This window comes from Chiloscyllium plagiosum, chromosome 24 (assembly GCF_004010195.1).
Source record: "Chiloscyllium plagiosum isolate BGI_BamShark_2017 chromosome 24, ASM401019v2, whole genome shotgun sequence".
Classification (NCBI taxonomy): Eukaryota; Metazoa; Chordata; class Chondrichthyes; order Orectolobiformes; family Hemiscylliidae; genus Chiloscyllium; species Chiloscyllium plagiosum.
In genome coordinates, this window is record NC_057733.1 from 26,806,050 (window position 1) to 26,941,732 (window position 135,683).

General features: G+C 39.5%; 2 protein-coding genes across 7 annotated transcripts in view; one reads left to right on the top strand and one right to left on the bottom strand.

The window, feature by feature from the left end:
- Nucleotides 1-18,314: 18,314 nt before the first annotated feature.
- Nucleotides 18,315-66,877, bottom strand: LOC122562111 (SEC14-like protein 1). Of its 2 annotated transcripts, none has more exons than XM_043714639.1 (16): nt 66,510-66,877; nt 66,198-66,283; nt 39,597-39,746; nt 37,743-37,874; nt 33,999-34,127; nt 32,125-32,368; nt 31,679-31,788; nt 29,553-29,742; nt 28,173-28,261; nt 23,853-23,923; nt 23,157-23,328; nt 22,919-23,053; nt 21,661-21,795; nt 21,251-21,502; nt 20,870-21,048; nt 18,315-19,286 (listed from the first exon to the last, which is right to left on the bottom strand). In XM_043714639.1, exons 2-16 carry the CDS (start codon nt 66,258-66,260, stop codon nt 19,181-19,183), a joined length of 2,157 nt encoding a protein of 718 aa, XP_043570574.1. In that variant the 5' UTR covers nt 66,261-66,283; nt 66,510-66,877; the 3' UTR covers nt 18,315-19,180. The 2 variants fall into 2 exon arrangements, with proteins under 2 accessions (XP_043570574.1, XP_043570575.1); XM_043714640.1 differs by having other exon boundaries at nt 66,764-66,875.
- Nucleotides 66,878-130,169: 63,292 nt separating this feature from the next.
- Nucleotides 130,170-135,683, top strand: part of LOC122562112 (alpha-1,6-mannosylglycoprotein 6-beta-N-acetylglucosaminyltransferase B) — an 854,937-nt gene continuing 849,423 nt past the window's right edge. For 3 of the 5 annotated variants that reach the window (XM_043714643.1, XM_043714644.1, XM_043714645.1), the window contains exons 1-2: nt 130,693-131,394; nt 133,230-133,357. In XM_043714643.1, the coding sequence (XP_043570578.1) occupies nt 131,312-131,394; nt 133,230-133,357 (211 nt within the window). In that variant the 5' untranslated portion in view covers nt 130,693-131,311. Of the gene's footprint in view, nt 130,270-130,507; nt 130,555-130,691; nt 131,395-133,229; nt 133,358-135,683 lie in introns of those variants that run through there. The other 2 variants (XM_043714642.1, XM_043714641.1) reach the window with 2 other exon arrangements.

Genomic DNA, 135,683 nt, shown 5'->3' on the forward strand with positions numbered 1-135,683 from the left:
TCTAGCTTATCTCTCCACGCTTCAGGCTCTCTGCCTTTATTCCTGATGAAGGACTTTTGCCCGAAACGTCGATTTTACTGCTCCTCGGATGTTGCCTGAACTGCTGTGCTCTTCCTGCACCACTAATCCAGAATCTAGTAAAGGTGCCAGATAGAAAAAAAGATATTGGGTATGTCATGTGAACATGTTGAAACTGTATTATACCAGAGAGAACGATCTGGAGAAACAGGTGTTAGTTACTGCCCCACAGAATGAGTAATCAAATCCAGATGATGTGGATTTTGAGGCACCTCAAAATAGATTAAGAAATGAAGTCCTTGAGGAGTGGGATAGGTTAGTAAGCTACCTGTCTCAGGAGCATAGAACGCAGTTGAAAGATTTGTTACCGCAGTACAAGGACATCTGTAAAAATCAGATGGTGAGGATGAATGCTATTGTACATGAAGTGGACACGGGGAATACTGCTCTGATAAAACAACACTCCTATTGGCTTAATCCTTTCAAAGCCAGACAGGTCCAGATAGAGGTGGAGGCCATGTTTGGTGAGGGTATCATTAAACCAAGCCAGAGCAAGTGGAGTTTGCCGATTGTCTTAGTTCCCAAACCGAATGGGACTTAACGATTCTGCCTGGATTATCAGAAAGTCAACACTGTTTCAAAATCAGACTCATATCCAATTCCTAGACTGGACGACTGTATTGAGAAAGTTGGACAAGTCAGTTACATCACCAAGTTGGACTTACTGCGTGGTTAATGGCAGATACCTTTATCAGAGCCGACAAAATAAATTTCTGCGTTTGTGACCCCAAATGGCTATATCAGTTTAAAGTGATGCCCTTTGGAAAGGAGAATGCACCCGCCACATTCCAAAGACTCATGAACAGAGTTGTGGCTGGGTTAACAAGCTGTGTATTCTATTTGGACAATGTAGTGATCTTTAGTAAGCCCTGGAAAGATCACATGGTACAGTTGGCAGAGCTTTTTGAAGGACTATGAGAAGCAAAACTGGTGATAAACTTAAATCAAACTGAATTCGCGAAAACAGAGATAATGTTCTTAGGACATAACATCGGTCATGGAAGGTTGACCCCACGGAACGCAAAGACGAAGGCCATCGAGGAATTTCCGTGACCAACCTCGAAGAAACACGTGCTTCGATTCTTGGGATTCAGTGGATTTTATCAGAAGCTTGTTCCAAACTGCAGCAGTATAGTGGCACTGTTAACCGATTTGCTGAAGAAGAACACAAAGTTTCGTTGGACACAACAATGCCAGGAGGCATTTGACCATTTGAAATCAATATTAACCACCAAACCAGTTTTAGCTATAACAAACTTTTCAAAACCTTTTTAATTTACCATCGATGCTAGTGACATAGGAGTTGGAGCTGTACTCCTGCAGGAAGATGAGGATGGGGTTGAATTACCAGTTGGTAACTTTTCAAAGAAGATCAACATCCACCAAAGGAAAGACTCTACAATCAAAAAGGAAACTATTGAGTTTGGTACTGGCCTTACAACATTTTAATGTGTATGTCACGAACAATGTGTTGAAGACAGCTGTGTACACTGATCACAATCCTGTTACATTCTTAGAACACTTTAAAGACAAGAAAATGAGACTATTTTGTTGGAGTCTTATGTTACAGACTTCCAATTTAAAAATCATCCATGTTGCGGTCATAAGAATGTAATTACAGATGCGTTATCGTGGATTTAACTGATAAAGTTTAGATGAGATTTGTGATTATTTAATGTCTTTAATAAATACAGGTGTAAAGGAAGAAGGTGAGGTGAACCTATATTCAATTTATCTGTATGTTATGCTAATGTGTTAAAAGAATAGGAAAAAAAAGCTACCTTTTCATTATGATGGTTCACTTTTTCTTAAGGCGGGGATGTTATGAAGGTGTGGAAATGTAGTATACCTTTAAGAGAGTGAAGGACTTAGCATGCACACAGAGTGCTGGAGAATTTACCATGTAACATTTGGTCCAGCAACTAGCACTAGCTGAGTTGCTATAAGACACAAATAAAAACAAATTCAAATTTGGTCAATCAGTTTAAATTATACCCCAAAATATTAACCTCCAATCAAGGGTGAATTTATTATTATGACAATATTAAAAACTGATGAAACAATCCAATGATTTGGGTATAAATCCGGGAAAAATTGAAAAGTTGAACGGAGAACTGCCAAGCCACCAGCATGTACAGACTGTCCAAAACACAGCTCTCTTAAAAGTACTTTTATCTATCAATGACCTGTGAAACAAAAATCCCTAAGAAGTAGTAAATATACAGAGGAAGATATAAAGGGAAGATTCAATAGCTGCCTGGTTTTGAAATTTGAATTTTTGATAAAGCTTACTCGGGGTTTTATTGGACTAGTATTATAGAAGGGAAAGTAACAGATAGGTTAGGGGAAGGAATTGTAAATAGTTGTTAGTTAATTATTCTTTGTACTACTTTAAGAATTAAAGTTAATTTTTACTTTCAATAGTTCTTGGCCTCTCGAATTTTCACAGATTACTGCACAGGATAAATCTTTTCTGTGTTGCTGGTTTATATTAAGCTGGGGAGTTTACCTGTGTCGCAACAGGAACAAAGAAATTGTAAACCAATTAACTACATACTGTGGTTCTGTTTTTACGAAAGAGAAAACAATATCTCAAAAATGTTGTCACCGTAGAGTCTGCTGAAAGGGAGGAACTGAAGGAAATCACTACTTGTAGGGAACCAGTGTTGGGAATATTAATGAGATTAAAGGCCAATAAGTCCCCAGAAGCCAATAACCTGCATCCTAGAGTATTTAAGAAAGTAGCCTCAGAAAAAGTGGATGCATTGATGGCCACTCTTCAAGATTCTATAGACTCTGAAACAGTTCCTAAGGATTGAAAGGTAGCTAACCCCACTATTTAAAAAGGAGGTAGAGAGAAAACAGGAAGTTATAGACCAGTTAGTCTGAGATTGGTAGACATCATGCTAGTATCCATTATAAAAGATCCACAAGCAGTGCACTTGGAAAACAGGTTTCGACAGAGTCAGCTTGGTTATCCACATTGGCAGCAAAAACAGGGAGGCAGATTATTATCTAAATAGCGATAGATTGCGAAAGTGGGAGATGCATTGAGACCTGGGTGTCCTTGCACATCAGTCACTGAAAGCAAACATGTAGGTACAGCAGGCGGTGAAGAAGGCAAGTAGTATGCTGGCTCTCATATCAACAGCATTAAAATGTTAAGCTGCAATTGTACCAGGCATTGGTAAGACCAGATCTAGAGAATTCTGTGCACTTTTTGTCTCCTTATCTGAGGAGGGTTTACTAGTCTGATTTCTGGCATAGCAGCATTGGTGTACAAAGAGAAACTGGATTGATCAGGACTACAGAAGTGAGACATTATCAAATAGTGTCCCATAGTTGAGGAAACAATGTTTAGAGCCCCCATAGCATTACAACTACATGGCCCAGGAGAGGGAACACTTAAAATTAAGGTAAAAAGTTTTAGCAGTGCTGCAAAAGCTAGTGTTTTCAAATAAGCCTGTTGGACTATAACCTGGTGTCATGCAATTTTTGACCTCGTCCAATCCAGTCCAACACTGGCACCTTCACTTTAAAGTTCCAGTACAAGCAACTCTGCAACACAACATGTGTTACATTGTAGATAACTTAAAAATACTTCATAATGAAAAAATTGTGTAATTGAGTTGAAATCCATTTATTGCCCTCAATCTTCTTCAAATGATCTCAGGAGTAGAACAGCCGAAGATTGAGCTGGAATATTCCTCATTTGTCCTCACATTTACACCCATAAGCCTAGCAAGATGCAGTCCTACCCTAAACAATAGGTTACCCACTGAGTTTGCATAATCTTCCCATGTCTGTATAGGTTTCCTCCAGGTATTAAGATTTCCTCCCACAGTCCAAAGATGTTCAGGGTAGGTGGATTGGCCATGTTCAGGCATGTGCAGGATCAGCCGTGGGAATTCAAGATTACAGGGATAAGATAGGGGGTATGGAATGGGTCTGGTGGGATGCTCTTCGGAGAATTGGTGTGGACCTAATGGCCAAATGGCCTGCTATCCACACTCTAGTGATTCTATGGATCCGTGTGACTGTGCAAGATAGTTGTCACCACATTTGGGCCAAAGGCAACAAATATGGTTATGAACCTTCATAGGAATGGTTCAGTCATTCAAGAGGCAGCAGAGCAGCTGTGATTGTATAGTGTTCACAAACCTCAAAGAGTTGTATGAAGGAACTGGAAGAACCTCCTCCCATCATGGATCAATTGGCCACCAATGCTTGTTTGGGTCAAACCAAATGAAGAACAGCATAATTTAACTGACTTACAAACCTCACTATCAAGAAATGAATCAAAGGTCAATAGACGTCAACCCAGAGACTCACCAATCTTTCCAAGTCTGAAGAGAATGTGTTCTGGGAGAATAGGGGAATCTTTAGACTGCCTGAATTTGTGAAGTCAGTGTTTTTGGGGAGATGGGTTATGACACATGTAGTTCTCCACACAAATGCAGAGCATCAATAATAAAGAAAGAAGCTTGGGGGATATGTTGTCTGGGATGTAATGGTTTGAAAGGACTAATGTTCAGGAATGTATTATACACAGCCTATTCTAAATGAATTAGAGTGGGGAAAATATTTGGATTTCAAAGGACTACGATCTAAAATTGACATCTCCCTCATAGTCTCGGTAACAATGTTTATCATATCAGCATAATTTGGATATAGGTGCGATCATTCAGTAAAATACATCTTGTTTTAGACAAGAACTTTTTTCTCATTCACCAATAAAGTGGCTTTCCACTACCCCATTAAATCAAGCAGGTCCTGTAGATCCCAACCAGGAAATGGAATGGCCATAGCAAATCCATTATTAGATCTTACATCACAAAAAGCTGTGGTGAGAATTCATCAAACAACACCTGACATCCAACTCCTCACCAACCTTCCACCCTGCCCCTGACCCACTTGCCATGCTACCTCTTCAGCCACTTGTCAACCTACACCCTTTCCAATTTATTATATACATTTACCTTCTCTCAACAACTGTCAACATGACTTTAGGATATTTAAAACTTGGAACATGGCACCTAGTGTCACAAGAAAGGGTATGATCTCAATATTACACCACCACATTGCTGGGTGTGCCTGGATCCCTGGTCTGGGCTAGACAGCTTGAACTGTAAAGATTCCTGGTCTGGAGGTTTGCTTAGGTAACTCCTCCGTGGGGAATCTGTGTATCTTATTTCTGACCCTGATTAGACAAATAAAAAAGAAAGGAAAGTTATTGTGGATCAACAAAGGTATGTATGACTTAGCACAGGACAGGGCATGAGCAACAGAGTTTGAATATGATCAAATTTGTGAATGGTAGACCATAGATAACTACAATGGAAACCATTGGGAGACCAGTCGAGTCTGAAGATATGGAGATTGCCGAACTGGAAATTGGTTCTGGCGGTCGTAAATATTAGAAGCAAAAGTTATGATGGTGAGTAGGATACAGACTCAAACATGATAATAATGCAATTTGGATAAATGTATCAAGGAATGCCAGCAACCTTCAGAATTGAAACCAAGCATTAAACAATGAGGAAGGGCCACTGGACCCAAAACATTCACTCTGATTTCTCTCCACAGATGCTAAGGATTCTCCACAAATTCTCTCCACCCACTGAGCCTTCCAGCAATTTTATTTTTTGTTTCTGATTTCCAGCATCCACATTCTTTCTGTTTTCATTAATCAATGAGTGCAGGAGAGGAAATTAAAGGGGAAAAATACTCCTGCATGTACTAATCCTCAAAAAGGTTGACTTATCAGATTAAATTTACTGTCGTGAAAATGGAAATAGATAATTGTTTAATAAATTAAATAGCACTTGTGTGACATATAGAGTAATTAACTTGTGCGTAACTTTTAGATTGTGTCATCAGCAATGCAAATGAGTCAATAAACAAGAAAGATACTGAAGGAAATCATAATCTAAGTAGGTTCATTTTGTAGCAGGAACTACAAAAATATCTTGCATTTAATACAGTTAGCCATAGGAAAGCCATGCAAAATTTCAATTTCTGTTAAGTGTGTCATTTCTTTATAAAATCTCATTAATCTCACCTAAGTAACTACTGTCAATTCATATATTTTGGAGTCCTTAATTTGTGTTTTAATAAGATGATGGGAGTATGCTCAGTACCATTTCAATGACAGTTTCAAAATGAATGAAGTTCAGTCTGTGGTGGTATAATTAGAAATTTAATGATTCAACAGATTAATTTGACGCTGATGAACTGTGATTTTAGCAATTAAATTAAGGAGTCCCAAATGGATGATATACTTTAAATACAATGAGATGTAAATTTATTGTGCTCAGGTAAATGTGACCAAATTGGAAGGTCATAATGATCTGCATCTGAATGAAAACCTGCCATGCGACATTGCTCAGCTATGTGACACTTCAAGACTTATTATTGCACCACAATCGATTAGGGTGCAAAGATAATTCAATATAACACAAACTAAATTAAATTTTCCAATTTTTCCCATCTGCTTCAGTTTTAGATCATTCAGCGTGTTGTCATTGTCTAACCAATCTATATCCTATTTCTTTGCACATTGTATAACCCTCTTTGGTCTATACTACTTTGAACAAACTCAAGGCTGATTTCCCTGTATAGTTACTAGAATCATAGGGTCCCTGCAGTGTGGAAGCAGGTCATTCAGCCCATTGGGTCTACACCAATCCTCCAAAGAGCATCCCACCCAGACCCATCCCGTCTCTATAACCCTGCATTTCCTATGGCTGCACATCCCTGGACACTATGGGCAATTTAACATGGCCAATCCATCTAACCTGCACAACTTTGGATTGTGGGAGGAAACCGGAACACCTGGAGAAAACCCACACAGACACGGGGAGAATGTGCACACAGAGACAGTTGGCCGAGGGTGGATTCGAATCATTACTGCATAACTTAAATTAAGTCAATTAGATATATTATTATTTATCTTTTTGAGGCATTAGTATACAATGTAAATAGCTGAAGCCCCAGTATTGAACTTGAAAATGCTCTCCCAGTCACATTCTGTCAATTTGCAAATACTTCATTTCATAGAATCATAGAATCTCTACAGTGTGGAAGCTGGCCATTCAGCCCATTGTGTCCGCACTGACACTCCAAAGACCATCCCACCCAGACCCACTCCCTGTAACCATGCATTTCCCATGGCTAATCCACGTAGCTTGCATCTCCCTAGACACCACGGGCAATTTACCATGGCTAATCCATCTAACTTGCATATCTCTGGATTGTGGGAGGAAACTGGAACACTTGGAGGAAACCCACGCAGACACAGGGTGAATGTGCAAACTCCACACAGTCATCTAAAATTGAACCTGGGTCCCTGGAGCTGTGAAGCAACAGTGCAAACCACTGAGCGACCGGACTGCCCGAAACTATTGCGTGAAGATAAATTAAGACTTGCCATTTAATACTGAGATGAGGGTGAATTTCTTCACTGACCAGTGAATCTTTAGAGTTCTTTGTCTCAAAGGGCTTTAAAGGCAATTGCTGACTTTGTTCAAGACTGAAATTGATAGCTTTCTACATAGTAAAGATACATGAGACATGGTAATAGTGCAGAAAAATGGTATTGATATATAAAATGAGGCATGATCTCAGTGAATACCAACACTAGATTGAAGGGCTGAATGGACTACTCATGCTCCCATTTCTTATGTTAAAGCAGGGTCTCTGTCAATGAAACTCATTTTTTTAATATAGTAATTTCTTTATGGAAATCTTATCCAGATTAACTCAAATCTTTCTTTTTCAGGAGCTGACAAGGCCTGGTGTTCAATACTACCGTGTCAATTATTGACTTATATTGTGAAAATATTGCTGAAACAAAGATGTTTTTTTGAAGATTTTTGTCTTGCACTGGTCAGGACAATTCACTAGAAATGCCAAGATAAAGAGAAATTGACCTTGAAAGGGAACAAATGAGCTTCCTTTCCTTGATGTCCCAGTTGCAAAATTGACCAGGAAGCTGTCTACTTCTGTTTACCTCAATAAACATAGAGAGTCTTATGGTGTAATGTTGACCATATCAGCAACCCTATAAATAGGGTGTGAGCCACTTAGTCACTGTGCAAGCTTGATGAAGAAATATGGTTTATCAAAGCTACCCAGCGGGATAATGGCAATCCTGGTCGGATCATTTCACACTGTAAATCACAAGCTCATGAACAGATTTAAGAGTGTCACCTTTGGTCCTTAAAGTGTCCAGATTACCTCAAATTAGCCTGGGGGAGTTAAATATAGAAAACTTATGAGCAACAAGGCAAAGTTAGCTGCTTCATGCTGTGATAGTGTTGTAGCAAAGTGGGTGGTATTCATCAATAACTAGATACCACTGCCAAACTAATAAGATATTCTGCGCATTACACAGATGAGACATGTGGTAAACAAATATCAGCGCTGGTGTGATGCTTAGTATTTAGGTTGTCCCCTCCAAAAATTGGTAGATTATAACCAACAGCATATCCCTTTGCCTGTTCTTAACAAAGCGACTGTATCCAATAAAACTATATTTAAAGAATTCAGTGACCAACATTAAACGTGACTCTGACATAGGATTATTTAGTAAATGTTGTCCAAAGTGAAAAGGTTAAGAAAAATCAATTTTGCCAAACAATATTTAATGGCACATAGTTGGCAGCTGCTAGCTGTGGATAAGCGCTCAAAGACATAAAGCTGTTAGTCGTCAGTACCCAGGGACAGAAACAATGTATGTGAAAATATGTGAGATCTCTATACCATTTACTTCAGGAGCCAATTGTCTGCAAGATTGTGAAGGAAATGGTAATGATCACAGATCCACAAAGGCTTGTTTATCCATTGAACCTCTGTGCTTAGATAGAAGTCATTAAAAGACCAGATACATCACACAGGGGAGGATAATTGATAAATAAAACCAGATATAAACTGTCATGTTAAAAACAAATTGCACTAATTATATATTACAATTAGATAGGCATATTTATGTTAGTTATGCTCATACTCTATGCATGATGTAAACCTAATCAATAGAAGTGACTGGATTTAGATAACAGTACACCTCTTAATTGGTAGATGTTAATTACTTGTTGCTGAATCTGAGAGTATAGCTGCCTCTGAAATCCTTTGTTCAGGATCTCCAGTGACTAACATGATCGTACTCTGTAGCCCCTTGCTATAGCAAGCAATGATGATGTTTAAACACTCTGAAGACCTCTGGTCATTTGCTGTGGATAAGGGTCAGAGGATAGCAGGGCAACAATCAGACTCCAGAAATTTCTGCAACATAAGACTGTGTGAACAATTAGAGACTAAAAAAACTGCAGATGCTGGAATCCAAGGTCGACAAGCAGGAGGCTGGAAGAACACAGGTAGCATCAGCAGGTGGAGAAGTCAACGTTTTGGGTGTAAACCTTCCTAAGAATTATACAGACAACATTTTAAGATTATCAGTTGGATCCATAGTGTCGTGTACTTGGACACACTGGAAACTAGATGTATTAATTTACAAGGCCCTGTTCTTTGCAGGCAGGAAGAATACATACATGCACTGTGCTCATTACAACTCACCAAAATAGCTGACAGCCATTCACTGGATCGTTGCTGAAGTCAATGCCTTATCCAATTAGAGTCATAGAAACATAGGCAGTAGGTCATACAGCTTCTAGAATCTGCTCCACCATTCAAGGTCTTAGGCTTGATCATCTACCTCAATGCCACCTTGCAATGTTACCCTCATATCCCTTAATGTCATCAGTGAGATATGCCATTGCAAACTCCTTCCTTCTGGTAAGGCTATCTATTGTAACAAAGTTGGAGGGAGATGTCAGACAAAAAGTAATCCAAAAAATCATCAATGTCCAGACGATCAACTGTGTCTTTAACTGAGTGGAGGACAATCATCAGTTGCAATTACTTTTGACAATCAGACTTGTTGTGTTACAATCGAATTATAGTTGAAGCATGAACTAACCTTGCTTTGATTATATTTGGACAAATGGTTAGTTGATGAATGGACCATGCGATGTGCCAACAAAACCCTCCAAGCTGTAGAGGAAGGAGACTGCAAAACCAGGACATCCACCCTGCAAACTTGAGCCCTGCTTCATTTATCAATTATACGCTGCAAGCTGTATTTTAAGAATCAGCTGCTGTCTCTAGAAGAAAATATATTGATAAGGATTTTGAATGCTTCTCGATACAAGCCTAGAGATCCCCAAGCCCCAGTCTGAAACCGAAATCACCTTGAAGATCTGTATACTGTTGAATTCTGACCTAAAAGAAAAACTTGGCCTGTCTTCCCACTTTGTAACTTCTGTGTGCTTGTGAACCTTCGAATGTTTGTGTGAAAGTTGAAACGTATTTTTCTCATTTCTTTGCTTTTATCAAAGATTTTTTCTTACGTTCAAAGCATGTAAACAGCTCATCAATCATAAGGTGTGACAAGGTGCTCTCTTAAAAACTGTTGTAATTAAATGAGGAGTGGGAAAGAGAGAAACTATTCTACTCTGCAGATCTGGGTATAATACTGCATTGTCCGAAATGCCATTTCTCTCACACACATTTAAACAAGACCTACTCTCTCCGTCTGAGTGAGTATAAAAAGAGATCAGTGTCTTGACTTTCATGTTATTGGCAAATCACAGATTGATTTGTCATTTTATTTAAATTATTACCTGCAAATTAGCCAAATATGAAGAGAAATCTGCAAGTAATGCAAGCTTGGAGCTGAAAAACCTGTGATACATGTGAACTCAGTACATTCATGTCTTCTATCAAGGTGAGCATAAAAACTTTGAATGTGGAAATCTGAATTAAGACTGAACTACACCTCAACTTGTGACGCATGAAAGACAACAGTATCATGTGTGATTTTTTTTCCCTCTGATGCCTACCTAATTTTGTCAGCTTCCACAGCCAAATTAAGACTTGCTGATGACCAAATTTCAGCACCTTTGATTGACAATTCCATTTCCTTAAGTTACTTTATTAAAGTATGTGATTTGAAGGCATTTAGCACCATCTGGTGGTCATTATTTGACATCATAAAGAAACAAGACGGTTGACTAGAAAATACTCGTTAAAATGGTGTTACCTCTGTCCACTTCATCTTACAGCAACAAAAAAGTTCACATTATCCCTTCACCAGTAGAGTTTCTGAAGGAAAGCACATTTAACAATCTCTTCTCAGATTTCTTTTTCAAGAATGTGTTGCTGGAAAAGCACAGCAGGTCAAGCAGCATCGCAGGAGAATCGATGTTTTGGGAATAAGCCCTTCATTAGGAATGAAGCATGTGGGCTGGGGGACTGAGAGACAAATGGGAGGGGAGGGTGGGCTGGAGTGAGGGCAACTGAGACTGCAATAGGTAGGGGAGAAGGTGAGAGGTCAGAGAGGAGGGTGGAGTGGATGGATGGGAAAAACGATGTACAGGTCATCTACCTTTCCCCGAGCCCCCCCCCCCCCACTTATTTCTCAGCCCCTGGCCCACAAGTCTCATTCCTGATGCAGGGCTTATGCTCAAAACGTCGACTCTCTTGCTCCTTGGATGCTGCTTGACCTGCTGCGCTTTTCCAGCACCACACTCTTCAACACTGATCTCCAGCATCTGCAGACCTCACTTCCTCCTAGTTGTTTTCAACCTTACTGTGAAGCCTCTTCCTATGATTTCTCCTCTCTCTACAAAGATCTCAATGAGTCTCTCTCTCTCACTGCAGCCCCCAGGTCATCTCCTCATCCTGAAGCAGACTCGCTACCACAGCCACACCTCCTTCCTCAGTGTCTGCCTACGGAACCTACAGATCCCGCATAGACTCTGGACCACATTCAGACCAACACAATTTGGACCAGAACACGACAACCAGAATATACTACAAATCCAAAACGTTCAGAAACGGTTCTCTTTTGGAATCCTCCGCTCCATACTCGCAGCCATCCACCGCCACCTACTCTCTCTGCAGTCAGCCCTGCCCCAGCTCAGGCTACACTCTCCCAGACCTGCAATGGACCTCTGCTGTTTTACATCCTCAGAAGAATTCACATGCTCAACAAACATTTTTTCGTCATAATATCAGACAGAAAAGAACGTAAGTTAAACAAACTTTCTTGTACTTACCTCAATACTCGAACATTCCAGAAACTTCTCCTGGCCTCTGGAACTGCTCGGATGCCATTAGCCAGACAGCTGCTCCAGCCACCACCCGCCACAGTGAATGATGTCATCACTTCCGCGACTGCTGTCCCACAGACCGCAGCCACTGCCGGATTCACCTCCCGCCTCCGTGATCGCTGTCCAGACAACCACGATTGCCCGGAAGATGACCAGCTCTGCGACCACTGCAGAATCCACCGCTGCCATGACCACCACAAGATCCACCGCCGCTGGTACCGACACGATTCCTACTCTGCACGTCACTTCCGCCCTGCAATTGGCGCTGCCGCAGCCACTTCCACCCCCAGAGATACCTCTCACCAGAATACCGATGACTGCATCGCCAACCTCACTCTGCCGCCAGTGACGTTACTCACCGGGACTCAGCTGGCTACATGGCTGATATCATGCATTACATCACTTCTGCCCCCGTGGGCACTGCCTTAGGCCCCACTTCCTCCCCCGTAGTGAGCATCACTTCCATTGACATCATACCTGACCCCATAACCAGGCCTACTCCAGTGGCAGTCTCCGTCCCCATCCCTAGCTCCTGTCCCACCCCAGGTCCTAGCTCCCAGCCCTGCCATGTATTTATTATTTCCCCAGATCTCCCCTTACTGAGATGAACATTCAGTCCTCAGCAAAGGCCTCACCTTCACCCCTCTATGCCCCCAGATTATGAGTTCAACACACGTTGCGTCATTGAACATTTCTTCCGCTGCCTCCAAGTCTGGGCTCACTTTTTAAATCAAGATTCATGCCCACCCCCCAGGGACCCCTTATCCCATCTCCAAAACACCCCATCCACCTGACACCCGTGCTGGCTGGTTCTTGACCTCTTCCTTTCTAACTGCCACCGTGACATAGATTGCCTCAACCTGTCCACCCTCCTCATCCACTCCAACCTCCCGCCCTCGCAATGTGCAACCCTTCACATCCTCCGCTCCAACCCCAAGCTTACCATCAAACCAGCAGACAAGGGGGAACTCTGATAGTTTGGCACACTGACCTCAACACCATTGAAGCCAGGCAGCAACTCGCAGACACCATCTTCTATTGCCCCCTCGACCACGACCTCACCTCCCATCACCAAACAATCATCTTCCAGACCATCTACAACCTCATCACCTCTGGGTTTCTCCCACCCACAGACTCCAACCTCATCATCCATGAACCCCGCACCGCCCGATTCTACATCTTACTGAAAATTCACAAACCTGACTGCCCGGTCGACCCATTGTCTCAGCCTGCTCCTGTCCCACTGAACTCATCTCTGCATACCTCAACACCGACCTGTCCCACTTAGTCCAGGAACTCCCCACCTATGTTTGGGACACTACCTATGCCTTTCACCTCCTCCAAGATGTTTGTTTCCCTGCTCCCCCTTCACCCCCCCCACCATGTCTTCACCATGCACATCCAGTCCCTGTACACATCTATCTACCACAACAAAGGCCTTCAAGCCCTCCATTTCTTCCTCTCACACTGTCCCAACCAGTACCCTTCCACTGACACTGTCATCTGCCTGGCTGAACTGGTCCTCATCCTTAACAATTTCTCCTTCCAATCCTCCCATTTCCTCCAAACCAAACAGCCATAACATGGGCCTCAGCTATGCCTGCCTCTTTGTTGGGTATGCGGAACAGTCCATCTTCTGCAACTACACCGGCACCATCGGCACCTTTACCTCCTTTACATCGATGACTGTATTGGCGATACCTCGTGCTCCCACGAAGAGGTTGAACAGTTCATCTACTTCGCAAACACCTTCCATCCTAACCTCAAATTCGCTTGGACCATCTCTGACACCTCCTCCCCTTCCTGGACCTCTCCATCTCCGACTAACCACAGACATCTACTAAAAACCCACTATCACAGCTACCTGGACTATACCTCCTTTTCCACCTATCCACTCCACCCTCTCCTCCCTGACCTATCACCTTCATCTCCTTCCCCACTGACCTATTGTACTCTATGCCACTCTCTCCCCACCCCCACCCTCCTCTAGCTTATCTCTCCACGCTTCAGGCTCTCTGCCTTTATTCCTGATGAAGGGCTTTTGCCCGAAACGTCGATTTTGCCTGTCCTCGGATGCTGCCTGAATTGCTGTGCTCTTCCAGCACCACTGATCCAGAATCTGGTTTCCAGCATCTGCAGTCATTGTTTTTACCTCGTTGTTTATACCTCCTCCCACCCTACCTCCTGTAAAAAGACCACGCCTTATTCCCAATTCCTCTGCCACTGTTGCATCTGTTCCCAGGATGACCAATTCCACCATAGAAAATCCCAGATGGCCTCCTTCTTCAAAGACCACAATGCCGATGATGCCCTCCAGCGCATCTCCTCCACTCCCCACACCTCTGCCCTTGAACCGCATCCTTTCCAATGCAACAAGGACAGAACCCCCCTGAGTCTCACCTTCCACCCCACCAACTTCCTTATACATTGCATCATCCTCCACCACTTCCACCACCTAAAAACAGACCCCACCAGTAGGGATATATTTCCCTCCCAACCCCTATCAGTGTTTCGGAGACACCATTCCCTCCGCAACTGCCTTGTCAGATCCATGCCCCACTCCTGGCACCTTCTCCTGCCACCGCAAGAATTGCAAAATCTGTGCCCACATCTAACCCCATCTCTGCCAAGGCTGAAAAGGATCCTTCCACATCTGACAGAAATTTACCTGTACCTCCACACGTCATCTACTGTACCTTTTGCACCTGATGTGGTCTGCTCTACATCGGGGAGACAGAACACCAACTTGCGGATCGTTTCAGAGAACATCTCTGGGACACCAACACCAACCAGCCCCACAATCCCATGGCTGATCATTTCAACTCCCCATCCCACTCCACCAAGGACATGCAGGTCCTGTGCCTCTCCATCACCAAACCTTACCTAACTGACACCTGAAAGAACACTTCATCTTCTGCCTTGGGACCCTGCAACCATATGGGATTAATGAGAATTTCATCAGTTTCCTCATTTCTCCACCCCCTATCTTATCCCAGTCCCGAGCCTCCAATTCAGCAGCACCCTTTTGACCTGTCCCTCGTCTTTCCCATCTGTCCGCTCCACCCTCTGACCTATCACCTTCATCTACCTATCGCATTCTCAGCTAGCTTGCTCCCAGTCTACCCCTTCCCACTTATCTCTTACTCCCCCTGCCCACAAGTCTCATTTCTGATAAAGGGCTTCTGCTTGAAATGTCAATTGTCCTGTTCCTGGGATGTTGCCTGACTCGCTGTGCTTTTCCAGCAACACACTCTCTACTCTGATCTGCTGCCCCCATTTTCTCCTCAGATTTCTCTTTGCCAATTATTGTATTGAGAGCTGCAACTGAATTACGCCACAGGAGGTTGTATATTGGATGTCACATTAACTTATAATGAAAAAGGTTTAAGGTCTGCCTTAGGCAGGTTTGTTTTTAACAAAACAATGAAAAATGAAAGAACTGACAACCTATTGGCTAAGTTACCAAAAAACAATTTATACAGAAATTGTTAGGAATAGTGGAAGAGAAATCCACTGCTCTTTCTGGTCGATTTAGCTCTCCAGTAACCTGACTTCTCCAGTGTCAATTCACGTGGGCTGTCACTCTGTAGCCAATCCTAACTATCTATTGACACTGCTGCTCTTTTTTTTAAAAAACTCTTCATAGACATTCTTGTCTCATTTCATTTCCCTATTCTCAGATATTTAAGTCCTTCTAACTCCCTACTGCAACCTGTCAATACCCCTGGACATAATAAAACAAAATAACTATGGACATGGAAATCTGAAACAAAAACAGAAATTGCTGGAGAAACTCAGCTGGTCTGGCAGCATCATCTGTGGAGAGAAAACAGAGTTAATATTTTGAGTCAAGTGACCCTTCTTCAGAAGGTTCTTCAAGGTCAAAGGACTGGAAACTTTAACTGCTTTCTCTTCACAGATAATTCTGCCAGACCAGCTGAGTTTTTCCAGCAATTTGGTTTTATTGCAGTAATTTACACTTTGGTTTTCTTGCTGCTCTCCCAGGCTTGCACACCTTCCACAGTCTCAACAAGAACTCCAACTGTGCAATCACCTGCAGCCCTGAAACGCTTGTATTTCTCCTCTAATTCTGGCTCCTTGTGCATCCGTATTTTAAAAGTTTCACCATTAGTAGCTGTGCTTTCAGGTGTCTCAGCTTCAAGCTCAAATATTTTCCCCACACCTCACTTGCCTCGTAGTATTATTGGTGGACTATTAATCCAGAAGCTCAGCTAATGTTCTGTAGATTCGGGTTGAATCCCAACATGGCAGATGGTGGAATTTGAATCCAATAAAGAATCTAGAATTAAGGGTCTAATAATGGCCATGAAGCCACTGTCAATTGTTGGGGGGAAAAAAACCCATCTGGTTCACTAATGTCTACTAACTGGGAAGAAAATATGCCATCCTTACTGGATCTGGTCTACATGATGCGAGATCCACAACAAGGTGGTTAATTTTTAATTGTCCTTTGGACAATTAGGGATGTGCAAGAAATGCTGGCCTCGACAGAGACATCCACATCCCAGGTGTGTATAATAAAATCACATTCCTTAAACTTGCCCTTAAAAAAAACTGATCATGGTTCAGTTTCATATTACACTTAACAATGCTCCTATGAAGCAATGTGGCATCCTTCATAATATCAAACGAGACATACAGAGAACAATACAGCACTGAAACAGGCCCTTCAGCCCTCCAAGCCTGTACCAACACATTTTGCCCTTCCGTACTAAAAAGGTCTTCACTTACAGGATCTGTATCCCTCTACTTCCTTCCTATTCATCCAGGTGCTCCATGTATGCTGTTATTATGTCTGCTTCCATCACCTCCTCTGGCAAGGGTTCCAGGCACTCACCACCCTTTGTATGAAAAGCTTACTTCAACATTTCTTTTAAACTCCATTCCCCCCCCCCCCCTCCCCCATGACACTTTGAACTTGTGTCCCCTAGTAATTGATCCCTCCTCTGTAGGAAAAAAAAACTCATACTTTCCACACCTTTCACAATCTTATAAACTATGAGGTCACCCCTCAACCTTCTGTGTTCCAATGAAAACAAACCCAGTCTACACAACCTTTCTTCATAGCTATAATCCCCATACCAGGCAACATGGCGATAAAGCTTTTCTGTACCCTCTCCAAAGCATCCATGTCCTTCTGGTAGTGTGCTGTCCAGAACTGTATGCAATATTCTAAGTGTAACTCAACTGAAGTTCTATAAAGCTGCAGCATAACTTGGCTATCCTTATATTTAATGTTCTTCCAATGAAGGAAAGTATGCCATAGGCCTTTTTTTACTGCCTTATCTACCTATGCTGCCACTTTCAGTGATCTGTGGACCTGCACACCCAGATCCCTCTACATATCAACACTCCTAAGGGTTCTGCTATTCACTGGATAATTTCCACCTATACTTGACCTTCCAAAATGCATCACCTTTTGTCCAGATTAAACCCCATCTGCCATTTTTCTGCCCATGCCTCCAACTAATCTTTATCCTCTGACAATCCTCCTCACTATCCCCAGCTCCACCAATCTTGGTACCGTCCACAAATTTACTAATTAGACCAGTCACGTTTTCCTCCAAATCTTTATGTAGACCATGAACAGCAGAGGTCCCAGCATTGATTCCTGTGGAACACCACTAATCACAACGCTCCATTCTCAAAAACATCCTTCCACCACTACCTCCTATCTCCTATCACTAAGCCAGTTCTGTACCCATCTTGCCATCTCACTCCTAATACCATGTGACTTTACCTTTTGTGCCAGTCTGCCATGTGGGACCTTGTTAATTGCTTTATGGAAGTTCATGTAAACATCAACTGCTTTGCCCTCAATCATCTTTGTCACCTCCTCAAAAAATTCGAACAAGTTAGTGAGGCACGGCCCCTCCTGCAGAAAACGGTGTTGTCTATCACCAGTGTGTCCACCTGGCTTCTAAAATATGCACAGATTAATGGTTAATTGATAGAAACAGTACAGAAATGGTTGATGAAAATCTGTGGTTACACAAGAATCCAACTCAAACACAAATATAATTGGAATGCAAAATAAGACAGACATTAGTATTTCATTTTAGTTTATTACTTAAAAAGAGGCTGCTCAAAAGATATTTGAATGATTTATTACCAACCCAGTGGTAACACGTATTGCTCCATAAACAAAGATTGATATGCAATGTATAAAGTACTGGTAGACACAACAGGAATATTAACACAATGATTTCATGTCATGGGAACATTATTGGCTTCAGGACATTAATACAGATAATTGAATGGTAGAAAGATGTGTAATACAGTTAAACAGCAACTTTTTAACAAAGATGAAACGTTTGGCTATAACTACATTCAAGTAGGTTACAACAATGGTTTCAAAGTGTGTCACCTCATGTTTCTGAGCAGTTTATCCAGTTCAAGTGCAAAAGACACATTTCTATGCCTAGCATGTGCTTGTACTAACTATTTTTTTCAATTACACAACTTCCTTTTCATTTAAGTGTCAAACTGAGAATAAAGATACTTGTTTCTTTGACCTTGTGCTTTTTTCCAATGCATTGTAACAACAATCTTAAGAATTCAGGAAAGATGGTGACATTTCCAGAACAGGTAGGAATTAAAGTTCAGTTCTATCTTTAAAACATATTACAGTCTGTTAGAAAATGCAGTTCTGTAAACATTAACACCTTTATGACATCTGACTAAAACATGAATTAGTACATTTTAAAAGTCTTGATTGCAAACAATGGATGCACTCATATATATAATGTAAGGAGAAATTGAAGGATACAAAGAAATTGAACTGATTGTACTGTTTGCATTATCAAAGTCAAATACGCATTTTTGTTGCTGCACCATCATTCCAATCAGCTTCCACCAAAAAAAAAGAGTCCTGTTTTGCACTTTTTTTTAATTGCAGGCATTCTGAATCACTACCTGGAGATCATCGAACTGGAGTGTGATTGGCTGGATGATGTTGTAGCAGCACTGAGTTGTGAAAACCCACTGTGACTAGATTCAAGACTAGTCATGGATCCCCTGAAATAAAATTAACAAAGTTTTTTTTCAGGTTTCAATGCAATACAAACATTCATTTACATAAAGTAACTTGCATATTCATTTGGATTTTGCTTATTGCAAATATTTTCTTCAGTATCCAAAACAATATTGTAACATGAAAGTTTACAATCCAAAGCAGTATCAACTTCCCACTGCAGTTATACAGGCTCCTGTTAGCATTATGCACTTAATTGTACATCCTGTCCTTTCCCCACACTCAAATTATGGTCTCTCATGGAGCACCTTATTTTTTTTAAAAAAAGCCTCTCTACTTTATTCTTCTGTTGACAATGTTCAATTTATAATTTCTAACTCACTTAGGCAGGTTTTTTTCTCCAAGAATAGCTTTGATTCTTGCATCCATTGCAAATTTGAACTTCTGAATCAGACCTAATCTTTTAAGGGGGTTATAAACCCCCAATCACTAGTCCATCAATATTTAAAAGCTGATTAAGTATCAAGCAGCTTTCAAATGATACCTAGTCAGATGGTGTAATTATTTTATTATTTTTACATCACATATCAATTTTTTCTCTAATATAAAGCTCATACATATATATGTACATTAAAAGTAGGTGAAACTCTTTAGTGCCTCAATTTGTCCCTGAAGTATCAAATTCAAAATGGTTTTATGGAATTACACATCTAAATCCTTGAAAAAGTAAAGTTTGGTCCAAATTATGGATATTTCAAAATTGATCAAAGCAGTTCAACAAACTTTATCCATGTTTTAGTAAATATCCCTGAGATTGGATAACTGCTCTTCCAATCTAATACAAAAACAGAGTCATAAGGGTGACTCTCACTCACTGGGAGGGGACATCAGAAATACATGTGGGCAGGATAAATGTTTTCCCCACATGGCAGATGAGAATTATGTTAAAACAGACTTGTTTGTTTAATGCAATACACTTTTATCAGCACTTTTTATTTAAAAAAAACTGGGCAACATAAAAGAACTCATGACAACAGAAGACCTGAAAAGCCTTGACTTAACACTAGCACTGTGGTAAAGTGCAACTCAGCTATTTCCCAGTATGTAATTTGCAAATTGGAATCTGAACTTCTTCCTTTCCTATGCTGGTACAAACCAAAAACAATCAAGCCAACGTGTGACCATGAAACATTATAACTTTGTCAAGTAACCAGGTTACACCAGTTTTAAACATTAAGTATATTATAACCAAAAATAAATTATCACCACCAAAATACATAAAAATGACAAAACATGGGTTTCCTTCAGTAAAATTTTGCATCTTACTGAGGCAAAGTAGATGGTGATAGTGGTTCTAGTGGCATTGTGGGTAGAGGGTTCCATGATCTGCGCAAAAGTAAGGAATTTCAGGAAGATTGTCTGCAGTTCAACTGTACAACTCTTCTCAGTTTTATGAAATACTGGAATAATTCACAACCTGATCCAAAATCAAGGTAGAATCTCCATGGAAAACTGAAGAATGAACAGGTTCATCCACATTCAGTAAAGACTAATTGTACCTAATAAACATCTGAGCATATTTAGACATAGTACTGAATTCTCAATAGTTTTTTTTAAAATGCTGTACCTGAAATCATCCGATCCTATGACCTCAGTGTAATACATAACTTTACACTTGTGGGAAGAGACCTGCAATGTTGCCAGCACATCATCTACACGAGGCAGGTTAGTTGTAGCACAGGAAGGCATATTGTGAAATTTCCATTGTAGGATATAAAAACCAGGCCATCTTGTTACATGCGAACCCTGTAAGATAAAAACAGGAGAATTGGTTATAACCTTATAATAAAATAATTTTTAATATGTTTTAAAATATGCAAAAGCCACTTACACTAAACATTACAGCAAAGATAAATTTTTGGAATGCTTCACACTGGATACCACAATTAACAATTAGACCAGATTACACTGGCCTCTCAATGTTGCTCTCTGGAATTATTAAACTGACCTGCACACTTTCTCCTTCTTTACAGATGAGTGGGGGCTCCACCATACTATAGTCCTTGCCCAGTTGCCATGACTTATCTATAAGCTGCACGTTATTTCCTCCAGGGCCTGTTAACCCATGTGCTCCAAGGGTATCCTTTTTGGGAAGCTGGGGTGCTCGTTTTGAATGGTAGATGTTAAACGCAATATCGCCTTTCACCACATCAAAATCCCAGGTTATCACAGAAGATGCTTCCACCATTTCAATTAATAGCTGGATGCAAATAAAACAAAATATAATGTAATTAATACAAAGTGCCCTATTTCATCTTAACCATCAGGGTATGGGGTTTAAAATTAAAATAGCAACAATACAAACAATATATTAAGGATTAGAAATGTGAACAGCTAAAAGGTCAGCACAAATATTACCTCATGTGGTGATCCTTTGAAAACACTTGCTGACTGATAAATAGTTTCAGTCAATAGTCTGATATCATCATTGTCAAGTTCTTCTGCTGTTCTATACATCGATTTGGGGATTAGACCACCCTCTGGAACTTCACACTAAAAAAGGTAAAATAAATCATTAAATAATTTTTAAAAATTCATACACAGTACGCAAAGAGATATTCCTGTAACCTAAAAATTGGATAACTAGGACCCTTTGGTCAGAATGCTTCTAAGTAACTCCTTAACAAATTCCGTCCATTTAAAATACTACAGCAAAAAATGCACTTTGCCTAAATGGTCTTAATTTCCAACATGTTAAGTTCTCAATCTTAATTGAGCTGTTGGGAAAGTATTTAAATAGCTACATCCCCCTTCTTTGCAGGACAGTAACATGGGGATTACATGACATTGGAAATTCAAGAGAATAGATAAATAGGTCAGGCTTCTGATATTGATAACATTCAAAATTAAAACTATTGCTGTCATTTGATTGTCATGTTATAGAGTACAGCAGTATTTCAACTCAATACTAATTATAAACTTTGCTGCACATTTGCTTATTTTAAATGGAACACTTTGTTTTGCCATTCACCCCATAATCCTGTTACCTGTAAGAAAATGTGCAAGAATGAAAATTAATATGTCCCTGCGGACCTGCCTTCCAGGAAACACCACTCCAAACAACTTTCCATTATTTTGAATCAAAAAACTCCAACAAAGTCAAACAACCTTGCAGAGGTCTTATCAGTTTGAAAAGATATCACACTAAATCAAAATGACTTATTTGAAATAATTTCATTCAGTTTTGTCAACAATCCACTCAATTTTCCTATCAGTAAAGTAATAAGGACTGCAAACTAAGAACAGAAAAAGCTGGAAAAAACACATCAAGTCAGACAGTATCTGTGGAGCAGACATGATTTTCGTCACAGAATTCTACAATTCTTTTTCACATTCAACTTTTTGGTATTGGTAGCTCAAAAACACAACTGTTTATATGTAAAACTCAATGAGACATCTACTTCCACTTGTAAGATTCTCATTTCAGACCCTTAATATGTGTTGGGTTGGATGGGCAAAGTTAGAAGTCACATGACACCAGATCAGAGTCTAACAGCTTTATTCAAAATCACAAACTTTCAAAATGCTGCTCCTTCATCAGGTGAAGTGACTTAGTTTTGATAAATTATGACTCAGTATCCTCAGAAACAAAGCTGATTGTGTTGTGAATTCTTACCATGCATTCTCCTCCAAGGAAATCAGGGATCACTTCTTTATCTATATAATCAACCAGACCGCCAGGCCCCTGGTAGTCATTTCCTGCATAGATGAGGAATTTCTTTCTTGTATTGTCATCAATGAAAGGACTAACCTGGAATTAAAAAAAAGGGCACTGTATTGCAATTTAAAATGCATGGTGATTTAAACATGAAACAATTCATGATTTATTTCTCAGACGCTGCAACACAACTTACCAATGTCCAAAGAACTGGAAACACTCTAGGTGCTCTAAGGATCAATAGTCGACCCAATGTTTCTGGATAGTTAGCTTCAACAATTTCAATTATTCTCAACAGTGCCTTTACACCAGGTCGCCACAGATGTCTCATGTTCAAGCCTTCTAAATCCACCAAACATGTCCAAGAGCTATTTAAGAAAACCAAATAATTAAGAGCAGAACAATGTGAGACACTGAACTTAAAGATAACATATATAATAATGCAATACATAAATATGACATCGTTTCTTCCAGCCATGTCCTTAATTGCTCTATACTTTTTTTTATTCATTCACAGGATGAGAGTGTCACTGGCTAGATCAGCATTTATTGCCCATCCTTAATTGCATACAGGTCAATTAAGGTCAACCACATTTCTGTGGGTCTGGAGTCACCTACAGTCCAGACCAGCTAAGGATTGTAGTTTCCTTCCCTAAAGGACATTAATGAATCAGATGGGTTTTTCAAATCAAAAATGGTTTCATGATCACTATTAGACTGTTAATTCCATATTTTTATTGAATTCAAATTCCAACATCTGTCATGGCGGGATTTGAACCAAAGTGCCCAGAATGTTGCCTGGGTCTCTGGATTAATAGTCTAGTGATAATACCACCACACTGTTTCCTCCTCGACTAATTGATAATGGGACCAAGATTAAACTCGTGATTACCTGATTGGTCTTCCAAACACATTGGTATTTTCCTCACATCGTCGTAATCCTTCTTCATTAATAGACAGAACCTGATTCAGAACAAAAATTTCAACAAAATAAATTTGTGTAACCCCATTTTAAAAGAAAAAAATACCTTATTTTCTAAATTAATGTTTTAATTATAAATAACCTCACAGCTTCATTTAAAAAAAATCCTTTTGTAGCCATTCAACACATTGAGCATCAACTTCTCCTTTCTGCCTGGGTCTTGTAATTCTTAACACCCTTGCCAAATAAAAACTTAGTGAGTTTTGCATTTTTCAATTGACCTAGCCTTACCAGTCTTTTGGAGAAAGGACCTCCAGATTTCCACTTCTTGTGTGTGAGAAAATGTTTTCTGAAATCACTTCTGAAAAGTGTAGTTTTAATTATAAGGTTATGTTCCCTTGTTCTAGGCTTCCCCACCAGAGAACATTCTGTTAACTGTTGTTATGACCACCTTAACATACCTCAACTAGATGCAGACCTGAAACTTGTATATTCAGCAAATAAAACATTTTGCAATCTGTTCTCATACTTTCATACTTTTTACTGCTCATGTCACTCTGTTGAATCTGCACAGTCCATCCTTCCAAGGTTAATACATTCACCTGCAGGTGCCTTGGAATTAATGCAGCTTCCAAATGGAGTCTAAACAGATCTCTGTACAGCTGTAAGGTTACCTCCACCCTTTTGGCAGAAGCTGATTTGGATCTACTTGGATGAATTTGTCCTTTGGGTTTAAACACTACTGACTATTAACTACCTCTACCCAATGCACTAACTGAAATAGACAATACCAATATTGACACGGCAAGGACATCGATGGATCAATCCCGTGGTTCAGAGTAATTGCAAAACAGCTATTTGCACCCTGCTCATTTCGACCAGCTACTAGGGACCGTTGTTAAAGAAATTTGTCAATCTCTGGCTACTCCTTTTTTGAAACATAACCTGTGATGTAAAGACTGGCTTTGATCTACTATTTTGTCAGTTGAACTGTCAAGAGTTATCTGCTTTGACTCCAAAGGGTCTCATCCACAGTCAACTATAGTCACCCTGGCTCCAGCAATAGAAATTTAATAGATGCAGAAAATACTCAATACTTTTGAAAATACACTCATCATTGCTCTCAGAGTACCTGGTTTTCAATTTGTTGTCAGTTTTGTACAACTTCATATAACTTTGACTTTAACTATTTCCCCATCCACCAGTATATTTGTTCCTCTCTATCCTGCATGGAACTCGAAGTTTTAGTACCTTGATTGAATGTCCAACTATGTAGATCTAATTATCCTGCTTTTCTGTCCACACATGCTTTGGCTGCTAATTCAAACCTATGTCCTTTAATTCTGTCTTCATAACATCCATCTCTTACTCTCTGGAACTTAATAAGTTAGTGGCCATTCCATTTTCCTTCCTGGCTCCCATGTTAACTGATATTATTAAAAGCTCTCTTCCCATAGGGCATTGTAACAATTTCTTCCAAATAACTTTTGTTAGCCCTCTCCTCAAAACAAAAAAAAAATTGACACTGAACCCTCAGTCCTCGGAAGGTATCACATCATTTCCCTTTATTCACAAAATTCCTGAGCACGATTTTGCTTCCCAAATGTATATTGCTCCTTCATCCTCATCGCAAACCATATTTTCTTTGCCATCAACTCCAGTTTTTTCCCTGACAACACTGGAGGCTAACCAAACTGCTTGCAATACTTGTGTCATATTTGTCACACGTACAAATCATTCAGACACTCATCAAGAACCTCTACCAGCACCTCCATAATATCATGTGACTCTACCCTGCCTCAGCTGATATGTTGCTGAAATGGTCATCCATTTCTTTGTGATCTCTAGATTTGGTTATTCCAATGCACTCCTGGCCTCATCCTATGATATGCAAACCCGAGATCTTTCAAAACTCGACCTCTTATACTGTCATTTGCATCAAATCTTTCTCCCTGTGCTTTTCTGGTCTTCAGTGGCTTCACGTCAACCAAAATCTTGACATAATAATTTCCACATTCATTTTCAAAATCCTCCCTACCTTTATCACCTCCTTTAACTCTACGATGTGGTCTAATCTCTAGGTTAAATTCTCCAATTCTGGCTTCAAGCATTCCTAAATTGGATTAGTACTAGTTCTGTGCTTTCAACTGTCCAGACCTAAATTCAATAATTCCCCAAGTTGTCCACACCATTTTCCCCTCGTTTAACACACCCTTTAAAACCGATGTCTTATGATCATCTGACCTAATACTTATGTAGTCCAGTGTTAAATTTTGTTCTATTACACTCCTTTGGTTGTTTAATGAAAAGGATCATACAGATTTCTTCATTTGGGCTCCAGAACATCACCACTCCCATACAGTGCCACTTATTATATAGTAAATAGTTTAATCAATCTTGTTATGATCCACAGTGCATTACATTACAATTTCCCCACAATGAAGGCCAGTTTGTCCCTCAATTTATCAATGCCCCATGGCAAATTTCTACTCCAAACTACACAATTTATTATGCTACATAGCTTGATATTTTCAGCAAAAATAGCTATTGTATTCTCTATTCCTTCATCTAGTCATGTGTACATTGTGAACAGGGGCACAAATACAAATCTCTGAGAGGCACCAATATCCCTGACAATTTGAGTGCATACCGAATATTTAAAAAAATTCAACAATGTTTATTAGATGTTATTTAGCCTTTACAAATTATTACTGGCTCTCCCTGATGAGCCCTAATGGATTCCTTAGCACTGATGCTGATTTTCTAGTATAACTCCTCTGCCCTACATAAATTTGGATTCATGCCAATTTTACACCAAGTAGATTATTTTAAGTCCATTTCTTCAAACAGAAATAAATGCTCCTTTGTGCACACAAAATGCCATCTTTAAGATTCTTCAAAATGACAGTTGTGGACCGGACAACCACATAAAGTAGTTAAAAGTAAAATAATTGCTTCAATGAAATAGCGTAGGGGTATTCATAAAGATAAAGAAATCAGGGTAAAACTGAAGGTTGCAACAACGTACTGAGACTGCCAGAGAGTAATGATCAATGTCAAGTGGACAATTTCCTGTACAGCACTTTGGCATCATGAATTCCATAATCATATCATTAAAAGCTGCTCACTATTCATCCATAATTGACAAGAGAAATTCTAATGACTCAGATCTACACACTTGGAAATAATCCAAAATGTGGCTCTCTTTTAAACTGATTACATTTGATAAGGTAACCAGTCTATAACCCTAACAAGATTACTTCAAAGGCTTATATAACATGCTCTTTGTGATTACAAGAAATTTTGAGAGATTTTAGCCTGGTACAAAAATGTTTTCAAGTATGTATAATCTCAGAAAATATAAACTGCATGATGAAATGCCACAGAGTTGACAAATAATAGTTGTGCATTATATGTTTTCTAATTATTTTCAATTTTATTTTGTTGAAATAATATCATAGAATGATTGCAGTTAAAAATCTGTGGTGAGCACTTATCTTTCAAAAATTCAGTCATGTTATCTGAAGCTAAACAAATGGCACAAATGAAGCCCAATCTTGAATACTGGGATAAAGTAATAAACACACTATTGTGTAATAGAAAAGTATTGAAATCATTGCTTCATTTAAAGTTTAAAAACTCCATCCTTCGTTGCACACGAGGATACGTTTATTGCAATCTTTAAATTAAATGAGTGAAACTTCAAATGAATTTGACAGTTTGTCATTTCATTGGCAATACAGATAATGCTCTGGTTTACCTAGCATTTAGCAGAATTGGGGAAAAGGATGAAGCCCACTGTGATCATATATGTATGAACATTCTGTAATGGCTTAATAATCATTCAGTCAACTAGGTAAAGTTTTCTGAACTGTCCAACATAAAAATGTTGCGCCAATTAACATTGTGTATTTACTGCTCCTACAATAAAAATACCAGAATAGAATTTGTAAAGATTGAATCCAGTTTGGATTTGTAGACAATTTGCACCTCAGGCAACTTTGCCGCTGACGCACAGTAAAGAAATAAAATCATCATCCTCTCTGCTCTTCTATCAGATAGAGTTTGATCATTCTCAATCCTCTTCACAACGGCAAAAACCCCAAATGTGAAAATAACATAATTCTAAATGCTATATAAAGAAAGCACTTTTAATATAGTAATAATTAACTAGAAACTAAAAACAGCATTTTTATTGACTGTAGAGTTTCACAATTTCAGCAGAGAGAATACTGGAAATACACATGAAGTCAATTTAATCAAGAAAGTAAATGATTGAAGTACACTTACGTGCCGCAGCAGTGCTTCCTCTCCAAGTGCTCTGACGAGCCCTTTGGTATCCATCTGCCCAAGTCTTAAGATATACAAGGGTCTTCCATCTGTAAGAAAACAAAACATCATTAAACTGTTTTGCCAGTCTCAACTATAACATGCAAAATACCAAATTAGAAAATTAATCTTCCTGAAGAGCTTTAAGGATTCTAATCCTTACAGTATCCAACTGAGATTCTCAAATTAAAATTAAGCTTTCAAGATCTTCCATGATCTTGACCGCTCAATCTCTAATCTCCTCCAAACCAAAACCTCTAAGGTCTCTACTAATTTCTATTCTCTTGAGCATTCCCGATTTTACTCCGTGGTGACCATGCCTTCAGCTGCCAAGCCCTTCAGAGAATTTTCTCCCTAAATTTCAGTGCCCCACTATTGTTTTTCCTTCTTTAAGTCATTCCTTTAAACTCTGTCTTTGGCGATCTGCCCTAATATCACCTTGGGTGGCTCAATGTCAATTTTTTCATAATGCTGAAGTTAGACCATTTTCCTAATTTTCCAGCCAATGTTGGAAGTGAGTGTTCAAAATCACTTGAAACTGTCTGGAAGAAGTGCTGCACACCCACCACTTGCACCCCCAAGCTGTCAATTTAAAATGGAGTGTATAACAAACATGCATTTCCAGCAGTGAGCTTGGCTTAGTTCCCATAACCTCAATGAATAAAAATCCATAAGCAATCCAAATATCAACATAATCAGCTACACTTTATTCCCTTAGCTTTCATGTTTCTTCTGTCAAAATTAAGGCAGACAAGCAGTAGTTTAATGCCTAAACCTAGCCCAGAAAGTGATTCCTTTTTGCACAAGCAAATTGCTCTGATTTCCTACAAACTAAAATTACTAACTTTGCAGCAAAATATAGGGTAATTCCTCCCCATACTCGAGGATTCTGTTTCTGAGAATCCCAGTGAATGATGAAATTTGCGAGTGCAGAGCCCATTAAAACTACAGGTTAAAAAATGTGGATATATTAGCTTGCCCATAGACGCTGAATTTTGTTGCTACCTACCTGTTGGTGTAAAGAGAATTTGCAAGTTGTGAACTTGTGCATGCAGTGGATATACCATACCTAAATATTAACAAGGTACTCACACAAACCTCACTTTATATTGTATTTTAAACATTAGAAAGTTTCAGTCATGATTCAAGGCTGAAACTAGCCACTTAAAAGTAACCCTTAAACTACATATACAGTCACCTTCACATCTGATTATGAAACATAATGCTATCAATAAGTTTCTAGATTAATAAATTCTAGTTCTGTCAGGAAATAAAATTTATGTAATGCTATCATACTGTTGGTGAAAGTAATATATTGAATATATGGTATATCTGGCATACCTTTGTCATGATGATGCCAACCTCCTGTGTAATAATCATGCAGCACTTGAGGTGGTGTCCATGTTTCCAAGAGGTAGTCTACTTTGTGTTGTTTGCGCCAAGTCAAAGACTGGCACAGAAGCTCCCTTGCTTTATCCATATTGAAATCACGTGCTCTTAAGAACCGTAGGATGTGCTCATCTTTGGGGATCTGTTTATATGATAATGAAATTTTCTCAATTGAAAGAACAAAGCAATGTTCTGATTGTCTAAATGTAATCAATACCTCCTTTATGGATGTTTTCTCGATCAGACTTTTATCCAAGTACCACAGCTTCTCATCCAAATCTCACTTACATTAAAATTGCAGTCTGCTGACTACATTATAAATATTGAATTTCATAAAATACAATTAATAAAATTTTAAAATGGTTCCAAATGCAACAAGATCAGTATTTTAAAAGTCATATTTTATCAGTGCAAGTCAAATAATGAATCGGCAAATTGCCTTCTTCAAACCAAAACTTTTTTAAAAAAGGCACGTATACAGGGCAAGTACAGCAACACATTGGCAGGCGAGAAGTCAAGGGGAGCCACTGCTACTTCACATTCAACACTACTACTCTGTAAAACTTACTGCAATGAGCCCTCTTTATTTTGTGGCATCCACTCCATTCCTCTTATCTTTTAAGTCTTTGACTTATTCAGATTGTTTACAGAATGAAAATTAGGTAAAATCATTTAAGCTTTTTGTGTGGAAGCTGGGAAATGTCATAATTGTGACAGATTGTGCTAATGAGATGATAAAAAGCATCCACTGGTATTGAGCACTCTGGCATTTCAACCCTTGTTATACACAAAGAGCTTTTATCGAAGGTCCACTTCAAACATCAAAGCTCCACGAATGTAAATTAAAGTTACCTGACAGGGACAAGCTTGTGTATGAAAAAATTATTGTAATTTTCAGAAGGAGAAAAAGCACTTGTGATTTTACAATATTTTCTGTTTCAAGTATTTCCACAAAGATTCTATTGTTAATTACTTTTCAGAAGTAATCATGTTTTTCTGATAAGCTCAATTTAGGGAAAACAAAAATCAGTTGTCAAGCTTTGTGCATTATCAATAATCAACAAAAAAACTTGTAGTCATATTTACTCTCTTTAAATCTTAAAATTAGTAATCAAATAACATTTCTTATATAATTTCAAAAATCTGCCATTTTGATATATAAAGCCAGAGTTTCGATTTTATCATGAATTAGCTGCACAGAATATTGTTATGTTTATCCTAACACAAAAACAACTAAAACATTTGACCTATTGCACACTGAAAGATGAAAGCACCCTGATAACAAACAGAATTATAGCAAGGTTACACCTCAGAAGGATGATATTCAGCCGGTCACATCTGCACTAGTTCTCTGGAGAGGCAATATGTCTAATTACATTTCCCTGCCTTTTGCCATAGCCTTGCACATTCTTTCCCAGTAATAATCCAACTCCCTCATGAATATCTAGATAGAATGTGCTTCCACCATACACAAAGACAATGCATGCCAGATTCTAACTACTTGATATATGAAAAGATTTTTTTCTCATGTTGCCACAGCTTCTTTCCTCAATTACCTTGAACCTCTGCATTGTCTTTTCTCAATCCTTCCACCAATGAAAGCTTTGCCTAATTAAATGGTCATGACTCACTTGTGATTTTAAATCTCGATCAAATCCATCTCAATTTTCCCTTGCCAAGGAAGAGTCCCAACCCTGGAATGATTCGCATAGATTCTTTCTGCACTTTTAATCCCTTCACGGTGTTCAGTCATGACCTGTTGATAGTTCACCTGAGTCAGAAGATAGTAGTTTCAAGTCTTACTCAAGGATTTGGGCACAAAGATCAAGGCTCATACTTCAGTAAGGTACTAAGAGTGCACTACACTATCAGAGGTGCTATTTTTCAAATGGAACATTAAATCAAAGCTCAGTTTGGCCTCTTAGATAGAAGTAAAATATTTTGTGGCACTACTTTAAAGGAGAGAAGGAGTTATCTTCAGTGCCCTGGCCACTATCTATCAAGCAATCAACAAAATAAGGTGAAGTAATTTGTGTCCTTGCTATTTCAGTAGATTATTACATCTATTATCCCCTTACCTTGCCTTTATGTGCTTCTTGAAGCCGCGTTCGAAGTCTAATGAGACAGCTTTCCTGCAGTGGTGTTAGGTCACCTAAATAACGCTCGATATAATCAGCATCCAGTTTATCTAAAAGCATAAGTGCAAAATGATACATCAGTTTATTATTTTAATTCACCTGGAAGCCCATTACCCGGTTAACTACCTAATGTTTATTTTAGATTGAAGAAAAGACAAATGTTATTTTCTGAATACTTCACACTAACTTTTTTATATCTAGGTTAACAAGAACATCTGTTTCAAGGGCACAAAAATAAATATTTTTCAACTTAGCTTTAAATATTTACGGAAAAAGAAAACTTTTCCCCCAAGAACCTAAATGCAGATCATAGTTTCAGACTGTGCAATAGTTCTATAAATATCAATAAATAAAGGTGCATTTTTATCATTAAAAAAATTATTTACCATCAGGTGTTCCTGAGAGAGAATCAGGTGAATTATTGGAACCAGAAATTGAGTCTTTGTTAACATGTTCTTCCTTTATAGCAGCATCACCTCGGCCAGGTATGGCCACAGCTGGAGAGGAGGTCAATTTCTGAACAAAAACGGTCTTTTCCACATTCGTATTTACTACTGGGTTCCACCGCGGTACATAAGTTATTCCTTCTTCCTCGAGCTGTTTTAGGTAGTATTCAATTATTTCTTTTCCCTTAAAAAAAAAACATAGTTCATAGTTTTTCAATATTAAAATATCACATACAAAACTCCAACAATTAAACATTTTTGTGTTGTGGAATTTAATTCAGTTCAAGTAGAACTGAGCCAATTTGCAACAATAGAAAGTATATGATATCCACATCACCTTTTATTGATGCCAATATTTTTCTCCACTATTTCATTGATTTAAGAGTTAGAGTCCTTTGAGAAGGCCTTTCTGGATAATTAAATCAGAGACAGATTTTTAAGATCTTAAAATGGTCCTAAGAGTACGAAGAAAAAGGAGAACTTCACTTTGCCCTCTGTGAATCATACATCCAGATCCTGGTTGACCTTCTGCCTAAACTTCCTCTTCATTATACCTTTTGATTTCTTCAGCAAAACAACATCTATAAGCATCTATCTTGAATATACTCTGAGTGAATACATTTTGTGGTTAAGGGTATTCCAATGATTCACAATCCTTTGAGTTAATGATTGTCTCATCTCCATTCTAACTAGTCAATGCCTCACTCTGACACTGTGATCCTCTATTCTAGATTCTGCTTACCTTGTCAAGTGCCTCAACCCAGAAAACTTTCTCTGCACTTCCCATTGCTTACCTTCCCACTTAACTGTGTATCATCAGCAAACCTGGATACATTACATTAATTCTATTTAAATCATTACTATAGATTGCAAACATTGAAATTCAAGTATTGATCCTTGTTGAATCCTGCTTGTTAAGTCCAACCAGAGAATGTGCCATTTATTCCACCTCCTATTTTCTGTTCTCAATCAATGCTAATACATTACTCTTAACCTCATGACTGCTAATTTTATGTGCTAATCTCTTTTGAAAATCTGCAGATGACAGTCACTGGCTCCCTCTTATTCAACCTACTGGTTACAGTAAAAGTCTTTTAGCTGTTTTGTCAAAGATGATCTTGGATGTCTATAGCTATCTTAATAGTGAAAGTTATATTTTGTTTTATTGTCCCTTAAGATAGCTAACCAATTGATTAATTCATGACTGTAAAGAAAAATTATTCATAGGAACATGCCAGTCACTTGACGATACAATTGTGGAAAATCACTGAGTAAGAGCTATGAGCCACAAGTATGAGCAGCAGGCTACTCTTTTCACCTTTTCATGGCAATTGGTGGCAGAAGCAGCTACAGATGTGCAGGATAATTGTGAAGTGGGATTACTAATGCAGATTTTAAAGTGACTGCAAAGAATAGTCTCATAGGTTTAAAACTTGGTTCTTACATAGAACACCAACATTAAAATCAAATTAGAATAAGGATGGTCAACAGCAATTATACATCAGCCATTGTACTTGATCCATGCACTAAAAGTTTATTTTGTAAATTAAATCAATAGCATTTCCAATCATCACATTAGCAGAATGACACAGATATTTTACTTAACCTTTTTGAAAATTACCACAAAGCTAAATAAATTTACATGCAATGAACATTCTTGCATTCATGTGTTTTCTTCTTGACCAGGTAACTCCCGCATTGTGAATACTGATACCGTACTTCTCGTCAATACAAACATAACTGCAGTTGGAAAGACAAGGGAGAATTCGTTTGAAAACATACTTGAAAACCAAAATGTCTCTTTATTAATGTACCTTTTTGATACTGCTGGCATACTGTTTCATTGCTATTTTTTCAACAGTGCTTTCAAAACCAAAAAATGACTTGATATCAAGACTTGCTGACTGCTCAAAGCAGGTCCAATCTTCATTTTCTTGATGAACCTGACAATAAGCACATAAAATAAGACATGTCAGGAGCAGCTCTGATTTTAAGCAGTTCTTTTCATTTCAACATATAGAAGGGCCGCAAGAGACAGAGCAGTATTTGATGTAATTCTGGGGAATAAAGCCAGACTGGTGTTCGAGGTAGCAGTAGGAGAGCATTTTAATGATGAACACCACCCCATACATTTTAAGTTTGCTGTGGGAAAGGAAAAGGATGGCCTATGAAAAGGGTTTTGGATTAGGGGATGGCAGACATTTAAAAAAAAAAAGGTAGGATCAGGCCAGGTTCAACAGGAAACAGCTACTTCTGACTAAATCTAAATGGAACTGGAGAGAGTCCACAGAACACTAGATGTCTAGGAATATTCAGGACTGGATGAGAAGAAAAGTTAGTGAGGTACTGTCAGTTCTGCTATAATATGGTAGTTCCATTCTTATGCAATCCCATGTTGAGAGAAAATCACGCGATAGCAGCACCATTTGAAATAACAGGGCCAGAATCACTAATACACGCTTCAAAAGATTAATAAACAGAGACATTGTCCGCAATTTATCTATCGCGTTATAGTGAATTCGCATTAACGAAACACACGTTATCACAGAACAACGTGCATAGAAAAGTGCGGGGTCGGGGGGGTGGACTGACTTAAGAAAGCAACTAGGAGAGCAAAGAGGAGATGTGAAAAAAAATTGGTAGCTATGATTAGGGTGGATCCTAACGTATGCCAGAAATATATCAAGGGGAAGAGAATTACCAGGGAATGAGTAGGGGTGATTAGAGACCAGTCTTCAAGTGGGGCAAGAGCACATTGTTAGGATGTTAAACACAGTACATCATTATCTGTAATAAAAACTGAAAGAACTGCTGGTGCTATAATTCAGAAACAAAAAGAGAAATTGCTGGAAAAACTCCACAGGTCTGGCAGGATCTGAGGAGAGTTAACATTTTGGGTTTAGTAACTGAGGAAGGGTCACTAGTACAGACATGTTAACTGATTTCTCTCCACAGATGCTACTGGACATGCTGAGCTTTTCCATCAATTTCTGTTTTACTTCATTATCTGTCTTCACTTTGGTGGGGTAGGAGGATCAAAGTACAGAATTCTGGACGAGGAACCGAGAGGCTCTTGAGCAATTTGATGTATAGAGTAAAGGTTTGGTCAGCAGATGAGCTGTATCCCAGGTTGCTGTGAATGATAAAGGAAATTTACAGAAGCTCTCATCCAATCTTTTAGTACTTCTATGGCACAGGAGAAAGACAAAGGACTAGTGAGCAATTAATCCGGTTCCATTTTTCAAAAAAGGGTGATACAGATAACCAAGGAAGTACAGGCCAGTGAGTCTCAGGTCAGTGAGAAACTGTTGAAAAAAAATTCTGAAAAGAATTATCCCTACTTGGACAGGCAAGATTTGATTGGGATAGTCAGCATAACTTTGTCAGAAAGGAGATCATGCCTGACAAATCTGATTGAATTTTTCAAAGCAGTGACCTGGAATGTGGAGGTGAGGGGAATGCAGTTTACATGGATTGCAGTAAAGCCTTTGACAAGGTCCCACACGGGATACTGATAAAGAATGCAAAAGCATGTCGGATCTAGGGCAATTTGACAAGTTGCTCCAAAATTGGCTGAGTAAAGGAGACAGAGATGGCTGGTGTCCAGTGGCACGCCACAGAGATAGGCACTAGGTTCCCTAATATTCACGATCTATTTGAACCATATAGATAATGCTGGGGTGGTGGCAGTGGTGGTGTTGGGGAAGTGGAATAAATAAGCTTGCGGGTGACATAAAGATTGGCCACATAGTTGACAGTGCAGAAGAAGGTCTTCAGATACAAGAAGATATAATCGAATCGGTCAGACATGCAGATCAGTAACAGATGGAATTTAAGCACAAAGTGTTGCACTTTGGAAGAAGTCACAATGAGGGAGTACTCAACAAATGGCAGGACACCATGAAACGCAGGAACAGAGGGATCTTGAGGTGCTTATCCATAGATCTTTGAATGTGGCAGAACAGGTTAATAGGGTAGTTAAAAAAGCATATCGGACACTTGTCTTTATCAATTGTGCCAAAGATTATAATAGCATGAAGGTTATGTTGGAGTTTTACAGGATTTTGGACAGGTCATAGTCAGAGTGCAGTTCTGATCACCACACGATCAGAAGAATGTGATTGCACTGCAGCAGGAACAGAGGAGATTTACCAGGATGTTGTTTGCAATAGAGCAGTTTAGCCACGGAGCGGCACTGGATAAGCTCAGGTTGTTTTCTTTGGAGCAGGAAAGGCTGATTAGAGGACTTGAATGAGATGTATAAGATTATAAGGGTATCAGTTTCATGGATAGAAAACAGTAATTCCTTTCATTGAAGGGTCAATAACAAATAGATGTAATTTTAAGATGAAAAGCAGATGGTTTAAGAGGGGATTTGAAGAAAACTTTTTTTACCCAGAGGACGATGGAAATCTGGAATGTACTGTCTGGGAAGATAGTTCCGAGGCAGGAAGCTCACAACGTTTAAGTACTTGTATGTGTTCTTAAATATTCAAGGTTACGTCAAGTGCTAGAAAGTGAAACTTCTGAAGATTTAGAGGTTTTTTTTTGTTGGTGCAAACTCGATGGACCAAACGGCCTGTTTTGTATTGTATAATTCCATGACTCAGCAAATAGGACAAGTGTTAAACTTTGACATTGTTAAAACCAATCTATATAAATGGGTGTATTTTAGAAATGTGTGCATTAATATCACTATACAAACATTCCCTCAATATAACTGTGATGTTAATATTATTTCAATCTCAGCCTGAAATGAAAAGTTAAAACTGGCCAGAGAGACAATGCTTAATTTCTTTGGGGCCATTAGCAGCAAGAGTTAAATACAGTTCAGAATTTCCACAATTTCATTCCCTTTGCACCATTATACAAAAAAAGAAACTTGCAAAATATAACCTACTTATAAGGGAGATTAAAATTTATTGTTAAAGGTTAGGGCATTCAAAAAGCCAAATTTGCATATCTGCCATGCCATAAGTCATCACAGGGGCCATTGGTGAAAGGATAAAAATTTGGCAGAAATGTTTCATTCCTTTTTCATATTCCAAATGTGTATATTTCACTTTTCTACCCTTATGGTTTGTTAGTTTCCTTAGCCACAGTGTAAAATGAGTTGCAATGGGGGCAACAGTATCTCACTATATTTTTACATTTTCTCTAACACTCTTTGGATGAGTAGCCACAGCATTGGTGCAGAGAATTTGTCTGTGATTTATACATTATGCATTTGGTATCGTAGGTGAAAGAGCTTTGCAAGACAAATAAAGCATGAACATATTTGCTATGGAGTATGACGATAATTACAATTTGAACTTAAACACCAATAGCTAGCCTGAACCTCAGGCCTAATGGAACTGAAAGATCTATACACAAATTGACAAAGTACACAAGGGCACTTTTTATGGCATTATGTGTCCTCCGTGTGCTATGAAATTTTCATTCTCCTCTTGAATTCTTCAATTACCCTCTATTTTCCCTCACTTCAAGAGATAAAGTTTCTGGGAGTCCAGATTTTTGTTACATTAATTACATTCAAATTTTTGCAAATGATTACATACAGTGTAACAGCAGAATTCATTGATGACCACTCTGTTAGCAAATGTTTCATTGTGGGCTTCTATCTTCAATGTCCTTTCCTGCCTGTTCAAGGAGTTCTTCTGAATGAAGTAGATGTAATCAACACCTGCAATCTGGATAACATTAAACAGCTTTGTCAGATGCATCTGTATAGTTGTGAAGTATAATTACTGTATCAAATATCTCAAGGTGATCACAATCAATATTTCATAAATCAGAACTTATTAACAAAACTAACTTGGATAACTACATTTGCAATAAAGCAGTTGTGCATGTTGTTATGTATTTAGTCGTCCAGGAATTTCAAATGTACAAAACATCAATAATCCTCAAAGCAATCTTCAAGGTCAAGAACAGCCACAAAATATGTTAAAAAACACCAACCTGTAAACGTGACTGAGTGGAAATATTACAAAACTCAATGCTACAGGCTTTTGTTTGGTATAAGTTTAATGCAGTGTTCCTTCTTAGTAATCATGTAAACTTCATTTGTTAAAATAAATTCAATATCTAATGACAGAATAGCACTTTCAAGACTTGATAAAGTCAAAGTAAATCATGGAATCTAATGATAATTAGATCATTAATCTACCACATAATCCACAGCTCACATAATAGCAAATATGATTAAGGATCCTTATGCGATCTAAACTACCCAACAGATACACAAAAATGCCAAAATTACAAAAATAGTTACTCTCCGTACAAGTCTAATCTCTTTTACGCAGCCTATTTGCATGACTTCTTGACAACCTGCCCTATCTAACCTTGGATGTTGACATGGTTAAAGGCAGAAACTATTAATGCTGCGAGTTTTGAGAAGATTTGCAGCTCAGGTTGAGGTTCTGGATGTAGGTTTGCTCGCTGAGCTGGAAGGTTCGTTTTCAGACATTTCATCACCATATTAGGTAACAAAACATCTGAAGACAAACCTTCCAGCTCAGTGCGCAAACCTACATCCAGAACTATTAATTCAAAATTAAAGTCTACAGCATTAGACCTCTCTGGGCAAAGAAGTTGTCCCTTTAAGTCTTTTATATTTTTATTGGACCTTTGTCTTGACACCTCAAATGCTAAAAACACATGATAGCTTTTCCTCTGCCCTACCATTTTCTAACTTTGCTATTTATATTAACCATAGAAGAGTTCTCTCTTCAAAGTTGCTGAAATAAATTATCCTAAGATTACAAAGTAATTTCTGAATGAGGAGGTCTATGATAGTCGTTTTTCTCTCAGCAGCAATGGATAAATCTTCCTTGCACAAGGAAGAGGGAGCAGTATAATACATGCAGGGACATATTAGTTATTTGGAGCATGGTTGAAACATTCCAGGTGCCTGAAGCAATTAGACGACTAAACTGCTGATGCTCTACAATGCCAACCAAAGGCACTTGATTTTATTTAGCTCAAAACTGTAACACTACCTTCCTACAGCAGATGGTGCCGTTTTCAAATAACAATTTGTGCCAACCCTTTGTCAGCTAACTTTGATTCTGCTAGAGAAAGGGGGCTTCGAAAGAAAATAGTCTTGTTTAATATTAAAAAAAAGTTGTAGAAAATTAGAAGCATTATAAAATACATCAAAGAAGAACAAGAGTAGAATGTCCACAGCAATGCTGATTGTGGTAATTTAGTGCAGATGAAATAAAGTAAATAAATGTTACAAAAATATTTTGTAGGGCATCAAAAATGAATAGGCGAGGTTACAGATCATAGTTCAACATCTTAAGGTATCTTCTTATGCCTTTCTTGAGCAGGTTTCCCTACATAATAACTTCTCTTTACTTACTGAACACCTTTCTTATAAATAATCCTCTATTCATTCTTAGCCTTACCTTTTTCAATAATCTTGGGGCATCTACATCCAGTTTGCATCGCCTTTCTAAAACGTGAATAGCCCCATCCTCACTCTTGTATTCGCTGGTAATGTCACTTCCAACAAACATAGGGATTAATGGGCATGTTGGGAATCGCCTTTCATAAGCCTAGAGAAAAGGCAATTATTAAAATTATGCATATTGAAATATTTACATCTGATGTTAAGTTTCCTGCAAGCTCCAGCAAATACATCTGCAAATCACCTGCAGGTTGTCAAAGAATATTACTTTTACCAATCCTTCAGCAGAGAATGAAAATAAGTAACATTCTTGCAAACATAAAGAAACTGGAATAAAAGAATGTAGCCACATATTTAAAAGTCAAGAACTTGTAAATTGCCTCATTAATTTTGCTGATTTACATTACCATACACTGCTCTTGGTGATGCCCTTCATAACGAATATGGCTTAAAGTCCCAATAAAAAGGTAAATAATAATTGAGTCGTTACAAATGAATATAGGCAAACTTTTTCCAGCTGAAAAGAAAGGTAATTACTTCATTACTGCTCCATTGAGACTATAGTAAATGCCAGTAATTAAACAGAATAATTGAATGATACTGCACAGAAATAAAGGCCACTTGATCCATCATGCTTGTGCTGGGTCTTTTGTACAACCATTCAATTAATCCCACATCCCTGCTCTCGCACTTTGATCCCTTTTATAAAAATAAAATACGGATATATTTGATTCGCTACTGAACATTACAACTGAATCAGTTACCACATTCCTGTTAGGTAACACATTTATACATCAAGTTATTGCGATGTTGAATGAACGCTCTCACCTATCACCTCTTGCTTTTTCACAATCTCTGTAAATTTGTGTTCTCTTGTTATTGGTCCCTTAGCAGATTTTTGATTTATATGCTATCTTTTAACTTATCAAATTATATATGCTGTTTTAACAGCCTTTCCAACTTTTTCTGGCACTTTTGAGATTTGCATATATACAGTTCCGTAAGTCCTCTTTTCTGTACTCGATTTAAAAGTGTAAATTGGTGTCTTTTATTGGCGAGCAAGTCTCCAAATAGCAACACTGCTGTGAATGTCTATTTGGAAATCAGAGTATTCCACTCATCCCATAACTATTATAGCTGTTGCACATAACCTGATAGGACAATGACCATATTATCAATTCTCTGTAACAAGGAAGTTCTGACCTAATCAGTCATTCCTTTTGTGACATTCATAAATTGAATTCTTTTACTCAACGAATAATTTGGATAAAAGCAAAATCCAACATTAAAATGCTGGAAATTTGAAACAAACACAGAATGCTGGAGAAACTCAACAGGTCTGGCTGCTCCTGTGGAGAGAGAATGACTTAACATTTAACGTCTGGTATGACTTTTTCAGAAACTTTAGAACAATTTGGATGCCTCCACTAGAGCTCCTGTTAAGACTTTTGTGCATAATGGAAGAAAGTCTCCAGCAAGATTTTGCCAGGATATTGATGTCATGGTGAAACAGAGGTCCCAATCCATCCTGTAGCACTGTCACATTAAGTTTATAAACTGCAAATTAAAAAAAAATGGCTAAACTGCCAGATTACCACCACAGAGATGCACCACTAGGAAGGCTACAACCACATGTGTAACCAGGTCTCGTCCCCATTTAAATTCATTCCAGGTAAGATTTGAGCTCAAGTTTCTGGATTATCAATCCAACAACATTACAACAATGCCACCATCCCCAAAATATACTTGAATCTGCACTAGCACCATCTCTTTTGCTGCATAACTTCTACAATAGATTCAGTTGCAAATAAAGAAAACACGTATTCAAGGTGTAGACTTGATACTTTCAAGGTTTGTTAGACAGAACATTAAAGGCTAATGACAGCTCTGATGCTCCAAAAGTTTGTATATTTGAGAACAAGTGTTAATGCCTCACTGATATTTCCTACATTAAAATGGTCTTTATTCACTGTTTTGGAAGAGGTAAATGCGAGTCATTATAGAAGACATTAGTTGTGGACAGCTCTTAACATTAAAGGTTGGGAACATTTTATGCAATGGCAAATCAAGAAAGTGTTATAAATGCAATACCAATGGCTCAATATTAATATGTCACAACTGAGTTCCCTGGAGAAGAACAACTTCTTGAATCAGGCCATGACCCATGGCTTAACCTACAATGTAACTAATTATATTCAAAACTCTATGAAATGTGTTTTAAAGGGATGATGATTCATCAGCGGCTCTTCGTAATCTTCAGTTAAAGCTGAAGCTAAGCATCTCCATTCATACAGTTATCACATTAAGACAGTTCATAAGCAATTACTTTATTCTTGCAAGATGCATTTGGAAACTTTAAGGAATAAAGCTCCTCGTGGCTCACTAAAAAAATGTTTAAACTATTTCCATAAACCCAAGGCCAGATGCAGACCTGTTTTATTCAGAAACTATAGCTAATCATACTAGGTATTCCTAAACCCAGTGAGAAACCCTCTGAGAGGAGAGGCAATGTAAAAAATAAATTTGGGGAAGTGCTTGCATGTGTTACATCATCTTGTGTAAAGATTAAATATTAATGAATTTAGATAATCTATGATTACTTTAATTAGAAGTGTGACAATGTTCAATGACTATCAGAAATATTATCTTCTCATTACAGTAATTATACTATACATGTATTAAAATGCAGTGGGGTACAAAAAGTAAAGATAAGTCTCAGAGGCCGTAGGAATGCTCTCTCATTAGAGAGACTAGTCGTCTTTTAATCTTAGGGTCACCACATCTCAGGCAAGAGAAGAGGCTGAGGAGACAATTCATGCTAACTTCAGCTGTGTAGGAATTTATTTAACTCAATTAGCTGGATAGCTGGTTGGAATGCAGATGCCAACTGATGCCAACAATGTAAGTGCAATACCTGCACCAGCTGAGGTTACCATGAAAGACTATACTTCTCAACATCTCTCCTCTCCGGAGGCATGGTGACCCTCAAATTAAACTACCAGTCATTCCTCTTTAATGAGACAGCAGCCCTATCGGGGGGATAATGCAAAGGCTGCAATCTCAGAAGCAAAAAAAACAAAACTTTCGGTGGAAGCACATTGCACAAATTCATCAAAACACTAATGCAATTATGTCAGAATCTCAGAACAGCTTCTATATGCAAGCCAGAGTTCTGAGACCTGACTCCTTGTGCAAACTATAAACTCAGCATGATTGGCACCCATTACTTGGATGTGGAACTCTATGATCAAAATCACTATACATTAATTTCCAATGTGAATGACCGGGTAAAGGGGAACCTAAATGAATAAAATCATGAAACACATTACAGTATTAAACTAGATTTCATTTCACATACACCCTCGATGACATGCATCACAATGCAGAATTTCCACAGGCAAAGATCAAGAGAAAGCTGGACTCTGTTTTAGTTGGCATGATTGTTGCTGTTATAATAGTTCCTTGCTCTGTATGCCTTTGAGTAATTGGGGGTACAGGAATTCCTGGAGAACATTTGACGGATAAGCAGATCCCTTTTATTGTTTGTGCTTTACTTTATACAAGCTCTAAAAGTTAATGCAGAGTAACTTGATATGCCTGCAATATGTCAGCCATTTCTTTACTTTTAAAAGCGAGATTCAATAAGGGGTACAATTTCACCGCTTCGCACAGATCTCGTGACTTGTCTAATGACTAATATCATGGATGTGCCAATTGATAGATTTTAGAAGTGGAGTGCGTAATCCTTCTGTCACTCTTCATTACTCATGCATTTCCAGGAATTTTGAAGGATATTTATTGACATCTGTCTCCACAAAATTGTATGTAAACCTTGTAGGCACAAGGTTGTGAAATGTAAATTTCAGTAGATTCCAGTTACCTGCTTATTTAACAGAAATCATTGGGGAATCCTGTCACAATACTATTGACCAATTACATTAATTGAAAGCTAACAACACTTTGATTAATGGCTTTCATTTAGCTCATTCTGGTCTCAGTGACTGACATCCATCAATACTGCATCACTCTGAAATGAACCATCAACATTCCATCAAGCAATGACTTCCAAAATCAACTATGCAAAGTATTCTTATTCAACTGTTAGAAAGAAGTAAGCCTCCAAATCAGTTTTTCATAAAACTACTGTACTGTTGGCAAAAAAAAAAAGTGTCTGCACCTGTCAGGCTTCCTCCTCAGACAGGTATAAAAATGCTCTGTTACTGCTGCACCAAGGCAGCATGACACAAAGCCAATGCAGCTTTATTAAAATAATCTTTACAGTCACACATTTTTTGCATCCACAGAAATGGGTTCCCATAGAGTAGTCCAAATAATGGTTATTCTGAACTTAGCATTGGAATTTAAATATTTTGTTGGGATTGCTTTGCCCATAGTCAGGAGCAGAGACAAAAATCATTAATATGAGGAGTTTTCAAACCACTGAGAGGGTTCATTAAAAATCTGGCAATTTTAAACCAATTTTTAGTGTGAGCTAGCCTCCAACATTGCGTTTTATCTGATCTGTCAATGCTCAAGCTTTCACCTGTAACATTAGCATCTGGTTATGCATAGCATTACAACTAATATGTACACATTCTACATTCTTTAGATACATAATAGCTTAATTGGCCAGACACTTATGTCATACCCAGAGCAGTATTCTTCATCTTGCCTTGGATGACACTACTGGAGTCTAAGAACTTTATACCCTCAGAACATGCTATGATACAGTGATGATACCATGAAATGTCACTTAAAGGCATACTGATATATTGACCATTAGGCATACCATAAAGAAAAATCCATGGTGGCAAGTATCCTGGAATGCTCTCTAGTAGAAACATAGAAACTAGGAGGAATAGGCCGTTCAGCCTTTTGACAATGGTCTGTCATTCAATACAATCATGGCTGATCATCTATCGGAATTATACGTTCCACTTTCTCCTCATATCCCTTAATGCCCTCAATATCTTAAAAAAACTTTCTTGAATGTGTTCTATAACTTAACTTCCACAGCCTTTTGTGATAGAGAATCCCAGATTTATTACTCTTTGCATAAACGGTATTTCCTCATCTCAGTCTGAAATGACCTAACCTGTATCCTGAGACAATGAGCCCTGGTTCTAGGCCCCTCAACCATTAAAAAGCCTGTCCAGACTTGTTAGAATTTTATACACTTCAATCAAATCCCCTTTCATCCTTCTGAACTCTAGTGAACATAAGACCAATCAAAACAATTTCTTCTCATAGGACAATTCTACAATCCCTGCTATCAGCCCAGTGAACATTTGTTGCACACCCTCTATAGCAAGTATATCCTCTTATATAGGGAGATGAAAAATGCATGCACTACTTCTGGTGTGGTCTCCCAAGGCTCTATACAACTGCTTCCAAACTCAAATCCTCTTGAAACGAAGCCCGATATTTAATTTTCCTTCTTAAATGCTTGCTGCACTTGCCTGTCAACTTTCACTGCCAGTTGTACAAGGACACCTAGATCTTTTTGTACATCCATGCTGATTGCAATGGGAACTGAATGCAAGAGTACAAAGGTTATGCTTCAGTTATACAAGGCATTAGAGACCATATCTGAAACACTCGATGTAGGACTGGTCACGGTACTTACAGAATGAGAATGGATTGGAAGCAGTTTAGAGATATTTTACGAGACTAACACCTCAAATGAGCAGAATGCCTTATGAGGATAAGCTAGACAGACTGTGCCTGAAGTTTAGAAGAGTCAGAGATAACTTAATTGAAGGGAGATCCTGAAGCGTTTGATTGGGTAGATGTCAATAAGATGTTTCCTGTTGAGAAAATCTGGAACCTGGGATCATAGTTTAAAAATATAGGGTCGTTTGTTTAAATCAGAGATAAGGAAGTATTCTTTCCCCTCCCCAGAGGCTTGAGTGTCTTTGAAATTCACTTCCTCAGTGGCAGTGGATGAACAATCTTTGAATATTTTTCAGGCAGAGGTATACAAATTAGTGATTATCAAGGGATGAAAGATAATCAAGGATATGTAGGAAAGTAGAGTTGAGGTTATAATCAGATCAGCCATGCTTTTATTGAATGACAGAGCATGCTCAAAGAATCAAGTGGCTTACTCTTGTTCCTCATTTGTATTTTCCAATTTGTTACCATTTAAATAGTACTGTCTTTTGTGTTTGACATACAAGTATATACCTTCACATTTAGCCATGTTGCACTGTTTCTGTCATGTGTTTATCCACTCACTCAATTTATCTAAATCATCTCGAAGCCTCCACACATCCTCCTCACAACTCTCAATCCCACTCAGCTTTGCACCATCTGCAAACTTGGAAATATTGCATTTGGTTCCCTCATACAAGGAAACCCTGCTCAGTTTGACCTCTTGCTTCTAAATTATATATATTTCAAAAAGCTCCTACTATCAGTTCTTATATTACTAGCTAGTTTGCCTTCAATTTATTTTCTTCTTTTTATTTTTATCTTTCATTGACTTTTAAAATTTTTCCTTGTTTACTACATTGTAGGTTTTTCTTCCTGTCAATTTGATACTCTCAGCTTCCTTGGTTAACTGTGGTTCTAAGCATAACATAAAGAAAACACATTAAACATTGTCAATTGCAAATTTATAGTGGAACATGTTAGTTCTTCAAAGGAACCATTGCTTGGGTCACAAACACACAGGGTGCTATCTTGCACAAAGGCTGAACAAATAACTGAGGGGGCAAGTTCAAAAACAACAAAACCCTGGTCGAGAGTTGACATCTCAGGTTTTGTGGAAACAGTAAAACGGAGCACCTATAATCATCTGCATAATAAATCAATGAGAAATGTTATTCTAATACATGAACATCTTTGCTTTTTCTATTCTCTCTGCCCACCCCATTACTCATTTTCATCCCTGATCTTCACCATTCTACACATGTTCCTCCAAAGTATACATCTACCAGGCAAAATCATCATCTGATTATTAACTGAGCATTGATAGATAATGCTTAATAGAATATTGTGAACATATAAAAAGAACTATTGTTACTTTGTAGCCCAAACATAATGATCCTCACAATTCATTCTAATGAGTTTCAGAACAGGAGGTTTCACAATTAACTAAGTTTGAATAAAAAGTAAAATTTTATATCAATACCACGATCAGTTGATGAATACACTCAGGTTGACCTTCGGTATGGAGGATGGCTTGCTTCCATTTTTGTTCAATGGATTCTGTGATGGTTCATAAACCTAATGTGCAGTCGCTGCCAAATGTGGGGGCATCTGGTGTTTTAAGCAATTAAGTACATTAAGTTCCCATTTAAGACTCTCAATGTGTTTGGTGACTTCCTGAATAAGTCTTCTCCATTTTGATCAGTTACAAGTTTGAGTCTGTCATGCATTCAATTGGTACATTTGACCTCTTCAAGAATGTTTTGAGCACATTCTTGACCTAAACTCCAAAGTAGAGGAACCTCGATTATCCGGCAAGATCGCAAGGTCCTGATGCTTGGCTAAACTATGTTATCTGGCATTTAATTATGCAGAATTCGATTAACTGAATGAAATACTCGTGTCCTTCGGATAATCGAGTTTGTCTGTAGTAGGTTTGAAGGAAAAAGGTGAGGCATAGAGCTGCAGAAGGCTAAGAATAGAATTTCAGAGCTTAGAGATCAGATAGCAGAAGTAATGGCCACCAACGTTGGAGTAATTAAAATTTGGCAAACTCAACAGGCCAGATTAGAGAAGCTGTGGAGCTGGAAGAGATTAGGGAAATAGGAAGGGGGTGAGGCCATGGAGGAATTTAAAAATAATTGTAGGTTACTAATCTATCTTAAATCGGCTAGCAAATGCATTAATACAGTACAGGCAGGAACCTAAGTATACATAAAACGGAAGAATTGTGGATGCTGGAAATCAGAAACAAAAACAAAAACAGAAATTGCTTGAAAAACTCAGCAGGTCTGGCAGCATCTGTGTAGAGAAATCAGATTTAATGTTTTGGGTATAGTGACCCTCCTTCAGAAGCTTCTTCTGTTACCAACAAGAATCACAGCATTCCGACTCAAGTGATTCCTTGAAAATACAAACAAAATGTGAATATACACAAGACACTGAAACTGCAAATCTCTGAAGAGCTTCAGCTGAGTTGACCAATAAATCCAAACTGGCAGACTACAGACACCTAACCACATCTCACCTGACATCCTACGACATGTCATTGTCAACGTTAGGAAATCTCAGTTTAGTAATGGGGAAAAACAAGTCAAAACAAATGCTATTGATACTGAAAATCTGACTCAAGTGAAATAAGGTCAAAAACAGAATAAAGCTCAGGTGGTCAGGCAGCATTTGTCCGGAACAACAGAGTTAATATTTTAAGTTCAGTTAATACTTTAAGCTTTCACTGTAACAAGAAACAAAATTTGTTTTACACTTTTAGAATAAGTACAGAAGCTGAGAAAGGGAAAAGGAAAGGAAGCCAGAGGAAGTGATGGAGGTTGGTATAATTACAACATTTAAAATACATCTGAATGGGTATATGAATAAGAAGGGTTTAGAGGGATATGGGCCAAGTGCTGGCAAATAGGAGTAGATTAACTTAGGATATCTGGTCAGTATGGACAAGTTGGACCAAAGGGTCCATTTCTGTGCTGGACATTTCTATGACTCTAAGGTCTGAGACAAGGTCATAGACAGCTAAGGTAAAGGCCCAGATCTTCTGGTTATTGCAACAACATAGGCAGGAGGTGCATAGCCAAACCATGTGAAAGTCACCACGGAGCTGACTCTGTGGGACTTGCAAAGAAAGTTGAAACCTCCAATGGGCAATTACCCAACATCTAGAACTCTCCATAAAAGTCCTAAAGCCACAATAGAGTCTGACAGCTCAGGTGGTTCAGATGCACCTGGCTTAACAGTTACCCAAAGTAACTGTTAAGCAGATTCTTACAATTCACCTGACCTCTACCCCACCTTAACCCAATTTTCTTGACTTATCTCTAACACCCTTCTGAAATTGAGGGTCCTATCTACCCAATCTCCTTCCTCTCAACCTGGCCTAACTCTACCACCTTTCCCCCTCAGCCTGATATACAAGGATAGTACAGGAAATGGTGTTCAAGTGAAAGATCAGACATTGACAATAAATAAATCAATTGTACTAAGTACAGTAAATTTTTGCTTACAAGCAGTACAGGCAGATCATAGTAAGCAAGGATGTACAGAAGTATAAAGGCAACATTGCACACAGCATATGAGAGAGATCAATGTTAACAAGATCAGCATTATTTGAAGCTAGACAGTCCATTCAATAGTCTAATAACAGCCGGGAAGAAGCTGTCCCTGAACATACTGGCGCATGCGTTCAGGCTTCTGTATCTTCAGCCTGGTGGAAGAAGCTGTAGGAGATTATTACCGGAGTGTGAAGTGTCTTTGATGATGTTATCAGCCAATCCGCGGCCACAAGCCACGTAAGTCTGTGGATGGAAGGTTGGCTCCTATGATGTGATGTGTACCCCACCTTCTGTATCTTCCTATAATCCTGGGCAGAGCAGTTGCTATACCGTGTCATTATGCACCCAACAGTAGGCTTTCAATTGTGCATCTATAGACGTTGGTGAGGGTCCTTATAGATATGCCAAATTTCCTGAGCCACCTGAAGAAGAAGAGGCATTGTTATGCCTTCTTGATTGTCACAACTACATGGGAAGACTAGGACAGGTTGTTGGTTATCGTCACTCCGAGGAATTTGCCATTCTCCACCCTTTCAACCTCAGTTCTGTTGATGGAGATGGGGGCACGTTCTCGACCTTTCTTACTAAAGTTGATTGAATGGAAAAGCAGGCTTCAGGGGTTTAATGGCCTAATCCTGCTATTTTGTATGACTTGTTAAGAAAGAGCCATTCCAACAAATCGCCAACATCCTCTAATCTGACTTGTCCTAAAATCCCTCACCCACTTACCTCTTGCCCTACCCACCTTAGAGACTCAGAGCAAAATATATACAACGATAAGTGAACATTTTTAAAATAATGATTACTGTTGGACAAACCTGTTATAAATGTAATCATAAATTCTTGACAAAAAGATTCAAGTTTTCTGGTGCAGGGCAACAGGAGAGGTAATACAGCATGAACAAAAGATAGGTCTAAGAAAGGTGCAAATGGCAATTTCAGAATCAACATCAACAGCAAATCTCTAAAAAAAAACTTGCTTTGTCAAATTTAACAATTTCAGATCATAATCAATGTTGTGTTCTGAAGTTACAAACAATTTAACTGAAGAATTCAGTGCTGTGGATTGGATTCCATAGAGTTTCTACTGAACAATATGTATGAGGCCAGAAAGATGAAAATCAGGAGTTGAATTATAACAGCAGATAACCAGATGTTCAGACCATGCTTGTGGTGTGTTCGGGCGATTGCTCTGCAGAACAACACGGACCTACATTTGACCTCTCTACTACTAAAAACACCCCCCACTGTAATCCATGATTATAATATACTAAAAGTACATATCTGTAACACTTGGAAGGAGTGCTTGTAGTTATGGATAATAGAAAGGGAGTAGGTAAATATTCAGGGCTTGCATCACCTGTACTCGTGTGAAAGCAGAGAGTGTGATTGACGAATGGGTGAAAACTGCCCCTTCAGTGTGCTCAAAGGAGGGGTATTTGATGATAGAGTAACACTTAAAGTGACTGTAATGACAGAGACAATAGTTTGAATATTGTGGCTTGTGGGTTAGGGAAACAAGCCCAAAAAGGAACCGTATTGTGTTTGTGGGGGATAGAGAGAGAAGGAAGTAAGAGCAAAAGCAGGAAATGAGACAGAAAGAGTTAAGAGATCTGTCAGTCATGAGACAGGTAAGAGACTCATCTAAAGGAAACCATACTGGAAGCAATGGTGTGACAAGTAGTATCAGTTTGACTATATATGATTTGGTTGATCGAGCTGAATTTAAGAATGCTGCAAAAACCCAGTGCTTAGTTTGATGTACATCTGTTGAATTTCTAGGAATTCACATCAGAAAAACACTTAAACAAGACTTTTGCAACATCAAACTCATTTTTTAGTAAAACTGTGCAGTGAAGCCAATTTAAGTTCTCTGCTGTTACTCAATTACTACTTCGGCTAAAGTGGGAGGATAAACACCTTCCTAACATAACAGTGATACTAAGATACACAGATTAAACAAGCTTATTTGACTAACTTAATGTAAAAAGAACGATAAAACACTGCATTAATCAATAAACTCCAAAATAAAAATGAATGTTGAGCCAAAATCAGTGAGCGGTTAAGTGGGGTGCCAAAGACTTTGACAAATAGGCGAGTTTCACAATCAATCTTAAAGAGAAGAGAGAAATAAAAAAGGTGGAGAGTGTATTGCTGCAATTAGTGTACTCGGCCTAGAAGGTTGAAAGCTTGGCTACCATTTTGAAGAAAAATGTAAGAAAAGACACAATTGACTGAAGTCAAAGGAATTGAGAGCTCATTACATCATTCTCAGAAAGGGTTACAGGAATAGAAATAGGAGCAGAGGAGTTGTTGAACTAAGCACAAGGGAGGGGGAAAGAAACAATATCTGGAGAATAGCTTCAGGATTGGACAGCATTCCTTAACCACCTGGGAGTCTGTCAGAGTCCTTTGCTGAAATTTAATGATAATGAAGTATACAGTAGCGAAAATCTAATAAGAACCATCTAACCTCACAACTTATTTTAAAACTTTAAACTTATAACATTGCATATCTGGCCATTTGTTAGCATTTTATTAACAAGCATAACTGAAAGCAATAAAATACATGTGGCCCGACATACCCTGTTCTAAATTAAATTACTGAGTGCTATTCAAAAGGTAATTTATAGCACTGATTTTACCAAAAGCTTATCAATTCAGCTAGAAAAAATTAAGTTTGGTTAAAAAAAATTCTTCAAATCTGTGGGAAAAGCCACTGTGCCAAAAGATTATTTCTACAACAGTAACAGGTTAACATTTGTGGAAGAAACACTGCATTTTCCAACAACATAAGATCTCAGCCAACTGTTCCTTTATGTGCTCCCAGTGTGGTTTTACTACATGTTCGGCCAGCTCTTTCTAAAAGATCCATTGCTGTCTTTGTTTTCCAGCTCCATGATTTTATTAAAGTATTTTTCCAAAGCACTTATGAATTCAATTATTCTCATTTTCAGGAGACTTTAACACAACTTATGCAATATGTATGACCTGCCTTTTTATTATCAGATATTAAGAAATTAGTACCTATTTGAGATTGGGTACAGTGCAAACAAACTACTTAACTGGCATTAATACAGTCATAGAGATATACAGCATAGAAACAGACCCTTTGGTCCAACTGTCCATACCAACTAGATATCCTAAATTAATCTTGCCCCATTTGCCAGCACTTGGCCCATGCCCCTCTAAACCCTTCCTATTCATATGTTTTTGTCCCAGATGCCTTTTCAATGTTGAATTGTACCAGCCTCCACCACTTCCTCTGGCAGCTCATTCCACACATGTACCACCCTTTGCATGAAAAAGTTGCCCCTTAGGTCCCTTTTAAAATTTCCCCTCTCACCTTAAATTTATGCCTTCAAGTTCTCGACTCTCCCCATCCCAAAGAAAACACTTGTCTATTTACCCTATCCATGTCCCTCATGATTTTATAAACCTCTAGAAGGTCACCCCTCAGCCTCTGACACTCCAGGGAAAACAACTTCAGTCTATTCAGCCTCTCCCTGTAGCTCAAACCCTCCAAACCTGGCAACGTCCTTGTCAATCTTATCTGAATCCTTTCAAATTTCATAATATCCTTTCTACAGGAGGGAAACTAGAATTCAATAGTTTAAGAAGAAAACCTTGCATCATGGAGGATGTGAAAAGGTTTGAATTTCTTCACATTATTTAATGGTCTTTTCAAAGTGTTCACTAACATCAATGTTTCGCAAACAGAATGAATGCAAACAATTGAAAAATGATAGATTATTGAATTTGTGTGTGTTACTGGAAAAGTCAGATCCCAGATATGAATTGATTTTATACATTATACCAATGTATAATCTAGCAAAGTGGCCCCTCATTTAAACATAAGTAAGTAAAGCTGCAGATTCTGCTTTAATAATAAAACGGAAGTTTATTAACAAAAGAGCTGGGGTATTCCAAAGCACGTGGTGAGTTCACCAAAAATATGATTAGTTCTCTAACATTAATCACAGATGGAATCCCTACAGTGTAGAAACAGATCCTTCAGCCCAACAAGTCCACACTGACCACCCAGACCCATTCCCCAACCGTATTAACTCTACTCTGATGCACCTAACCAAAACATCCCTGAACACTATGGACAATTTAGCATGGCCAATTCACCCAGCCTGCACATCTTTGGACTGTGGGAGGAAACCGGGGTACCCGGAAGAAGCGCACGCAGACACAAGCAGAATGTGCAAACTCCACACAGACAGTCACCCAAGGCTAGAATCGAACCCTAGTGCTGTAAGACAGCAGTACTAACCACTGAGCCACTGTGCGGTCGTCCTCCATTTTGATAAATGTATAAAAATAAACTAATTCTTAGAAAAACTTAAGTGAACTGCAAAATAAATCTTTAGATCCAATAAGGACCCAAGCAAATGAGTTGCTAATTACTGCCATATCACTGTGGAAAGCACAGCATAAAGGCCAGGCAGTATCCCATTCAAGGAAAACAGGAAGCATTAAGTCCAGATGAGCATTTCTTGGCAGCTGGTATACCTCTGCATCAGTGGCAGCTTGAGGTCAGACCACCTGGCTATTAACCAAGGGAAAAAAGAACTTCATCCTTGTTGACAAAAATCTAAATATTCACACATTAAATATGAAAATGAAAATTTTAAACTTTGAATTGACTGCTGCTAGATTGCTACATCAAGCCACATACAATAGTTTTCAGTTACATAGTATACTGTAGAGTGCATTATTGCCTCTGTGCATTAACAGCACTGCTATATCAGTCTATATAATCAACCCGCATACATGGGGCTACACATAAAAACACTGAATATAATACAATACAATATTCCAATATAAAAACTAAATTAGCTGTTTGCCTCCACCTATTATTCATGAAAATCCTGACTCATAGCAACAATAAAATATAATAGTTGCAATAAATATCATAATAAATTATTCAATTTTGGAAAACAAAAAGAAATATGGACAGATTCTGGATCTGGTGGCAAAATTAAAATTTAAGGATGGTGGAACTCTAGCTCAGACATTTGAAGGGCTGAGAAATGATTGTTAGCAAATAAAGTACAAATATTTTCCAAAGTCATTCCCACCTTGAATCGGAGCAGGATAGCTTGAAAATAGAGAAAAGGGAAACTTACACTTGGCAGGTATGTTATGCAAAATGTACAACCTCTTCAACTCAACTGATATATGCCAGGGTTTACTCTTACTCTACACTTCTCTCACATACTACTTTATCCAACCATATGTCCATATCCCTCTATTGCTTTCTCCCACATATACTTATCTAGCTTCCTGTTAAGTGCATTTGTGATGTTGCTTCAACTACTGCTTACATTAGAAGATAAAATTTTAAAGATACCAAGAGAATACAAAGAAAGGAAGCTGAAAAACTGAGCACAAATAATCTTATTTTTGCATTCTATACTGAAGCTTATTTAAGCAATTAGTTCTGTAATTTTCAAAATATTCTCAATACTTGAGTTATTACCAGCATCTACATACAAATTAAAAATATACTAAATCAGTTTTACCTGGAAGACAAGTTTTCCATAAAATTACAAATGCAAATTATGTCATAGCCAGATGAAGAGGGAAGAATTGGATCCCCCTCAAAGTCCTCAGTTAGCCACAAGGATTTAAACCAGTGTCTTGTCCACTTACTTAGCCCTGAATAAAAGCTCTTTTTAACATTCTCAAATCAACTCCTACTCAGTTTTCTGTAAATCAACAAACTTCAAAATCTTATTCTGGTCCCATATCAAAAACATTGATTGTGAATAGCTCAGGCCCAAGCACTGATCCTTGCAGTACCCCACCAGGCAAGCCTGCCTGCCAGAAAATGACCCATTTAGTCCTGCTGTCTTTTTCCATCATTAACAGATTTTTAATCATGCCATTTGACATCCAGTAGTCCTTCTGTGTGTGATCCTATCAAAGACTTCCAAAAATTCAAATATATTACAGCAACTTGGTTTTATCTTATCTATGTACTCAAAATGTTTAGTGAGTTTGTAAGACATGGCTTGCCTTTTAATAAATCCACACTGACTGCCCAATTTGAGCACACTTTTGCAAAGTTTCAATTATCACACCCTTTATAATAGATTCTAGCATTTTGCCTACTACTGATGTCAGGCGAATTAGTAAATAGTTTCTTTATTCTTCCTTTCTTAAGTAGTGCGGCTTATAGTTGCAGGAGCTGTTCTAGGATCTATAAAATTTTGGAAAATTGACCAATATGTCAAACATCTCCACAGCCACTGTGGGCTGCGGATCATCAGATCCAGGATGCATCAATTTTCAGTCCCATCAATTTCTCCAGTATTGTACTACTTCTTTCAGTTCCTCATTCTAACTAGTCTCTTGGTTCTCTAATATATCCAGTGGGCTTTCTGTATCTTCTTCCTCGAGGAGGAATGCAAGCTATGTCCTTACTTCCCATTAACATTTTCCTGTCTCTGTCTGTAATGGGACAACATTTGTCTGTGCTAGTCTTTTTATTTTTTTTAAAATATGCCAGCAAGTTTTTAAACAAGCCTCTTTTTCTTTATCACTTGCTTACTTGCATATTCTATTTTATCCTCCTTTTCTGAATTATAAAATGATCCAAATGATTCATTTGATTTAACATAATCTTTAACTTCTCTTATTAGCCATATTTAGACCACTGCTAATGCTAGGTTTGTGTCTCTCAAAGGAAGGTAAGCTGTTGTAAACTATGTATTAATTTTCTAACTGCTAACCATTGCCCACATATCACTGTCCCTTTAAATGTAGTTTCCAAATGCACTACAGCCAAATTTGTCCCTCATACTTCTGTAGTGTTGTTCATCTAGATTAAATTTTGGAAGCAAATTTTGAAAGCAATGACATCACTTTTAAATTTGATGTAAAATTCCATTACTCGATGTTACTCTTTCCTAAAGCTTCCATTAGGATGTCACTTTTAAACTATCTCCTCCTCTGAAACTTTAGCATGATGAGACACAACCAAAGACTGGTCAAGGGGCAGGCTGTATACTCACAGGAAGAGACTTACAACATTTGGTCCTCTTTTTCACATTGCTGTTAGTGATGTAGACCAGAGTCAGGAATTAGAAGCAAAACGGCAAACAAAATCAGGAAGCAAGCTAACTCTATGCATGCTAGATAATTTTTAAAAATTCATTTATGGGATGTAGGCATTGCTGGCTGGCCAGTATTTATTGCCCGTCCCTCGTTGCCCTTGGGAAGGTGGTGGTGGTGAGATTACTTCTTGAACTGCTGCAGTCCACATGCTGTGGGTTGACTCAATGTCCTTGGTGAGGGAATTCCAGGATTTTGACCCAGTGACAATGAAGGCATGGCAATAAATTTCCAAGTCAGGGTGGTGAGTGACTTAGAGGGGAACTTGCAGGTGTGCATTCCCATGTATCTACTGCCTTTATCCTTCTAGATGGAAATAGTTATGGGTTTTGAAGCTGCTGTCTAAGGATCTTTGGTGAACTTCTGCAGTGCATTTTGGAGATAGGACATACTGCTACTACTGAGTGTCAGTGATGAAGGCAATCAGTACTTGTAGTGTGGTGCCAAACAAGTAGGCTGCATTGTTCTGGATGGGGTCAAGCTTGAGTGTTGTTGAACCTGCACCGATCCAAGCAAGAGGGGAGCATTCCATCGCACTCCTGACTTGCAGGTGATGGACAGGCTTTGGGGATTCAGGAGGAGAGTTACTCACCGCAGTATTCCGAGCCTCTCACCTGCTCTTGTTTATGTGGTGAGTCGTTGAGTTTCTGGTCAATGGTAACTCCAGGATTTTGATAGTGTTGGTAACACCACTAAATGGCAAGGGATGGTGGTTAGATTGGCTCTTATTGGTGATGGTCATAGCCTGGCATTTCTGTGCTGGAAATATTACTTGCCACTTGTCAGCCCAAGCCTGTACATTATCCAGGTCTTGTTGCATTTGGAGAAATGAACTCCTTCAGTCGTGGAGGAGTAGCAAATGGTGCTGAACCCCCATTGTACAATAATCAGTGAACATCCTCACTTCCGACCTTATGACGAAAGGAAGGTCATTGATGAAGCAGGTTGGGCATAGGACACTACCCTAAGGAACTCCTGCAGAGATGTCCTGAAGCCGAGATGACTGATCTTTAACCACCATAACCATCTTCCTACGTGCCAAGCACGATTCCAACCAGTGGAGAGATTCCCCCAGATACTCATTAATTCAAGTTTTGCTAGGCTTCCCTAATGCTGTCATTCTCACTTTGCCTTTGGAATTCAGCTCTTTTTTCCATGTTTTAACAAATGCTGAAATGAAGTCAGCAGCTGAACGGCCCTAGCAGAACACAAACTGCCTGTCACTGAGCAGGTTACTTCTGGGCAGATCTTGCTTTATGGCACTATTGATGTCACCTTTCATCACTTTACTGATGACGCTTGTGGTGACCACAATGGTCTGTTAAACAAACCCACCACTTATTACGATACAGCTTAGAAGTCAGAATGCAGATATATAAATAAACACCACAGAAGTCATCACATGAAGAGGACAGAGGGTTGAGAAAAGGAAAGCTGTTCTTTCAAACGTGTTAAGTGCTCTGATGCTACTCTTTAAAAAGTTTCCCCAAAACTTTCATCTCCATATACAAGATTTTGCAGAGTGAAAAAAATAATTAATTACTCTGCCATCTGGATTCCAAAACAAATGTATAGATACTATATACAATCAACAGACATTTAATATAATGAAGGGCTTCTGTCTGAAACATCGATTCTCTTGCTCCTCGGATGCTGCCTAACCTGCTGGGCGTTTCCAGCACCATACTCTTGACTCTAATCTTCAGCATCTGCAGAACTCACTTTCACCTATTTAATATAACTAGACCGCCATTTAGCATAATACAGGTACACAATCCTTTATCCAAAATCCGAAAAGCTCTGAAATCCAAAGTTTCTTTTGTGAAGTATTTTTCTCCGTAACAAAGTTGTCTGGTGTGCAGTTAACCCAACTCCACACCCACTCAACCCACATCACTCAGATGTGATGTGGCGGCATGGCCCAGCATTGGCAAGCATCAATTCTGTCTCAGTGCTCATAGTACTCACAGGTGCATCTGCTGTTTGGTAATATTGTTTTTATTTCACTGTGAAACGGTCACTTATTCTGAAATCTGAAAAATTCCGAATTCTGAAAACCAGCTGGCCCCAAGGGTTTCAGATAAAGGACTGCGTACCTGTACAACAAGAACAAAGACAGGCTACTATAAAAAGTAACGCAGCATCCAGACAGATTGAGTTTTGCTATCCCTGGCCACTTCCATTAAACAAAGTTGCAACACCATTGTTATGTCTGTAAAATATGACCAAATTGCAAAACTTGGCAAGAAAGATACAGAAAAAAATCTGGAATTAGGTGACAAAGTTTAACTTAGGTGGAGGAGCAAATGGGCATTACAAAACCAAAGGCATATTATATATCCTGCCCAACTTTTCTTTTACTGTGTATATGTACCAATTCACTCTGGCCATTTCATCACTTTGACATCTTTCTTTGGACATCTTTAACTAAGAATATGATTTATTCAATATGCCTTTAGAATCTGGTGGCAGATCAACACCAAACCAAACTGCATTTGTATTTATTTGACCTGGATAGCATGGTTTTGTTTTATAATTTTAAAATTTAAAAAAATGTCTAACTGCTCCAGAACACTCTGACCTTTCAGTTTGTTAACTGTCTCAGAAATTGCAGCTATGTGCTTCTGACCTAATTTCCTTGTGATTATACAACAGATGTGATGAGGCACACTGTTAGCATGCATGACACAAGATAACTGGTGTGTGAAACTTCTAAAATTTAGAAAGGTAGTGTGAAAAATAAACTAACAAATGGCTCTGAGAAAATAATAAATTAATTGGACTTGTATTTCTTTTGAAACTTTTCAATATTGAAACAGATGAAAATAGATGATTTACAAAATTCTTCTTTTCAATTATGCAGCAAAATAATCTGATGCATCAAAATTGGGCCAACTCAACTAGGAATCAAGATGGCAAAATTGACATCACATCCTTGCAATGATTCTCCTCAGTAAATTCTACCTGACCAGGATTTCTATAATATTCCCCAAAAAGCAAAAAGGCACTTGTCTAGGTAGGTTCAATTAAAAACTGCAAAAGTTACATCCATGATGTAATCACACACCGCCCCCCCCCCCACCCCAATAAAAGGTTGAAACATCTTTTTGAAGTCGGAATATTGCAAACAAGTAATAAATTTGCCAAGTTTTTCAAGAATTCAGATTAAAAGATTATTTCACAAAATTGTGTTCATGTTATAGTCATACTGCAGCAAACAATTAAACTAGCTCTGCTTTCTTTTAGCATTTTTTCTTTCTTCCAGGTCATTTTACTTGAGTTGCTTTTGTAACAAAGGAGTGATTTATAAACTGTAAATCAGCCAACACAATTACTGGAAAAGACAAGCCACAGAAGCTGCTGAATTGCCTGGTTACAGTATTTATAAAACTTGCTTTTAGCTCACAAAAGCTGCTGACCACGATAAAGCAAGTATGTATGCTGCAGTCAGCAATCCCATCGTGCATCAGAATACAGCTGAATAAAGTAAACAGCTGTCAGACAATATGTAACTATTTGTCAGCTGACAGTGCAGTCATGGACACAGTGATAAAAATACACAGTCAATAACATTGGAAAAATATTTATCTTTAGTGGGTGTCAAAGCTAATCAGATTTTGCTGAATTTATTTTCAATAAGTCAACAGAACAAAACAATTTAACTTTTTGCAACAAAGCAACTCAGGCTTGCAGTAAGGCAAACCAATGTTATCATACAATCAAAAAGTGTTGGATTTTATTCACATAGTCATAGAGATGTATAGCACGGAAGCAGATCCTTTGATTCAACTCGTCCATGCTGACCAGATGTCCTAATCTATTCTAGTCCAATTTGCCAGCACTTGGGCCATATCCTACTAAATGCATCCTATTCACATACCCATCCAGATGCCTTTTAAATGTTGTAATTGTACCAGCCTCCACCACTTCCTCTGGCAGCTCATTCCATACATGCATTACCCTCTGTATGAAAAAGCTGCCCTCTTCGTCCCTTTTAAATTTTTCCTCTCACCCCAAACCTATGCCCTCTAGTTCTGGATGCCGCCCCCCCCCCCCCCACGAAAAGATTTTATTTACCCTATCCATACCCCAAATGATTTTATAAACCTCTAAGCTCACCCTTCAGCCTTCTGATGCTCCAGGGAAAACAGCCCCAGCATATTCAGCCTCTCCCTATAGCTCAAATTCTCCAACTTTGGCAACACCCTTGTAAATCTTTTCTGAAAGCTTTCAAGTTTCACAACATCCTTCCAACATGTAGTGCTGATTTGGCTTGGTAGGCATACAAACATTTCTGAAGAGGTTGCTTAATGAGATAGCTGAAAACATACCACAACCTTACTAATATTAAAACAATGAACTGTGTATGAAAAGATGGAGTTAACTTATTCTGAAACTCAATTAAGCATGCTTATAAAATTAAAATCTGTTGCTATTTTCTGTTGGATAATGAACCATCCCTTATAGAATGAAGCCATAATAATATTAGGATATTCCCATTATCTGAGAGAATTCTAAACCTTCCTCCATCACATTTATAATAATTTGCAGCATTCCCCTTTTGGCCTGAAGCACAAAACATTTTCTGAGATACAATTCCATAAGCTCTAAGTTGTTCCAATCAGCCCCAACAGTAACTAGCAACAAGCTATTTTCATATAAATGGCATCATACCTGAGCATATCCCATTATTGCAATAGCTCTTCCAACAAATTTTACAAATAAGCGATGAAAAGAAGTTGATAGCAGTTCTGTCCTTGACAGGAAACAGAGGCCAACTTAAAAACCTATAGTGTCACTTCAGATTAGACCCAGTCACAGAGAACATCTCAGTTTCTCACCATATATGATCATTGAGCAGTGGAACTGGAGGTGAAGCAGTGGCAGAAAATTAGATCATTCCCAGTTCAATACTCGTTCTTTGTTACAGCATGCCAGGTGATCTGCAAACTCTTCTGAAATATGCACCCTTTTAACTGAGATCATGACTGCAATGGTATTAAGTGATAACTATGATAATCAGATAATCTTATGATAAATATGCATACACAAGAAAGAACAGCTTCCAAATAAATTGTACCTCAACAGAAGGTGATCCCTTCGGGCATAATGTGAAGGCTGCACAAAAAGCAAGCACCAGATGACAGTTAGAGTTAGCTGATTAGTTTCAATGTGGGTTCGGGTTGCTAAAACCTGTTATTGCCTTCAACGTAGATGTTGCAAATTCAGACCACTGAACAGTTATTTGTTTCATATCTAAATACAAAACCCTACAACACTACATACGATTAAACAAAACCCCAAAAAAGAACTATCTATCCTATTTTGTCAACCTACTGCCATTTAGTCATGATTTGGAGATGCCCGTGTTGGACTGGGGTGTACAAAGTTAAAAATCACACAATACTAGGTTATAGTCCAACAGGTTTAATTGGAAGCTAGTGTGCTTCCAATTAAACCTGTTGGACTATAACCTGGTGTTGTATGATTTTTAACTTTCTACTGCCATTTAGCAATGCATAATCGATTTTTTAAAAGTTGTACTATGTTACTTTAGCTCAGTTCTACTCTTCAACACTGATCACAACTCTAAGATATTCAACTCAACTTAAATTGTGTTTTCACAATATTTTGAGCTAAGCTCTATTTAATTTCATATAGTTCTTGCAACATTTGCTGTAAATTCAAATGACTCAAAAACAACAATTCTGCTACAAACGACTCATGGTCTTCATGCTAAAATTAAAATTCCCAGCACATATCGGTGGATCAGAAATCTGGCTTCTGCATAACTGCAACATTACAGTGCTTACTAACCAGGTAGCAGAATTAGAATTCACTGTCCTTTGAACCAATTAAGAGATGTCAGTAACTGTACATTGCCAAATCATCTACCTCATGAATGAATCTGCATAGTCCCATTTCATGCCAATGTATCTCTCCCAACATTCCCCAAAGCAATTCTGTTCAAGATATGTTAACATCTCAACTATGAAAATTTAATGCATTCTTAAGATTCAAAAAGTTCAAAATGATATGTCAATCTTTAAACACCTTTTAAATAGCCAAGGCTTGAATTTGATGACAAGCAGATTCTGATGGCATTAGAGTCAAATCAGTTAAACCTGCATGAGGACATTAGGATCCAGACTGACTGTGGCCCTCCTGTTGGAATGCATCTCGAGGGGAAGGTAATGTTTAGCTGTCTTGGAGGCATCATGAACAACGTTCCAACCTCAGGGTTAGTTTGAAATGGTTGCACTTCCTGTGCTAGGGAGTTAAGCTTAAAAATAGTGCAATGCTATGATGACAATTTCTGTGCTTCTTGCAAATAGGAGCTTTTCTGTTTTTAAAAAATGTTCAATTCTCCTCCTCAGGATTGCAAAACGCACAGATCTAAGATGATTCACAAGATCCTCAGGGGGAAAAAAAAAATTTTGCACACAACATGAAAACTGCCAGGAATAATTTCTCTTGGCAACCTACCATTCACACAATGCTGACTATATGGCCCAAACAGCAAACTTGAAGAAAGACCTTACTTTACCTCATTTATGTACAATTTATTTGTATTCCGCAAACAAAAGAAAGTCCTGTATTTATGTAGCACCTTTCACTACCTCAAGATAAAGTCAGAGATGTTCAGCACAGAAACAGACCCTATGGTCCAACTTGTCCATGCTGACCAGATGTCCTAAATTAATCTAATCCTATTTGCCAACACTTGGGCCATAACCCTCTAAACCTTTCCTATTCATATTCCCATCCAGATGCCTTTTCAATGTTGTAACTGTACCAGCCTCTACCACTTCCTCTGGCAGTTCATTCCACGCATGCACCACCATCTGCATGAAACCGTTGTCCCTTAGGTCCCTTTTATTTCTTTCCCCTCTCACCCTAAACCTATGCCCTCTAGTTCTGGACTCCCCTACTCCAGGGGAAAGACCTTGTCTATTTACCCTATCCATGCCCCTCATGATTTTATAAATCTCAAAGGTCATCCCTCAGCCTCTGACACTCCATGGAAAACAGCCCAGCCTATTCAGCCTCCCACTATTGCTCAAATCTTCTAACCTTGGCAAAATCCTTGTAAATCTTTTCTGAATCCTTTCAAATTACACAACAAACTTTCTAGAGGAGGGAGAGCAGAATTACATACATTATTCTAAAAATGGTCTAACCAATGTCCCGTACAGTTGCAACATGACCTCCCAATTCCAATACTTGATGCTCTGACCAATAAAAGAATGCATACCAAACACCTTCTTCACTATCCTATCTACCTGCGGCTCTACTTTCAAGGAGCTATGAACCTGTACTCCAAGGTCTCTTTGTTCAACAACACTCCCCAGGACCTTACCACTTAAGTGTATAATTCGTGCCCCAATTTGCCTTTCCAAAATGCAATGCCTCACATTTATCTAAACTGAACTCCGTATGCCACTCCTTGGCCCCTTGATCAAGATCCCAGTGTATTCTGAAGTACCCTTCTTCGCTGTTCACTCCACCTCCAATTTTCAAATCATCTGCAAACTTACTAACTACATCTCTTATGCTCACAATGAAATCAGCACTGATCCTTGTGGCACACCACTGGACACAGGCCTCCAGTCTGAAAGGCAACCTTCCACCTCAGAGGCAGTGAATTACCATTAAATTGTTATCATGGGTGTGTTGTCACAAAAACAAACATGTAACCACATTTACTGGACTAACCACGTGGAAATGAGAATACCATTCAGACAGTGGGGACACAGCACAGTGTATTTCTGTGTACCTTCTGGCCCCAGGAAAGACCAGAAAGTCTTGCTTTGCATCTAGTTTATATACATTAGCATGTGGTCAATGAGTAACAAATAAAAAAAACGAACAGTGAAACCCGTTTATGAACTCTTTGTGCTTACGTAGATTAGACAATAAATGAATGTTTTGAAGAAAAATCTATTCAGACCAACCACAAAAAGATACAAAAATATATTCAGTTACCATGCAAATGTACGTCAAAAGCAACAGGCCAGTGTCTCTCAGCCAGTCTCATGACCAGCAAGTGATATTACTAGCTGCCATTATGTACAACTTCTGTTTTGCAAGAGGAAGTATATTTTGTATTAAGAATAATCTCACTGCGTGATCACCAGCAGAACCTGTGCAGTCAAAACTGCACCATTTCCAATCTTGGTCACGATGTATTCAAGATCAGAAAATTACTTTTCAATCAAAATTTTAAAAATTATTATAAAGAAAAGTCACCTACATAAAGTTATATTCTAAAGTAAAGCATACTGAACCATTCTTAAGTATTAAACGGTATTTTCTCTTAATTTGCTACAGAAAATATTTATATATTTCCATACAAGACAACATAAAAATATAAAGATGTTACTTAACACAAATCTACCGATTTTGTGAACACAACAACAGTAGAACACTGAACGTTATAAATCCTGAAACAATTATTGACCAACTGAATAATATTGCAAATAGTGAAATTAAAAAAGTGTTATCTGTAGAAATATATTTAAAATCTAAAATGATTAAGTATGTGTTCCTTAGGGGCTTAAGACAGCTGCACTGAAAGATAACGATTATTCAATGCAAAATCTTGTTACTTCAGGCAGCCAAAATTAGAACAGAGTTAAACTAACGCTTCCTTGTTGCCATGTGATGCAACTAAAAAGAAAAAAAAAGTGACGACTTAATTTCTGCGAAATAAATGCCAAAACAGATTCTAGATTAGAGTGGTGCTGGAAAAGCACAGCAGTTCAGGTAGCATCCAAGTAGCAGGAAAATCGACGTTTTGGGCAAAAGCCCTTCATGAGGAATAGAGCCTCTATTCCTGATGTAGGGCTTTTGCCTGAAATGTCGATTTTCCTGCTCCTCGGGTGCTGCCTGAACTGCTGTGCTTTTCAAGCACCACTCTAATCTAGAATCTGGTTTCCAGCATCTGCAGTCCTTGTTTTTATCTAAATGCCAAAACATCAAAAATCTATTAGAACATATTTGTCTTCTTAGATTCTAATTCCCAATTTGGTTAAGAAATACCAATCAACTGCAATCAACATATGACTTCTGTAAAAAACTGAATTAATATTCCAATTGTTAGTTACATTCAATGCACAATTTACATAAATATTACTTGTGATCAATGACCCTATTATTTTGTTGTAATCATTGGTTTATGCTGAATATGGAAAGTGGATTATTTTTCTTCTCAGCATTAAAATTTCAACAATTGAAACATTTGGAAGACAGAATCCCTTTCCGTCAACAAAGCTGCCCATTCCATTTCAGATTCCTCCTCTTAATCAGCATTCATTCCTGAACACCATCTGTGAAATTCCTTGGCATGTTTTCTAGCTTAAAGCAGCTATATAAATTCAAGCTGTCAACTAAGTAGCTTACTAAATTTTCACATTTGGAAACTGGATCTTATGTTAATACATATATTCTAACTTTAAGAGTATTTATTGCGATAAATTGTAACTTGGAATTTGTAACTTCCACCCTCGAACCTTATTAAAATAAATTGTTGGCTTATTTAGATTGTTTGAACCACATTTTGGCCCGAAGGATTACTGTTGCGAATATAGTCAGATTATAACCTAAAATCAGAAGAGCATATGGAACCAGTGATTATCCACTGCTCAGAAATTATACTACAATGTGCAAAGATAATGGAAAAAGCTATCAATAGTAAGCAAGTGCGATATTATCTTCTCACTTTTGGTATAAAACGGTCAGTATAACCAGTGCAGCACATTTTGCAGTTCTGCATTGGATTTCTCCACTAGTCTGCAATTAAGATTTCATTTCATGTGCATGCATAGCCCCAGGTTCGAGATGGAATTAAACTATTTCAAATGTTAAAAGTCACAACATTGAAGCCCCATGAGAAAGTGCAGCTGGACACCATTTTCCAACAAAAAAATTAAATATTGTAAGTCATACAATCAAGGTGTTTTTGTACAAGTAAATAGTGCAGTTCCTTGGCCGTGTAACACAAATGTGTTTGTTACAGGGAGTTTTTACGTCCAAGTATACGGGTGAATGCATTTTTTAACACTGAAGAGTTTAAATTTAAAAAAAATACACTTAATCCGAACTTCTTCGGGGCACGTTTTATATTATTTAATGACCGAACATAAAATGTAAGGATCGATTTTATCTAACTTAAAACATGCGAGGGTGAAATTACACTCTTACGTTCGAGTTTCTAAAAAGCCCAAGGAGCGACCCGAAAATAAACACAATCCACTTACTGTCATAACAAGTTCAAAGGGATGTTTGTAAACCCTGACGGGGGACTGGTATTTCTGGACCATGTCTGCGTTTGCATCAAAGGCACCTAAAACAAACAGGAGATGGGAAGAGAAACAGAGACATCTGGTTAAGAAACTGCAAGGGCTCGCTTCCTGTGCTGCCGATCAAAACAAAAACAAAAACAAATCCGAAAAGCAAGTCCGCGCTCGCATGGCTGGAAACACCAGGAGTTAGAAAGTCAGAGCGGAACGAGTTGAGCGCCTGGGAGTCTGAGGAGGGGACGGGCTGGGTTTGGGAAATGATCCTTTTACCTGTGTCCGCTCCAAAGTTATCAGAAACTCGGGGACCTCACAGGCCCTGGCCCGATGGTGGTGGAGGAGGAGGAGGAGGACACCGCCGCCTCCCCGGCTCGACAGGGAACAGCTCTCACTCGACCCCAGCGAGGCCTCCGCTTCTCCAAAGCCCTGGCTCTCGGTAAACCCTCTCCCCTCTCTCTCTCTCGCCCTCCGTCACACAGCGACACCGAGGCCTCCACACCGGATCAACGGTCCGGCCCGTGATTTACCCAGCCGCTTCCGATCGCCCGCCGACTCTAACAAGATCCCGCTCCGGGATCGCTGTCCCTTTCTCTATCTCTCTCTCTCTCTCTCTCTCCGGCTGTAAGTGACTGACTGACGGACGGCTCCGGCTCCGGCTCCGCCCCCGGACTCGGCCCCCCGGCCGGCAAGTGGCCGAGCTCACTGCGCCTGCGCACCGCCCCCGCCGGTGTGTGACGTCCAATGAGGGATTCACGTCAGAGCCAGCGCCAGAGAAGGAGGAGCAAAAATAAACAGCTATTACTCACTGCCTGGGAAACAAATATTACCCTGACTGGGCAATAAACAATACTCACTGCCTGGGGAATAAATAATACTCACTGCCTGGGAAACAAATATTACCCTGACTGGGCAATAAACAATACTCACCGCCTGGGGAATAAATAATACTCACTGCCTGGGGAATAAATATTACCCACCGCCTGGGGAATAAATAATACTCACTGCCTGGGAAACAAATATTACCCTGACTGGGCAATAAGCAATACTCACCGCCTGGGGAATAAATAATACTCACTGCCTGGGAAACAAATATTACCCTGACTGGGCAATAAGCAATACTCACTGCCTGGGGAATAAATAATACTCACTGCCTGGGAAACAAATATTACCCACTGCCTGGGGAATAAATAATACTCACTGCCTGGGAAACAAATATTACCCTGACTGGGCAATAAGCAATACTCACCGCCTGGGGAATAAATAATACTCACTGCCTGGGAAACAAATATTACCCACCGCCTGGGGAATAAATAATATTCACTGCCTGGGAAACAAATATTACCCACTGCCTGGGGAATAAATAATACTCACTGCCTGGGAAACAAATATTACCCACCGCCTGGGGAATAAATAATACTCACCGCCTGGGGAACAAATAATACTCACCGCCTGGGAAACAAATATTACCCTGACTGGGCAATAAACAACACTCACTGCCTGGGGAATAAATAATACTCACTGCCTGGGAAACAAATATTACCCATACTGGGCAATAAACAATATCACCGCCTGGGGAATAAATAATACTCACTGCCTGGGAAACAAATATTACCCCGAGTGGGCAATAAACAATACTCACCACCTGGGGAATAAATAATACTCATTGCCTGGGAAACAAATATTACCCTGACTGGGCAATAAACAATACTCACCGCCTAGGGAATAAACAATACTCACTGTCTGGGGAACAAATATTATCCTGACTGGGCAATAAATAATACTCACCGCCTGGGGAATAAATAATACTCACTGCCTGGGAAACAAATATTACCCACCGCCTGGGGAATAAATAATACTCACTGCCTGGGAAACAAATATTACCCTGACTGGGCAATAAACAATAATCACTGCCTGGGGAATAAATAATACTCACTGCCTGGGAAACAAATATTACCCTGCCTGGGCAATAAACAATACTTACCGCCTGGGGAATAAATAATACTCACTGCCTGGGAAACAAATTTTACCCACCGCCTGGGGAATAAACAATACTCACCGCCTGGGGAATAAATAATACTCATTGCCTGGGAAACAAATATTACCCTGACTAGGCAATAAACAATACTCACCGCCTGGGGAATAAATAATACTCACTGCCTGGGAAACAAATATTACCCTGACTGGGCAATAAACAATACTCACCACCTGTGGAGTAAATAATACTCACTGCCTGGGAAACAAATATTACCCACCGCCTGGGGAATAAATAATACTCACTGCCTGGGAAACAAGTATTACCCTGACTGGGCAATAAACAATACTCACCGCCTGGGAAACAAATATTACCCTGACTGGGCAATAAATAATACTCATTGCCTGGGGAATAAATAATATTCACTGCCTGGGCAATAAATAATTGTCCACCTGGGGAATAAATAATATTCACTGCCTGGGGAATAAATAATACTCACTGCCTGGGGAATAAATAATACCCCACCTGGGGAATAAATAATATTCACTGCCTGGGGAATAAGTAATACCCCATCTGGGGAATAAATAATATTCACTGTCTGGGGAATAAATAAACTCATTGCCTGGATAATAAACAATACTGCCTGGGGAATAAATAATAATCACTGCCTGGATAATAATTAATACCACCTGCAGAATAAATAATACTCACTGCCTGGGGAATAAATAAACTCACTGCCTGGATAATAAATAATACTGCCTGGGGAATAAATAATAATCACTGCCTGGATAATAATTAATACCACCTGCAGAATAAATAATACTTACTGCCTGGGGAATAAATAATAGTCCACATGGGGAATAAATAATATTCACCACTTGGGGAATAAATAATACTCGCCACCTCGGAATAAATAATACTCACTGCCTGTAGAATAAATAATACTCACTGCTTGGTGAATAAATAATGCTCTGCCTGGGGAATAAATAGTATTCATTGTCAGAGGAATAAATAATACTCACTGCCTGGATAATAAATAATACTCACCACCAGGGGAATAAACAGCACTCACCACCTGAGGAATAAATAATACTCCACCTGGGAAATAAATAATATTCACTGCCTGGGGAACAAATAATACTCACCAATTGAGAAATAAATAACATTCACTGCCTGGGAATAAATAATAGTCACCACCTGGAAAATAACTAATATTCTACCTGGGGAATAGATAATATTCTCTGCCTGGCAATAATTAGTACTCACTGTCTGATGAATAAGTATTAGTCACTGCCTGGGTAAAAAATTAACATCCAACCCAGCAAATAAATAATACTCTACTTGGGGAATAACAAATTCTCATGCTTGGCAATAATTAATTCTCACTGATTGTGAAATAAATGTTACTCACTGCCAGGGAATAAATATTGCTCACTACCTGGGGAATAAACAATACTTACTGCCTGGGCAATAAATAATACTGCATGGGGAATAAATAATACCCGCTACCTGAGGAGTAAGCAATACTCATGTCTGGCATATAAATACTACACAGTACCTTGGTTGTGTGATTGAATATGTTACTTATTGTCTGAGCAATAAAATACTCACTATTTGGGTAAAATATTCCACAGTGCCTGGGAACAAATACTATTTATTGTCTGAGCTATAAATATCAGTCAAAGTATGGTACTCACTGTCTGCATTGCAAATATTGTTCTCTGCTTGTGAAACAATATTACTCACTGCCTGGACTAAATGGCAGCAAATACTAACAAATTTGCCTGGGCAAATGCAATTACTTACTGCTTGGGTAGAAAATACTACTGGGTAGAAAATATCCAGGAAAAAAGAATTATTCACTTCTTGGGGAATAAATATTACTCACTGCCTGGGCAAAATTGCCACTGGCTATTTAGTAAATAATACTCACTGCATTAATATCTGTTATATTCACTGCACATGCAGCAATTACTCACTACCTGGTCAAAATAAATTACACACAGACTGAACAAAAAAAAATCTCAAAAAGCATAGCACAATGTCCCTGCAAAACATATCACTCATTGCCAGGAAAACAAAAATTGATAGCTGTCTAGAAAATAATACTCACTGTTCCCTGGGGAGAAAACCTACTCTCTAAGCAAAATCTTTACTCACTGTTCTAAAATCATTACTCACTGAAGCAGCTCCTGTCTGTATATATCAAGATCTGATTTGCATTTAGGCTTGAGCTGATAAGTAGCAAGTAAAATTTAGACCACAAATGTGCAAGGCACTGGCCATTTCCAATACTAGAGAATCTAACCAAATCTTCTTGGAATTCAACAGCATTACCTTGACTGAACACCCACTGTGATCATCCGGGAGATTATCTTTAGCTAGAAACTAAGCTAAATTAGCTGTATAAATTCCATGGCTACAATAACAACTCAGAGGCTGGGAATTCTGTAATGAATCCAAAGGCTGTCCGCTACTTACACACAACAAGTTTAGAATGTCATGAAATACACTCCACTTGCTTGGATGAATGCAACTCCAACAACACTTAAGAATCTTGACACCATTTAGCACCATCAGCATTTGATTGTTACCCTATCCATAACCTTAAACAGTGACTCCTTCCACCACTAATGCACAGTAACAGCAGTATAATTTACAAGAGTCATAGCAACAAACTACCAAGGCTCTTTCAGTAGCAATTTCCAAAACTGTGACTTCTATCATCTAGAAGGACAAAAGTAATAGATCCATGCAGGTTGCAGGTTATCCTCCAAAACACACACTATCCTGATCTAGAAATATATCACTGATCCTTCGTTATGACTACGTCAAAACCTGGAATTCCCTCCTTAATACCACCATAAGTGCCCCAATGGACTACAATGGTCAAAAAGGTTGCTCATTACCATCTTCTCAAGGAAAATTAGGGACTGGAACTAATTGCTGACCTAGCCAGTGAATCCCATATCTAGTGATTGAATAAAAATAAAGGCCTGGATAAAGGATTACCACAAAAAAAATCATCCTGGAGGTAATTCAATCACAAGAGGAATCATAAGCAATCCCTTTGCCTATTTATTGATAGTATTCAGTACCAAATAATGATCCAGAGTGACAAACCTGACCACATCACCCACCAGAAATTCTTAGTGACATCATGGCTGAAAGCAATTTAATTCAGCAAATTGGGGATACTTTCAGGCTAACTTCTAATATTAAATTACTGTCATGGTGCTGGTGAGTAATGGTTTACTGATGGTAAATGTCTACTGAGTGATATTTTCCAGACGGTTTTGGTATTTTTGAGTCATGTTCTGCCATTGTTGTTGATCCCTCACAATGAGCAACAGCATTTGACTTTCTTTAGTACCAATAACAGGAACAAACTATTACATTCTAAAATCACTAGCAGAACCAAAATACTTGTGATTGCTTAGTTAATACCGCAGAGTAAAGGTTCACAGCTGAAAGCCAGATTTTATTGATGCTGGTATGAGATACATTATTGACACTATTCAGTAAAATAATGCTGCTGTTTAGTAATGGCTTGCAGCTACGGGTAATATATTATCTGATATAGATTAGTATATACTGAAATATTGAAAATGGTCACTTGACTTGAACAATCATGAATCCAATCTGAACAAGAATCAGCATCATCAGCAGAGGAAAGGAAATAACACAGAAAGAGAGAAAGAACTGCATTTATGTCGTGACTTTCACTACCTCAGGGCATCAAAATTGCAGTCAATGATTAACAAAGAAAACTTTGTTAGTTGTAAAATAATATCACAAAATGGAAATTATAAAGCAATGAATGGATTTTATCCAGGACAAGGGCACAGTCATCTGATTGCATTAAAGTGGATTACAATAAAACAAACAGATAAAGCCATGAATTGTCAAATTCAACAAATAGTGAATAACTTAACCTGAAGTTCAACTGTTATTGTTGATGCAATTCTTTGGATACACTGAATCATTATGTTTATGTCATTGTTCTGCAGGTATAGCAAATTATGTAGATGCATCACAATATATCAGTACATTTCAGGGCCTTCATGAGGTAAATAGGTTTGGTGAGTAGTAATCTAAAGAGACTAGGAAGTAGGAATGCAGATTATAGATTTTACTGTATTACATAACTATAAAGAATGTAGAATGAACACTTCCTACTTGCAACTTGAATGACCAATTACTGCTGTTTACTCAAGAAGTATTAAAGCTGACATTTTGGAATCAATCTATTTGAACACCACGATATGTGCATTTTTCAGTTTTGTACAAACTGAACTGGTGTAAATTAATGCATTGAAGAGAATCTAATTTGTAAATTCATGAGCAACTTGTTTATAAAGGGATAAATAATTATTTGTTAGGAACAACAGACAGGTGAAACAATGGGAAGTATTTAATAGAAGTGATGTTAACCTTACCCACCAGCTAAAGAAATGCAAGAGGTCTTCATATCTTTTTCAGGGAAGGTCTGCCATGTAACATGCTACACTGTCACTTAGCAGGTCTTCACTGGAATCATGGACTACAGGGTTGGAAGTTCTGCCCACAAAGAACTCCTGCTTCATCAGAGGCCAATTGTTCTGTAGAACTACGGCTGAGGTAGTGTCTGCAACCAGGAGGACATCAAACAGAGGCTGAATATTGTTGGTCACAGGCCACAGATAAGTGTTGGTGAGATGTGGGTGAGTGTTGGTGGGATGTGGGTTTGCAGACTGGGAGTTGTGGGCAGGAGTGTTGGCAGCAGGGTGAGCTTTCAGTGAACCTGCCTACCCTTTCTGACGCTAGGTGCCTCCATCAGGTACCAAATGGTTAGAATGAGAAACCCACCCCTGGGAACTCACAGTGAACCCTCACAGGGCTTGTCTTGCTTCCTGTATGCTGTACCCACCCTGCACACTATTGGGTTAATGTGAGTGGAGGCAGCAAGAGGCCTTAACATGGGCATATATTGTTCACTTAATGGTTTCAGTTGGTTGTCAGGTATGAAAGCTACCTTTCCTTCACATGAAAACAGGGTTGGACACAGGAAAGTAGCAGGATCCTCATTCACACCCTCCTGCCTGATTAAATGCTCTCCCTATCATGAACTGTGCCATGAGAGGTAAGATATGGGGTTGGGTGGGTGCTCTGTGATTTGGTGTAACATTTCATCCAGTGTTTATTCCAAATAGACTCAGAGAAATGGAGATGTACAGCACAGAAACACACTCTTCAGTCCAACTTTTCCATGCCAACCAGATATCCTAAATAAATCTAGTCCCATTTGCCAGCATTTGGCCCATATCTCTCTAAACCCTTCCTATTCATATATCCATCCTTTTAAATGTTGTAACTGTACCAGCTTTCATCATGTCTTCTCACAGCTCATTCCATACACGTACCACCCTCTGCATGAAAAGGTTACCCATTAGGTCCCTTTTAAATCTTTTCCCTCTCACTTTAAACCAATGTTCTCTGGTTCTGGACTCCCCCACCCCGGGGAAAAGACCTTGTCTATCTATCCTATCCTAGCCCCTCATGTTTTCAGAAGCCTCTATAACGTCACCTCTTGACCTCCAATGCTCCAGCGGAAATATTCAGCATCTATTCAGTCTATTCAGCCTCTCCCTATAGGTCAAATCCTGCCACTCTGGCAACATCTTTGTAAATCTTTTGTGGACCCTTTCAAGTTTCACAATATCCTTCCTATCACAGGGAGACCAGAATAGAACATAATATTCCAAAAGTGGCCTAAGCAGCATACCGTATATTCATAACATGACCTCCCAACTCCTATACTCAATGCTCTGACTAATAAAGGCAAGCATATCAAACACCTTCCTCACTATCCTCTCTACCTGCAATTGCACTTTCAAGGAACTATGAACCTGCACTCCGAGATCACTTTGTTCAGCAACACTCCTCAGGATCTAATGCTGGCGAAGAATTATTTTCAGAAGGAGGAAAGACAAATAAGTTTACAAAATATTATCTGGAATAGAAATGTTTATATTCAAATCTGTTTGTGGAGAAATCAGCACGGAATGTACAGTACTTGGCAGTACTGAGCACAATTAGATGTCGCCACATATCACCAGAAACGGAGGTGAATCAATGTATTTTTCCTGTGTGAATACTGGTGTGAATAAAAACATCCTACATGTTTTACTGGCGTGTGAAGCCTCCCTCACGTTCCGTAAGGAAAACAATTTCTAGCAATTTAAGCATTTATTCACTCATGGTTGAGTTTCTTTTTGTCCTTCTTTTTCATGAAGTATGATTAAACTAAGAACTGAAATTCTTGAGCTAATTTGTCTTTTTCTCAGAAATCAGGCAAAAGATTTACATTTCTGACTTGCCTGGTTTATTTATCTGTGCTTGGAAACTGTTCATGTACATTGCGCGTTTGGATAAAGTACAATAGAAATGAATGCTCTGCAATATTGTAAGATTACATCCATTATGTATCACACTATTGTACCAAGCAGATAGGAAGTGAAATTTTACTTTGGCACGAATACAGATACAGTCTTATAAGAAAAACACAAGTAGTAAGAGATAAAAGGTACCACTTGCAGCAATAACAGTCTTTTGCAATGCTCCAGCTGAAATTAAATATCAAGGAGGCCCAACAGACCAGAATTAGGAATGCATATTTCACAGAAAGTTGTGGCTGTGTAGGAGATTTCTGAGATAGGAAGGATAAGATCATAAAACAGTTTGAGAACAAGGATGAGAACTTTAATGAGAAAACATTGACCAGGAGCCAAAATAGATCAGCAAGCATGGGGGTAAAGCGAACAGAACTTAATATGAGTTAAGACGCATACAGTAGAGTTTTGAATAATCTAAATTTTACAGAAGCTGGTTATGACCGACAAGCCTAGAGTGCATTAGCTTAGCCCAGTGGTAAAAATAGGTATGAGCTGTGGTTTCAGCAGCACATGAGCTGAAATGGGTGAAGTTGAGTAATATCACAATGGTAAAAATAGTCTTAGTGATGACAGGGATTTGATGCTGCAAGCTTATCTCAATGTAACTGTGATGCTAAGATTGTGAACAGACTTGGTGGAAACCTCCCAGACCCTGAATACATGAGAGTTAGTGAGAAAGTTGGGAAAATGATGTGAGATGTCAGCGAGATGTTTCTCAATGTTGACAGCAAAAGGTTCGATTTTCCAACCAAATTTTGAATAGCAAACTGAGACTTTTGCTGGTGAATAATGAGGAGCTTATTTGCATACATTAATATTTTATCATTACTTAATCTCACCTCAATGGTATGCAGGTTCCCATTCTCATACTCATTGGATAGAAACTAGATGGTGACAATCCCTAACGATTAAAGTCTAATGATTATCTGTAGACTACAACTCACCACTTGGTCCTCCAGATCTCCATCGTGGACACCAAGTGCTAGCATCTCAGGGCACACTCCACAGGCAGCATCTACATGCACTGGGATTGGCGATCTTGACACCTAACACATAGCAGCCTCACCATGTCATGGTTCTGGAGATGGGGACTTTGAGTTAAGTAGACTGGAGAAGTTAACGCTGTTTTTCTGATGAAGGTATTCAAAATCAGTAGAAGTCTGGACAGAGAAGATAGGCAAATGTTATTCTGTCAACGAATTACGAATGAGAGAGGATAGATTAAAGCAATTAACAAAGGAAGCAAAATCAATTTCAGTAAAATCTTTCTCGCAAAAGAATTTGTTAAGGTTTACAATGGCTGTCCTGAGAATTTAGTGAAGGCAGGTTCAATCAAAACATTCTATTATTTGAAAATGAACAAGGTGCAGGGTTACAGGGAGAAGGTGGGAGGGTAGCACCAAGTGAAGTACTCATGTTGAGAGCAAGAGCAGAAAAGATAGACAGAATGGTCTTCTTCTCAGTTCTAACAACTTGCACTGAGATTTTTCATTTTGCAATTTAAGATTTTTCATAGGATGTGGACATCTCTGGCTGTGCCAGAATTAATTGCCATCCCTAGTTGTCCTTGTGAAAGTTATGGTTAGCAACCTTCTTGAATTGCTGCAGTCCATGTGCCATAGGTTGACCCACAATGTCATTAGGGGGAATTTCAAGATTTTGACCCAGTGACAATAAACGAACGGTGATATATTTCTAAATTAGGATGGTGAGTAGCTTGGAGGGGAACTTACAGGTGTTCCCATGTATTTGCTCCCTTGTCCTTCTACTGATAGTATTGTGGGTTTGGAAGGTGCTATCTAAGAATATTTGGCAAATATTTGCAGTATGTCTTATAGACTGTATACAATGCTGCTACTGAGCATTTGTGACAGAGGGAGTGAATGTTTGTGGATGTGTTGCTTTGCACTGAATGGTCTTGTTGGAGTTGCACCCATCCAGGCACATGAGGAGCAATCCATCACATTTGTGACTTGGCTTTTGTAGATGGTCAACAGGCTTTGGATAATCAGGAGCTGAGTTAGTGGCTGCAGGATCCCTGGCCCCTTACCTATTCTTCTTTCCACAGAATTTATACGGCTAATCCAGGTCATGGTAACTCCCAGGAGGTTGATGGTAGGGCATTTAGTGACGGTAATGCCATTGAGTATCAAAGAGGAGAAAGTCATGGAGATGTACAGCATGGAAACAGACCCTTCGGTCCAACTTGTTCATGCTGACCAGCTATCCTAAATTAATCTAGTCCCATTTGTCAGCACTTAGCCCATAACAGTCTGCATGAAAAAGTTACCCTTTAGGTCCCTTTTAAATTTTTCCCTTCTCATCTTAAACCTATGCCCTCTAGTTCTAGACTCCCCCCACCCCAGGGAAAAGACCTTGTCTATTTACCCTATCCATGCCCTCATGATGTCACAAACTTCTATAAGGTCACTTCTTAGCCTCCGAAGGTCTAGGGAAAATAGCACCAGCCACTCAGCCTGTCCTTATAGCTCAAACCCTCCAAACCTGGCAACATCCTTGTAAATCTCTTCTGAACCGTTTCAAGTTTCCCATAGCAGGGAGACCAGAATTGTATGCAGTATTCCAAAAGTGGCTTAACCAATGTCCTGTACAGCTGCAACATGACCTCCCAACATTGCACTGACCAATAAAGGAAAGCAATGTGCACAGTTCTGGTCTCCGCATTATAGGTTGGATTATCCTATACTATTCCATTTTCATCCATATGTCTACCATTTAAATGTCCTTAAAGTTAGTGAGTCCACTACTGTTGCAGGCAGTGCGTTCCATGCCCCTACTATTCTCCAAGTAAAGAAACTACCTCTGACATCTGTCCGATATCTATTACCCCTCAATTTAAAGCAATGTCCCTTCATGCTAGTCATCACTATTGAGGAACAAGGCTCTCACTTGCCATCCTATCTAACCGTCTGATTATCTTATGTGTCTCAATTAAGTCACCTCTTCACCTACTCACCAACGAAAACAGCCTCAAGTTCCTCAGCCTTCCCTCATAAGACCTTCCCTCCATACCAAGCAACATCCTATTAAATCTCCTCTGAACCCTTTCCAAAGCTTCCACATCTACCATGAGGAACCTTGTTGAATGCCTTAATGAAGTCCATATAGATCATTTCCCTACCCTCATCAATCCTCCTTGTTACTTCTTCAAAAAACCCAATCAAATTAATGAGATATGACTTCCCATGCAGAAGGCCATATTGACTATCCCTAATCAGTCCTTGACTTTCCACATACACGTAAATCCTGTCCCTAAGGATTCCATCCAACAACTTGCCCACCACCGATGTCAGGCTCACTAGTCTATGGTTCCCTGATTTTTCCTTACCACCTTTCTTCAGTAGTGGCACCGCATTAGCCAACCGCCAGTCTTCTGGCACCTCACTTGTCACTAGTGATGATACAGGCATCTCAGCAGGGGGCCCAGCAATCACTTCCTTCACTTCACACCGAGTTCTATGGTACACATGATCAGGTTCTGGGGATTTGTCCATCTTTATGCATTTTATGACATCCATCCCCTTCTCTTCTTAAATTGCATGTAGATTAGGTCTATATTGTGGCACAATGTTAATTTCCACCTTTCAGCTGAAACCTGGATGTTTACTGCCTACAGACACAGATTGATTTGGTATCTGAGGAGTTGTGAATGGTGCTAAACATTGTGCAATCATCAACAAGCATTCCCAATTCCAACGTATGATGAAGAGAAGGTCATTGATAAAGCAGCTAAAGATGGTTGGGCCTAGGACACCCCTGAGGAACTCTGAGGAACCCCTGCAGAGATGCCCTGTAACTGAGATGGCTGACCTCCAACAATCACAACCGTGCATGCAGCTTTACTGGGGTTTTAGAGCATATGTTTTCTGGGCTATTGCTGGAATGCTGTCAGGCACCTTACACTTTGAAGTATCTAATGCCTCGAGCCATTCCTTGATATCATGTGGAACAAATTGAATTGACTGAGTCTCTCATCAGTGATGCTGGAGATCTCTGGAGGAGAATGACTTGAATCATCCACTTGGCAATTCTTGCTGAAGATTATTGCAAAATGCTTCAGCTGTATCTTTTGAACTATTGTGTTTGTTTTCCATCATGAGGATGGGATAAGTTATTCCTCTGCATGCACGAGGATTCAGTTTCTGAAAATCCACACAAATGATGAAGTTCACGACTGAAGAGCTTATTAACATTATGGATACGTGGATTTGGCTGCAGATTTTGAATTTTATTGCTACTTATTTTTTGGCAAGGATAGGTGAATTTGTAAATTGTGAACTTGCGGATACAGAGAGATTACTGTATTTGTGGAGCTTCCTCCTCCAGTGAGTTGTTTAATTGTCCACCACCACTCATGACTTGATGTATCAGGACTACAGAGCTTAGATCTGATCTGCTGGTTGTGGGATCACTTAGCCCTTTCTATCACTTATTACTTATGATGTTTAGAAAAGTTAGGCCTTTTCAGAGGGCAGAGTGTGGAGGCAGGGCATGCTTGGTGTGACTGAATCATCACCCCCTCAATGAGAAAACTCAGAGGATCAAGCTCCAAGCAGTTTGTTCAGAAGTGAGACTTGAGCTTCTGAGTGAATCACAGGGATTAATGTTAAAATCTCAACCCCCAGAACCTATTGGCCAATAGGAACTTGCCAAATCATTGCTGAAAGACCAGAGTTATAGAGTCATAGACATGTACAGCATGGAAACAGACCCTCCAGTCCAACCTGTCCATGCCGACCAGATATCCTAACCCAATCTAGTCCCACCTACCAACACCCGGCCCATATCCCTCCAAACCCTTCCTATTCATATAATCATCCAAATGCCTTTTAAATGTTGCAATTGTGCCAGCCTCCACCACATCCTCTGGCAGCTCATTCCATACATGTACCACCCTCTGCGTGAAAAAGTTGCCCCTTCGGTCTGTTTTATATCTTTCCCCTCTCACCCTAAACCTATGCCCTCTAGTTCTAGACTCCCCGAACCCAGGGAAAAGCCTTTGTCTATTTATCCTACCCATGCTCCTCATAATTTTGTAAACCTCAATAAGGTCACCCCTCAGCCTCCGACGCTCCAGGGAAAACAGCCCCAGCCTGTTCAGCCTCTCCCTATAGCTCAAATCCTCTAACCCTGGCAACATCCTTGTAAATCTTTTCTGAACCCTTTCAAGTTTCACAATATCTTTCCGATAGGAAGGAAACCAGAATAGCACACAATATTCCAACAGTGGCCTAACCAATGTCCTGTACAGCCACAACGTGACCTCCCAACTCCTGTACTCAATACTCCGACCAATAGAGGAAAGCATACCAAACGCCTTTTTCACTGTCCAATCTACCTGCGACTCCACTTTCAAGGAGCTATGAACCTGCACTCCAAGGTCTCTTTGTTCAGCAACACTCCCTAGGACCTTACCATTAAGTGTATAAGTCCTGCTAAGATTTGCTTTCCCAAAATGCAGCACCTTGCATTTATCTGAATTAAACTCCATCTGCCACTTCTCAGCCCATTGGCCCATCTGGTCAATATCCTGTTGTAATCTGAGATAACCCTCTTCGCTGTCCACTACACCTCCAATTTTGGTGTCATCTGTAAACTTACTAACGGTACCTCTTATGCTCGCATCCAAATCATTTATGTAAATGACAAAAAGTAGAGGACCCAGCACCGATCCTTGTGGCACTCCACTGGTCACGGACTTCCAGTCTGAAAAGCAACCCTCCACCACCACCCTCTGTCTTCTACCTTTGAGCCAGTTCTGTATCCAAATGGCTAGTTCTCCCTGTATTCCATGAGATCTAACCTTGCTAATCAGTCTCCCATGGGGAACCTTGTCGAATGCCTTACTGAAGTCCATATAGATCACATCGACTGCTCTGCCTTTATCAATCTTCTTTGTTACTTCTTCAAAAAACTCAATCAAGTTTGTGAGACATGATTTCCCATGCACAAAGCCATGTTGACTATCGTTGTCCTTGTCTTTCCAAATACATGTACATCCTGTCCCTCAGGATTCCCTCCAACAACTTGCCTACCACCGAGATCAAGTTCACCGGTCTATAGTTCCCTGGCTTGTCTTTACCATCCTTCTTAAGCAGTGGCACCTCGTTTGCCAACCTCCAGTCTTCCGGCACCTCACCTGTGACTATCAATGACACAAATATCTCAGCAAGAGGCCCAGCAATCACTTCTCTAGCTTCCCACAGAGTTCTCGGGTACACCTGATCAGATCTTGGGGATTTATCCACTTTTATGCATCTCAAGACATCCAGCACTTCCTCCTCTGTAATATGGACATTTTGCAAGATGTCACCATCTATTTCCCCACAGTCTATATCTTCCATATCCTTTTCCACAGTAAATACTGATGCAAAATATTCATTTAGTATCTCCCCCATTTTCTGTGGCTCCACACAAAGGCCGCCTTGCTGATCTTTGAGCGGCCCTATTCTCTCCCTAGTTTGCGGGACTCCAATGGGTAAGTCTTTTTGTTTCATGTCTCATGTAGTTGGGATCATGGGGAGTGGGTGGTTGGGTGAGGTTAGAAATTAGGGCAAAAAGTTGACTGTTAGCATCCACTCTTTTGCCTTGTATCTGTGACCCTGATTGGCCCTAGACTGGGACAAATGGAGACATCCCCAACAAGCCAGTCAGGAAAACAGACACTTTCCTTGCTTACTGGGAAAGCAGCTAATTGTGCTGGTGGTTAGCAGAGACCTTTATGTAGGAATTTGGTCATGGACCTCTTGCCAACCAGTTACCTGCTGAATTGACAAGAAGGGAATTAATATTGCTCCATGGTCAATTTAACAATTATTTTTCTTTCTTGCAGTTCCTCACACCACTGTGGTGGTGGTGTTGGAGTTGAAGGGATGGTTGGGGAGGAGATGAGGTTTGGGGAAGAAGGATTGCGTCCTGTGATTCAATGGAAACATATCTCTTTGACCAAAGTGTCAGTCATCTGCCTAAATATCTTTTCATGTGGCTCAGTGCCATGTCTTTGTTTTATAGTTCTCTAGTGAAACCCCTGGGGATTTTCCATTATGTTAAGGGCAAGATGTGAACATAAGTGCTCTTCTTGTCATTCTATTTTTTTCTCACTTCCTAGAATAGAAATAAACAGCAATAATTATATTCTAAATTGCCTGTGCGATTTGTAATTAACTGAAGCAACATTAATTAATTACAATGACACAAATACATGCACTTTGGAAATTCATTACACAGTTATTTTTTGAAGAAACAAAATATAATCAGAAGATACATTCCAAAGACTGAAATCTGTTAAATAGCAATAGTTACTGCAAATTCCATGTAAATTTCTGTTAATTTTCCTCAACACTGTTAGAACACCATGGTCGACAAACTGCATTGCATGACTTCTTTGAAGTTTATCCTTTTCTTTTTCTCATAAAAAATATTTACAAACTCTTAAGACAGTCCAGGGCAAAAAGGACAAGTGAGCAACCTGCTGTAAGCCATTGATTAGTTCCATTCTATTGTTGTATACTTTCACATTCTTTTGGGAAAACTAAAATCTGCTTGACCTCATTCCCCTGGCATTGAAAGAGCAGAAGTTTACCGAGTTACTGCAGTGTGAAATATCTATGGTTAAGTGTCACCATTGTCTATGGTAATGGCCCTTGACCACCAGGATTATTTTGAATTAATGTGGCAAAATAAAATTAATAAATTTTAAGCAAAGTCTTTAATAATACCAGTTTTGTTTTTAGGTATTGGAGACCGAACGGGAAAGTAAGTTGGGCGCAGGTGGAGGCAAAGATAATTATGATTTTCTATGGCTGGAGAACAACTTAGCTGCAAAGTGACCCCTTCGGCTTAATGGACAGGTGCTATGAGAAAACTTTGAAATTGGGGATTTCAGAGCTGGATGAGAGACAGTATTAATTGATACTGTAGAGATATTAATGATGTATTTTTAAATTGTTTTACACTTGACATCAACATCATGAGCTCATCAGGGATCAACAAACTGTCCAGGGAAGTGGAAGCATGTTTGCACAGCTTTTCAGATGGATATTTAAACTTATTATTATCCCGTCTGAATAAAACCTCAGTTATTGCAGCTGCTGCCTCAATTCCCTCTGGCAACTGTTTGGCAGAGAGTTCTCATGTGGATTTAATTTTTTTCCCAATCTTTGAGGATTAAAACATAACAAGATCAAGATGGAAGATGTGTTGGATATGTTTGACAGCACGTCAGCAAAGGAAGAGCATCACCTTTTTGGTGTAAGGATGTGTCATGGTGGATTCAGCACATGCACAGGAAGGAGGAGTTACACTCGAGGGGGGCCAAAGTTTCAGGAGATATTATCCAAACTCAGAGTTTATAGACAGTAACTCAGCATCATTGCCCTCTTGGTAAATCAGTATTTTCACTCTCAGGTTGTTGTGTCAAGTGATGGCAGACATCTTTAATCCCCTACAGCAAAGGCTGGGTCTTGTGGCCATTCATTACCAATCGTTTTGTTAATGACCACCACTATCAACCTCTTTGCCTGTAGGTCCTGACAGTCTCCCCACCAATGTCAACTACTTAGCAGCACCTAACTGTGCAAGGCAAGTCAGGAAACAAGGTTGTATCAACTCCATATGTCTTGTAAATCAAGCAGCACCACAGCACCTAAAACTTCTTATCGAGTGCAAGGACAATTTCTCCACCAATAGCCACTGGTATGCAACTAGAAAAAGAAAGGTTGCTGTATTTTTGCACTGGGTTCGCTGGGAGACGCTTTCATATGCAGCAATTATTTCATTTCAGGAAGTAGGTATACAAGCAAAGATACAACATAGAAAAAAAGCCATTTAGTCCTTTGTGTTCATACGAGGTCTCCATAAGAGCGATTCTGCTATCCAACTCTTCCACCTTTTCTTGTGGCTCTGCAAATGTCCTTTTTAGATAATTAGCCAAATCCCCTTTGAAAGTCATAATTCAATCTGCCTCCACCACATCATCTGGCAGTGTTTTCTGTAATGTAAGTGCTGTGTAGGAGGCAAAGCATATGCAATTCAAAGTTAACTCATATCATCTGTGAGAGATCCCAGCAAAGAAGTGCAGGAGACCCTCAACAAAAGTCACACAATCACGAGCTGTGTCATTGAGCAAGCCATAGCATCATTGGAAATCCGCTGTGGGTGTCAACATAGGCCTGGAGGTGTCTTTCAGTACTCACTGATAAGGGTGTCCAGAATAATAATTGTGAATTATGTCCAGCTCAAAATTGTACAGCAGAGAGAATAACAAGGTCAAAGCAGATCATCACTACCTTCAGCTGGGCAGCATAAAGGAGATGCAAGAGAAAGTAGATGAAGGCTGATAGACCAGCCCAGAAATGGTTTAACATCAGAAAGTTCCACCTACTGCAAATGAAATCCTGCTACCCACTCCCACCAGCAACAGAAACATACTGTTTCAAGGCCCTCTCTTTACAGTAAACAGTCCTTAACCAATCATCCACTTATCATGCCCATGAGCTTCGAACAATATTAATCTTGAAAAGTGAAATGCTGAGTTTATTGTCAGGGTGAGAGATTAGCAGGTCAGGCAGCATCCAAGGAGCAGGAGAATCGAGGTTTCGGGCAGAAGCCCTTCTTCACAGAAATGAGTTCGGTGGGGCAGGAGCAGGCTGAGACAATGGGTTGGCCGGGGCAGTCAGGTTTGTGGATTTTGGGCAGGAGGTAGAAACGGGCGGTGCGGGGTTGTGGGACTATGAGGTTAGAGGCGGTGGATGGGAAATCCCCTAAGGTAATGAGGTTATGGATGGTCTGGGAGATGATGGTTTGGTGGTGGGAGGTGGGGTCATGGTCAAGGGGGCAGTAGGAGGAGGTGTCCGCGAGCTGGCGTTTAGCCTCAGCGGTATAAAGGTCGGTGCGCGAAACTACTACTGCGCCTCTCTTGTCTGCTGGTTTGATAGTGAGGTTGGGGTTGGAACGGAGGGAGTGGAGGGCTGCACGTTCCGAGGGTGAGAGGTTGGACTGGGTGAGAGGGGTGGAGAAGTTGAGGCGGTTAATGTCGCGGCAGCAGTTGGCTATGAAGAGATTGAGGGCGGGTAAGAGGCCAGCACGGAGTGTCCAGGTGGATGGGGTGTGTTAGAGGTGGGAGAAGGGGTCGTCAGAGGGTGGGCGAGAGTCCTGGTTGAAGAAGTAGGCACGGAGGCGAAGGCAGCGGAAGAATTGTTCGATGTCACGCCGTGTGTTGAACTCGTTGATCCGAGAGCGTAGGAGAATGAAGGTGAGGCCTTTGCTGAGGACTGATCTTTCATCCTCAGAGAGGGGTAGTTCTGGAGGGATGGTGACAGAGATCGGCGTGGGGGTGGAGTTAAGCATGGTGATGGAGATCGGCGTGGGGGCGGAGACACATGCGGCGTTGTGGTCGTGCAGGTTGGTGATGTCACTGGGGTCGGAAGTGGCTGCGGCGACGGCAACCTAGGGGGCGGAAGTGGCTGTGGCGACAATGTTATTCCCGATAGCTGTGGAGGCCGCGAATCTGTCGGCGATGGTCTTCCTGGCAATCGTGGAGGCGATTGTCTGGGCAGCGATTGCGGAGGCTGCGAGGTCGGTGGGGGTGGAAGTGACTACATGGTCCACGGCGGCGGTTGTTGCCACGGGCGCTGTAGCAGACACGTGGTTAACGGCGCCGGAACGATTTCGAAGGCCAATGGAAGATTCTGGAACAGTTGAGGAACCTAGAGTGTGGGGGTAAGTACATGAAAGTTTTTGGTACTTACTGTCTCTAATTTCCGATATGGCTAGGAAGAAATGTTTGTTTAATGTATGGATTCTTCTGTGGATGAAGAACAGTAGAGGTCCTTTGCAGATCTGTGAGAGTGTTGTCCTGAGCTGGGATAGGTCTAATTGCAGGGAATGTAGGTAGCGGCGAATGGCTGCAAGTGTGGAGCGGAGGATCCGGAGGGAGGTCTGTTGCTGGAGGCTTCGGATTTGTTGTAGGTACTGGTTGTCCTGGTTGGGTCCAAATTTTGTTGGTCGGAACGTAGTCCGGGGTCCGTTCGGGATCAGTCGGTTCCGTAGACAGGTTACAGAGATGAGTTCGGTGGGGTAGGAGCAGGCTGAGACAATGGGTCGGCCGGGACTGATCCCGCACGGACTCCGGACTACGTTCCGACCAACAAAATTTGGACCCAACCAGGACAACCAGTGGAGAAAAATCATTACTATCAAATACCAGTGAATCTTCTTAGTGAAGTATGATTTCTTCAACTTCTAATTCTTACAGCTTCACTATGGTGCATCCGGTGCAGCATCAGCAGATGGAGAAATCGTTTCCCACCTCTTGCTCTGACAGCTGAGCGTTTTTTTGCTGACACAGCTCTTTGGGTCTTGGAGCCACTGATAACCCTGAGAGAACCTGTCTCACCTGCACCTGCACGATTGGTTAAGACGTGGAGGCACTGGCTGACGGGGTTTGGGGGGATCAATTGCTGAGAAATAGAAGCACTTTGTATGGAACTTTCACTTCCATTATTTCCATAAAATAAACAAAGAACTGGGGATGCTGGAAATCAGTAACAAAAACAGCAATTGCTGGAAAAACTCTGCATGTCTGGCAGAAAGCAGAATTCAGGTACAGAATTGTAGTTCTGAAGCATGGTGACTAGACTCGAAACATTAAGTCTGCTTTCTCTCCATGATGCTGCCAGACCTGCTGAAATTTTCCACCAATTTTTGTTCTTGTTCCATTTTCTCCATGGCTTTTCATGATTAACTGTGCCATCACGACACTGGCAATTGAGTTCGACCCATCCGTCCTTTCTGTTATTGTACAGAGTGTACATGTGCATGTTTGGCATTCTCCTTCTCAATAACAGACTCAGGGTTCAATATATGTCTGTTCATCTGCACAGAGCTGGGAGAGAAGTGCATCTCTTGATAGATATTGTACTGCTGTCCTTGCCACAAAGTGGATCATATGTGGTTGTGACATGTAAATCACTAATTGAAAATGCCACTTACATTTAATTGGAGCCATCTAGGTGTGAATATCTACTCTGTTGCCAATAAACAATGTCTCCTCAGATAATCTGAGTTTCTCTGAGGAACTGTCCTCATGAACATTTTGTGATACTTGTCATATATATGAAGGCTCTAGAAGACAAAAGAAAGGTTTTGGCCATGATAAAGCCACAATAATGATAAGCATATACTCATTCAGTGATGAACTAAAGCCAGCCAATATTTATCAGAGATATTTGCAATTCTGTCGTCAGCTGTTGGTGAGTTTCCTGCCTTCTCCAGCTTTGCGTGGAAAAAATGCAAATGTGCCACTTATCTCCACAGCAACCTCCTGTGTGTTTGTCAGCTGGATTACTTACAATGACCCTATTTCTAGTTCCCTCTCTCTGGCTTTTATGCTCTTCCCTTATGGGTCCAGAGAAGTTCCAGTGAAGGATATATATTTAGCATTGGATGCAAGGTATTTGGTGAGCGTGACCTTGTGACATAAATATGGAATTGTTTAAGAATTGGGGTGAGTGTCATGGATGAATAAGTGGATGAGAGTAAAATACATAGGAAATGAAAGCTGGATGCTGCTGAGAATTGAATAGATGTGAGAAGAGAGGTCTGGCAAAACCAATTGAATTGTGATTTAAGCTTAAAGTGCATGAAGTAGGAGGTGCAGTAGGTACCCTATTTACTGACCATATTAGATCAGTAAGTTGTTTTGTACATTGCCCTGGGTATAGTTCTCCTGCTGCTCCATCTCAGCTCCCACCATAAACACATCTTGGTGAGAACTACAGTGTCTTTTATTCCGTTACGGGAAATGTATGTTCTTCTTCCTCATGACTGTGCCTGCAAGAAATTCTAGAAAAGACATTTAAATCGTAGTGTTTTATTGCTCTAGTCCACCTTCAATTCTGAACACCTACATTTAACTGTCCATTTGCACCTTTAGAAATTAGGGTATGTGAGTGTGCATCACACCCGCTGAGTAGTTTGGAGGTGAAAAATGCAGGGGTAACATTATTTGGTACAATTCAGCTGAGATCACAAATTCCAAATGGCTGAGATAACTTTCAGGTTTCTCCCCTACAGCATGCCACATTCCCCAACACCTCATCTCTATTTCCCCATTCCACCTCGTAAATTGTTCATTGAAGTCACCTTTAGATTAAGGTCAGGGCCATGGAGTTTGATTTCTGATTATACCATTTATTTTCTTGAGGCAAGTTCAATTTGTTAATCTTTATGTTAAAGTAAACATTTTGAAGTGTAGTATCATGTAATTGACATGAATTTCAGGCATCAGTGATGTTGTAAACTCAAGATAAACTATTTACAATACTATTTGGTAAAACTTGTTGAGGATGTAACTCACTTTGTTTTTCCCTTAAAAAGATTAAGGTTGTATTTTAAGATTTTCTGCTAATGGGATGAGAGGTTTTGGGTGCCCTTAAAATGTAGCACATGATCTGCTCATCACCTACCTGCCCACCTCTACTCTTTAACAAATGTAATGATAATAGTGGAAGCACAGGTTGCCTGCCAGCTCTAGGGCAAATTGAGACCCTAATGTTGCCGGTTAATATTCACTTAAGAGGTTCATTACCTTATTGTTATTTTACCAGTGGTAGATTGAAGCTGTCGTCAAGAAGTTACTAACTGAATGGGGCCTGTATCTGGGCATGCTAACCTGTTCTCAGCGATACCTTGCTCACCCAGAATTCCTCTTATTTTAAATTTATTTGTGGAACGTGGGCTTTGCTGGCTAGGTCACAATTTATTGTTCACCCGTAATTACCTAAAGAGTAGTTAAGAGCCAATCATATTGGGTCAGGTGTTACATATAGGCTAGATCAGGTAACAATGGACCTGAATGAACCAGATTGTTTTTTTTTTATTTAACAACTACTGACAGAGGTTACATTGTCACCATTAGACTAGATTTTCATTCCAGATTTTTAGTTTCCAAATTTTTCCATTTGCCATGGTGGGATTCAGTTAAAAATCACACAACACTAGGTCCAACAGGTTTATTTGAAAGTACAAGCTTTCGGAGCATTGCTCCTTCATCAGATAGCTAGTGGAGCAGGATCACAAGACAAAGATAGTGTCATTCAATATATCACATCAGTTGTATGACACTATGATCTTTTGCTCTAAATTCTGTGTCCTACGATCCTGCTCCATTAGCTATCTGACAAAGGAGCAGCACTCCGAAAGCTTGTACTTCCAAATAAACCTGTTGGACTATAATCTGGTGTTATTTGATTTTTAACTTTGTCCAATCTAGTTCAACACTGGCACCTCCACATCATGGTGGGATTCAAACATATGTCCCTGAAACAGAAGTGTGCGATCCTGGATCACCAGTCCTGTGACATTACCATTATACCTCTTCAACCTCAGACATGGTTATCGCTGCCAACAAGCTCTGCTGCATGAAATTGGCTGGCAGCTTTCTAACATTGGACAACTTCCTAAAGTAGCAGCAAAAGTCTCACCTTAAGTCAGTAAACATGATTAATTTCAGTATTCTTTTATTGATGGGCCACCTACGTTTTAGTTGGGTATGGGGTGGAGCACAAGGGCTCCTGTGAAGTACATGCTCCAATGTTTTCAATTACTTAAATTGTAAACTTTTTTTTAATCAGAGTGTTATTTTATTGAGATGGAAATACTTCATTCATTTATTTACTCACTTTTTTTTAGGACCATAGGGACAGGTGTAAGCCATTGAGCCCTTTGAGTCTGTTCCTTTCAGTTCCAACTTCCTATCTTTGATTCACATGACTCAAATTCTGTTTAATTTTCTTTCTCCTACTGAAATCAAAACTGCAACTGAAATTAACACTGGCACAGCACTGTGCCAGAAAACCTTTACCCCCTGATGGATCTCCAACAACTAGCATCCTACATATTTGTTATGCTTTGTGTCCACCAGAGTAATACAGGATACCATAACCAAAGCACATTCTCAGCAAGCCCCTCTGTAGAGCTTCATCCCCGACAGCAACATGTTAGAAATATCTCAAGGAAAACTATTAGTGCTAATTTTTAAAATTCCTTCATCACTACAGTTCACTGAACCAGAAAAAATACTTTTTATTCTTGATGCATACTTGCAAGTTTGAAAAACAACAAAAGCTTACCAGCAGCTTCAAATAAATGCTAACATGGCCTTCAGACAATCTGACAATTTAAAAATAGATATTTTTGCAATTCAGTGTAGAGAACGAAAAAAAAACAATGATCCAACTGAAGTTTCTCTTTGTATAATGCAACTGCATCCCACATACAGTATCAACATTCCAAAAGCATTAACATCTATATTTGGACTAGAATTTATGAAGAAATATCTCAGAAATATCCATAATACATGAAAAATGCATAACATTGATTACATTCAGAACATTGTCAATGGCAATTTTCAGCAATACCAACATTTCCCAGCATCTTGGCTGACCCCGAAAATATCTTTGAAAATGAAAACCGGCCTAGAGGTTTTACTTGGATAGCATAATTCTCTCCAAATCTTGGTTTTAACAATAAAACACTTGCAAAGCTACCACCTGCCCTCTCCCCACCAAAAAAAAATCAAGGAATGTCCAGTGCAGTTATATTTAGGGTAAATCTAATTTCTGCAATCTTCTGGTATGAAAACACCACTTTGGATGCTTAAAAAAACTGGCCTTACCCACTAACCAAATTATTTACCCTGGTGAGGTTTTGCTAATTACACCCATTTTCAGGTCTTTGAGGTGGCTTAAACAGACACTAACATGCATGCTTCAAAAAAATAAATGCTAAAAAATATCACAAGAAACACCAATCTGTTTCCTGGCAAAATTTTCTCCTCTCTGGTGTGGCAAGCATAATGTTGACAAAATTTGTTGAAAATGTAAAAGATCAAATTCTCAAAGACGAGAAAACATGTTCTCAATTTTCCCCTCAAGTCTTAAGTGGTGAGTTCATTAATTTCCTTGTGAGCCATTCTACTTTATTTCCATGTAATTCCATACCATTTCATCATCTTTGCAGAGGAAGGTGTAGAGGCAGGTACAATTGCAACATTTAAAGGACATTTGGACAGGTACATGGATAGGAAAGGTTTGGAAGGCTTTGGGCCAAGTGCAGGAAAACGGGACGAATTTAGCTTAGATAAGCTGGCTGGCATGGACAAGTTGGGCCAAAGGGTCTGTTTCCATGCTGCATGACTCAATTCCGCTATGGCACTATGAAATGCTTTGGGATATTTTACCAATTTTGAAGGGTATTACATGAATACAAGTTGTTATTGTAATGGTGGAGCAATTCTGTGTGCTATTTACACTCAGCTTGCCAACAGTGCCAAGTCGGAAACTGTACTCTTCTCAAAAGCTGTTTCTTGCTCATACACATACATTTCCATCCCCTCCAAATTGCTATTGCTTTGTAATTTTATTTTGCTTTGCAGAGATACAAAATAAATTAATCTTATCTACTTTGTGTGCAAAACAGTTAGCTGAATTGTATCATGCTGTGACTCAAAAGACAATATGAATCTGCCTGCCTGGCAGTCAAAAAGATAAAGAAGAAAGATGTGTGTTTATAGAGCACTTTTCACAATCATGTAACATCCATAACTTCTTTATAGCCAATTAAATGCTTTTGAAGTATAGTCATTGTTGTAAGTAGAAAGACCAAAGTGAACATAGTCAGATCATCCTCTTCAGCTGATAAATGAAGAAGCTGCAATATTTTCTCAATGTGAAACACACTACATATATATGTTGTTGATCAAATTTTTTTTCACAATACTAGCCAGATATTTGCAGGCATCACAGGAAAGAATTATGTGAGTTGAAAGTAATTTGCAACTGAAACAACGTTCCACTTTAGGTGTTAAATTCCCACTGAGAGTGCAAAATGTTCCATTGACAGTATGTAGGCAGAATAATGTCTGGCAAAATGATTAGCTTCAATGGAAAGTGGAGGAAAAAATGTCAGTCTAATAAAAGTGTAGAGTAACTGCAAAGAATTGATTACTTTTGAAATAATATCCAATTGCATGCATATGTAAACCAAACACCTCAACTGCTTTTCCTGTAGTTTTTCCTGCATCTGTATGGACCTCTGCAATCCAATGCATCTTCTGTACAACTGAGCAATTCACAGTTTAGAGAGAATACTGATCCTCAAACCTTTCAAGTTCTACTAAACTAAATTAACTGCCTTACTATGTCAAAAGAGGAGGCAAACCATTGCCGTCAGTCTAGGCACCATTAAAAAATATTGCTACACCTGCTGTAAATTTTCCACCTGCTCAGAAATTAAAGTGAAAATTTTTAACAGAAATATAAAGGACTAAATCTCAATTTGGATTTTTTTTAAGATCGTCTCAGTTGCAGCTCATTGACATTTCCATTTATGTTAATCAATTTTATAAATGCTTTTTAAAACTTCATCTACTTGGAGTTTACTCTTCCAAACATTTTCATAAATGTATTTCACTTTTGGCTGCTATTCAACTCAATGCACAACATGGTTCACATCACATATGCTTCCTGTCCAAATTCAATAAGCAAAATTCTCATTCCAAGTATAACACTTACATGAAAAGTTCTGTTCCAAGCAGAAATTGTATTCCAACTACTTAAGTAGATTAAATTGGCGACCAAATTTTCCCTGGAGGCCGTAATGCCTTTTAAAACCACAATAATTTTAAGTGAGAACTTTCCTTTATTTTCCTGTTGTTGATGCTAAATTGTTGATGTAACAATTAAACAAGCTGCTGTATAAAACTGACCATTTTTATTTGAGGTTAATATTTTAGTCATAACTTCGTTATTCTTTAATTAAATTTAAATGTATAAAATAAAAGCAGAAAGACATAACTGGTACGTCAGTGATGGAAAGATTTACGAGCTGTCTTTAAACAAAGTAATGAAAACTAGATTTTGCAATAAAAGCATAAGAAATAAAATCAGGAGGGGACCAGGCAACACATAAAGCCGGTTCAATTATTCGATGCGGTCATGGCTGATGTTAGGTCAATTTTTAATGTACACATAGATGCGAACTAGGCTGCCTGGATGAGCATTTACTACTCTTTTCTAGTTGCCCTTAAGAAAGTGGTGGTGAGCTGTCTTGTTGAACAACTGCAATCGATTTGGTGTACACAATGCCTTTAAGGAAGCAGTTCCAGGGTTTTGACTCAGCAGTGCTAAAGAAACAGTGGTATATTTCCAAGTCAGGATGGTACATGGCCTAGAGGGGAATTTACAGGTTTTCCTGTATTTGGTGTCCTGTCCTTCTAGATGGTAGTGTTTGAGTGTATTCCTGCAGTGCATCATGCAGATGGTACACACTACTGCTCCTGTGTGTCTGCGATGGTGGGATTGAACATGGGTGGGTGTGATACCAATCAAGTGAGCTGCTTTGTCCTGAATGGGGTCAAGCTGTTGAGTGTTGTTGCAACTACACCCATTCACGCATGCAAGGAGTATGCCATCATATCCCTCACATGTGCTTTGTAGATGGTGGACAGGCGGTAGGGAGGTGAGTTACTTGCTGCAGATTTCCTAGTCTCTGACCTGTTCTTGTAGCCACAGTATTTATATGACCAGTTCAATTCAGTTTTTGATCAATTGTAGCCACAGAATATTGAAAATGGGACATTCAGTGATGGTGATGCCATTGAATGTCAAGGGAGATTGGTTAAATTTTCTTTTGTTTGAGATGGAAATTATCTGGCATTTGTGTGGCACAAATGTTCCTTGCCACTTTTCAGCACAAACATGGACATTTTCCAGGTCTCGTTGGGTCTGACATGGACTGCTTCACTATCTGGGAAGTTGTGAATGGTGATTAGTGAACATTAGTGAACAATCATTCGTGAACATCTCCAGTTATGACTTAATGCTGGAGGGAAAATTATTGAGGAAGCAGCTGAAGATGGTTGGGCCTTGGATGCTACCCTGAGGAACTGCAGAGATGTCCTGGACCTAAGATGACTGACCTCCAATAACAAGTATTTTCCTATGTATTAAGTATGACTCCAACCAGCAGAGATTGCCACCTTATTCTTATTGACTCCAATTTTACAAAGGCTCCTTGATGGCACACCCTATAAAAGGTCATCTGATATTACGAGCAGTGACTCTCACCTCACCACTACAGTTCAACTCTTTCGTCCATGCTTGAATGAAGGTTGTAAGGATATTATGAGTTGAGTGGCCTAGGTGGTATTCAACCTAAATGAGCAGGTTATTGGAAAACTGTTTAAGAAATTTGATAAGGCCAAGCCAGGGAACTATAGACCAGTGAGCCTGACCTCAGTGGTGGGCAAGTTGTTGGAGGGAATCCTGAAGGACAGGATGTACATGTATTTGGAAAGACAAGGACTGATTAGAGATAGTCAACATGGCTTTGTGCATGGGAAATCATGTCGCACAAACTTGATTGAGTTTTTTGAAGAAGTAACAAAGAGGATTGATGAGGACAGATTGGTGGATGTGATCTATATGGACATCAGTAAGGCGTTCGACAAGGTTCCCCACGGGAGACTGGTTAGCAAGTTTAGATCTCACGGAATACAGGGAGAACTAGCCATTTGGATACAGAACTGGCTCAAAGGTAGAAGACAGAGGATGGCGGTGGAGGGTTGTTTTTCAGACTGGAGGCCTGTGAGCAGTGGAGTGCCAAAAGAATCAGTGCTGGGTCCTCTACTTTTTGTCATTTACATAAATGATTTGGATGCGAGCATAAGAGGTACAGTTAGTAAGTTTGCAGATGACACCAAAATTGGAGGTGTAGTGGACAGCGAAGGGGGTTACCTCACATTACAACAGGATCTTGACCAGATGGGTGAAAGGGCTGAGAAGTGGCAGATGGAGTTTAATTCAGATAAATGCAAGGTGCTGCATTTTGGGAAAGCAAATCTTAGCAGGACTTATACACTTAATGGTAAGGTCCTAGGGAGTGTTGCTGAACAAAGAGACCTTGGAGTGCAGGTTCATAGCTCCTTGAAAGTGGAGTCACAGGATAGGATCATAGGATAGTGAAGAAGGCATTTGGTATGCTTTCTTTTATTAGTCAGAGTATTGAGTACAGGAGTTGGGAGGTCATGTTATGGCTGTACAGGACATTGGTTAGGCCATTGTTGGAATATTGTGTGCAATTCTAGTCTCCTTCCTATCGGAAAGATGTTGTGAAACTTGAAAGAGTTCAGAAAAGATTTACAAGGATGTTGCCAGGGTTGGAGGATTTGAGCTATAGAGAGAGGCTGAACAGGCTGGGGCTGTTTTCCCTGGAGGGTCAGAGGTTGACAGGTCAGACAAAATCATGAGGGGCATGGATAGGATAAATACACAAAGTCTTTTCCCTGGGATGGGGAAGCCCAGAACTAGAGGGCATAGGTTTAGGGTGAGAGGAGAAAGATATAAAAGAGACCTCAGGGGCAACTTTTTCACACAGAGAGTAGTACGTGTATGGAATGACTTGCCAGAGGAAGTGGTGGATGCTAGTACAATTGCATCATTTAAAAGGCATTTGGATGCGTATATGAATAGAAAGGGTTTGGAGGGAGATGGGCCGGATGTTGGCAGGTGGAATTAGATTGGGCTGGGATATGGTTGGCATATATGGGTTGGACCGAAGGGTCTGTTTCCATGCTGTACATCTCTATGACTCTATGACTCTATAAATCCTGTTTGATAGCACTGTTAATGCTATCTTCCATCATTTTATTGAAGTTTGAGAGTAGAGCGATGGAGTGATGATTGGCTGGCTGGGTTCCGAGGAACTGGACCTGAAATGGTAACTCTGATTTCTCTCCACATAGGCTTCCAGACCCGCTGAGTTTTTCCAGCAATTTCTGTTTTTGTTGTTGTTGTTGGTGTTGGTAATTGACTGGGTTGAATTCGTCCTGCTTTTTCTGTATAGGACATATCTGGGCAATTTTCCACATTGTCAGGCAGATGCCAGTGTTGTAACTGTACCAGAACAGTTACAGCAAGTTCGAGAGTACATGTCTTCAGCACTATTGCCAGAATGTGACAGGGCCCATAGCCTTTGCATTATCCACTGAACCTAACTATTTCTTGAGAGCACATCTGTGAATCTGTGATGTTTATGATCTCTGGAGAAGGGTGAGATGGATCATTCACAACATTATCATAACTGTTCCTGAAATCCCTTGATTCCCTGAGGTATGAAAAAACAAATGATGGTGCATCCACAACCCACTGGAATAAAGAATTCCATAGTTTAGCAGTCATTTGAATGAAGCAATTTTCACTTACTTCATTCCAAAATGATTGCAGCATTATCCTGAAATGATACAAAACAAAAGAACTGTGGATGTTGTAAATCAGAAACAAAACCAGAAATTGCTGGAAAAGTTCAGCAGGTCTGGCAGTATCTCACTCTTCCTCAGAACTCAGCGGGAAATGTTAATTCTGATTTCTTTCCACAGATGCTGACAGACCTGCTCAACTTCTCTAGCAATTTCAGTTTTTATTTCTGATTTACAGCATCTGCAGTTCTTTCAGTTCTTAGTTAATACTTAACTCACTGCCACATCTCTACTAGGCATGCCTACCTCAAAAACGTTCTGCTCCTCTCTCTGACAGGATTTCCATTCCAATCTTTTTTCTTGTCCAACATCTTGGTGTGTTCCTTGTTGAGTCCTTCACTAGCCTGAAACTATGGGTCTGCCAGAAGAGTCCTGTTTGTGGATTTTGGGAAGTGGGTTGCATATGTTTGGGGGAGTATGAGGAATGCAAGTTCTAAAAACTCCTAGGGACAGACGCCCCTCTGATTCTTTCTACCTCACTCTTCCCTCTGACTCCATCCCTTCTTGTAATCCACCTTCTAATACCTTCTTTCCAAAATAGTTTCAACCAATCTTTTTTTTTCTAGTTTGACTCTGTTCAACACCCCTCATCCCCACCCCCACACCTTGCTCCAACTTACATTTGTGATTCATTTGACGCTTTATGTTGTTTCCACCATTTCCAGTTTCCTGTCCCAAGCCACCTCCTCTTCACAATGGAATATCTCTACACATCCATTCTCCACCATGATAGCATGAAGTCTCTCCATTCTTCTTTGAAAGTGGATTTGAATCATCCCCATCCACCAATATCTTCTGCCTGGCTGAGCTTCTCCTCACATTGAACAATTTCTCCATTAATTCGTCTCCTAGCCCACTAGTCTCTGTATTCAAAGGATCATCTTCTACTATTTCTTCCATCTCTAACAAGATGCCATCACTAAATATATCTAACCCTTCCCTCCGCTGCCAACATTCTGCAGGGACCATCTCCTGTATGACACCCTCGTCCACTCCTCTACCACTCATAGTATCTGCCCAATCCCTCATGGCACCTTCCCATGCAATTGCAGAAGATATAACACTTGGCCATTCACCTCAACCCTTCTCACTGTCCAAGGCACCAAACATGTCTCCCACATGAAGAGCATTTTACTTCTACAGTATTTGCTGCTATCAATGTGGCTTCCTTTAAATTGGTGAGACCAAACAAGGGCTGGATGATGGCTTTGCCCTTAAGAATGAATCCAATCTTCACGTTCTTGCCTTTCAATAAACCACCATGATCTTCTGCAAATATTTCCATCCTGCGTCTTCTACAGTGCTCCAGCAAAACACAAGCTGGAAGAACATCTCTTCTTCTGCTTTGGCAGCCTCTGGGATGAATTGCACACTTTCAGAGCATGACAACTCTGTTTTTCATTATTCTCAGCATCTCAGCGATGTCTTGTTTATGTCTTGTTAACTTTGCTCTCAACAGAGCAAACTCGTTTTCTCCTTTGAACATCTTTATTTACAGCCATTTCTATCTCTTTCTCTTCTTCTTTACCATTAGTAACCTTTTTGACTTTTGTTCTGGGCACCTGAACAATCTGTTCCACTTGCTCCTTTACCCTTCCCCTGGCCATCACCTATATTAGACACAACATTTTCCAACCCCTTTCAGTTTTGAAGAAAGGTCGTAGCAGACTCGAACCATTAACTCTATTTCAGTCTCCATCAGTTCTGCCAGACCGGCTGAGTTTCTGCAACCCTTGAATAAAAGCAAAATACTGTGAATGCTGGCAATCTGAAACATGTTCAACTCCGTATGACTCTTCTTCAGAATTCCACAGATGCTGCCAGGCCTGCTGAGTTTTCCCAGCATTCTCTGAATTTGTTTCTCCAGCACTTACTTTTTTTATGCCAGGTACTTTTGTTCTTTATTTGAGTAAACCCAGGCCTTTCTAAATCTCAATAGCTACAAACGTTTCATGTCTTTTCAAAACACTTGTATATTCTGATGATTAAAATATATAACCTCACAATTCTCCACATTATGCTCCATTTCCCACCTTGTTACCCACTCACTTATCCTATCCATATCTCTTTGCTGTCCCTTTGTGTCCCAGCCACTGCTTTCATTATTACATAACTTTGCATTGTCAGCAATTAGATACATTATTCTCTGTTTTTTGTCTAAGTCATTATTATACAATTTAAATAGATGCGGCCCCAGCACTGAACTTTGCAACACTCTACCACATTCTGCCAATTTGCAAATGCTTTATTTCATATAATCATAGAATCCCTACAGTATGGAAGCAGAATGTTCAGCCCATCGAGTCCACACTGACCCTTTGATGAGTAATCCACCCAGACCTACCCCATCCCTGTAACCCCACATTTCCCGTGGCCAATCCACCTAAACGTGCATAAATTTGGACTGTTGGAGGAAACCGGAGCACCTTGAGAAAATCAACGCAGACACAAGGGGAATGTACAAACTCCACAGAGACAGTAGCCAGATGCTGGAATCAAACCTGGGTTCTTGGTGCCATGAGGTGCTGTTAACCACTGAGCCACCATGTTGTTAAAAATTTATCCTTCCTCTCTGCTTCCCACCAGTTAACCAATTCTCTCTATCTGTGCCAAAATAACATCCCAAAATCTATGAGCTTTTATCTTGTGTATTAACCTTTTGTGGGCATCTCATTGAATGTGTCTTACATCTACCAATCCCTGTTTATATTTTCTACTTGTTTTATGCTCAAAATTGCCATTAAATTTATCAAAGATGACTTCCCTTTTGGGAAACCGTGTTGGTTTGTGCTAATCATACTCTTCCTTTTAAGTGCATTGTTAAGACTTCTTCCCAATAACTGATGTCAGCTTCCTCTATTCTTGAAATAGCAGTGTTACCTTTACTGGGGAAATGTTTACTGGTAATGTCAGTGGACTAATAATTCAGGAACTAATGATCTGGATGTATAGCTTTAAATCCCACTCTCATATCTGATGGCCTTTAAATTCAAAAAATTTAGAGATGGAAGATAATAGTCATATCATATTAATAGTCACATTGATGGGATATTTTGGTTTCATGTGATACCTCTCTTCTCTGCTGAAAAGGTGGCAAGACACCAGAGTTGATTTTTCAAATAAAATCGGCCTGGCACAGCAGGCTCGAAGGCTGACTTGTTCTCCTTTTATCATTTTTTCCCTAGGTTTATCACCCTTCCGTTAAGCAGCTGGAGGACAGCAGTGTACTTTTCTGAGAGGACAGGTCCCCAAGATTGGAAGTTCTGCACAGCAGCAGCAGTATCACTAAGAAGACTTGATGCTGTTGAACCAAGTTGCCATTTTTGGTGTGAGTGGGGTCATGAGAAGGAGGTCAGGGAAATTTGGATACAAGGACAGAGGGGTGCTTCATTGTGGTCAAGCTTCTTCCTTTTTTCCAATCTGGCATTCATACACAAATAAATGCAAATCAAGGGATCTATCTCATCGAGAGCCTGTCTGCACTGGTTTGCTAGTTGTGTGGACCTTTTAGTTCCATCTGGAGTTGAGATCATTGCAGTCCATATTGGAATAAGTCCTTAATTGGTGATTAATTGACCAATTAAGAATCTCAATCAGTGGTGGGATAAAGGTGGAGCTTGGCTTTTCCTGCCCAGAACTTAGCACCGCCTTCCTAACCTGCAATCTTCTTCCTGACCTCTCCGCCCCCACCCCAGTCTGACCTATCACCCTCACCTTGACCTCTTTCCACCTATCACATTTCCGACACCTCTCCCCCAAGTCCCTCCTCCCTACCTTTTATCTTAGCCTGCTGGACAAACTTTCCTCATTCCTGAAGAAGGGCTTATGCCCGAAACATCGATTCTCCTGTTCCCTGGATGCTGCCTGACCTGCTGCGCTTTTCCAGCAACACATTTTCAGCTCTGCCCAGAACTTAGTTGAGGTCAATGTGGGTATGTAGTAGGGATCTGGGACATCACACACCATCTGATTAAGTTGCCCTCTTGGCTTCAGAATCAGAAATTATTTTCAATTGTCATTTAGATACTTTCTTCATTTTTCAAACAAAATGTAATGGAAATCTGGTATTTTTTTTCCCATTCTGTTTAGATGTGTTAAGGCACAACCCTGGAGTAGATGGATTTTGATTCCAGGCATTCTGGCTCAGTGGCAATGACACTAGAACTGCACCACAAGAGCCTTTCAATTGTCATATAGCCCCAGGTGGTTCACTAACGTCATTCAGGGAAGAAAATGTAAAATCCTTACCTGGTCTGGCCTACATATTACTCTTAGCATTGTGGTTAACTTCTAACTGTCCTCTGCAAGCAACTAGAAAGCCACTCAGCTGAAAAACAATTAGAGATGAATAATAAATGCTGACTTTGCCAGTGATACACACATCTCATGAATGAATTTTAAGAAAGCTTGTAATCTTTTGTGATCATTTCAAAATATAGAAATTTGAACAGTAGATCTATTACCTCCGGAACTTATTCTTTTAGAGCTCTAGAATTCTCTGTTGATATTAATTACCTTGATTTCTAAATTTGTATTTGCTCCTTGTCTAAATGCTATTTCTAGTATTTTAAAGGTGTCTTCTGCTGTGAAAACAGACATCAAATGATTTGTTCAAAAGTTCTGTCATTTCTTCATTCCTATAAAATTTTCTCGTCTTTATTAAGAAGGGGCTAATATTTACTTTAACATCTCTTTTCCTTTTCTTATATCTGTAAAAGCTCTTGAGTATTTTCCATATTACTGGCTAATATCCTCGAATTTATCCTTTTCTCTTTTCGTCAACATTATGATGATCCTTTGCTGGTTTCGAAAAGTGCTCCCAATCCTTAGACATAATTGTATTCTTTGCAACAAAATACATTTTTTCAAAATCTAATACTAACTTTATCCTCCTTAGTAAGACAGAAATTGATCTAGTTCAATGATTTTGGCTTCTTAATGGAATGTCTTTAATTGGAATTTTTTATTTGTTTCTTTATATGTTTCCCCTGTTTACTTACTGCAATACCTTGTAGTCCATTTAGACAGTCAAACTTAGCAAACCTTCCCCTCGTGTAATTGGCTTTGTTCAAGCCAAAATGTTTTTTTGTGATCGAGTAAAATTAATGCGGAATTAAATTGTATTATGATTGTATTTTCCCATTGGATCATTTGCATGTCATTGCAAATGAGCATACTTCATTGCACAATACTAGATATAAAATAGTTTTACCCCTAATTGATTACATTGCTCCAAGAAACCGTTACTAAAGCATTCTATAAACTCACCTTCTGGATCAACTTAGCCAATTTATTTGGTCTGAATGAAGATTAACATGCTACACAATTATTACGTTGCATTTATTTTAAACTCCAAATATTCTGTCCAATGATATAACTACCATTCAAGAATCTATCAGACCTACTCCCATGAGAAATTTCTGATTCTTTCTGTTCCCTAAGCCTCCCCGTAATGATTCCATTCCAGGATGCAAAGAGTTACACCATGTTTCACCTGCAACAAAATTATAATTTAGTACAAATATGCTTATAATTTTCTTCTGATTAGTACAGAAGGAATGTAAATATTCCCAAGTGCTCCTCTGTCAGCTCTCTGGACTCTCACGTACAAATAGCATGGAGAAATAAAAGGAATGGAGAAATAGGGTCATCAGTCAAGAATAGTCATCAAATATCTCCTTGCTCAGGTCATGTATCCTCTATCTCATTATGGAATCTATTCCAAGCATATAAATCCAAATAAGAATATGTGCCATGTCCTCTTGATATTAAATAGTCTTGTTCAACACAAACGTATTTGACAAATTTTAATCTAATTATGTTATAAAAACAAAATTATATGCAAATACAAGGTCAAATGACCACAAATACCTGATGATTAGAATGTCAAAAGTGAACCCTCTTAAATTACTGTCCTGAAGTTTCCATTCATACTCATTTATTTATTTATGAATTGTCTATTTGAGTAGCTGAAAATAAATCTACAATTATTAATAGCATTTACCTGTATAAATAGCTTCTTTTATATTACATATTAATCAGTGGTAAAGGTAACAATAATTGTAACAGAGTAGTCCTGATGAAAGCAGCAAACCAATGTAAATGGTGCAAAAATGCACTGTAATTTGTGTGAAATATAAACTGTGTTCTTGCGATCTTTGACCCTTCTGAAAAAATATTTTGCACAAAGCTCATACTCTACACAAATCTTGATTCAAACAATGAGAATAGTGCTTTCTGTAAGTTGCATCCATTTGTTTAAGGAAGGTGTAGCCACAAAGAATCATAGAGCTGCACAGCATGGAATCAGACTCATCTATGCTGACCAGATATCTTAAATTAATCTAGTCCCATTTGCCAGCACTTGGCCTACACACCTCTATTCTCTTCCTATTCATGTACCCATCAGATGCCTTTTAAATGTTGCAATTGTACCAGTTTCCACCACTTCCTCTGGCAGCTCATTCAATACATGCACCACCCTCTGCGTGAAAACATTAACCCTCAGGTCTTTTTAAAATCTTTCCCCTCTCACCTTAAACCTATGCACTCCAATTTTGGACACCCCCTACCCTAGGTAAAATAACATTGACTATTCACCCTATCATTGCCCCTCATGATTTTATAAACATCTATAACAATCTCCCCATGTCGTGTTTGCGTGGGTTTCCGCCAGGTGCTCCGGTTTCCTCCCACAGTCCAAAGATGCGCAGGTTAGGTGAATTGGCCATGCTAATTTGCCCATAGTGTTGGGTGAAGGGGTAAACGTACGGGAATGGGTCTGGGTGGGTTGCTCTTCGGAGTGTCAGTGTGGACTTGTTGGGTCGAAGGGCCTGTTTCCACACTGTAAGTAATCTAATCTAATCATAACATCACCCCTCAGCCTCTAACAATCCAGGAAATAGCTTCAGTCTATTCAGCCTTCCCAATATCTCAAACCCTCCAACTCTGGCAATATACTTGTAAGTCTTTTCTGAAACCCCTTTAAGTTTCATGACATCTTTCCTATAACAGGGAGAATAGAGTTGTACGCAGTATTCCAAAAGTCGCTTAACCAATGTTCTGAAGTCAATGTTTCGGGTGAAAGCCTTCTTCACGATCCAAACCCAAGACATTGATTTCTCCACCTCCTGATGCCACCTGGCATGCTGTGTTCTTGCAGACTCCTGCTTGTCTACGTTGAATTCCAGCATCTGCAGTTTTTTTTGTCTCTAATCAATGTCTTGCACAGCTGCAATATGATCACTAACCTTTATATTCAAATGCACTGACTAATAAAGGCAGGTGTACCAACACCTTCATCACTGTCCTGCGACTCCACTTTCAAGGAACTATGAAGCTGCACCCCAGGTTCTCTTTGTCTAGCAACACTCCCCAGGAACTTACCATTAAGTGTATAAGTCCTGCCCTGATTTGCCTTTCAAAATGCAGCACCTCACATTCATAGAGTCATAGAGATGTACAGCACAGAAACAGACCCTTCGGTCCAACTTGTCCAAGCCAACCAGATATCCCAACCCAATATAGTCCCACCTGCCAGCACCTGGTCCATATCCCTCCAAACCCTTTCTATTCACATAACCATCCAAATGCCTTTTAAATGTTGCAATTGTACTAGTCTCCACCACTTCCTCTGGCAGCTCATTTGATAAATGTACCACCCTCTGAGTGAAAATGATGTCCCTTAGGTCTCTTTTATATCTTTCCTCTCTGACCCTAAACCTATGCCCTCTAGCTCTGGACGCCTCACCCCAGGGAAACAACCTTGTCAATTTATCCTATCCTTGCCCCTCCTAATTTTGGAAACCTCTATAAGGTCACCCCTCAGCTCTGATGCTCCAAGGAAAACAGCCCCAGCCTATTCAGCTTCTCCCTACAGCTCCAATCCTCCAACACTGGCAACATCCTTGTTATCTTTTCTGAACCCGTTCAAGTTCCACAACATCTTTCCAATGTGAAGGAGACCAGAATTGCACGCAATATTCCAACAGTGGCCTAACCAATGTCCTGTACAGCCGTAACATGACTTCCCAACTCCTGTACTCAATACTCTGACCAATAAAGGAAAGCATACCAAATGCCTTCTTCACTATCCTATCTACCTCTGACTCCACTTTCAAGGAGCTATGAACTTTCACTCCAAGGTCTCTTTGTTCAGCAACATTCCCTAGGACCTTACCATTAAGTGTATAAGTCCTTCTAAGATTTGCTTTCCTAAAAGGCAGCACCTCGCATTTATCTGAATTAAACTCCAGCTGCCGCTTCTCAGCGCATTGGCCCATCTGATCAAGATCCTATTGTAATGTGAGGTAACCTTCTTCGCTGCCCACTACACCTCCAATTTTAGTGTCATCTGCAAACTTACTAAATATATCACATGCTCAAATCCAAATCATTTATATAAATGAAATGATTCATCTAAATTCAACCCTATCTGTCACTCCTCGACCCATCTGCCCATCTGATCAAGGTCCTGTGGTAATCTGAGGTAACCTTCTTCACTATCTACTACACCACCAATTTTGATATCATCTGCAAACTTACTAACCATTCCTCTTATATTCACGTCCAAATCTTTTATATAAATGATGAAAGCAGTGAACACAGCACCAATTCATTTGGTGCACTGTTGGTCACAGGCCTCGAGTCTGAAAAATAACCCTTCACACCACCCTCTGTCTCCTGCCTTCAAGCTAATTTTCTACCTAAATGGCTCTCATTCCCTGGATTCCATGTGATCGCACCTTGCTAACCAGTCTACTATGCAGAACCTTTTCGGACGCCTTGCTGAAGTCCACATAGACAATATTTACTGCTCCGTCTTCATCAATCTTTGTCACTTATTCAAAAATCGCAATCAAGTTAGTGATACACAATTTCTCATACACAAAGCCATGTTGACTATTCTTAATCAGTCCTTGCCTTTCCAAATAAATGTAAATCCTATCCCTCAGAATCCTTTCCAACAACTTGCTCATCACTGATGTCAGCTTCACTGGTCTATAGTTCCCAGGCTTTTCGATCCAGCCTGTCTTAAATAATGGCACCGTATTAGCCAACCTCCAGTATTTCGGCACTTCATTGGTGGCTATTGATGATACAAATATCTCTGCATTGGCTCAGCAATCACTTCCCTAGCTTCCCACAAAGTTCTTGCATATACCTGATAAATCATTGAGGATTTATCCACCTTTATGCATTTTTAGACATCCAACACCTCCTTCTCTGTTATATGGACAATTTTCAAGCAATCACTATTTATTTCTCCAAGTTCTCAGTCTTCCTTATCCTTCTCCACAGTAAATACTGATGCAAAAAACTTGTTTAGTATCTCACCCATCTCCTACACTTCCATATGTAGTCAGCCTTTTGAACTTTAAGGGAAACTTTCCTCTCCCTAATTGCTTGTTTGCCTTCAATATATTTGTAGAATCTATTTGGATTCTCCTTAACCCTCTTTGCCCTCCTGATTTCCCTCTTGAGTATATTCTTACTGCCCATATACTCCTTGAGAGACTCACCCAATCCCAGCTATCTATACCTGCCACATGCCTCCTACTTTTTCTTGACCAGAGCCTCAATTTCTCTAGTCATCCAGTATTCCCTACACCTACCAGCCTTGCTGTTCACATAATTGGGAACATACTGCCTCTGGATTCTGATTATCTCATTCTTAAAGTCCTCCTATTTCCCAAACATCCCCTTACCTACGTGTAGCCTCTCCCAATCAACTTTTGAAAGTTCTAGCCTAATGCCATCAAAATTGGCTTGACTCCAATTTAGAAGTTTAACTTTTAGATCTAGTCTATCCCATTCCATCATTATTTTAAAATAAATAGAATTATGATTATTGGCTCCTAAATGCTCCCCCACTGACACCTCAGTCACTGTGTCCTGCCTTATTTCACAAGAGTAGATCAAGTTTTACTCCTTCACCTAGTCGGTTCATTCACATACTGAATAAGAAAACTGTCTTGTACACACTTACCAAATTCCTCTCCATTTCTCTCCAAGCCCTTAACACGTGGCAGCCCCACTCTATGTTTAGAGAGTTAAAATCCCCTATCATTATATTATAAAAGCTTGTGCATATTAAAAACAACCCATTTAATATAGTCACAAGCAGATCAATTTACACCAGAAAAACTGAGTAGTGCATACTACTTCATTATTGCTCTTCAAAAAAATAATTCTGGTAATTTAAAATCACAGGTTTTGACTTTACTCTTAAAGGTACTTTTTTTTTGATAAACTCATTTTCAAGTATATTAATAAAACCACAACAAACTACCTCTCTTTACAACATCAATTGCAACATTGCAAGAGTAAAAAAAATGTCCCATTCCAGTTTATTTTGCTGACTAATTGCTAAGATTCATGGAAGGTTTTACATTTGTGGTTGCATCATACACTTGTGTGGAAAACATTACCCATAACTTCACTTCAGAATACAGAGACAAGGAAATGAAGCAGAGATAACAAAAGCAAACTCTATGATGGGTTGGACAGCAGGAGATATTAAATCATTGTATTTATTTATAATAGAATTTGAAGAGAAGAGCCATGGTAAAAATAAGAATTTTTCATAAAGTATGATTAATCTTTAAAAAATGAGCTTTCTTTCCACTTCTTACAGCTAAAATGTCAATGTTTGTTCTAATATTGAAAGGAAGAATGGTCCTTTAGAAAATTTATTTTGAACTTCTATGTTGTTTCCCAACCATGATTTAAATATGCCGAAGTTTGCATATGCTACTATCTTTGCCGGTCATCTCCATTTATAGTCAGGTTTCTCCTGACTAGTGTCCCTTTTAAATGTAGGGCAGAATTTTGTAGAGATAGTGAGGTTGCATGTGGCAGGACAGAAGTCTGTGACATTTTCATTATGGGATGGGACAGCTGGCCATGTGCTATGAAATGGCAGTCAGCCAATTATTTCTCTGTACATGAGGAGCATGGTGAATCATAGGTTACTTTATGGGCTTTAAGGTCCAGGAGCCATATGTGACACTCTGGATCTCTGAGTGGAAGTCTTAATATTACTTTAGTAACATTGTCTGATCTTTACTGGATACCTTCATTTTCTAAATTATTATTCAGGAATGATGTTTCAGACAAACCAGTGATTGTCCTCCTGCTTCAGTGCCACCCTGCTGCAGTTTTTCTTCCTGGCATACAGGAATATTAGGGGGTCCTGTTTCTGAGGGATGGCAGTAGAAGGTCCTCCTGCTAAACGAAGGCAACCTGATTGACAGCGTGAGGGCTACCAGTGTGGGGTAGATGTGCTACTCTGCCAAGGATGAAAACTCGAAGATTCCTGATTACTGGTCATGACTGATACAGGAATGGGTGGAACTTATCTAAGTGCAAGGTAGGTCTGTTGAACTGAGGCATTAGGGCATGGGAGGGAAGATTAATAGTGCTGGAAAGTACAAGTGAGATGCATGAGAAAGTTCCTATCAGAGTATTTGGAAAATAGCACTGTAAATTCTCTATGGACTGATCCAATGTTTATCCATCAAACAACATCACATAAAATGATCAATCTTTTATTTCTGCCTTGTTTGGGTTTTTATTTTGGCACGGGGTGGATGTTTTGTTTCCTTACCTTACAAAATGACTTCATTGAATGTGGTTTTAAAACTGTTAGGGAATTGCAGACAAGTTTCATTATTACAATGGAGTTCCTTATTGTATATGATCTCATCATCAGTTACCATAGAATCGCAAACCAAATCTATTTCTTTGTCAACATGTGATTGTCTGAATGCAAGGATTGTGAGTTATAGGAGATTGCTAAATGTATGCAGTCATTAAACTGTCACTTAAAACTGATAAAGAAGCCTTTTCTTTTTGTATGAGAATCATTGGGTTAACAAAATGCATAAATGTTATTTTTTTGAATAACAGTAGGCTGAGCCAACTGTAACTGAAAAATGAAACTAAATCTAACATGTTTCCATAAAGCAAAAACATCCATGGACTAGAGAGTTGGAGGTTTTTTATTTATTAAAAAATGATGTCTTACATAACCTGATATAGAGTAACTGCATTGTGATTTATGTTGGGTAATTGCAAGTGTATTATGTTATGAACATTTTTCCAAAGAAAACAGTGTGTTGGCAGCTAAGCTGAAGGCAAATAAGAATTATTGAATTAAACAATATTAAATGTATGAGGATATATGATTAAATAACAAGAGAAGGTAGAACAAATAGGACAAAGAATAAACCCGAATTAATAAGGTTTGAATAAAACAGTAGTTAAAGGAAACATTTGAAACTCAGCAAAATGAGGGCCATGCAAAAATAAACTACTGAAAAGACAAAACACAGAAATTTTATTTTCTTTCCCATAGGTCGTTTACTGGAATTTATGAAAAGGAAAAATATTATCTCAAGAATTATTGTACATGCAAAGTCTCCAAATGCATAATTTATGAATATGGATTTAAAGTGATTGAGGGAGTTAAGAGGTGTTGAGGAAAAATCTTTTGATTAAAGGATAGGAAGGGTCTGGAACTCCCTGCCTGAGAGGGCAGGAGAGGCAGAAACCCTCAACTCATTTAAGAGATGTCTGGATACACACTTCTGGAACAGTAATCTGCAGGGCTATGGACCAAGTGCTGGAAACTGGGTGCAAGTTTGGCTATGCGACTCACTTGCCAGCAAGCAGAGATATGGTGGGCTAAAGGGCCCATTTCTGAACTGCAAATTATTCCATGGTCCACAATTATGTTCTGGGAATTAAATACCTACCAGTTCCATTTTTGAGAAAGCTATATCAAGTGGTTTGGTAAGTGTTGTATCAAATTACAAAATATGGATTTTAGGATGTGCAGACACTCAACTGTTGTGCTCAAGAAAGGTCAATTATCATTTGCTTTCAAGGGGAAATGAAGAAAATGCTGCCTCACTAAGGCTGTCAGCTGAGAACTTTCACTGGGCATAGAAAAAAGATCAGTGATAATAATATGGACATTAAGATGTTTTATTACACAGAACAACATAACTTAATTTTTTTAAACCATTGGTTTGCAAGTGTTCTTCACTTGTGAACAAGAATAAGCATTTCAGTAATATTTGGGTTGAGACTATTTCTAAATGTCTGGGACCACACCATGAGTCTTCAATAGAAAGGGATTTTATAGTGTCCCAAGATACTTCATCCTGATTTAAAAAGATATGAGTTTCAAATGAGAACCATTTTCTTACTCATTCACTGATGTGAGCATCTCTGGCTTGGCTCGCACTTATTGCTCGTCAATAACTGGCCTTGAAAATATAGTGGTGAGCTGCCAACTTCAGCAACTGTAATCTGTTTGGTGTTGTTGCACCTACAATAATGTTAAGGAGCGAGTTCTAGATTTTGGCCCAGTGACAGTGAAGCAACAATAATATGTTTCCAAGTCAGGATGGTGCATGATTTGGAGGGAAAGTTGTTATTGGTAATAGTATTCCCTTGAATCTCTTGGCCTTGTCTTTTGGCAGAGGTCACAGGTTTAGAAGTGCTGTCAAAGGAGTCTTGTTAAGTTGTTTCAGTGCAACTTGTACATAATACATGCTGGAGGGAGTGAGAGTTGAAGGTGTTAAATGGGATGCCTATCAAGCGAGCTGATTTATCCTGGTATTGAGCTTCTTGAGTGTCATTCAAGTTGCACTCATCCAACCAAATGGACAGTATTCCCTCATCTCCTGACTTGTGCCTTCTAGATTATGGAGAGGCGTTGAGGAGCCAAGAGGTGAGTTACTTGTCATAGAATAACCTCAACATCTTTTCTGATTCAAACTCACTTTTCCTGTTTGGAAGCATGCCTGTGTTATGAAGCATTTCCCCACACTTCCCAGCATGTAAAATAAAGTCTGTTTCTGATATAGAATTACAGCAGTGTTGTTGCAGTCCTTAAAAAGTCAGGGACAAAGATAGAAGGAGCGGGTTTAATAAAGGGAGGGACAATTAAATTGAAATCTGCTTACAGCCATCTGGTAAGAATAGGGAGAGAATGAAGCTTGTAATCAATTCTTAACACTTGGCATTTTTCTTGGCAAAAATGTTTGCCACTAATCAGGACAAGCCTGAATGTTGTCCAGGTTTTATCACATTTATACATGGAAAGCTTCAATATCTGAAGAGTTGGTGCTGGGCATTGCACAACTAGTATTGAACCTCCCCATTTTTGACTTTATGATGGAGGGTAGAACCTGTGCAGGCATGATAGGCTGAATGGTCTCCTTTTGCATTGTAACAATTATTTGATTCTGGCTATATCTTTGATGAAGCAGCTGAAGTTGCTCGGGCTGGAATACAAATCTGAGGAACTCCTGCCGAGATATCCTATGACTGGGATGATTGACTTCAAGCAATCACAATCATTATCCTTTGTATTAGGTCTCCAACCAGAGGAGAAATTTTCTCTGTTTCCTATTGATTTCAGTTTTGCTGGGACTCCTTGATGCCACAACTAGACAAATACTGCTTTATGTCAAGGTAACCCTAATTTTCTGCCTTGCGTTCTACTTTTTTGACCTTGTTTGGACCAAGGCTGCAATGAGGTTAGTTGCTAAGTGGGCCTGGTAGAACCTGTGCTGAGCATTAGAGAACAGGCTAATCTTAAGTGCAGCTTGAAAGCATGGCCAATGATGATTCTGAGACTGATAAGGCAGTAATTGGCTGGATTGTATTTGTGCTGCTCCTTCGTGGACATATATGGATAATTTTCCACATTAATGGGTAGATACCATTGCTGTAATTGTACTGGAACAGCTTGGCTAAGGGCAGAACTAATCTTAGCTTACAGGTTTTCAGCACTATTGCCATAATGTTGTCAGGGCCCAAAGATGTTGCAGTGCTTAGTGCCGACAGCAGTTTCTTGATATCATGTCGAATTAATCAAATTGCCTTAAAACCAACATCTGTGATTCTAGGGAATAGTCCAATGGAACGTTTAGCTGAAGACATGTGCAATTGCTTCAGCTTTGAAGTATTAAGATTAGCCAGTTAAGTATTCTTATATCATGGAGTTTATGAAATATTTCTCAGAATTAATTCAATTTACATTTACAATTTTTTGTTGTCGATGGATCTGGATCCAAATGCAGTCTCCAGATTTCTGTTACAGTCACATGAGAAATGATAGACTGGTTCCCCTCTCTTTTCACTTCTCATTTGACTGCAAAAGGTATTTTTATGAAAAATATGCTCATCAATTCAATGACTGATTAACTATTCAAGTGCTGTGACTCTAAAGGTAACACAGAAAAAAGGTTTTCTTGTAAGCTTTCAAAGAAAAGTATAGTACTTATTGGATTTAAGACCCAATCTAAATGAAGATAATTAAAATATATTTTTATTCTCATACTTTATAAAGTGAGATTAGAGGTGACTAGCTAAGAGCCAAAGTCAGTTGAATGGTAGATTGATGCCTTCATTGGTTTCAGACTGGGCTCAGTGCTCCTTCCAATTTCTGCATCTATTTAAAGACACTGATGGACAATACAAATGTATTCTTATGGACTCAACAGATTGTGGGCATCTTCTAATTGTGGATTCCCTGACTAAACCCCCATTTTGGACAGCTTCTCCATCATGTATGTGTGCAATATTCTGCCTAAGGCTTTCTTTTGGCTCGGGCGGGTGAGGAATATCTCCAGTTCCCTGTCACTGTCCTGTAGATAGACAATCACATCCCTGATGTGCAGGCACTCAGGGAGGTTACTACTAGGCACCATGTAATACTGATCACCCACTCCAAAGCAAACTTTACCAAACTGGCAATGACCTTGGATAACATTTTGAAATCCACATGAAAAGGTGAAATAGACCACCAATATCTGATTTCTTTCTCCCTCCTCCGCACCACCAGCTTCTGTTTCAAGGTGAACCCACTGAAGACTTTGTTCATGGCTTCACACTTGCTACTGACCACAATCATACTCCCTCCCACCTTCCGCTGGGCTGGACAGACCCACTCCCGCAGAGCTAAACAGTCACTTCTAGGAATGTTATAAAGCACTAGATAGCCATTGTCAGCTCGGCCAGCGTGAGCAGAGCAGCCTTTGGCAATGACAAAACATGAAGTTATCATCTGCACAAACTGCAAAGATGATTTGTTTACACAACTGTATCAACAATCTTTTTTCCTCCAGGGATAGCTCCACAGTGTAAGAAGCTACCAAAGGAAATAGTCACAGCCACTTCACTTGAAATTTTCAAGACCATTTCTGAGTTACTGCTGCTTCTAAATCTTTCATTATCAGGACTAAGAGATCAGCATATCATGACTGTTTTAACTCATGTAACCATATAAATATTGGCAGAAAATGGATGTCAGAATGTGGTTGTGATACTAATGCACCCAAAACAGAAGCAGGAGCAGAAGCCTCTCCTCACATGGTTTGGGCTCTTATTGAGCCCACAACGTTGTTACTAATGGGTCATTAACAGGTAAATGTATAATTCATCTTTTTCTGCACGGCTCAAACTCTGCTGGACTAAAGTCGAGGTGAGATTTCCTGCCATTCTGCTTGGCAGCCATTTGTTGTCCTGGCTCCATTTTAGACCCATTTTGGGCTCACAGAATCAGGCCTAATGCCACTACTTTTATAAAGTGCAAGATCCCAGATACTTTATTATTTGCTTTGCTAAGTTGCCCTTGTATCTTCAAAGATGTGTGAAGAGATAACTTCAAGTCTCATCTCTTTTGCACCTCATTTAAAATTGTGCTGTTTAATATGCATTATCCCTCTATATTCTTCCTACCAAAGCATTTCACCTCTCAATTTCTTTCATTCTGTCACATTTGTCATGTGTACAACCATTTCATCAGCCTGTTCATGTCCTCCTAGAGTCCATCAGTATCTTACTCACTGTTTTCTTCACTTTAAAACTTCATACCATCTCCAAATTTTAAAATTCGTCCTTGTACCCACAATTCCAAGTCACCAATATATGTATATCATAGGCAGTTGGTGTTCTTTTTGTTGAACCCTGAGGAACACAGCTATTTGGTATGCTTTCCTTTATCGGTCAGAGTATTGAGTACAGGGGTTGGGAGGTCATGTTGCGGCTGTAAGGACATTGGTTAGGCCAATTTTGGAATATTGCGTGCAATTCTGGTCTCCTTTCTATTGGAAGGATGTTGTGAAACTTGAAAGAGTCCAGAAAAGATTTACAAGGATGTTGCCAGAGTTTGAGGATTTGAATAGGCTAGGGTAGTTTTCCCTGGAACATCGGAAGTTGAGGGGTGACCTTATAGAGGTTTACAAAATCATGAGGAGCATGGATAGGGTAAATAGACAAAGTCTTTTCCCTGGGGTGGGGGAGTCCAGAACTAGAGGGTATAGGTTTAGGGTGAGAGGGGAAAGATACAAAAGAGACCTAAGGGGCAACCTTTTCATGCAGAGGGTGGTGCGTATGCCAGAGAAAGTGGTGGAGGCTGGTACAATTGCAACAATTAAAAGGCATCTGGATGGGTATATGAATAGGAAGGATTTGGAGGGATATGGGCCGGGTGCTGGAAAGTGGGACGAGATCGGGTTGGGATATCTGGTCAGCATGGATGAGTTGGAACGAAGGGTCTGTTTCCATGCTATACATCTCTATGACTCTATATACTTCCTGCAAGCCTGAGAAAATAGTCATTTATTGCAAATACTTCCTATCACTCAGCCAACTCTATATTCATGCTATGTTTTCAATTTTTATTCCATGAGGTTCAATTATGCTAACAAGGCTACTTTGCGATTGTTAGTCAAATGTGTTTTGCAAGTCAATATAATCATAACTAACTATTTCCTTCTTCCATCTTCTCCTTTACTTCACCAGCAAAATCAAAGAAGTTAGTCAAACATAATTTATTCTTATTAAATTCATGCTGACTCTTCTTATTAGTCTTATTAGCTGACTTTTCTTAAAAGTTAACACAATATCTGCCTCATCTCTAGACTCTGGCAGTCCATTCACATCAGAAACACTTGTTACTTACAACAAAGGTGTTTCCTATTCTCTATTCTAATCTCATATTTATTCTTAGACTATTTTTTTTCTAGAATCACATGTTAAGCTCCTGGAACAAAAACAATTCTTTATCTAGAATGCTGTATTTTTTTTAAATGCATGTGACTGGACAATAGATTGAGATTTGTAACTTATAAAATGGAGTAGCCTCATTCATGCTAGGAATCTAGATGTCACCTGATTCAGAGGCAAATTTTGCAAATGTCTGTAGCAGGCAAAGGAATATAGGAAACTTTATGATATTGTTCACAACATAATTTTTGAAATATGAATGGAAGGATCATGTTCCATTTTCTACTCTTACTTTGTATGTAGCATTGTACATAAACATTCCAAATTCTTACAAGGCCTGGTACTGCCCTGATCAAGCTATATTAATCTAGGTCAAGGACAAAACTGCTGAGTACACGACAAAACCCAGCTGTAAGTACTCGAAGCCAAATTTAATGGGCAACATTACTGGAACTGTGCATCAGATCTTAAGATTACATTCAAATCTGGATCAGCTCTTTGTGTTTATGGATATAAAGGGATGGATCTTAGAACATTTGTTGCATTAGAATCTGTCAAATATTTCTAAAAAATAGAAGTCAATTAAAAATTCCATAATGTAATGCCAATCTGGAAACATTGTATCAAAAAGTTCTACTCTCCAACAGTGAAACAGATCAGCAAACTACAAGTCAAAGAATTACTCAGGGTTGAATTTTTTTTGATCAGGGCTGGGAACTGGAAATGGGGTCAATTTTGGATCTTAACACTGCATGACATGCTTTAGATAGAATTGATCTAAACATTAATGCTCCCAGGTAATTAAAGTCAGTGAGGTGGCTTGCCAGTCAAATTTGTTAGGTGGTCTCCCGATGGTAGACAGCCAATGTGAGGCCTACCATCGCCTGAAGAGCTCAGCAGCCTCACTTGCTGAGCTGGGAGCTGCCGATCTGAGCTTGGAGAATGCATGGGAAATGCAAAAGGTGCTTGAAAAAGTCACAGCTGCCAAGTACCAGTCCAATAGGTTTGGAGCCATTAGCTATTATTATGCTCCTCTGATCCCAACCCCGAGTCATTTAAAATTCTCGCCTGTAGACTGTGTGCTAACACATACACAGTATAATGTGTTGGCTTTGGATCTGTGGATTGGTTGGGTACCTGGGTGGACCAGTTCCATCTGACACCCATTGAGGGAGTGAGGTTGGTCAGGTTTCCATTGAGGGGGTGAGGGGTGAAATGTGGGCAATCATTTGAATTTGGGTTAGCGGGCAGAATAGCTCGGTGTTCATGGATTAAGGATGTGTTAATCAGGTGCCAGTGAAGTTTGGGGAAGAAGGGGTCAGGACCAGGGATTGGAGGGATTCAGTGGTGAGCTATGTCTGCAGTTTTATAGTTAGTCAGGAATTAGAGCAGGTTTTAATCCCTCTTCATGTAATCATTTGTGCCAGCATGACATGCTTCTGGGTTTCTGTATGTTACACCACCTAAGCATAATCCACAGAGAGTTAGATTCATATTGAATGAGTTTCCTGGAAGTTATTAACAAGTGGTGCTTTTATTCAAACATGCTGAATAAACCAGATATCGAGAATTCTTGAAGTGCAAGTCAGAATGGGAATCTAGCCTCTTCAGCTCTGAACAGATTCCATGTTGGATACTGGGCACCATTATCTCAGATCATGCTCCATGAGCACTGGCCACATACACCCACACTCACAGACATTGGCATCTGACATGTGCCAGCCTTGAAGAACTAACATGGCACAGCCTTTCTGCATTGCAAGGCTGCACTATGGGCTGCAAAGGTGACTATGATTGGAATGTTGCTGCGAGTACTCTGTGCATTCAGAGACCCACACCGAAATCATGGATTGGACCAGGCAGCAGCTCCAGCCAGTTCATTTGGAAAGGCAAGGACTGATTAGGGATAGTCAACATGGCTTTGTGCGTGGGAAATCATGTCTCACCAACTTGATTGAGTTTTTTGAGGAAATAACAAAGAGGATTGATGAGGGCAGAGCGATAGATGTGATCTATATAGACTTCAGTAAGGCATTCGACAAGGTTCCCCATGGGACACTGATTAGCAAGGTTAGATCTCATGGAATACAGGGAGAACTAGTCATTTGGATACAGAACTGGCTCAAAGGTAGAAGACAGAGGGTGGTGGTGGAGAGTTGTTTTTCAGACCGGAGGCCTGTGACCAGTGGAGTGCCACAAGGATCGGTGTTGGGTCCACTACTTTTTGTCATTTACATAAATTATTTGGATGTGAGCATAAGAGGTACAGTTAGTAAGTTTGCAGAGGACCTCAAAATTGGTGGTGTAGTGGACAGTGAAGGGGGTTACCTCGATTACAACGGATCTTGGCCAGATGGGCTAATGGGCTGAGAAGTGGCAGATGGAGTTTAATTCAGATAAATGCAAGGTGCTGCATTTTGGGAAAGCAAATCTTAGGGATGTTGCCAGGGTTGGAGGATTTGAGCTATAGGGAGAGGCTGAACAGGCTGGGGCTGCTTTCCCTGGAGCGTCGGAGGCTGAGGGGTGACCTTATAGAGGTTTACAAAATTATGAGGGGCATGGATAGGGTAAATAGGCAAAGTCTTTTCCCTGGGGTGGGGGAGTCCAGAACTAGAGGGCATAGGTTTAGGGTGAGAGGGGAAAGATATAAAAAAGACCTAAGGGGCAACTTCTTCACACAGAGGGTGGTACGGGTATGGAATGACCTGCCAGAGGAAGTGGTGGAGGCTGGTACAATTGCAACATTTAAGAGGCAGTTGGATGGGTATATGAATAGGAAGGGTTTGGAAGGATATGGACCAGGTGCTGGCAGGTGGGACTAGATTGGGTTGGGATATCTGGTCGGCATGGACAGGTTGGACTGGAGGGTCTGTTTCCATGCTGTACATCTCTATGACTCTATTTGGTCTCATAATACTCACTCACGCTAATCCTACATGGATGCTCACAGCATCCCTGCCTTGCATTGCCTTACTTCCTCTTTGTGTTTTGCCTCAGGTAAAGATAACAGGTTCACAGTACTGCTGTACTGCCTTGCTTTGGCGCAGACAGAAAGACAGGTAGCTTATCATGGTTGGAAGCAGGCCTCAGTGAAGTCAAGAGAGCATGTCAACAGGCAGGGGATCCCAATTCAGCAAGTCAAGGGCAGCCTCTGAAACCAGTCCAGGGACTTGGACAGAGTCAGTCAGTCAGTCAGCTGCTCAAGGTAGCCAGAGTCAGGATGCTCTCCATATAACATGAGGGTGAAAGGCTGCATGTTAGAGAACCGACTACTTGCCTTGACTCTGTTGTGAGCTGTTTTCCTCCAGGAATGAGGCAGGCAGGTTTTAAGGACAATGCAAGTGAGTGGCACAACTGTTACTGTTGGTGCAGGTGGGAGGTGCCCTCACTGAGTAGGTAGGCAGTACAGAAGGCATGTGAGTGCAGAAAGATATTACAGACAAATGGTGAGAGTGGCACAGCATCAGTCTTGGCAGGAATTGGGTGCAGTAGCAGAGATACAATGACTGTGAGGTATCAGAGAGAAGATGGTGCGTCTTGCCCTTGTGGATTGGCGAAGGACATTAACCTTCATTGTACAGTGCTGTGCCTTCCTCCATCAACTGTGACTGCTTTAGCTCAGATAGCAGCCTCCCAACTGGCTGGCATGATCAGGTATCTGATCAGGTACCATGGCTGTCATGAGGAAGATGAAGTCCTGCCTCTGCACCACCCCATTAAAGCAGGACGTTCAGATCCCAGCCTGCAAAGCAGGGCACCAGATTTCCCCTGTCCACCATATCTGGGGCAACTGTCAGGATGCATTCAGGGTGGCTGTTTTCTGAAGAAGTGTCACTGCACTTAGAAACATCAACTATGTTTTCACCCCACAGATACTGCCAGACTTGCTGAGTCTCTAAAGCAGTTTCCGTTTTCATTTCAGACTGACAGTGATTGTCCAGGTAGACAGCAGTCTTTTAAAGATGACCCAGGTGCCAGGGATGCTGACAATTCTGTGATATCTGGGTTTTTCCGCAAACAGCTTATAATAAGCTGGGGCTAGAATGGATGTGAAGGACTCCATATAGTCAGGGTAGCTTGTTAATGAGACAAGTGGTCCTGCCTCCAGCAAACTGACCTAGGCGTAGCTCAGTGCCCAGAAATTGGTACGCTGGCCAGCAGTATGATGTTTTATATCCACCTGCTTTCATTTTTGCCCTCAAATGAGGGTGACAATTCTGTCATGTAGCATTTCAGTACCTTTAGTGGTGCCAAGAGTTGTTTGCAAACATGTTTGTTCTTCATCTATAGGATGATAGCAAAGATGTAGAAACTAATAACCAGCTTTATATAGAAAGTGAGAGACATGGCTGTAAGCATCAAAAGATGTCATGATATATTTAACTCACAATCAAGATCTGTTTAAAATTACAAATGAGTAACATGACCACTGCAGTATATGTAAAATGGAAAGTAATTTAACATATATAAAGAAAATCTAGCTGTAAAAAACAGGGGGGAAATGTGTGCATGGTACTATATAGAGAGTGGGAACACGCTATCTTTGTAAAGAAATAACTGCTGCAAGCAATAGGGTAGAAAACTGCTTTAAAACATGATTCGGAGCTTACCACAGCAGTCGTGTCAACCTGTAACACCTTCAACACATTGTCTCGCTATCACCATTGTTAACAGCTAACCAGAGAATGCAACTTTAAAAAAAAGGGTTTTGTGATTTACACATGAAAGAAGTGAAACTATCACTGTATTCTAACAGATGAAAGGCTTAACAGACAATCAATTCTTCAATGTATAATTTCAGTTACATCACACTGCAAATTTTTGCTATAAATTCTGTGTTACGATCGAGCTCTCCACAATCACCTGATGAAGGACCGTCGCTCTGAAAGCTAGTGTGCTTCCAATTAAACCTGTTGGACTATAACCTGGTGTTGTGTGATTTTAAACTTTGCTTTAAAACAGACATGATCATTGTGGAATGTGGAATGTGAAGGAATTTATTAACTTTATAAAGAATATGATCACTGTTGAATATGTTAACCAGAAACTTGTCTAACTTCACAAGGAATTAGAAAGTACTGTGATAGTTTTGAGTAGCTTGTGACAGTAAGGACGCCTAAATAACTGACATGATTGCAGAGTATGTCATGTGTAAAACAAACTGAGAGCTGTCTCCTACATGTGCATACTTGAATAATAAAAGCCGCTGTCTTGTTCAGACCTTCAATTATCTCCATTTCTAATGTCACTTCAACAGTACAACAACTTATGTAAGACATGAAACGTTTCTCTGCTGTACCTTCACTGAGAGGGCATGTGCAGAAAATATCAAATCCTTTTTATTGCACTCTTGCACACAATGGAAGAAGGAGAATATAATCACACTGAGTTAGAATAATACCTTGCACAGAACAATTCCAATATCTTCTTAGATAGAGCATGATCTGCAGAAACAACATACCAGGTCTTTTGCAATTTTATTCTCACCTGGGAGGCAAGGTATTTATTTGAGAGTTGCTGTTGTGTGTCTTGCTGTGTTCTGCTTACAAGCCAATACCATAACCATAGAGAGAACAAGAGCAGAGGGAAGGCAAAGGGTCCAGCTATCACATGGTTGCAACCTTCACAACAGCTAGCATTCTCCAGAATAAGACATGGTGTTTCCAGCTGCTGCTAACACCTGGAGAAAACTTCTCTTTAAATTTACCACAACAGTTGTGTCAACCTGTAAGCCCCAAAATGGCAAAGCCAACAATGCCACTGGCTGTTGTTGCAAAAATAGCCTTCAACTCAGTGATGTCACCTCATCAATGCCAGGACCTGCTGTGCATCTGGTGTTGGTAGGAGAGGAGGAAGAAAAGACGGTGGGAGAGAGATGGAGCCAAAGCAGCTAAGCCAAAGCAGTATTATTAATAGTTGGTTCCATTTCATTGTGTTATTGTCAGCTATTAGTGAAATGAAAGCTCCTTGCACCTCTCCTCTTTTAGAACACTTTCCCCCTTCATTTTCTTTATTTCCCATCCTTGGTTTTTGTTCCCAGCTGGCCTCTTGGTCCCTGGAACATCTCCCACAACTGCTGGCATGAAACCACAAAAATATTCAAATATTTTGGCTTAGTATGGTACATGCAGTAACATTGGCAGATGTCAGGTGATAATGTCACATGATCATTTACCATGTGATCAAACTTCAGTACCTCCTCTCCAAATCTAACAGTCCTATGATATCGTGAAGCATCAGTCATCATGCACTTCAGACACATTTATATTAATAAAGACAAGGTAAAACAAGTTTTATGTAATAAATGATGTCATACCAATCTTGGATTTCAATTTAATTTTAAAAGATGGAAAAGTGGGTGCATTGCTAAAACCAACCAACTATTTTGAATGATCTTCTGGTTTTCAAATGATTTTCATGTCAATCTGTCTTTTCATTTTTATTAGGGGGTTGAATAAAATTCTGACTCAACTAGTCAAATTGAACAACCTGACAATGAATTGGGTTGAATTTTCAGACACCATTTCAGAGCAAGCACAAGGCTGCTATCAAATCTTGTTTTGTAAAAAATGATGTCCAAAATTACTTTTAAGTTCTTCAGCATGTTTCCTTATTTTAAAAATAGCCTGCAGTTCTCTCTTTCCTAAATATGCTTGTTAAAAGTTAGCAATGTGCATGAAGTTTGAGCCTGAAGCTCGTTACTAGAATAAAAGTGACAGTGATCTGGTGTGACTCACTTGTTTTTCATTCTTCCCTGTGACAAACCACTCAGTCTCTGCTTGTTGCCTTCCTTTGCCAGTCAAGATGTTTGCAGTTTTATGCAGGCTTATTACTCATTATGGGTAATCTTAGACAAACTCTGGAATTTGACTGTGAGATGTTTTGTGACAAAGCTTTTGCATGTTACACAGCTTTGAATATAATAAATTCAATTATGTAACTGCAGACTGAAAGACTTAACAATTATATATTAGAAACAAACTCTAGGGTCCAGAAAACATATTTATAAGCAGAATAGCTCTTGATATGAAATGCAAATTTTAGGATATAAGATTTTTAATAGTAATTAATTTCCATACAAGGATTGTAACTTTGTGCATCAACATCTGTGATTGGTATTGGTACACTCAATAACTCATCCTTGTTAGATGCATGGCATTACAAGGCCTACAGTTGGATATACATAAACCGGCTCCAATATAGAAAGCTGTTTACATTACAAGAGTTCAGAACAAATTTATAATTGCCATTAAATTCAGGCACTGTATTACTTATCCATGCTTTTGTGACCCAGAAACTTGACTCTTCTAATATTCTCCTTCCCAACCTCCAACATTTTATCCATTAAGCTCATCGAAAATGTTATGGCTGATATCATATGAAGTCCTGATCACTCACTATCCCACTGCTTGCTGATTGATCTTAATCTGCTCATGTGTAAATTTTAAAATCCTATTTCCATTATTTCACGGCTTCAGCCCTCCATATCTCTATAAATTCCCCAGCAAGACCACTAAGCTCCTCTAATTCTAGACCATGCTACAATCCAAATTTTGCTTGTTCCTTATTTTTGAGCATTCCTTCAGTGGCTTAAGCTATAGTGTTCCCTCTCTGAAACTAGTACCTCACTACATTCTTCTCTTCTACCTTAACACCTATATCATTGGCAAATATTTGATTACCTGTCCTGATATCTATTTATGACAGTGTCAAATTATGTCTAATAACACTTACATGTAGTGCATTCAAAAGTTATTATTTCATTAAAAGGTATTTTGCAAATTAACTTGCTATTGCTGTCCAACAAAATAGTTTCCTCTGTATTTTGCTGAAAAACCATTATTTCAACAAAGGAAAACTACTCCAATTCTCAACTTTCCTTAATATCCTGACAACAGCATTTTTTTATGGACAAAAGCATATTTAGCATTTTGATAGTAAGTGGGCAAACATAACCTTTGAGGCTTTGTTTAACTGCGTACTTAGATGCAATGATAAAAACATTTATTGTCAGAAACTTGACACCGGAGGAGTCTCGTGGGTGGAATTTATCCTTATGCATGACGGAGGAAGGAAACATTTCAATTGCAAATTGAGCATTCTTTAGAATCTCAAAAAGTTCAATTTTAATTAAAAATTGCAATAATACTGATGCATTACTGTTCTGTAAATGCAACAGTTAGTTCAAATAGGTTAATAAGCCATATAGTTCATTGTTATCCATAGCGCTGAATTTTCCTAGCCTCAAAAGCTATGAACAATGATGTGTCAGTTGGAAAAATATGGCAAGATTAGAAAGGTGAGAATTAAAAAGTTGAGAAAAAGTAATCTGATTCTGCAAACAAGTTTCGAACAAGGTGTGAATCTCATTAGTAAGCAATGGGCATGTTTTACATTTCATTAGTACTTAATACCACCTCATTTAAATGTATTTTCCTATACTCCCATGCACCAGAGTGATACTAGTCAGTAATAATTCCCAAAATGAAAGTAAGACAATGTTCCTGACAACTGCAGCTTATCACTTGCTACCTTTGGGCCACTATCTTGGATAATACTCCCCAAAACTTCCATTGGCAGCAGTCACCTGCGCAAACCCACCCATAGAAGCTGGCATTGGACATGCACCAACCTCACTATATCATCATGACCCATGTCCAACCCACTTACAGTGCATTTCTCCACTTCAGTGCTGCCCTTTGGAGTGCACAGCACTTTCCATTCAAAGCTGAAAATGTGTTGCTGGAAAAGCGCAGCAGGCCAGGCAGCATCCAGGGAACAGGAGAATCAACGTTTCGGGCATAAGCCCTTCTTCAGGAACTTTCCATTCAAACACTGCTGCCAGGACACTTTGTGCACAGGGACAGGTTCCCAACTCTTGGTTGGCAAAAATTGGGGACCTCCATGTTTGGAGAATGCTGTTCAAATGTTGTGTGTGACTGCTGCTGAATGATCCCATTACAGAAGAGCTGCTTTGTTTCTGATACTGCCCACATAGGCAGAGAAGCTGTGGGCTGTCCCTATTTCTGTTGCAAAAATGGATGCAGAACAGGTGACTCAGAAAGTCTAGGACTGACATCAAAGTTCACCTGATGTGGAGCTGAGTACTAGTTTGGAGTTTGTGGCTAAAGGTAGCTTCATGATACAGCAAAAATGCAGGAAAGCCACAATTGCTTATCTGCCATGGAATGCTGTGCAAAATGAGAGAGCGGCAGCAGCATATAGTCAGAACTGGAGATCAGAACGTCATATTGTGTTGTCCAGTGTATTAGCCTTGGCCACTGAGGCCCACATCTGACTTCTTCGCCGGTCACATCCGTGGCTTCGGTAATGTACCATCCAGATAGCAGTTGTCACTTGAATCAGAATCTCTTTTGGGTAATCCAAGATGGAGGATGGGAAACATTTCTGGCTGTAACAGCTGCTCCTTTTTTTGAGGTATTTTAAGTGTTGGAGGTGATTTCTACGAATTCCAGGAGCAGCAATTACTGTTTTATTTGCTGTTGCATTGTTTTGAAGCTTTCGGAAAAAAAAGTCAAAACAACAGCAGTTTTAAAAGGGAGAAGAACAGACAAAGGAAGTACATGGTGAGGTCAGTACAGGAGAGAGAGTGAAAGAAACTGACACAACAGTGTACCTGCATAGTTACTGCCTTTTCTGTTTGAATTCATGTATCGCTGGACATCAGAGACCGTTTGGGAAAATTAACAAACAGTGAAATTCACAGCTAATCTTGGAGGAACTGTTTGGGCGAAGTTCACAGCACAGAAGCAGATAAGTGAATTGTTGAAGTGTGGCCTACAGAAAGTCTGCAGTAGTGAGTAGAGTGGGTTCTTTCTTGATTGTATTTTTTTGAGATTTGTCTCTTGATTAAATTTAAAATATAAAATATAACAAATTTAAAATATATATTAATTTAACCTGGGACAGTGTTTTGTAGAGGAATAGGACGATGTTATTTTCTGGGTCTGTAGATTGTGAAGGAGCAAAAAATGGCCTTTAGTGGAGTGATATGCGCTTATTGTCAGATGTGGGAGTTTAAAGAGAGTTTAAGGGTTACTGCAGATTATATCTGCAATAAATGCTGTTGGTTGCGAATCCTATCAGATCGAATGGATCAGTTGGAGAGACAGTTAGAGGAAATGAGGAATTTGCAACAGCAACAGTATGTAATGGATGGCAGTTTTAGGAAGGGGGGTAAGTCTCAGATACAGTCACATAGATGGGTTAACTCCAGGAAAGGTAAGAGAGGTAGGCAGCTAGTACAGGAGTCTTCTGTGGCTATCCCCATTTTGCTGTTTTGGAAAATGCAGGCGGTGATCGCTTCACAGGGGAACGTAGCACAAACAGCCAAGGGATATGCAGGACTGGCAGCTTAATGTTACAGGATACAAATGCTACAGGAAGGATAGAAAGGGAGGCAAAAGAGGAGGGAGAGTGGTGTTTTTGATAAGGGATAGCATTACAGCTGTACTAAGGGAGAATATTCATGGAAATACATCTAGGGAAGTTATTTGGGTGGAATTGACAAATAAGAAAAGGGATGATCACCTTACTGGGATTGTATTTTAGATCCCCTAATAGTCAGAGGAAAATTGAGAAACAAACTTGTAAGGAGATCTCAGCTATCTGTAAGAATAGTAGGGTGGTTCTGATTGGGGATTTTAAGTTTCCAAACAGAGACTGGGACTATCATAGTGTTAAGGGTTTAGATGGAGAGGAATTTGTTAAGTGTGTGCAAGAACATTTTGTGATTCAATGTGTGCATATACCTACGAGAGAAAGTACAAAACTTGACCTACTCTTGGGAAATAAGGCAGGGCAGGTGACTGAGGTGTCGGTGGGGAGCACTTTTGGGGCCAGCAACCATAATTCTATTAGATTTAAAATAGTGATGGAAAAGGATAGACTAGATCTAAAAGCTGACGTTCTAAATTGGAGAAAGGCCAATTTTGATGGTATCAGGCAAGAACGTTCAAAAGCTGATTGGGGGCAAATGTTCACAGGTAAAGGGACGGCTGGAAAATGGCAAGACTTCAGAAATTATATAACGAGAATCCAGAGAACATACATTCCTGTTAGGGTGAAAGGGAAGGCTGGTAAGTATAGTGAATGCTGGATGACGAAAGAAATTGAGGGTTTGGTTAAGAAAAAGGAAGCATATGTCAGGTATAAACAGGATAGATCGAGTGAATCCTTAGAAGAGTATAAAGGAAGTAGGAGTAGAAGGTGACATCTTGCAAAATGTCCATATTACAGAGGAGGAAGTACTGGATGTCTTGATACACATAAAGATGGATAAATGCCCAAGGCCTGATCAGGTGTACCCTAGAACTCTGTGGGAAGCTAGAGAAGTGATTGCTGGGCCTCTTGCTGAGATATTTGTAACAGCGATAGTCACAGGTAAGGTGCCGGAAGACTGGAGGTTAGCTAACGTGGTGCCACTCTTTAAGAAGGATGGTAAGGACAAGCCAGGGTAGACCTGTAAGCCTAATGTTATTGGTGGGCAATTTGTTGGAGGAAGTCCCAAGGGACAGGATGTACATGTATTTGCAAAGGCAAGGACTGATTAGGGATAGTCAACATGGCTTTGTGCATGGGAAATCATGTCTCACACACTTGATTGAGCTTTTTGAAGAAGTAACAAAGAGGATTGATGAGGACAGAGTGGTAGATATGATCAATATGAACTTCAGTAAGGCATTCGACAAGGTTCACATGGAAGACTGGTTAGCAAGGTTAGATCTCACGGAATATAGGGAGAACTATTGAGTATAGATTCAAGGAGTTGGGAGATCATGTTGCAGCTGTACAGGACATTGGTTCGGCCACTGTTGGAATATTGCATGCAATTGTGGTCTCCTTCCTATCGGAAAGATGTTGTGAAACTTGAAAGGGTTCAGAAAAGATTTACAAGGATGTTGCCAGGGTTGGGGGATTTGAGCTACAGGGAGAGGCTGAACAGGTTGGGGCTGTTTTCCCTGGAGCGCCGGAGGCGGAGGGGTGACCTTATAGAGGTTTATAAAATTATGAGGGGCATGGATAGGGTAAATAGGCAAAGTCTTTTCTCTGGGATGAGGGAGTCCAGAACTAGAGGGCATAGGTTTAGGGTGTGAGGGGAAAGATATAAAAGAGACCTAAGGGGCAACATTTTCACACAGAGGGTGGTGCGTCTATGGAATGACTTGCCAGAGGAAGTGGTGGAGGCTGGTATAATTGCAACAGTTAAAAGGCATTTGGATGTGTATATGAATAGGAAGGGTTTGGAGGGATACAGGCCAGGTGCTGACAGGTGGGACAAGATTGAGTTGGGATAACTGGTCGTCATTGACGGGTTGGTCCAAAGGGTCTGTTTCCATGCTGTACATCTCTATGACTGTATGACTCTGCTTCAGATTTCTGGAGGGTGTGCTGAGACTATGAGATGAATGATGGAGATCCATGAGAGCTACAGAATTGTGCCGAGTGAGAACATTGGGGCATTTCCTAGATGGAACAGCACCTTCAGCATCATACAGCACAGAAGCATCATCCAAATCAATGTGAGCAGGATATCCTTTGTGAACTTTGTTGGACTCTAACGTGGTGTTGTGAGACTTTTTAGTTTTGTCCACACAGTCCAACACTGGCACCTCCACATCTTTGTGAACCTTGTTCAATAAAACAGAGCTGCACAAAGTCATCTTTCACTGACTGCAAATAATTTGATGCTGCTGGGCTGGTATCCTCTTATAATCATAACTTTAAGTGCAGCTTAAAGCTAATTTCTTTCTGGATGTAGGTTTGCTCGCTGAGCTGAAAAATGTGGTGCTGGAAAAACACAGCAGGCCAGGCAGCATCCGAGGAGCAGGAGAATCGACGTTTCGGACATAAGCCCTTCTTCAGGACTCCTGAAGAAGGGCTCATGCCCGAAACATCGATTCTCCTGTTCCTCGGATGCTGCCTGGCCTGCTGTGTTTTTCCAGCATCACATTTTTCAACTCTGGTCTCCAGCATCTGCAGTCCTCACTTTCTCCTTGCTCGCTGAGCTGGAAGGTTCATTTTCAGATGTTTCATCACCATACTAGGTAACATCTTCAGCGAGCCACAGAATGAAGCCACTTCTATGGATTACCCAAATGCACAAACCAGGAGCCCCCCTCAGACCCATAGTCTCACTAACTGGAACACCAACTTACAGAATGGCCAAGGAGCTACACTAAAGACTAAAACGCTTAGTAGAAGACACATTCCACTCCATTCACTCCACCCAAGAATTCCTAAAGACCACTAAAGGCACCAAGATAGACGAGAAACATCTGAAAATTAACCTGGCAGCTCAGCAAGCAAACCTACATTCAGAACATCAACCTGAGCTACAAATCTTCTCAAAACTTGCTAATTTCTTTCCATGTGGTTCATACTGTTTAATAGAAGTTAAGGTTAAAAATAAATGGAAGCCTTCACAACATCCGATGTTCCCTCATTGAGTCCTGACAAAGTTATTTGTAATTGTGGGAGCTATGGAAAGGACAGCTATCATTTAAAGATCATTAGAATATCTTGAGGTGCTATGGCTGGCTAATTTCTCTACCATGATTCTTGTAGCTGCATCTAAAATGCCATTGGCTCACACAGCTGATAATAAAAATTAAACAACACTTAAAAGGCATCTAGATAGCAGTATGAATGGGAAGGGTTTAAAGGGATATTGACCAAATGCTGGCAAATTGGACTAGGCCAGATTGGGATGTCTGGTCAGCACAGACGAGTTGGACCAAAGGGTCTGTTTCTGTGCTTTAGGATTCTATGCCTTTACACTCAGTTCTGATATAATGTGATTGTTCCGTTCTCATGCGATCTCGCGTTATAAGAAAATCATGCAATCGCCATTTAAACTAATGGGGCCAGAATTGCATCATAGCCAAAGCAGGTAAGGAAAATTTGTGTTCTACAAATAACAGTCTAAATTCTTCACTTGTGTTAAAGCCAATACGTGTTGAATAAACACGGGTTATAGCAGTTATATTATTTATGGTATTATACAAATAGTATTATATATAGCGGGTTATAGTATTTACAAATATGATAATGTATTTACGATAAATATCATTCATGCCACCCATGTGACCCCATAGGTCTTCTTCCTTTCACTTCCCTACGTTTAGATACAGGCCTGATGTCTGAAGCTATGGTGAAGCAATGACCACTTCTTCCACAGTAACCCAAATCTTTGAATGCACTATTGTCTCTATTCCTTGTATATTGAGATTTCCCCCTCTTCACAATTATTGTCCCCTCTTTATCCCAACATGCTGCCTCCAATCCCCACAATTGACTTCCCCAACTTTTATTGAGTTGCTTTGTCAGTTACCTCTGACTGAAGGTTGCCTCCCTTAGTTGACTGAGGATTACTGCTGTTAGACTTTCAGACATGGCTGAAGTACATGCAGTGTGTTTGCCCTGTAAGCTGTGGGAACACACTGCGTGTGCGACACTGACATTGACATGTTGACATTAACGCAGTGCTGTATACAGCACCAGGTCTATCCCCTTGACTGATCACTGCTTATAACAGTGACAAGCTGCCTGGCTGTGTGTCTGCACTGAATTGCAAGGCAAGGCAGAAAAACCATCAGCCTTAAAGCTCAGAATGTGAAAAAAAAACAAGCAAAGCAGTAATGCTGTGAGAATCTAAACAGATGCAAAGAGAATGAGTGCTAAGATAGCAAGCAAGGAACCTTGAGGTGTTCCCTGGGAGAATTCATGAGATGGGTCAAGAGCGTGGTGCTGGAAAAGCACAGCAGGTCAGGCAGCATCTGAGGAGCAGAAGAATCAACATTTTGGTCAAAAGCCCTTCATCAGAAATGAGGCCGTGAGCCATGGGTGAGGTAAATGGGAGGGGCTTAGGGCTGGGGGGGAAGGTAGCTGAGAGTGTGGTAGGTGGATGGAGGGTGAAGGTGATAGGTCTGAAAGGAGGATGGAACGGATAGGTGGGAAGGAAGATGGACAGGTAGGACAGGTCATGAGGGCGGTGCTGAGTTGGAAGGTTGGAACTGGGATAAGGTGGGGGGGGGGGGGGGGGGAGGAGGAGAAATGAGAAAACTGGTGAAATCCACATTTAATGCCATGGGGTTGGAGGGTCCCAAAGCAGAAGATGAGGCGTTCTTCCTCCAGGCGTCAGGTGGTAAGGGAGTGGCAATGGAGGACGCCCAGGACCTCTATCCTTGGCAGAGTGGGAGGGGGAGTTGAAGTGTTTGGCCACCAGCCGATGGGGTTGGTTGCTGAAGGTGTCCTGGAGATGTTCCCTGAAGCGGTCTGCAAGTATGTATCCTGTCTCCCCAATGTAGGGGAGACCGCATTGGGAGCAACAGATGCAGTAAATGACATGATGGATGTGGAAGGCCTTCTTTGGGGCCTTGATTGGAGGTGAGGGGAGAGGTGAGGTGTGGCCGCAAGCTTTGCAATTCCTGTGGTGGCAGGGGAAGGTGCCGGGAGGGGAGGGTGGGTTGGTTGGGGGGTGGAGGGGGGGGTGGATCTGACAAGGGAGTCGCAGAGGGAATGGTCTTTATAGAAAGTGGTAGGGGTGTGGAGGAAACTGTATCTCTGATGGTGGGATCTGTTTGTAGTTGGCGGAAATGGCGGAGGATAATTCAGTGTATATGGAGGCTGGTGGGGTGGAAGGTGAGGTCCAGGGGTGTTCTGCCCTTGTTGTGGTTTTTCTCAATTGAGTTGCTATTGTTCACATCGTTGGGGAGTTTGGAAGCGTAATATCTATATTATAATATTACAACCAAAATAAATTGATTGGATTGGACAAAATTAAGTCTTGGCATCAAAGTTCGAAGTGTTTCTTGGTGAATAAAGAAGTTTCACTCACTGACATCATTTTCATGAGTGTTGATGTGACATTCACATATATAAAGTATAAAATTGAAACTTTGCCACCAATAAAATGTAAAACCTTACTGGTCAATTATTTCACTAAAAGGGTGCCTTTGAAATTGAAACAGAAAAAAAGGTGTGTTTCTGCTTCCTCATTCAGCCTATGTCAGAAGAGCTTTCCACCAGCTTAAAAATTCAATGGCTGAACATTACTGCCACCTACAGTCTTCTCAGCATCATTGGCAGTTGACAATATATTTCCGAATACAATAGGCTAGCTACGGAGTCTACCATTCCAGCTGTCCCATGATTATGCGATTGTGGAGAATGAACAATTATTTGAAGGATCATTTTCTTTTTCCCAACTTCAAGTCAGGTCACCATTGAGGTAGCATGAGGGTAAGTAAGATAAGTGATTCAAAATATGATGAAGTACATGTATGGTGGGATTATTCCTTTAAAAAACTGAAAATAATGCTTTGTTTTCAGTTATGGGAAGACATTTATGATTGTATAATTATTACCTAAAACATTAGGATTATATAAAAAATAATATTAATGGCAATTTCAGATGTTTTCTCCTCTTGAAATTGTTGCTGTGAACATTTATGGCTTTCTGTTTTCTTATCTTTTTCAGAATCTAAGTACGGTTCGTAACATAGAAAACACACAGCACCTGTTTAGGTAAGAATCTATTGAGTTAAAATACAAAGTGAATTAATGTAGGAACAAACTATCCCCAGAACACTAGGTGATGCTCTAGCACTGTTGTTGCATCAAGATAATGTAACATCTCATGCTTTGTGAAGGAAATAAAGCAGCTATGATAGAGAGGCTGATGCACTCCAGCTATCCTGGTTGGATTGTGATCTGTCAGTCAGCCTCTTATCCCCAACCCTAATCATTTGTCCAAAGGGTTGAATGCCGAGGTTGTTGGTGGCTGCTTGTACTAGATCTGGCGGCTGAGCAAAAATCAGTATGAATCTCACCCGGGGGACTATGAGGATGCCCTGCCTAAGTGTGTCAATGCAATAGTCATATGGATGTGAATAACAGCAAGCTCTGATCATGAGAGGAGGAAACCTTCAAGCAACTAAAGTGCTTTTTTTACCTGCAGTCTCCTTGACTCTTATTTAACTGTTAATTTAGGATTATCTTCGGCATCTTGTATTCATCACTTCTTCCTGAAAAAGTCACCATCAAGCTAGGAGCAGCATCACTTCAGCTTGAACAAGGACTCACTCTGGAGATGGGAAGCCTGGCAGATTTGTTTTAAATCAGCAAATCAAAAGTTGTGAATGGATTTTATTTGCTCTGACCTGAAAAATCACCTGATAAGTACAAATTCTGTTCTATGGACAATGTTAAATATTGAATAATTAAATATCTTCAAATTGAACAAGTTTATGTTAGATAGTATTTATGATTCGCAGAGAGGAAGATGTTTTTGCTTTCAAAGAATTCTGCAAATTCAGATGGTAAAATAATGGTGAGAAGGTTTCTTGTAACCTTAAGGCCTTTCAGGTAAGTTTATCATGAAGTTTATTTTCAATTACATCTATGAAATAATTTAGCAGTGACTATGATTAATATGATTCATGTGGAGCACTTGCATTCAATGTTTGTGTCAAGCAAAACTTGCACTTTAATTTCACTGTAACTGCTGCTGGTCTAGATTGCATGGTTACGAATCTCAGTTAATGTTCTTTATTTTATAATAAAGACAGGTTTCCATGCTAGCAACACCTACAGTGTTTATGTTAGTAAAGCTCTGGGATCACTCTGACTCAAATGGTGGTTCCTATTCAAGACAACAATTGAGCTTGAGCTGAATCCAAGAGAGGCTCTCAATACCATATTCTCTGTTTTTCATTCATAGAAAGTTACATTTAAAACATAGAGGGTAAGGTGTGGAGTTATGGCTGAAGGGTGGGGGCAGCAGGAGCTAGCTAGTCACATTGAAATCACTCACCTTCCCACTATGAGATGCTACTTTGCTTTGGAATCTATTCTGGATTGATTGATCTTGTTTCTGTATGCTATTTCTATAGTATTAAATACATGACCAAGGATGTGGCTGGGGTGGGATTTAGGGGGGTTTGTGGGTGCAATGGGCTGGAGCTTGCTGCTTACTCAATAACAATTAAAAATACAAATCTATAAAATATCAGTGTATGAAATGCAATGTAAATATGTGAACTGATAGTCTTGCAAAATCATTAAAATTGAATTTCAAAAATGGGACATTTTAAAATATTGGTCATAATTACATTGATATTGATTACAGTAATTTGTATGGCAAAACTAGAATGTTTTCTTAAATTGGTGAACTTCATGAAGCGATTGATTATTTCTGTATTGCAAATTCACTGCATACAGCTTGGGAACATATTTAAAAAGGATGCTCTAGAATGTTATTTTTAATGTTTAACAGACCTTTCACTTTCCGTGTGCTGATCTGAAATCTAAGGTGACCTGTTTAACAATATCTAAACGGTAGATAAAAAGGCATATATTTCATGTTGAGAAAAATGCAGAAGTAAAGCTGATTATTAATGCTAGAAACTTAAAGTTGTACTGTCAGGAATTCATGGTTTTTAGGAAAAGTATTTCTAAGAAGAAAAATATACCAATAAGAGAATGTTACTATACCTTTCCATGACACTCAGCTTCAGGTACTTAATACCTACATATTCTTTAGGAGCTGGACTTGATCTAATTTCATTGTCAACATGTAGTACTGTGACAAAAGTAATAGGATCACTATTATACTAGAGTCATTGTAGGGTAGGCATAGAAACAGATGTATGTCAGAATAAATAATTTGTCAATGCACTTCTACACAATCCCGCTCAAGTTTTAAATTATTCACCTACTCCATCTCCTGCCCAAAAACCAACAATGAAATGAAGGGCTAGTCTAGAATGAAACTAAGCCCAAGTATTGATTAAACAAATAATACCGTTCTTTTTATGCTTTGTATCAAACATAAAATAAGTGTTTTCTTAAAATACATTAAAAATAAGTTTGCATCTCAGATACATTTTTAATATTTAGTATAAGTGCATAGACAGCAAAAGTATATGTCTGTTGTTCTTAGTACAATATACTGCTCAGCATGTCATACAGTACATCTATGCTATTGCATCCAATTACTTATTACTAAGTTAAATGAAGTATGTTGTGCATTTAAGAGCATATTCAAAGTGTACAAATGAAAAAAGCAAAACTGTAAATTGACAACTGTATACATGCAACCAATTATACAACTCAGAACTCAGTATATTTCTAGTATTCATATGTACTGGATAACCATAAGGCCTAAACTTGTCTGATATATGCTTTCTGCTTGGTTCTAGGTTATTTGTGGCTGGGATTGGATTCTTCACCCTATGTTTTATAATGACCTCCTTTGGCGGACAGTTTTCAGGCAAGAGAGTGGGAGACTCGCCTTTTGGCATTAGACAATTAGGTATCAAATCTGAAGGTAAATGCAAATTTATGCTTAGTGCCATTACATTAAGCTGTTCACTGCCATCCATTTCTGATAAAGTTAAAGGATTCTGGGCATATACACTAACAAATTTGTCAAACATGATTTCCCTGTAACAAAACTTTGTTGCACCTGTTTTATTGCATGAAATTTTCCTCAATGTCTTGCCATTTCTTCTTTAATAACAGACTCTAACATTTTCCCAATAACAAACATTAGGCTAACTTGAATGTAGTTTGCTATCTTTTTTCCAGGATTTGGGGGACAAATTCCAGCTTAGAGTCACTGATACTTTTGCCATTGATGATAGATATGAACAACTTAAACCTCTTCCCAGCAAAACAGCATTGTTTCCCCTTTGTAAAGGATGATTACTTGCGTATCGAGCAAACAATGCTTTAAGAGTCAGGCATCTTGATCAAAATGAACAATTTTTATTCAAATACAAGGATGCAAGAAGAAGTCCAATTTTCCCAAATGATCATTGGGGTTCTATGGCACTGAGAAAATAGGAGCAGGAATAGGCCATTTTACTCTGAGCCAGCTGCACCATTCATTATGATCATGGCTGATCACCAATCAATTATCTATTCCACTTTTCCTGTATCCTTTGATTCTTTTAAGTCCAAGTGCTATATCCAACTCCCTCTTGAAATCATACAACATTTTGGCCTTGACTGCTTTCTGTAGTACAAATTCTACAGGCTCATCACTCTGGGTGTAGAAATTGGTCCTCATCCCAGTCCTAAATAATTTACCTTGTAAGTCTGCTCCATTATTCAATATGATTCATGGTTGATCATCGAGCTCAATGTCCCAGTCCTACTCTCTCCCTGTGCAATTTGATCCCTTTATCCACAAGAGCTATATCAGCCTCCTTCTTGAAAATATGTAACATTTTGGCCTTATAGTGAATTCCACAGGCTCACTAACCTCTGAGTTGAAATATTTTCTCCCACAGTCCTAAAAGGTTTATCCCTTAACCTTAAACTGTGACCATTATTTCTGGACTCCCCCACCATCAAGAGCATCTTTTCTACATTGACCTAGTCTAGTCCTCTTAGACGTTTAAAGGTTTATAGGAGATCCCCTCCTCATTTTTCTGAACACCAATGAATATAATCCCAACCAATTCAACCGCTCCTCAAAAGCCAGTCCTGCTATCCCAGGAATCAGTCTGGTAAAACTTTGCTGCACTCTCTCCAAAGTAAGAACATCCTTCCTCAGATAAGGAAATGGAAACCAAAACCATTCAGCATGTGGCCTCATCAACACCTTGTGTAATTGCAGCAAGATATTCCTGTTCTTGTACAATGTTTGAGCAGTCAATTTATACAATTCTAGAGGTTTATTTGTCAAGCTGGTTATTTAATTACATCATCTCCCCAATTTACTCTCTCCCCTGATCTGCTACTTCTTAATTAGATTGTTCATGTGATTCTTTGTGTCTAACAGGCAAGCTGTCAGCTGCTCTAAGTTTTGTACTAGGTGTCACATGTTTCTCATATATCAGCATCCCTTTCACTCTTTAACCTTTAAAAAACAACCACCCAGGATAGTTGGAGGGTAGAATTCAGAAGAGTTGTTTCTTCATTCCTCGATTTTACCAGAAATTAAAGTCCCAAAACTTATAATTTTTGCATTTGAAACATGATACTTGCCTCATATTGGAAAATATTTTTAAATTTTTTTGACAATGGTGACATTGGTCAGAATATAATAGCCAGCAAGTTCAATGATAGAAATTACAAACCTAGCTTAAAATAAACTAAAATTTTTGCAAGGTATGTAGCTAAGGTTGACATTTAGTGTGTAGGTTTGGTATCCAGACATTTCATTACCTGGCTAGGTAACATCATCAGTGGCAACCTCCAAGTGAAGCAAAGCTGTTGTCTCCTGCTTTATATTTATATCTTTCTCCTGGATGGGGTTCCTGGGTTTGTGGTGATGTCATTTCCTGTTTGTTTTCTGAGGGGTTGATAGATGGTATCTAGATCTATGTGTTTGTTTATGGGGTTGTGGTTGGAGTGCCAGGCCTCTAGGAATTCTCTGGCATGTCTTTGCTTAGCCTGTCCCAGGATAGATGTATTGTCCCAGTCGAAATGGTGGTTTTTTTCCTCCGTATGTAGGGCTACGAGGGAGAGAGGTTCATGTCTTTTTGTGGCTAGCTGATGTTCGTGTATCCTGGTGGCTAACTTTCTTCCTGTTTGTCCTACGTAGTGTTTGTGGCAGTCCTTGCATGGAATTTTGTAGCCGACGTTGGTTTTGTCCATGGCTTGTACTGGGTCTTTTAAGTTTGTTAGTTTTTGTTTGAGAGTGT

Coding starts and splice junctions, on each gene's coding strand:
- LOC122562111 (XM_043714639.1), bottom strand. CDS start 66,260: ATGGTCCAGAAATACCAGTCCCCCGTCAGGGTTTACAAACATCCCTTT. Junction 37,875..39,596: donor CCCCAAGATTATTGAAAAAG/GTAAGGCTAAGA, acceptor AATGTTATCCAG/ATTGCAGGTGTTGATTACAT. Junction 19,287..20,869: donor ATAGGATCGGATGATTTCAG/GTACAGCATTTT, acceptor ATTTTATTTCAG/GGGATCCATGACTAGTCTTG.